We start from the raw sequence: 144,179 nt of genomic DNA, 5'->3' as shown, positions 1-144,179 counted from the left end.
CTCAGTGCTATAGTAAGGGCACAACTACTGCAAATATGCTCTGGCCATTGTGTTAGAGTCACTAATGTGACATCCCATCCATAATATGTGGGCAGGGGAACAGCCTAGTCGCAGACAGAGATTCCATTACTTGGTGCTTCCCCACCCTTAGAATAAGGATAATAGAATAAATATCTGTCTCTTAAACAAAGCCATCCAGCAAGAGACATAGGGTCCCTAAGGAATTAAACAATTGGAAGAAAAGCTTCACAAAATGGTACAAGCAGAGAAGAGCGGGCAGTTATATTGCTCATAATTCATTACACTACAAATATTTTCAAGTAGAGACTCCTGAGAAAATCATGCAACAATCTCACGGTAAACGTGCACACATTATATTTTAATATTTATGCTACTTGTAGTGCACCTTTCTTACTGAAACTCAAAACAGATTATACCGTGTAAATTAATACCATCAACGGGATGGAACATCCAATAAGCAACGTAATGGGATTAGGATTGTGGAAATCTGTAACCAAGCAGAAATCTAAAACAAAGCTGAAACACGGTTTAAGTATTAACATGGTATGTTAAACAATGCAGAGATTACATTGTGGGATAATAGATACAGCAACAGATAATATGTTCTATAGTATAGTTCAGTCTTCCTGAACCATTCCATTGTAATACCGTCCTATTTCTTTTGTAAAAATGCCCTCTTGAATAATTCAGTTTTGCATAGTTTGCAAAATGCTAGGAGAGTGGGAGACTTCCTGACATCACCAGGCAGACCATTCCATATGGTGGGAGCCCCAACAGAGAATATGCATGTGTTGGAAGTAGAGATGGGCACAAACCAAAATACAAACCAAAATTTAGCACGAACCAGGCCAGTTCATGGTTCGCAAACCAGCGGTTCATTAGAGCCCATTTCTGATGAAACACCACGAACTTTAGGCTGGTTCATTTGGTTCGTTACTGCAGACACCCTGGCGCCGACCAATCTGTTTCCTAGGCAACAGGGGATGGACTTCCTGCAGACCTTCTGCTGACCCAGAAGTGGTCTTCTGCTGGCCCAGAAGTGACCTTCTGCTGACCTGGAAGTGGTGATCTGCAGGCCTGGAAGTCACATTTTCATGAACCAAAATAAACCAATTTGCGAACTGGGGCAGGTTCGTGAAAGTTCGTGGTTCATGAAATGTGATGAACCACAAACTACACAGTTCAGGGTTTTTTCCAGTTAGTGCCCATCTCTAATGGGAAGCTGTAGATTTTGCCTATGTGCAGGGTGGTACGTGCAGAAGGCCCTGCTCAGATAAGCGAAGCTATTGTGGAGAAGCGTAGGGGAGAGGTGGTCCTGCAGATATGAGATGCCAAGGTCATGAAGGACTTCATATGAAATAGTTAATACCTTGAATTAAGCCTGGGAACTGATGAGTAGCCAGTAGAGTGACTGCAGAATGGAAGTAATATGCATGATCTACTTAGCTCCTAATAACAACCAAGATGCAGTGTTCTGTACCAACTGAAGTCTTTGAGTTGACTTTGAGGAGTGCATTACAGTAGACTAGTCTCGATGTAACTGTGGCTTAGATACAGATGCCCCTTGTCCTTGCCCCCAACCCTCCCACTGGTTTCCAGAATCATCCTGGTAACCCTAGTTGGTACTGTTGCTCTCTAGAACACACTCTCTTCCATAAGCCAAAAAGATTTTAACAACAACAACATTCAATTTGTATACTGCCCTTCAGGACAACTTAATGCCCATTGAGTGGTTTACAAAGTGTGTTTTTATTATCCTCATGACAATCGCCCTGTGAGGTGGATGGGGCTGAGAGAGCTCCGAGAAGCTGTGACTGACCCAAGGTCACCCAGCTGGCTTCAAGTGGAGGAGTGGGGAAACAAGCACAGTTCTTCCGATTAGAGTCCTGCTGCTCTTAATCACTACACCACTACACCACTACACCACTACACTGCTATCCAAATCCTTGCAGAACAATGTGAGCGGCATACGGCTTGATTTGCCAGAAGACCCCTTTGCCAGAGTCCTTGACAGATCCTGCTAAAAACTAGGGCAGAACAAAGAAGGAGTCTTTCCTGTCACCCATTTAGTCCAACCAGAAATGTTGCTGCATTCCACTCACGCTCTCCAGCAGCGACCGGCTGGTGGCTGACACATAAAGCTGAGCAAGTTTGGTTGCGTTTTCTTTTCAAATGGACTTTGCTATAGTTGGCTTGGTGTGTCTTCAGCTTATCTTAATTTTAAGTGGCTCATCAGGCTGCCCGTTGGCTGCCTTGTCCTTGGAAACCGACTGCGATCTCAAGGGGTTTCTAAGTTAACCATAAATATTTGGACATGGAATTGAAGAAGAAGAAACTCCGATAGAACAAAGGCAGTCAGCAGTCGCCAGAAGTTGTGTTTTGTTCCCCAGGGGGGAAAAAACAACTTGTTTTGCTGAATGTGAAAACAGCCTTGAACATTTGTAAAGTGAAAATCAGTGACTAGTATTCTTCTGAATGCTGAAATGTGGGCAAAAGTGGGAGGTCAAAGGCCTGACTTCCAGAGACACAATTTACCAGGCAGTCACCCAGTCAAACCAGATTCTGAACCATTTTTTAAAACAAATATTTCCCCTTGATGCTTTGAGACTGCACCCCAGGGCACATTCCGCTCAGATGCTTCATGCCTCTGATCTGGTGCCTGCTGCCCCAGGGATTTTTGGTGAAGGAATGCAGTGAAGAGGTAGAGAAAATACCTTCCTGTGCCAGACCTCACTTGGAAATGCAAACGCCGTTTTCTAAAGGCTCTCGCAGCTGACACATTAGATGGCACTTGATTTAGGTATGCCCCTACCTCCGTTTATGTAATAGATCAAGGCCGAAGAGAAAAAACAGACATTGCTGTGCTAATCTGACCGGTTCATTTTGTTCTAGTGTAAAATACATTAAAAACTTCAGGGATTTAGTTTATCTTGCAAGAAATAAAGGGACAAGTTAAACAGCAATTGTTTGTGTATTCAGTTGTTGTCCCCTCTCTCCCTGCACGGAAATTAGGACAGCATGCATTATTTATTTACTTCATTTATATTCCACCTTTTTCTCCAGTGCAAACCCAAAGCAGCTTACATTATTCTCCTCTCCTCCATTTTATCCCCACAACAACCCTGCGAGGAAGGTTAGGCTGAGAGTGTGTAACTAACTCAAGGTCACCTAGTGAGCTTCCTTGGAAAAATGGGGATTCAAATCGGGGTCTCCCCAGATCCTAAACTGCTACTCTAACCACTATACCACACAGGCACTCACCTCCTTTGTTTTATCTTTGCAGTAGCCCTGTCAGGTAGGTTAGGCTGGGACAGAGAGTGACTGGTTCAGGACACCCAGCACATTTCATGGCAAGTGTGGATTCTAATTGGGAGGGGGCGGTCTCTAACCACTCTAACCACTACACAACACTGCTTAGTTCTGTTGTGGGCACAAGTCATGAGCAGTGCACCAACCTTACTTTTGAGCTATTTACTGCTAGTATATAATATAAGCATTGACCCATTTGCCCCTGACTTGACCCATTTGACCAAGGCCTGCGTACATGGCTAAACTAAAGAATTTTAATCAACTACCATGCTATTTTGGTCAATTAAATTATAGTGACAGAAAGTTCCAAATGCATTTATCTACTGTTGTGACAAAAGGCCATTCCCCCCTCCCCTTTCTTGGATATGTAAATAAGGGCTGTGGCAGAGTTTAGTATGGATTTGTTGTGGTTTGACTTGAGCTTATTCTTAACCTTCTTCATTCAGGTTCATAAACAAGACTCCCAGCCAATTCGGTCTCTAATGTTTTGACTAGCTCTCAGAGAAAGCAACGTGCCCAGATTCCTTGGCAAACAAGTCAGCATGGAAAGGTTCCCTCAAGGGAGACTGTCTGAAAGGGAGGAAGTTAAAAACTGGAAGTTAAAAACTGAAGCGGAAGTCCTAACAGCATCCGAGGAGCTGGGAATGATCAGATTCCTTGAGACAACACTGGAGTTCTGTCATCAGAACTCCATCACTAATTATCATTCCGCTTCTTCCAGGGATCTTTAGACATGCTCCCAAGAAGATACCCATAAGAAACAGTGACACATAGTGGTTCGCATTCTAAAGCATGTTCTGACAGACCCAGATACAAATCATCAGTCCGCCATGGAAGCTCACTTGGTGATAGGGTTACCAGCTTTTAGATGGGGCCTGGAGTTCTTCCAGAATTGCAATTCATCTCCAGGCTAGAGAAGGCAATTCCATTGGAGGAAATGGCAGTTTCAGAAGGTGAACTCTGTGACATCACATTGCTGAGCTTCTCATCTCCCCAAGCTCCACCTTCCCCAGCCTCTGCCCCAAATCTCCAGGAATTTCCCAAGCCAGAGTTGGCAATCTTATTGTTGACTCTGGGCCTCTCTTTCTCTCTCTCAGCCTAAACTACTTCCAGGTGAGGCCTGGAGGAATTACAGTTGATGTCCAGAGATCAGTTCCCGTGGAAAAAAATGGCTGCTTATTTGTTTTCTTTTATTTCTAAGTTCTGTTTTTTCTTCTTTTTCTTGTAAGCTTTTTACTATTCTTTTCTTTATTTTGCTTTCTGCCCTTTTATTGGGCTTTTAATTCTATGAATAGAATATGAATAATTATTAATAGAATTTTTAAAAAATTAAAAAAAGAAGAGAAAATGGCTGCTTCAGAGAATGGACTCCGATGGCAACATATCCCTTCTCCAAAGTCCACCTTTCCCAGGGTCCACCCCTGAATTTCCAGGAATTTCCCAACCCAGTGGTAGAAACCCTATTCACAGAGTTGCTGTTGTGAGGATAATTTGAAGGAAGGAACAATTGAGAGTATAAAATGGAAGGTATAGATATCTAAATATTAATAGGAAAGAGCAAGAGTCCAGTGGCACCTATAAGACTAATAAAATTTGTGGTAGGGTACAAGCCTTTGTAAGTCACAGCTTACTTCTTCAGATACCAAGGAAACCAGGAACCAAACCCAGTTCTCCAGGTTAGAGTCCCACCACTCTTAACCACTAAACCAAACTGGTTCTGTTCCTGTCTCTGCAGCATTACAGCCCAGTAGGGGAAGGGAAGGGCATTCCCAGGCTACAGGGTGGGACATCAAAATCCCTATCGTGTCTGCATTTTCATGCAGATACAAAAGAGAAAAGAGAAGGGTGTGGGGGCTAGACATGGGCATGAACCAAAAAAAATTAATGAACCTATGGTTCGTGGTTCGGTGCTGCCGACGAACCCAAACAAATGAACGTAACAAACATTTCCCATTACCGAACCAGTTCGCGGTTCATGGGTGTCGGAACGGCCCCCATTGCACTTAGAGAGCTCATATTCACAGGAAGTGTTTAGCAGGCTCTCCTCCAGCCAGCACTCAAGTTTGGTCAAGATTGCAAAAGGAATCTTGGAGTTATACCCTCTCCAATCCGAGGCCCCCAGGAAACTCCCACTCGATACAATTAGAGCCACCAGTTGACGTTGGCCCAGTGTACAAGGGGTTGGCCATTAGAACTGCCTATCAGTGTTTGCAGGGATGAGATTGGAGTGCCCATGGCTACAGAACACCCCCCTTCCCCCTCCCTCCCCCTGGGTGACTTCTCCCATGTAACCAATTGTAACCAATGTTCAGCTCCATGGTTGGAAGGAAGATCTGCCAATCAAGGTAAGCTAGTCTTCCATTCGGGTTTCCAGAGCGACAGAAGGAGTGCAGACAGAGTTCAGGCATTCCCCCAGCTCTGTTTCCAAGGGAATTCATTGATGGTGCCTGACTGTCTGGCTTCACGAACCGCAGGCAAACGCAACGAACTGGGCTTCCAACGAACGCTGGTTCATTGGCCATGGACCCTCACAAACCGCCGGATTGTGAACAGACGATCAGGCGGTTCATGGGTTTTTTGGTTTGTAATGTGGTTCGTGCCAATGTCTAGTGGGGCAGCAGAACCAGTGATCACAGGAGGAATTGGTGTGTGCAGATACTATTCCTGCCGTGTGCTGTGGTGGGGGCACATGTTCCCCAAGTAAGAACAGCATTGGACATATAATGTGAGCTCAGGGGGACTCTGAAGTAAAATGGAGTTTTGTGCACCTCAAAGTTTTCAAGTCACAGGAATTCTTTAAGAAGCTAACATGGCTTTCTCTCGTGAATTTCCCTCAAATAATCTCCTCCTCTTTTGCGCTTTTTCCAGAAGTTGGTAAAGACACTTTTATCTGATCAGGAATTTGTAGGCCAGGCTTTAAGAGTGGCTCTTGCTGTTTCTATTTTTCTTTCTGGGTTTTAAAAATTGATTTTATGACGTGTCATTATTTTAAAGCTTAGGTTAATTCTTTAGCACAATCCTCTTTGAGAACATTTTAAGTGGAGAAGTGGTAAAGCAATACGCCTCCCCACTGATGAACCAGCATATCAAAGAGCTTTCTGTAGAGAATGGGCCTTAACGACCCCTCCTGGCTATTGGTTACCAAGTGAGATCATCTTTGGAAGGTGCACAGATTCAAGAATCATGGAGAACAGGTCATTCATTGGTTTCAAGCCATGAAAACTAAATGGAACCTCCAGATTCAGAAGCAGTCAAATCCAGTGCCAGGAGGCAACTTACAGGAAAGGGCTTGTTCTCAGTGCCTTGGCTCTCCAGGGCCAGTGGTAAGCCATTGTGTGAATTCTGGGGAAGATGGAGCAGCTGTCTGATCCAGCAGAGCACCACTTATATTATTGTGATTTGCCGGAGGAGCGTAGCTATGCTTGTCAGCCAGTGTCCCAGTGATCTCAGTCCAGGTGACCAGGGCTTTTCTTCTGGGAAAAGAGGTGGTGGAACTCAGTGGGTTGCCCTTGGAGAAAATGGTCACATGGCTGGTGGCCCCGCCTCCTGATCTCCAGACAGAGGGGAGTTTAGATTGCCTTCCATGCTGCTCCAGAGGCACGGAGGGTAATCTAAACCCCCCTGTCTGGAGATCAGGGGGCGGGGTCACCAGCCATGTGACCATTTTCAAGAGGTTCTAGAACTCTGTTCCACTGTGTTCCGGCTGAAAAAAAGCCCTGCAGGTGACTATTCTTAGGATTCCACTCTAAAATGCTTTTTGGTTCTGTTCTCTAATGTCTTGCTATTGCTTTCCCCCTCTTACACCTAATTGATTAGATGTGTACTTAACGAGAGTTCATGCACGCCCCTTAAAATGCAAACACATTTCACAGAGAAGCAAGTGACTGACCGTGAGGTTGAGGTGAATGTCCTTTTGGCGACACACCTCTCCGGAATTGTATCAGTTCAGATAGCCAGTGCTGGTCCAAGGGGCATGGAAGGAGGAGGAATGGACTAGAGCAGACGTGGACAGATTAGGGCCCAATGACTCCATCCAGCACGTGGGAGCTTTTCATCCAGTTCTTGGCCTTATCAGTTTTTGGCTGACCCCCAGCATGTAGCATCACTCATGGAGGGGGGGTTGATGCTATCCAAACCTTGTTTAGAAGCTTGAAGGAAAGGATTGCTGGCAATCATGCATTTGAATGAGAATGACAGCCACACCTTGATCTCCAGTCTGTAGTAGGTAACATCTCCAGGGGATTCTCAGTGCCACCAGCTCATGCAAAGTAAAACACAGGTGGACAGCAGCTCTGTGGGATTAGTGACTCTTCTGGAAATAGGAAAGCCAGGGCTCAGCACTCACAAGTACACCAGTTGTGTGACTACTATCCATTAGCCCCAGCTGATAGTCTCTCTGAAATGACACACCAACTGTAGCTTAGGTTTTCAGAACCCCTGGTTGCAAAGACTTTTTCCTAAGAATTGCAATTTCAACAATATCCAGGAGAAAAAAAACCCTTACAATGCAGTATGAAAGATCTCTGTAGAAGAGAGCTTGAAGCATGACTATATTCCTCCACCACCCCTTAAAAAAACATTTCCTGCCAACTCTTTTCTGGGGAAAGAAATTCTCTTTGTACTTGGTATTTTGGAGTCAGAATCTGCTCATCAAACCCAGCAGGGCAGAACTTCTCTCTGACAGCCCAGATGGGTGGCATACCAGCAGGGGAACATAATTGCATAGAGACTGCAGAATGAAACGTTCTAGCTGAGCAGAAGGCAGGCTTTCAAAACCCAACGAGCAGAGGCCAAACTTTGCAGACTTGGGAAGCTAACTTTAACCAAGAGACACCACTGAGCTACATCTCACAGAGCAGAGTATCTGAAACCCTCAAAGAAAGGCTCCTTCACATACAATCCTATGCAAAGTCACTCCACTCTGGGTCCATTAAGAGTGTAACTCTGCTTGGGATGTAGCTGTAGCTCTCTTACTGCTGCACGTTGCCAGCTGCCTCCACTGAAATATATTCAGCCTCATCATGTACGTGAGAACCATTTCTTTAGAAGCCAGTTTCTGTGGGGCTTACCCCCAAGTCAATGCATATGATTGCAACCCTTGAATTTAAGAGATGCTCAACACCTTATCCAAGACTCAGGTTTTCCACTAAGGGTGAACTTGACAGGGAGCTGCAACTGTTACAGATGCCTGCCAAGAGCACTGGTACGAGACACGTGTTTGCTCTCTCGGTTGCCGCATTCACACTCTCGATCCAGATGGCTTTCAGACTGAACATGTTTGCAAAGCAGTTGTGCTGTGGATCTGGCACATCCTGTGAAACGTCAACTTGAAAAAAAGCAACAAAGATCACGCTTAGCATTTATATAAGACTCCAGAGAGTTCAAAGTGCTTCCTGTATGATTGTGCACCAATCCTCATAACAGCCCTGCAAGGTAAGATCATTATCCACACTGAGAGTGGCACCGGAAAGATTTGAAACAAGTCCTCCTAGTTTGTAGAGAAGCCTCTTCTATAATACTTAACTGACTTTAAGCATATTAACCCTACTTTTCCTCCTAGGAGACCAGGGTGGTAGGGTTACCTGCTCCAAGATGGGAAATTCCTGGAGATCTGGGGGGTGAAACCTGGAGAAACCTGGAGAAAGTGTGATTTGGGGAGGGAGAGGACCTTGGCATGGCATAATTCCATAGAGTCCACCCCCCCAAAGTAGCCTTTTTCTCCAGGTGAACTGATCTCTGTGGCCTGGAGACCATTTGTAATTCCGGGAGATCTCCAGCTACTACCTGGAGGCTGGCAACCCTAGGTGGTGTACATCATTCTCCTGGCCACATTTTATCCTCACAACCACCCAAGAAGTAAGGTAGGCTGAGACAGTGTGAGCTCAGTGAATGTTTTGGCCGAGCGGGGATGAGAACCTGAGTCTCCCGAATCCTACACTAATACCCAAACCAATACCTCTTTTTTCATTGCTCTACAGCTGGTTCCTGCTATACAAGCTGCAAACCCTACACTGTTCGTGATTATCTCTGATTGCTGCTGCGATGACTCAGAGCCAAGCTACAAGTGACACTTAACACAGGTTGGACGCTTGTCAGCTTCCCTCAAGTTTTGATGGGAAATGTAGGCGTCCTGGTCTTACAGTTTAGCTCTTCATTTAATTGAAATTTACAGAGCGGCAGTCTATGGGAGGGAGAACATGTGGTCGAGAGGAGAGTGCAAGCGTTGGGCTCTCGCCGGGTGCCCCCCTTCCCCTCCACTGTGTGTGTGTGGGGGGGGGGGGGTCTGTAAACTTCCGTTAAATGGAGAGCCAAGCTGTAAGACGAGGATGTCTACATTTCCCATCAAAACTTGAGGGAAGCTGACAAATGTCCAACCTGTGTCAGCTGTCACTTGTAGCTCGGCTCTCAGGCGACACGATGAGAAGGCAGACGGGGCGCCTGAATGTTGCAGTGTTGTGTATAATGAGGAAACTTCAAAGGTGTCGATTTCCTCCTCCCTGTACACAATGCTGCAAAACTCTCTGTTTTGCACAGTAATTACAAACCTGGTGTTTGATTATACAGGTCGTGTCGACCTATAGGAACATAAGAAGAGCCTGGCTGGGTCGGAGCAGTGGCCCATCTAATCCAGCAACTTGTCTCACACAAGCAGCCAACCGGTTGCCCTGGAGGGCAAAGAGGGCATAGAGATCAAGGCCTTCCCCTGGTGTTGCCTCCTGCCCCTGGTACTCAAATGTTTACTGCCTCTGCCCAGGTAAGAGTTGAAGACCAAGTTGCCCTTCACACTTAAGTGTACAGCTTCACTTTTAAGTTCTATGGCAGAATAGAATGCTTCTGCAGTTGTAGTGCCTTCTGCTATTGCTCTGTGCTTGCTTCTTGACCCCCAACCTGCTCAACCTGTACATTTGCAAGGAACAGATTATTTCAAAATCAGCATCAGCCATCAGCATTTCCCCCTCGACAGAAAACTGACACAGTAAAGGCTGTCCAGAGCATCCCATCACCCAGGAATGAGTATGAAACAATGCAGCCACGCTCAATGACATACCAGCTCTATTTTCTCTCCCTTTTTATTCCAGCAATGATAAACCGTCACTTTCCTTTAGCGTTACAGTATATAAGCAGCGGTAATAGCAAGGCAGCCGACTATAGAATGCAAAATGGAACGTATGCCCTCTTTAAGGCATATTGAGTGTGACACATGCATGATGCGCCATTTACATTAAAATGACTTTAAAACGTAGTCCAATGTCCCCAGAGCTGGGCAATCTCAATACCACACTGCAGCAACTGACTGATATCCTTGATTCATTGCAACAGTTATTCCACTTCTCATAGCCTTGAGGCCCTGGGAATTAATAGAAAATTGTTTTCAGCCACAAGTGGCTGCCACCGTAAACCGTCAAATGCAAGTGAGGCAGACTTATGTATTCCTTGCACTGCAGAATAGATAAAGCATCAGGCATGAGATTGGAAAGAGACATTTTTTCAAAAACATAATTTCCACTTGCTTCTCCCATAAACTTGAAAATGAAATTAGAAGCACTAAACGTTTTTACTACTCATCATATTCAACAGATAAAACCCGTTAAAAACACCAAGCTTTCATGTGTACCTTTTCGCTTTCTGAAACTCCTCTGGATCAAACGAGATGTGATGAAGGGTATCCACATGCATTTATTACTGTGTCACATGTCAAACAAATAGGAGAGGGGCGGGGAGAACACACACACACACACACACACATTCATCTTTTAAAGCTATTTTTATGCTCCACAACTACTTTACAGCTATCACTATAGACTGCTTAATACTGTTTTTATGGCTTATTTTAATTTTGATAATGTTATGGTTGGAGTTTTTAAGATGTTATTGAGAAGTCACACTCCCCCTCTCACAGTCAGTCAGTCACTCACTCACACACACACAAACACAGAGAGAAAGAGAGAGAACACCTATTTTTCATTCATTCAATTCTCCCTTCCATGTGTGTAAAAAAATCTTAGCCAATTTTGGTCTTGGGTTCTGGCAGTATGGGCCCATCAGAACTCATTCAGCCAATAGAGAGGTGCCAGCATATCAAAGAGATCCCATGCTTTCCCTCCTAGCTGTGAAAGCCTCAATGTCACCACAAACACTGGTCAATCTCAACAAATATTCTTCTGCTCTAATCCATGGCATACACATTAATAAAAACATGTGGATGCGGTCATCACACCCCATGTGGCCCATAGTCTTGCTATTAATTGCATGGCTAAACTGTACTCATAAATAGACATGGGCACGAACAGAAAAAAAACGAACTTGGTGTTGTTCGTTGCCATCCACGAACAACGAACAACTAAAATTGACAAACATGACCTGATCACGAACATGTTCGTTGTTCGTGGGGGCCAGCAGGCACTCCTCCAGCCATCAAGATCCCTACCACACCACTCCAGAAACCTTCTCTGAGCAGGCAGCAGGAAAGGTACCAGTAATAAATAATAGCTTGGCCCAGAGCCTGGCAGCAGCCCTGGAACTTGAAGAGGTAGATCCCTATCCCACCACACGCAAAGAAAATTCAAGCTCCAATGCACTCTCCCTGTCTCTCAAAATGCCAACAGCAACTGTCTCTCCCTCACTGTCTGCAAAACCAGAGCTGGGAGCCCCCTTCCCCCCTGCTCTTTGCTTCCTTGTAACAAATTTGGAGCTCCACACTTGAAAGGAAGGCCTGCCTATCAAGCTAAATTGGGCTTAGATTGGGGTTTCCAGGGCAACAGCAGGAGTTCAGACAGAGTTCAGACAGTCCCTGCCTCCGGTTGCCAAGGGAATTGATTGCAGCAGGTGCCAGATTGTCTGGCTTGACAAACAGCAATGAACGAGGCTTGCAACAACCACCTGTTCGTTTAGAATGGGGCCTCACGAACAGCTTGTTCGTGAACAGCTGTTTGGGCTGGTTTTTTAGTTCATATTGCCATTTGTGCCCATCTCTCCTCATAAACTACCTCTGCAAAGGAGCTGAATAATATGATTTTTCATGTGGCAGGTAACTTAGCATTTTACAGTCCCTCCAGTAAATGATCTGCATACAATCTTGGCACACGTGCTGAGAAAACAGATTTTCAGTACATAGGGGGAGACCGAGTTCTTCCACTATTGTCAAGTTCTGTTTATAGGACTGTGAAAATACTGTGCTTTAAAATGAAATCCAAGTTAAGGGATGAGACTCGGCGACTGCCGCTTTCCTGGCAAAATGTGAAAACCTGTCTATTCTGAAAGGCCTTTCATTGGCTTGAATACAGTTGTTATGCTGATGTTCTTGCTGCTTTTTTAAAAAAAACAATTGCTGCCTTTACTATTATTTACTTTATAATGTGGTGTTATCATTGTGATGCCTGCATTGCTTGTTGGCATTCATTATTGGGTGCATTTTCTTTGGAAACATTATGACAACATGTAAAATGCAGCATTACTCTTTCTCAATCAGATGGGAATGACGCATGACTAAAGGAAGCTAATAGTAACTCCAAATGTACAGAAAGTGTTGGGTTATCTATTTTCATCTGCAGCAAGCTGGTGTACCAGGAGAATTGCCCACTCAGCTATTATGCTTCAGTGCTCTCGATATCTCGCTTTTTCATTAGATTACTGTGGCTCTGCACATCCTCCAAGCCTCCCCCCACCCCCATTCTGTAGGTTTTGTCCCAGCCCTTCTATATTATGTTCCAGATGTATCATGCACCACTATTGCATATCTCCCAGAGCTGCTGAGCACTGCCATAGCCTACCCCCAGACCTAGATTTCTTCTTGGTTCCTCTGTGCATTTAAAGCAGCACAAAATGAAGGAGTAGAGGGAAGAGAAGAAAAAGGTGTGCCAACAGGAAGATAAGTGGTAAGCCTAGTGCTGTAAAAGACATAGAAAAGGAAATTCCATTGCCATAAAGGAACACTAACTGATGACTTACAGCCTTGACATACTTTAAACAAAAATGTTTGGATATGGAAGCTGTTTATTCTTGCACCTGCTTGATAGGGTTGCCAGGTGTCCGGTATTCATCTGGACAGTCTGGTATTTTGGGGGACTGGCCAGGTGAATATTGGACAACTGGCCCCTCCCCTTCCCCTTCCCCTTTGCTAGAGTTACCAGGTCTTTATAGCCTCCCAGAGGGAGGGAGGAACCCCGTACTTACTGAGAATATTCTTCTTGCGCTCACGCAAAGCAAGCACATTCCAGGCACTGATGCAACAACATCACTTCCCAAAATGATGTCATTGTGCTAGCTGCATATGTAGGTGGATGTAGCTAGTGTTTTTAAAATATGGATGATTGTTGGGTAGAGTTCCTTCTGGAACAGGGCACCAAAAAATAAAGGTGTATTGGCAGAATTGGGACAATTGGGAAATACACAGAGGTTCTCTCACATTCAGACTCACTACTCATGTTGTCCTGGAGGTGTGGATGCCCTTGGAGTGCTGCTTTTATCTTCAATGGCACTGTGACAATCATGTGGAAGGTTAGCTCTCAGGAAACTGGGTTAATGATGTCAAGGAAAGGGTCTGCATTGTGGATTTCTTTCCATGTGGCCTTTTTACATTACCTCAGCAGAGCAGGAAGTTGATGCTACTGCAAGTCCCATGCCACTGGTGCTTTGAGACTTCCACTTTCCCCAACAACTGCAGTGCTCTTGGAAGGCGCCCTGAAACTTGCAATCTATTAAATGATCGATTCTTATTCTTAGGCTTGCGAAACTCCAAATGTGGGTTGGAAAGCTGCCAGAATTACAGCTGATCTCAAACCACTCTCCAAACCTTGCTCTTCCCAGGCTCCACCTCCTAATTAGAGATGGGCACAAACCGAAATATGAACCAAAATTAAGCACGAACCAGGCCAGTTTGTGGTTCATGAACCGTAGTTCATCAGAACCCATTTGTGACGAACCATCACGAACTTTAGGCTGGTTCGTTTGGTTTGTTTTTTTGGTTCATTACTGCAGACAGCCTGGTGCCAATCAATCAGTTTCCTAGGCAACAGGGGATGGACTTCCTACAGACCTTCTGCTGACCTGGAACTGACCTTCTGCTGACCCGGAAGTGATAATTTTCTGACCCAGATGTGCCATTTTCACAAACCAAATGAACCGGTTCGCGAACCAGGGTCAGGTTCGTGAAAATTCATTGTTTGTTAAATTTGATGAACCATGAACTGCATGTATGGGGGTGTCATCTCTCAATGGAGGGAGAGAAGAAGTAGGTTCACTGTTAGGGTTGCCACCCTCCAGGTTATGGCTGGATATTTACAGGAATTGCAATTGATTTCCAGGCAACAGAGATTCATTCCCCTGGAGAAAATGGCTGCCTTGCAAGGTGGACTCTATGGCATTATATCGAGCTGAAGTCCCTCCCCTCCCCAAACCCTCCCCTCCTCAAGCGCCACCCCTAAAATCTCCAGGAATTTCCATGCCCAGAGCTGGCAACCCTACTGGCTGTAGGATGCTCATTGGGGGTGAGGGCGCCTTTCAGGGCTTCTGCTTGCCATGGCAGGCCTCAGTGCCACAAGTAGAGCAGCAACAGGGCTGTTCTTGCTCCCCTGCACCTCCGATGCCTTAGGCAATTGTATGGGTACATCTAATGGACAAACTGGCCCTGCTTCTGAGTGGATCGAACACACTGCATCTCCAGATGTGTGACAATCCCAGTGCTACCATAACCAATATATTGGCCAGATCATAGAATCACAAGGTCGGAAGGTACCTCTATGGTCATCTAGTCCAACCCCGATGGTAAAACTGTGCTTACTGCACAGCTACAGATGGCTGCCATTCCCTACTGTCAGCACCACTGTGCCCAGACATTTGGGGCATTGTAGCAATACGGTCGGTTAACTATTTCTACAGTAAATGTTCCAGAGATTTCTGACACTAGCAAATTCCAGCACCTCTTTGCTGAACTATGTGGCTGCCAAACCACCTCCAGATTCCGCCTCCCCACTTCCTGGAGCAGATTACAGCACTTATTGCTTGCACATAATGTCTTCTTTAGATAGCAAGGCATGTTAGTCTTTGAATGTTTTTTAAAAATTGTATCTATATACTTCCTACATGTTTCACTGCAATTCGTCATCAACAGGCTATGCAAAAATTTAAGCTGTTATGCCCTGATAAACTATTTCCAAATAACTTTGGGTTCATGTTTCTTTAAGAACTATTTGTTTCCATGATGACTCTACAAAATCTTTTCAGGCTTCTGGCAATCATGTGCATTCAGGTCTTTATTAGCCAATCTCAACATAAAACTGATAACCTTCCCCCCACTGTATTTTCCATCTTCTCTATTTCAGCTGCGATTGTTATAAGATACCCTACAATAATTCAGTTTGTATTCTTGAGGGTGTTATAATTCCTCCTGCAATTTCTTACATGGTTAAGAACAAGAAATGCCACTGCCTACATTATCCTATAATCAGCGCATTTTGCAATTGAAATTAAAAAAAATTGCACTAACAACTCCTGGGGAGTTGTTATTTGCTCCAACAGGGTAAAAATCTGTGGAACACACAGAGGCTCTCCAAAAGTATTTTAGGTAGAGAAAACGTCACAGGGCAGAAGGCTTAAACCCATCCCCCCAACACGCCTGAAAATTAAGCTTTAAAATGGGCCCTTTCCACTCGCTCTTATAGGGATGGCCAACTCATGGAATGCTGCAGCTTTCCCCCAGGAATCCAAACGTCTCCATTTTCAAAACTGTTTAGCTTCCATTTTTTTGGTGCCTTTTCTGGGAAAGCACTTTCCGCGGACCCAGAAAGGGCACCGAAAAAAGGAAGCTAGACTGCTCACAAGCTTTTTGAAAATGGAGACGTCTGGATTTCCCGGGGGAAAGCCGCAAGCGTTCCATGAGTGGGCTGTCCCTATAAGAGCGTTTGGAAAGGGCCATGTTTAGGAGCCCCAAACATGGACTTTTTGCTACATGTGTGATTTGGCTCTCACCAGGCTCCAATAAGTATACCAAAAGTTTGTTTACCTAGATAAAAAAGGACTAGGGTATCTGATGTCCCTCAAGTTTGAATTCAATTAATTAAATTAAGCAAGTTACTTATATTGAATTTATTTCCTTCTTTTATGATCCACCTTTCTCCCCGGTAGGGACAGGTCTGTTCTTGTCTCCATGTTCATATTTGAAATGTGCTTTGAAAGACACATTCGGATAACTGATATTTATAAAGAATTTCAATAAATCATACAATACAAATAACTCATGGATTTAGAAGTGGAACACACAGATGGTCATAAGAGCATATGAAGAGTTCTGTTGGATTAGACTAGTGGACTGTCTAGTCCAGTATCCTGTTCAGGGCTTTTTTTCAGGGGGAACGTGGGGGAACGGAGTTCCGGAACCTCTTGAAAATGGTCACATGGCTGGTGGCCCTGCCCCCTGATCTCCAGACAGAGGGGAGTTTAGATTGACCTCTGCGCCGCCAAGTGGCACAGAGGGCAATTAAACTCCCCTCTGTCTGGAGATCAGGGGGCAGGGCCACCAGCCATGTGACCATTTTCTCTGAGGGCAACCCACTGAGTTCCACCACCTCTTCTCCCAGAAAAAAGGCCCTGATCCTGTTACGCACAAGAGCCAATCAGTCGCCCCAGATGGCATGATGCTGGCTTTTTTATTTTTATCCTTTCACTGCTTTGAGTAGTGGCAGGCAAGAAGGATTGCTGGCAGGACACCTCCTGGCATGGCAGAAGGTCTGGCAACCCTAGCCAGCACCCATGATGGGATGTTCTGTCATTCTTAGAACAAAAACAGAAACACCCATAACTATGTGCTATGAATGCACTAGCAGCAAAAAAAAACCAAGCTGCAGGCACATATTTCTTCAATTTCAGCAGACATTTCAATCTTTCCATTTCTATCCAGGTAAACAATATTTACATTTGTTAATGGAAAGCTGTCAGTGAGAGTACCGGAGATTGAAAGAAGCTCTTGAACTGAATTATTATGCTTCGAGGCTTTTAGATGGAGTACTTTTTGATTCTGATTAATTTCTATGTGCTTTTCAAGCACCAATCTACCTTCAGGGATTATGTTCTCATTGTGTTTTTTGATAAAGCCATTTTCATGACGACAGCGAGAGCTATTATCTCAGAAGGTCAAAAATTATGGACTGCCATTACACAAAGAACTGGCTTCGTTCTAAATAAGAAACTTCGGGAGATTATTAGCATTCAATATGACTCCTGAAATAGTCATCCCATCACAGATGAATTTCATTACCAAATTATACTTTAAAAATGTATTTCATTGTAGTAGGAAAATGGCACAGGAAAGGAAAATTACAAATATAGCTCATAAGAGCTTTGTCTAACAGAAACAAAAGTATACCTTGATTTAAACATTCTCTTTTGAAGCTAATAGTTCTTACGAGATCCCCGGATTTTTCCTATGTTTAAACTGTCTTTTTCAATTCCTGTGCTAGGTTCCACCCCTTGCAAACACTTTGTTCTTATTCTGATCTAGTTATTTCAGTAGAAGAGTTCAGATTAGTGCTCCAGTTACAGGGAGGCAGGGCCTCAGCTGCTTCACTGGTGGAGAGAAATGTCCAGCCAAATAAAAAGTGCCTTGCTAATTGCTTTAGCACTTCCCCTCTATCTGGGGCACTGTGATGATCGAACAGAAGTCTGGCCTTAAGGGAAATTGCAGAGTACATTCTTGAATGCCACTGTGGGAATGAGCAACAAGAGTCTTGGGGGAATCTCACTCAAGTGGCCACCAAGAACCACTTAGAGGAGGACTGGATTCTGTCTTCAGGCCCTGCTGAGGGAAGAGCAAAACTTCCACCACCACAGTATAAAAGTTCCTCTGGTAGAGAGCGTGGAATTTGCTCATTTCTTCCTTTTTCACGCTGCCTACCAGAGGAAGGAAAGTGTGAATCACCCTGAATTTGACAAAGGAAAAAAGGGCAACCTGCGGCGTGGCTGGGAGGGGGGGTCCCATCTCCATGGTGCTGTGGCACCTGCTTTCCCCCCTTCTCTCTCTTGCAAAGCTGATGAAGTAATTACAGTACTCTCAGAAAGGAAAGGGGGAGGAGGAGGAGGAAGAACAGCTTACCCCCCCCCAACTATTTGCTGAGATGCATCTTTAAAACAAAAAAGCAAGCTCCATTTGCCCTGTGAAGTGCAAGTGCGGAACAACTGCAAAGAGCAAGGGAAGGAGAAGTGAGGGGAGAGCAGCCAGCCATCTCCTGGAGAAAATCCCTCCCCTGGTGATTCTCTCCGGTGGAGAATCGCAACGAGTGGCCATTCTTTGTCACACGACACTTACTAGGGAAATTTGCAGGAACCCGACACGTGAAGGACATGTGCCAGGCATCTCGTGTAGTTTAGCTCAAAATTGCCTCCAAACCCTGGGTTGGATCCATTGAACCTGTTAGCAGATCTTTTCACTTTCCCCTCATGCTCTTTCCTTCCATCCCAGCAGTCATTTCCAATCCCGATAAAGTTGATTCCTGGAGTCGTGAGCCTGTACGGAGCTCTGCTGATGGAAGAGGAAGAAAGGAGCGATTGCGCCTCTTCACTTCCTCACTGCAGGCTACCTCACATAGCCATTACATCACATTGATGATATGATAACCCTGGGAATCAACTTTCTGGGATCAGAAATGGCTGCTGTTTGGGGAGGAGCAGGGAAGATCTGCAATCCTTGTGTGAGCTGATTGTTGGATCCAACCCCATGATTGGTAACTATGGTTTGAAATGAGCTGCAAAGTATGTTTGGGGACATTTTGTGGTTAATGCAACCATGGGATGCTCTGATTTGGGCATAAAAGCAAACAGAGGGTATAGGAAACCATGGAGAAGAAGGAAGAACTTGCAAGCCAGAAGACAGAAGTAGAGGGGAGGCGTGATATGTCAGCATGTTTTGGATAGTCAAACCATGGTTTAGTGTCAGGGGAGGTCTTAGTATTTCTGGGTCTCTGGGCTAAAGTCCAAGAGGGAGCTCCATCAGGGCCACCACCCCCATCGGGGCCAAGGAAGGAGCAGCCCTCGCCCTGTGTACAAGCCAGCAGCTCAAGCCCACCACAGACACAAGCAATGGTAGGAGTCTGATCCTCTTCTTCTTTCCCCCCTTTGTTGGAGGGGTGGGGCCATGGGTGTTTGCTGCCCCCTCCAGTGCAGGGCCATTGGCTAAGACTGCCCTGTTTGAAGTTGAGAAATTATGACACCTGAACCACGGCAGAGCAAGGGATTTTTTAGGATTGTTTTGAGATTTTTTTAGCCTACTCATTACTCCAGAGATCTTTGGCAGAATGGGGTATTTAAAGTGAGGAATCAATTTCTTCTTCTTCTTTTAAAATTTATTTTTATAGCAAATAGAAAAAAAGAATATAGACAGATAAAAGAAAAAGAGATATACAGCTTAAAAGAAAAGAGATATTATTACGCAATAATTCTAAAGCTCTCAAAATTCAAACAATACTTTAAATCTTTGAAATAAAAATTTCAATTAATTAGAGTCTTATTATTGCTCCATGTACATTAACAGTGCAATTGCAAGCAGAGTTACTCCAGTTTAAGCCAGTGAAATCACTGGGCTTAGTTTGGCGTAACTCTCCTTAGGATTGCACTGTAAATTATAAAACTTCTGCTATATTCATCTAAACTTCTTCTACAGTTGATCTTAATTAATATAATATGCATAATACTTTCCCCATCTTTCTTGAAATTTGTGAGGAATCAATTTTGATCATTTTTGGAAGGGCACTTGAGTTGTGTACAGAAGGAGGCTGATATTCTTCACTTCGTCAAACTTTCTATCTCTATCTAGGTAAATGATATTTACATTTGCTAATAGAATTCTGTCAGTAAGAGTACTGGAGGGAAGGAGAAGCGAAACATCGGGCTCTTGAACTTAATTATGATGCTTCTAGGGTTTTAGATGGTGTATTTAGTTGGAACAGACGCACGTCTGCAATAACGTATCATTTGGTCTGGAAGCTAAACCACTCATATGGTAAATCTCATTTATGTAAGGGCAAGACAAGTACCCTGAGGATGGGGTTGATAAGAAATGGTAGTGTGGATGAAACAGTGCAGAACTGCATTGCAAAACAACTCAATGTGGGATGGGAAAGGAAGCCATATCCTTACGGTCCAAGTGAATTCTCTATGGACTACTGTGTTTTTAAGCTGCCATAATCATTCTTCATTCATACATTACCAAGCAAAGGCATTACATTGTCCCAGAACATCATGATGGGTTGGATCCAACCAGCATTTCTCCTGGTGGAAAAAGGACAGAAGTATCTTCTTAGACGATCCAAAAAGGCTAAGCTGAGAATCATGGGCCTACATCAACACAAACCATGAAGGATGGGAGCTGCTGTGTGGAAGAGAATTGGGTACGAATAAGTTGCTTGGATCCAAACCAATTTTTTGCTGAGATTCCATTACTATTTTTTGCCTCAGAGGCCCCTTCTGAGATTAGGTGGGTGATAACCTTGGATAGGACTTTTCATGGCACCAAAACTCTATAACTCTCTTCCTAGAGACATAGCCTGAACCTTTGGAATTCTGGCACAGGGTGGTGGGCGTAAGTACAAAATGGTCACCACAGAAAATGAAGCCAAGTACAAAATGTCTACTACTGGAGACAGAGCTGTATGCACAGAGGAAGCCCCAGTGGAGCAGAGAGGTAATTTTTAAAAACACACTGGTGAAGACTAGGCTTGCCACCCTCCAGGAGAGAGCTGGAGATCTCCTGGAATTACAACTGATTTCCAGGCAACAGAGATCAGTTCCCCTGGAGAAAATGGCTGCTTTGAAGGGTGAACTCTATGGAATTATACCCCACTGAGGCCCCTCCCCTCCCCAAACCCCACCCTCTTCAGGCTCCGCCCCCCTGAGACGAAACCTGAGACGAAAAACAACGGCACTGAGATGGCAACTGAAACAATGTTATTTTAATCTACACAGCCAATCAAATCTCCAGCACCCGAACAGAAGCCCTGCTGGGCAAGAGCTCCACACACACACACACACACACACACACACACACACACACCACTTTCTAAAACCGGTTGAGAGTACTGGGAAAGGTGTCAGTGGGTGCTGTGGCCTGAACCCTTCAGCTCAAATGCATTACGACCTTCTGGATTCTGCTAATCATGTTTTCTGGCACTACTTCCTCTAAAAACCAAAACTCTGCAAGGAAGCACTTGAGATGTTCAAAGCATCACATTGGTCATAGGTCATTCCTTTTTATGGGCTCCACTGTAAGATGGTCATCTGTTATACTAAAAAAAAGAAAAAAAAGACTGCAGTTTTAAAGCAATTTGCTGACCTAACAAAAATATACTTACTCAAAGGAGTGCAGGAGACAGTTTCAACAATACAGTATAAATTAAGTCTAATCCAGGTTTGGGCACAAGATCAGGATAAAAGCCAGCTTGTTAAACCAGCCCTTGGGCATAATTATTATCATTAGTGCAGGAAACTGGCATCTCGTTTCACATCAAGTAACTTCCACTCAATCATTATTTCTATTGGAACCAACGGGCGAGATGGTACTCATTACAGCTGGAGTGAGTAATGACAGAACTGTCCCTTTGGAGCACAAAGATGTCCAATTTGGAAGGGAAATGCATGAGTATTCAAAGTACCTGATGACAGGCAGTTCAGACACTCTTGGAAAATCTCCCTCCTTCCGTCCCCAAAGAAGATCAATCCACAGTAGTGTCGGTAATATACATCCGCTCAGAGCTTTCTACTTCGACTGAGCTTAGGAACAAAGAACAATTGACTTGAGTTTGTGTAGCAAATACTGAGTTCTTTCAGACCATATTACAATTTGGAAAATTATAACCCAGACAATATAATAAAACATTTATAACCTATTTTATACACAAAGTCTCAAGGATTGATAACCAATTATAGAACACCATAGAGTTTTTTTTTTAATTCTAGTCAGATTTCAGCTCATGTACTTAGTTACAATATTCAGGGCTTTTTTCTGGGAAAAGAGGTGGTGGAACTCAGTGAGTTGCCCTTGGAGAAAATGGTCACATGGCTGGTGGCCCCGCCCCTGATCTCCAGACAGAGGGGAGTTGAGATTGCCCTCCACGCCACCAAGCAGCGCGGAGGTCAATCTAAACTCCCCTCTGTCTGGAGATCAGGGGGCAGGGTCACCGGCCATGTGACCATTTTCAAGAGGTTCCAGAACTCCCCCTGAAAAAAAGCCCTGACAATATTTATATGCCCACCTCCCTCTCTTTTTTTTTAATATATTTTTTATTTTTAACATCTAAAACAGTAAACTATAAAAAACTACAATAGTACAAGGGGAGGAAAAAAAGGAGAAAAAAAAGAGAGGGGGAAGGGAGGGGTGGAAAAAAGGGGAAGGCAGCATACAAACACTAAACACTACACTTCAATGCTTTCCCTTCATACTGCCATAATTGAAAAATAACGCTTAATAAAGTACTGATGGAATGGTTAATCTTACAAAATACAAATTACAGTTCAAATTAAATCTTTTCCCCCCTCCTGGGCCTCGGACGCAATTCTCTCTGAGCAGCTACAGCCGCAGCGCTCGTTGCCTCCCCCCTCCCTTCAGGCTTCGAATCTTCTTCTTTTTGCTTGGTGTCTTGCCCAAATTCTTGGTTTTTGTCCACAAAATCCCTTAGCTGATCTTCCGAATTAATCTTGTAAGCTTGATCTTTATAACTAAACCCGATTCCTTCCGGAAATAGCCATTTGTACTTTATACCACGATCCCTCAGAAGAGCCGCCAGCCTTTTATACTTAATTCTTCTCTTCCGAACTAAAAATGGAACGTCCTTCAGTATCTTGACTTTATTTCCCAGAAAGTCCAAGTCCGCATTATATGAGTTATATAGGATGATGTCCCTGACCCTCCTAGATGAAAACTCAATAACAATCTCGCGAGGCAGCTGCCGCTTCATTGCATATTTTGAAGATGCCCAACGGGCTCCCAAAATGGCGCTTTTTACTTCTTCTTTAGTTGCCCTCGCGGGTGTCGCTAAAAGTTCCGAGGCAAGATCCCTTAAATCCTCGTTTTCCTCCTCTTTAACATTCTGGAGACGCAAAATGGTCTGTGTTCGCTCCACTTGCAGCCCAATCAGCTGGTTTTCCACCAACTTTAGCTCCTTGTTCGTTGCTCTCATAAGTGACGCATTTTCCCGAGCAGACTTCTCTGCCCCCCCCCCGCTACTTCCTTGATGGCTTTCACATCGCTCTCAATTAAGCCCACCCTTTGATCTGTTTCATTCAGCTTGTCAACAAAGGGTTTTATGGCTTCGACAACCGATCTTTTCACCAGTTCCTCGAGCGACTCGCCTCTTCCCTGCAGGGCAGCCGAAACTGACTTGCCCAAAGCAGGACTCTGCTTTTTCGCTGCCATTTTAGGGGGGGGGACGGCCAATCTTCCGAGACTCTGCGAGGGGGGAAAAATCCGAATCTTCTAAACTTCAGATCCCACCACTCCTTCACATACGCTTGTAGTAACAGAAGGGATTCGCTTACTTACAGGCTTCCGCCTAGTCCTGTTCTTTGCCGTTTTCCGTGGCCCGGCAGCACGCGAGGTGCCGTGCACGTCTGCCGGCCTCCATAGGGACAAACGGGCAATTTACCCCCTGCCTCGATTTGCCAGAGGGCTCTTCCCACCGCGTCCCGGACCCAGACTCCCTCCCTGGGAGCCCTGGGGGCTAACCTTTGCAGATCAGCCGCCCGGTCAGGCTGCTCGGCCGCTTCTTCTCGGACCTGCTGAGAGGAGCGTCCGACACGGCCGCGAAAACGAAACCGAATCCCCCACCTCCCTCTCGAACACCTCAGGACCCAATGTAGGTAACAATAATATAGGTAACAACACAGGTAACAATAATATAAAAACCGTTTGATTGAAAATGTTAAAACAGATACAAAAACATTAAAAGCCAACCTCTGGGTGGATCGGCTATTAAGGCTGTTGGGGAAAATTTGGAGGGTAGAGGGTAGGGGACCGCCCAGGCCCCTTCATCCTGCTTCAAGCAGTTCTTGTAGCTGCCACCATGAGGGAGTTGGCTGTCTCAGCACCATGCAATGCTGCTGCAAGGAGCCTGCTTTTGCTTCTTTTCCCTCTCCAGGCCCTTTCCAGGGCTGTTTTTCTTTCCCAATCTGCCCTGACCAACGCACAAACACTTTGTAGCAAGATTTGCCTGGGTCCAAACTGCCCTAAAAGCTCCCTGGAATAACTGTTTTGCAGCTCCTCTGGAAATTCAGGCAGGCAAGACCAATCCTGACCTTTTCCAGGTGGCTGTTTCAGAGGCACTTTCTCCATACGGTGATCTATCTGGAAATGTTAATCTTATGATTTCCCCTGAACATTAGTGGTAATTAGTTTTTAGAGGATCGGGTGATAGATTTTACGATGTTGTCATCATCCTCATCATTGTTTATTATGGTCCTAGGACTAGCATACAAATTTGTCAAATAGAAAATACAATTAAAAAGGAAAAAATGATTTTAAGAACTTTTAAGATGCAACTTCTGTGATTTAAAAATTAGTGCACAGAATTTGGCAGCCTGATATGCCACTTTCTACTTGCAGGGTATTCAATGTAGGGAACTTTTAATGTAGGGTATTAAAAATGTTATTTCCTCCATACGTTCTGAAATGATACAGTCCTTACTGGACCAGCAGGGGGCACGCCCCCTGGGGTGTCCTCCCGGCGGTGCGGTGCACCCCCAAGTGGCATGGTGTACTCCCGCACCCCACAGCTCCCCCACAGGGGGACCAATTCAGCCCTTTGGCGAGCGCAGGAGTGGTCCCAGGCCACCTTTTACCCACATGATGATGTCACTTCCGAGAAGTGACATCATCATGCCAGTCAGGACCGTGTGAGCTGTATGGGCACGCAAGAGGGAGAAGAGAGAAGGGAGAGTAACGGGACCAAACGAAGTGCTTGCACAATGAGAGGCTTGGACAGGCATCCTTTCCCCCCATGCCGAGGGGCTTGGGCAGGCACCTCCTTCCTGCAGGGCTCATGCTGGTACATTCCCTGCCATACAGCTGATTGCCTCCCCCCACCTTCTTGAGTCTCAGGCAGCAGAAGGAATTGACAGCTTCCACCTGAATGAAGCCACAGCCATTGTGATTCTGCAGCAGCTTCGTGACGGTGAAGTGGGGCAGCCGGCTGCAGGGTGGTGGGGCTCCTCCAGTGTGGGACTTCAGGCCACTGCCCCAAATGCCCCTTGCTTTCTGTATGTAAACCATGTTTGAGATTCAGTTTTTACAGGGATCGGAATCCCTGAACTAGAGTCAAAAAGTGAGAGGAGCCCACTTAAAGAAGTCCCCCTCCGGAATTAAAGAAGCTTTCTTTCATTACGTTCTGACTGCAAACCATTGCCCATTCCCCAAACAGCCCTTCTAGGCCTCAATAAGTCCCTCATAGCTTTCCATGAATACAAAGAAATCGTCTTAAGTGCATGTCAGAACTACTTCAACTTGTTTTTTTTCTAATTGTCTCAGTCTAGTCATTCAATTGTAATAACTGCCAAGGTCTTTTTTTCAGTAGCTCTTGTCGTGTATAAAATCCCATGGGAACTAAAGCAGAGGAGGAAAACCCCAAGGTACGCCAGGCTTTGTTTTCAGAACAGTTCATACTTAATACCCGATTTCACAGTAATCTGGGTAATTGGCCTACATAAAAAGGTATACTGGCTTTCTAATCAAATCAGATGTTCACTCAGTCTCCCTTGGCCAAAGAAGTGCTTTCAAACTAAACAAAGCTAAGCAAAAGATAAAACACAATTTGAATCTTCATTCAAAGGAAATGTGAAATGATGTGCCTGTACAAGGCTCTTAACGGACTTGTGAATTAGAGGGTTTTATTGCAACCATTAGGTGTATTACAAAAAGATCTGCTGATTACCCCAAAATGTTTTGCGGAGTTCTCTGTGGTTTTCCAGGATGATTCTTGAGCAACAGACCAGATATTAGTAAACACGGAGATTATCGCACTAATCCAGACAACCGCATGACGGTATTTCCTAGAGCAGGGTGTGTGTGTGCTGTTCCGTTTGTGTTTTTAAAGAGAGAAATCTGTTGGGTCATACAAGAAAGCAGGGACAAATAACCACTGGAACTGGCAATTATTATAACCAAAAGCTGAAACACTAATGACTGTCTTCCCAAAACAAAACAAACCCAAACAAGTGTGCCACATCAGCAGTTCATTTAATGCTGCATTTTGTTTACCTGCATTCAAAAAATGGTCTTCAGTCAGGGCAGAAATTTTACCACACAGCAACTGTAAGAGTCAAACGAAGGACTGCTCAGAAACAATTTGAAGGACACACTCTCAAATTTTGATGGGATTATAGCCAGAGATATAATTCTGTCAAAGCTAAGCACTTTTAAATCCCACTGATTTCAACGAGGCAGTTATCACACTGAAATCCATGGAGCTTTAAACCTCTGAAATTTTGAATGGATCATGGCTCAAAGCTTTTTTTTCTGTGACGTGAACATGCTAATATGATTCATATCTCAAATTACCAAGAAAGGAAGAATTATTGGCATTTCAGCTTCTGTGCATGGTGATGAAACTGTTCACTGAAGACAACTCAGACGCATCAGTTGGTGTATTGCCACACGCTTCTGGGCTGGCATTGGGCCACATATGCACATGACACATTTTAATAGCTTCACTGACCCCCTCCAATCTGCTTCCCAGTTCAATTCAAGGTGCCAGTTCTTACCTATGAAGACTTTCATGACCTGGGACCCCCCATAGCTGAAGAATGGCCTCTTCCCATATGAGTTATGTGCCGGCTTAGGTCTCTTCCATGGGCCCCATTGGCTGCGCTCTCTGTCAACTGCAAACATCCGTGGTGAGACCAGGGGGATTTCTCAGTGGAAGCTGTACTTCTCTGGAATGGGTTGACAGAGGATTTGCAGAAGGTACCTTTGTTCAGGTTTTTCATAGGCCTACAAAACTATCCCCTTAAAGAAAGATATTTATCACTAGTTGGTTTGAACTGCTTACTAAAGGTAAAGGTGCAAGCATCGAGTCATTACTGACCCATGGGGGGGACATCGCATCAGGACGTTTTCTTGGCAGATGGGGTAGTTTGCCATTGCCATCTACACTTTACCCCCAGGAAACTGGGTACTTATTTTACCGACCTCGGGAGGATGGAAGGTTGAGTCAACCTTGAACTGGTTGTCATTGAGCAGATGGATTTTTTTAGATCAGATTCATTAGATCAACTGACCTTTAATGTTTTTTTTCTCCCTGATGGATTGTATGTTGCTTTGAACATTGGATAGGATAAGACAAATTATTTTTTTTAAGCAGCTAACATTTGACAGTGAGAATAATCACAAAAACTAGATCAAAGTTCATGAATGAAAATACTGATGCCTTAATACAGTTTTTCATTTAAGGAAAAAAGCTGTGTTCGCTTCTGCTTTCCTGTTTGTGTGAAGGACAACAGTATAAAGCTCAAGGATTGCCTTGTTGTTACCCAAACGGGGGAGGGGGCTCCTTGCTAGTTGGGGGAATTAGCATACAAGCAGATGCAGTGAGAGGGGGTAACTAACTAGCAGGATCTCCACCAATGTTCACCCGGATCATTCCCTTAGAGAACTCTCTAATAAAACAGGTGGGTGTTCAAAAGGAATGTTTTTTATTAAGGGAGTAGTAAAAGACAAACACACAAAGCAAACACACAGAGATAAGAAAATAGGGAGGAATAGGGAGATAGATTCATGGTTGGGTAATATTTACTAGTCTAGGAGATAGAGGACATCCATAGAGACTAGCAGCTTGAGTGACCAGTGCTTTGTGGCAAGAGGAAGGAGGCTCAGACAAATGTCTGTGGATATGAATAGGCTCCCAGAACACACACACTGCTATGGTGGAGGGCAGCCCAATTATACTGTGAAACGTACCCTGGGACAGGATCACATCTTCTGCCCCCCAAACAATAACTTAATGGCTGTCTCTGGAGGTGAGACAATAAATTGGGAAATGATTGAGTATATCTGAGCGAAACTATAGGAAAAAAAGATGATTGATGATCTGCGATTAGCGGAAGGGAAAAGTTATCAGGTCCCTGAACAACAACAACAACAACAACACTCAACAACAACAACATTCAATTTATATACCGCCCTTCAGGATAAGTTAATGCCCACTCAGAGTGGATTACAAAGTATGTTATTATTATCCCCACAACAAAACACCCTGTGAGGTGGGTGAGGCTGAAAGAGCTCCAGAGAACTGTGGCTAGCCCAAGGACACCCAGCTGGCTTCAATTGGAGGAGTGAGGAATCAAACCCAGTTCTCCAGATTAGAGTCCCATGCTTTTAACCACGACACCAAATTGGCTCTCTGATTAGGAAGGTGGAAGGAGGAAAATCAGAAGGGTGTGGATGAGATTAACTCAGGAACTCCTGGAAGACCTATTTTGTCTTAAGTCTTTGCACATATCCAGGGTGCAGGGGTAGCTAGCCAGTCTTGCCTCAGGACTCACGCTTCAGTAATTTTCCAACTCCAGTGAAGTGTTATGCCTAGCCAGGAAGCATGCCTTGTGCTCAAGGCACATGAGGAGAAGGGGTTTATGATATTGTCATATTCATAAACTGCCTTTTCAGTGTGAGGGAAAGTCTGACAGCTAACATTGTCAGTAACTATAAACCATGGCATATTGTTTACTTGGATAGAAACATATAGAATCAAGTCCAACCATCTGCTCAATCCAGGAAATCCAAAACTAGAACATTCCCAACAGATGGCTGTCTTCACTTGAAGACTCGTGAAGAAGATCTCAGCAACTTCTTAGGTAATTGGATCCATTGTCAAATCGCTCGTGCCGTCATGACATTTCTCTTAATGTTCAACAGCAGAGAACAAGTCTTTGCCCTCTGTTATGTGATGGTCTCCTGGGTATTTGAAGAGTGTAATCATGTAGTCTCCCCTTGTCCAGACTGAACATATTCAGTTCCTTCAAATGTCTCATACTTAGGCAGACTATGGCAATGTCCTTTCTATCTTATTTTTCAAAATTTAATTATGTCATTTATAATCCGCCTTTCTCACTGAAACTCAAGGCGGATTACATAGTGTGAGATCAGTACAATCAGAAGCAAGGAAAGGGTGGGCATTTCCATTCAGTGTTAAGAACATTTCCATAAACAATGTCATAGGGTAGATGAATACAAGTTTACAGAGACATAGCATTAGCAAGGATCCAATACAGGGTTGAAGGATTGCTGAAACAGAACATAATCCATTCTAGGATTGACATTAGACAACATGAAGCACAAGCCATATGTATGAGTACATATTCAAAGCAATAGATAATATGTAAAGCAACATAATGGTGGAGGCTATGGTTCCCAACTTACTGGCGAAACATCCGAAACCCACTCCCTACAATACCGCCCTCCTATTAGCGAAACATCCAAGACCCCCTCCCTACCATACCGCCTTCCTATCTTGTAACAGCGGAATCATTTCTTGTCCTATATCTTTGGAAACGTTGGTGGTTGAGCCTGGGACTGTCTGCATTCAAAGCATCACAAGGATCTTCTCCCTTATAGGCCTGCCCTGGCACTGAGGTCATCCTTGGAGGTCATTTGTCACATGTTTCCAGCCACCTGAAATACAGTGGATCGGTATGAAACAGAGGACCTACTTGATCACAGGGTTGCAACTTGGGAATTTGCTCTCAAATGATGTCCACGTAGCCCCATCCCTGCTATCATTTCAACACATGTCAAAAAGGAATCTTCGTTATGAGGACCTTTGGCAGGTAAGAAGTCTTGAGCGCTGAGATTTTATGGGTCACTATGAGGCCAGAAATATGTTTTTACATTATGTATTAAATGTTTTTTTTTAATTGTAGCAGAAAATTAGGGAGGGACTGGGTCTCCTTTTTATGTAGCTTCTGTGCTGTTGTTACATTTATTAATTATTTAGGAGATTTCTACAATGCCTGGTTAGAGTCATCAAAATCCATTCGAGAATGGAATGGTAGAAGTACTCTTAATAAATAATAACTAAATCTACCACTGAACTATACTCCTGCACCTAAACCCTGTGGCTTCCATAGGCTACAAAACTATGCACCACTTATACTGCAGATCTGAAGAGGCTTGGAATCAGTAATGAAGCTATCTTCTACTGTGGCAATATCTTGTTACTGTGACTACCTTAGACAGGTTACACTCATAGTGTCAAGGTATTGCCACTATACTAGATAGCATTTTTGCTGATCCCAAATTTAAAAATATATTATTAGCTTCTCTAGTACTTTTCAGAAAGCGTAGTCACCACATAATGGCAGCCATGGGAGGCAAGACCTGTTACAAAATGGCTGCTGTGAACATTACACAATGTGGACTGGTTGCAAGCCAACCATCTTCCTCTGATGGGGACAGTTATTTCCAGTTAGGTGCTCCATGAAGATTCAAAGGGTCGTACCTCCTGGGATATTCTGAAGCATCTCCTACACCCGTGAGATGGAGGAATGCCAAGAATGGCCTTTTGCTTTTTGGGAAGAAGCAGTTGGGCCCTAGGAAACACATCAGTAGGCACCATGGCACTAGGGTTGCCAGCTCCAGGTTGGAAATTCCTGGAGATTTGGGGGTGGAGCCTGGACAGGGTGAGCTTTGGGTAGAGGAGGGATCTCACTTGGGTACAATGCCATAGACTCTACTCTTAAAGGTAGCCATTTTCTCCAGGGGAGCTGATCTCTCTGACACCTGGAGATCAGTTAGAAGCTACCACCTGGAGGCTGGCAACCCTATGGAACCCATTGGCTCTATACTAGATACCTAGGACCTACAACTTTAAAGCAGACTACGTTTGCAGATTGATCCAAAGGACAAATAGGCTAGCATTCAATAGCTATCTGGACTATAAAGAGTAAACATACGATGAATATCGGTTACGTATCATCCCATGAAATGAACTGCAAGCAAATGTTTAGCTCTTTTATTTCTTAGAAGTCAGGAATGATTTGGTATTGGTTGTCGAAGTTGAATCTTCTGAAAAAGGAAAAGAAGCAAAAAAAGAGGGGGGGAGGGAGCATTTTAAAATAAAATCTGCCCTGGACAATATGGCTTTCTGTTAATAAGGCCTAAATAAAGGATCTCATCACATTCTTCCCTCTGCTCATCTTTGTAATTGCTTGCAGTCCCTATCAAGACAGAACTAAATTACTGTTTGTTAATAATATGCAGTAATTAAACCCAGATTTTAAATTTTCAGCTAATTATGGTGCTTGCTATCTGCACCAGCCATGCCGATTGTAAGGAGCCTTATTAGCTGAAATGTGGAGAACAAAAAGCCTCGAAGACACAGCCATATAAGTCAGAAATGATGAAACCTAAATGGAAGTTGTTTTCAATGCTTGTTTAAGCTTAAATTTCTGGCCACTTTCCAGGGTACCTTTTGCAGGCACAGGTTCACAGCCCATTACCTCCCTTGTGTGCACATCCACTTAGAATCCAGGCGAGGTTATACTTCTTTAAAAAAAGAAACACTCATCATAAAGTAAAATCTCTTTGAAATTCTTTTTTGTTATAATACAAATCCACCCCCAGGTGGTAAAGACATAACGCAAGTCTTCTGTAGAAACAAGGATATTTCTATCCTTTTCAACAGTTGAAGGTGTGTATATCACAAGTAAACAAGGGGGAATTGCAGAGAAGTGTCATCCAACATGGCCTAAGCTTGCCCTCAGTTCTCTAGAAAGCTGGTGAACTTTTCAGAGCAACTACACAAACATTTTCTTGAATTCACAGAAAATGTCAGGATGCCAAGCTTGAGAAGACAGTGGGAAGCCTAGGATTGCTTCTGCTTCTTCTTCATTTTCTTCTTCTTTTACAATTAAAAGCTGCTGGAATGGCAAGGCCGGTTGCCTCCTCCATACTGCTGGTGGCAGGAAGAAAACTGAGTTCCTGCAGCACCCCACGAGTTGAGTTGTTTCAAGGAGCCACTTGAGTTGGCAGAAAACCAGTCCTGTGCAGTGGAAACGTTTCAGGCACTTTCAGGTAGGAAACCCTGTTGGCCTGCAGTAGAACAGCAGGATTTGCATCCAGTGGCACCTTAGAGACCAAGAAGATTTTCAGGGTGGACACTTTTGAGAGTCGAAGCTCCTTTTGTCAGATACAAGTAGGAGTGAAGATCTCTGAGCTTTTATATCCCAGTCAGGAAGTGGGAGGGGTGAAGCAAAGAAGGGTGTCAGGATGTAAAGGTACAATGTTACAATGTCGCATGATAGGAGCAGAAATTAGCATCTATAGTGAGAGAAGAATCCTATGTCTCCATTCAGCCCCTGAGAAGAGGGATCCATTGTTCTGAACCAGTGAATGAACTCAAGTTCAGCAATCTCGTGTTGTAATTGCCATTGAAACTTTTTTGTTTGAGGACAGCCACTTTTAGGTCAGCAATGGAATGTCCTGGAAGATTAAAATGTTCTCCCACTGGTTTTTGAGTGATTTTTAGTGTCACATTTATGACCATTTCTTCTTTTGCATAGGGACTGACCAGTTTGTCCAATGTAGAGCGGAAGGGCATTGCTGACCCTTGATAGCATATATAACATTGGAAGATGAACAAGTGAATGAAGGGTAGAGATGGGCACGAACAGCAATATGAACAAAAAAAAAGCCACAAACAGTGGCAAATCTGCTGTTTGCGAACAAGCTGTTCATAAGGCCCCATTCTAAACGAACAGGTAGTTGTTGCAAGCCTCGTTCATTGCTGTTCGTCTTGCTGTTTGTCAAGCCAGACAGTCTGGCACCTGCAATCAATTCCCTTGGCAACATAGGCAGGGATTGTCTGAACTCCTGCTGTTGCCCTGGAAACCCCAATCTAAGCCCAATTTAGTTTGATAGGCAGGTCTTCCTTTCAAGTGTGGAGCTCCAAATTTGTTACAACAAGGGAGCAAAGACCAGGGGGGGGGGGAGGGCTCCCAGTTCTGACTTTGCAGACAGTGGAGAGGGAGAGACAGTTGCTGTTGGCATTTTGATAGAGAGAGTGCATCGGAGCTTGAATTTTCTTTGTGTGTGGTGGGAAAGGGATCTACCCCTTCAAGTTCCAGGGCTGCTGCCAAGCTCTGGGCCAAGCTATTATTTATTATTGGTACCTTTCCTGCTGCCTGCTCAGGCAAGGTTTCTGGGAGTGGTGCAGTAGGGATCTACCCCTTCAAGTTCCATGTCTGCTGCCAGGCTCCGGGGCCAAGCTATTATTTATTATTGGTACCTTTCCTGGTGCCTGCTCAGGTCAGGTTTCTGGGAGCGGTGCAGTAGGGATCTTGACCAAACTTAGATGATGGATGGAGGAGAGCCTGCTGGCCTCCACGAACAGCCAACCACGAACATGTTTGTGAACAGGGCCATGTTCGGGGTTGTTCGTGAGTCCCTGTTCGTGGATGGCAACGAACAACAAACATCATGTTTGTTGTTTTTTTTCTGTTCGTGCCCATCTCTAATGAAGGGGTGCCTTGTGGGTATCCTTTGCAGGCACTACACTGGTCCCTGTATGTCTTCCCCATGAAAACCATTTGGTGCTGTAGCTTAGATCTGAAGTAGGCCCCTGAGGATGTATTTAACTTCAAAATAAAACTGGCAACTCCTACATTCTTCAGTTTGATTAGAAAAATTCTTGAGACGTGTGGGTTTGAAGTGAGATTAAGAACAGCACATGATTTTCAGTTTTCTATTGTTCCCTGCACTGTAGATTAAATGGCTTGTGATTGGTACTTTCTGTTTCTACGTGTCTACATCTGGCCATTGGCTTTCAAATACTTATTAGGAGCTCATCCTGCCTCCAGATGTCAGAAGTTGGTCGGGGTAGTCACCTGTCCTGAAGGTGACAGATGATGTGCCTCTCCCTGCTCCCCTTTCAAAATATCTGGCAAAAATTGTGCCATGATAAAACTGAAAAATAAAAGTGAGGGAGAAGGGGGAAGAGCCAAATCAGTTGTCTTACAGCACTACAAGGTTCCTATCAAAATGTACTTGTCAAACAAAACTTGAACTAAACAGTAACACCAGTATTTCAAGAGACATGCATGTCATCACCATGTAATACTGAAAATGCTGTCAACAGCTGAGTTTAGCCACATGTTCCATGAATAACTTGCTTAGGCATTCGCTTTACAATACATGCATTGATCATATCATAACCAAATCAGACTTGAGGCATGCATCCTGCTCCTATATACTTAGGATTGCAACATTAAATGCAATAAACAACCAGCACAGGTAAGTTCTAGCTTGTGTGAATAGCATTTATAATGCATTTTATTTTTTCATATGGATTACCAGCAACTATATCAAGATAAGTTAGTTCTCTTGAGGCTAAGGAAAAGGGTAGGATAGGAAAGGATAGGAAAAGGGACAAAGATGTGACCCTTATATCAGATCCAAAAAGACAGATTTGAGAGTCTTGCATGTCTCCATTATGCAGGCATAAGCCCCAGCAAGGCCTTCTGTAGTTGCCACCTTATACATGGGCAAAATCAACAGCTGCCCGTACACATGCATTCTCTATGGCGGCCCCCACTTTATGGAATGGCCTACCTGAAGTGGTAAGGAAAGCTCCCATTCTCCTGGCTTTCCACAACCAAATTATTCAAGAGGTCTCTTTTACTCAGATAGGAGGCTGTAAGATAAGGAATCAGTCTCAAAGAGTTGCATCAGTAAAGGGATAGGGACTATAGACTTTACTACTATTGCTGTAAGTATGGTCCTACAGGGCAGTTCCTACGTCATTTAATATGGCAGTTGTCGCAAACCCTTGTCTAACTCAGGCTTGGGCTGACCTTCCTCTGTCCTGAGGTAAAACTTTTCCTCACCAAGCATATGAAGCTGAATACTGGGTTGGGAAGCCTTTAGTAGCATGGTTGAGGTTTAGCTTCAACTTTTTTTCTTGTCCCAACCTTAAGGAACATATAAATGGTATGGTTACCCAGCCAAGTCTAAGTAGGGAAAAGATCAGGGGTTTGCACTTCTCTTATAAAGGAACTGGTACAGGAGGCTTGTGGAGATTCAAAATGAAACAGAAGGTTTATTTACAAGTAGGTAAAATAAGAAGGCATGTAGGCAGGTGTTTAAAACTGAGGTGACTTAGATGTTTTTGGAGTGAACACTTCACTGATGTGAGGCACAAAACACTTGTTATGGTTCTTAGGTTGCTGGCTTGTATGAGAGATGTTGGTATTATCAGACTTAAAGATGTTAAAGTGAGTTCTTTCAGAGATTGGCACTCCTTCACAAGTTAGGTGCTTCACTTTTAACACATACACAGCACGACTCCCCCATTTCGGCAGACCCCAGGGTACTCCACTGAGTCAAAACCCGTTTAAGATACTGGGCAGGCATTATAGTTATGCCCAGGCTATAACCCTGTTCCTTTGCCAAAGGGGAGACTCTACCAACTTCCTTGGCCCACTATAATTCCCAGATCTCTTGAGTCTACACAGGAGTTAGTGCTATCTTTCCCACTTCAGTCCAAGGACTAAAAGTGCTTCATAAAAAGGGCTGGCGTGTCCATGGAGGTGGTGCCAGCAGCCACCTCGAGCACTGACTGGGGGTGGGCGCGCGCACTGCGGAGCTGGTGGCGGCAGTGTGGGGCAGCTGAGTGGAAGGGCTGGGAAGCCACCTGCCTGCCGCACCTGGCCAGTGGCTGAGCTGCTGCAGCCTCTCAGCCCTCCCACTCAGCTGCCCCATGGTGCTGGTGCTGCCACCACCACACAATCCTGGCCAGGCGCAGCAGCTGTGGGCCAGGCGGCTGGGGTGGCACGTGGAGCAACTGAGCAGGAGGGTTGGGAGGACACATGTGCACTGCCCTGGCCACCTGCCGCATCTGGCATCCTAGTCTTGCAGCTTGGCTCTCTGACTGATGTCCAATGGACTTTTCAACTGTCACTCGTCCAACATTTTGCCAAGCTGCCTACATTTCCCATCAAAACTTGAGGGAAGCTGACAAGTGTCCAACTAGTATCAGATATCACTTGTAGTTTGGCTCTCAGTTGCCCCGTGCTGCTGCTTCCACCACCAGCACACAGCTGTGGGCCAACCAGGTGCGGCAGGCGGCCGGGGCAGTGTGGGGCAACTGAGCAGGAGGGCTGGGAGGCCACCCACGTGCCGTCCCCGCTGCCTGCCATGCCAATGGGGCAGCTGGCTCGCAGCGGCACGCCCTGCATGATGACATCATGTGCAGTGACATCATCAAGCAGTCCGGGTGTGTGCGCGCACATGAGGGCAGCAACACCCCTGAAGCTGCCCCCGGATGCAGGTATCTGGCCTTAGGTGCCAGAAACCCTGGCACCGGCCCCGTTCATAAACATTATGATTTCTCTTGTAAGGGTACACCTTCACTTTCCTTCCTCACACAGAGGACTCTCTGGCTGACCCTCTCTGGTCAGAAGCCAGGCTCCAACTCCTTTCCCTTTTCAGTGTACTCCAGCTCTCAACCCCTCCCTCTGGTAGCACCAACTGTCACCTCAAAATTCCATCACCATCACCATTTCAAGCAAGCCACAAAGGGGTGGGGAACATGTCAATTATCCTCCCCTCTTTATTGCCTGGCAATCCCAGCATTTGAAGCTGAGTCCGTCACAGCAGTCTTAGAATTGCTTATGCTGTTTCAGCATTTCTTGAAATCCGTATTGGATTTCTGCTGGTTTAAATCTTTGCATATATTTGCGTGTATATACTCTATTACATGTTTATTGAAATGTCTTTGGAATTGAGTGTACTGACTCACACTGTAATCTGTCTTGAGTCTCAGCGAAATAGACAAACTATAAATAATGTAAGTAAATAAATAAAGTAAATAAACCCGGAGCACTGGGAATTCCAGAATAGAATCCTAAAAATAAGTCAATAGATTTAGAAGAGTGTAGCTCTATTTCAGATGGCACTGTCAATTTCTGTATCTCACTGCCCATCAGAACAAATATTTTCTCATATTAAAATGTATTCACATATACAACAATAAAAAGAGGGCTGATTTGTCAATCACAAGCAAGTCCAAGGAAGCCTTGCCCAAAATCAAGGAGAAGAAACGGAAATCTATGCCACTTGATTCGTTTATTAATTGTCAAACCAACCCTTACCTCACTTAAAAGGAAAAAAGGGCCACAGGACCCCAGCATAGAGAAGTCATAAAACATTCAATAATTCCTGCTTGTTTATTTTTATTTGGGTGTTTGTAACCAGCATTTCTCCTCTCAAGATAAGACTCGAAGTGGCTTACGATATGAAAAACAGAGGAATGATAGAAAACCATCAATTCTACAAAAATATTTTCAGGTAGGTAGCCGTGTTGCTGTGCAGGAGAAGAGCAAGATTCAATTCCACTGACATCTTAAAGACCAACAAGATTGGATGTTAAGGTGCCACTGGACTTGAATCTTACAAAAACATTTACATACATTACCAAACAACCATTCTACCCTCCATCAAAATACCATGCCACAAGGAGGGAAGGGAGGCAGAGCTGGTGGTAACCAATCTGCCCTTGATAGAAACAAGACGGCAAGCAATTTGGCATTTCCTTCCAGCAGCCTCCCTTTATGTTTTCAGAGCCTTTGAATTCTACTCCTATTTTGTTGCTGATATCAAAGTCCAAGCCCTGAATGGCCCAGGTGAGCTTGATCTTGTTAGATCTCAGAACCTAAGCAGGATCAGCCTTGGTTAATGAGAGACATCGAGCAAAGACCAAGGTTGCAGAGGCAGGCAATGGCAAACCACCTCGGTCTCTTGCCATGAAAACCCCACCAGGGGCTGCCATAAGTCAGCTATGACTTGAGGGCACTCTGCACTCTCCATTAAAGTTCAAAGCTTCTTTCAGATAACTTCTACATTGGGGTCAGCATTACTTCCAGTAGTTGATCTGGTATGTGTTTCACAGTAGTGATCTGATATTCAGGAGGATGGGTGGTCCCCTGGATGTGACCACTGCAAAGGAGCTGGGGAAGAGAATCAAATGCCCATGAGAGTGTCTGAAGAAGGGAGCTTTGACTCTCGAAAGCTTACACTCTGAAAATCTTGTTGGTCTCTAAGGTGCCACTGGACTCAAATCCTGCAAAACCAAAGAGGATCACTCAAGCCCAAGTGGCGAGTTCAGCTCAGGAAATGATACAGCCAATATACAAGTTCTTTATCTTTCAGGAATGACTTTAGCTCAAGGACTACCAAAAATGTTCATATTAGCATCAGCTTCTTTGGCCCTCAGGAATCAGCTTACAGTTTCTGAGCAAAATGTTTCTCCCAGGCCTTGCCTAGAGCGACCCCTATCTCCAACAACAACCAGCTATAACTTTAGAAAAACTGACATGCCTGTCTCCATCCCCCCTTCTCAGTTTCTCATCAGTATCATATTTACAGTATAATTCCAGGCTAGATCGTACTCATACAGTTTAGATTTTCTTCCCCTCAGAGTTTACCATCAGCAGGTGACTGCAATTTTGAGCCCTAAGAACCTGCAGTCAATGCTCACAGTTTCTGATTCTGATCAAAACGGCAAAAGGTCAGACATGATTTACTTAGTGGAGTGCATGAGCCAAACTAACTCAACTAGGTTGCAGTCCAGAGATTTCCCATTCAATCTGTTGCAAAAACATTCCCAGTTCCCTTAGGTCCTTCAGCCCCATTCTCAACCTACCTGAATTCTTCCTAACAATAGCTGGGGTAGAAAACAAGCACAAAGCAAAAAGCAGGTAGAGGAAGCTGTTGCTACTCCCAACTAGACATGGGCACGAACTGCATTACGAACTTCAAAAACCCACGAAATTGGCAATCGCAATCCGGCAGTTTGTGATTGTCCACAGCAAACGAACCAGCCTTCAGAAGAAGCCTGGTTTGGTGCATTTGGCCGCAGTTCAGGAAGCCAGACAGTCAGGCACCATCAATCAATTCCCCTGGAAACGGAGCCGGGGGAATGCCTGAAGTCTGTCTGCACTCCTTCTGTCGCCCTGGAAACCTGAATCGAAGCCCAGCTTACCTTGATCGGCAGGTCTTCCTTCCAACCATGGAGCTGCAAAGTGGTTACAAGCTGGGAGAAGACACCCAGGGGAGGGAGGGGGAGGGGTGTTCTGTAGCCACGGGCACGCCAATCTCATCCCTGCAACCCCTTTTTTTTAAAAAAAATTTAAATTAATTTTCCATTTTTTAAATATAACAATAAAAACATATAACAAATAGCAAGTAACAATAAAGAATCTACAATTATAACTTGTAACATTTAAAGCTTTGATAAAACTCCATACATTGGCATTTTGATAAACTACAACTTGCATTATGTTGTTTGGCTTCTTAATGAGTTACCATAAGCCTAACATTTCCAAATTGCAAACTGCTTGTTGAGGAAGTTTTGTGACTAAAAATTCATTTCTAGAGAGAAATTCCAAAAAGGGTTCCCATTTAATGTAAAATTCTGTTGTTCTCATTGGATTTGTTTGAGAGCATATTTTTTCTGTTATTTTTTCCATCATAAATTGGTCCCAAATTTTGTTATACCAGGTGTCAAGGTTTGGTAAACTTTGGGATTTCCAATACGAGGCTATTGTAGATTTTGCTGCTACTAAAAAAATAGTTATTTTTTCCTGATTTGTGGTATTGACTGGTCTTTCCAGATGTCTAAAAAAATTAATTCTGGCTTTAGGGGAATAGTGTATGCCTGCAAACCCTGATAGGCAGCTCTGACGGCCAAACACAGACCTCCTGCATTGCTGTATGGGACCTCAGCTTATAAAAAGCACTGCGCTCCTAGGCTGGCTTTCACTTTCAGCAAGCCGTGGAGCATGAGAGCTGTTGCTTGCTACTTGCTAGCCTTTGGGGAGAGACAGAGAGAGTATAATTGAGCTTGGATTTTTGTGGGAGTTTCCTGGGGGCCTCGGATTGGAGAGGGTATAACTCCAAGATCCCTATTGCAATCTTGACCAAACTTGGGTGCTGGCTGGAGGAGAGCCTGCTACACACTCCCTGTGAATATGGGCTTTCTAAGTGCAACGGGGGCCATTCTGAGCACCATGAACCACGAACCGTGAACCAGTTCGGCAATGGGAAATGTCTGTTGTGGTTCACAACTTCGGGATCGTCATCGGCACCGAGCCACGAACCGCGGATTCGTTACATTTTTTTGGTTCGTGCCCATGGTTCGTGCTCTCAACTCCTGCCTCAGCAGCAGATTTAGGATTTCATATATATTCTCCTAAAAATGTATACACTGTGACCTAAGTATACATTGGAAACTATGAATGTAACAAGACACATTTGCAAACAGCCACCATCAATCACAGTTCTATATTTTGTATGTACAGTTGGTGACAAGCTAGACTTAGCACCTGTGTGGTATACCTTAAAAAAAGAAAGGGAGATCTCCAGGGTGCAACCTGGCAATTCAAGACACTAGTCCCTAAGCCAGATCGTATCCCAGCCAGCATCCCAGAGTGTATGCAGAATATAGAAGTTTATTATACAGTTGTTTTAAATAGACATTTTATTAAATCTACTAGAGAGTGGAGAATTTTCTGTACGTAAGTTAATTTTTAAAACCATCCCTTTCCTATCCCATACACTCCAGAAATAATTCCAGTTAAGTGAATTCCAAATAACCCTCTGGTTTGATACTTAGAGTTGCATCCAAAGTATAGAATGAAACTTTCCCCCTGCCTTCTCCAGCCACATCCTATTAACTTCTCCAAAATGGTACTCCTGAGGGAACAGGGGATGGCAAAGTGGGGGTCTGCTGTGGAAGGAGGAAACAACCCACCCCTTCATTTCTGTTAGCTGAAAACAACTTTTAGATCCAATCTTTTGTTAATCATGAGGTCTTAGGCTTCCCAAGTGCCCAGGTTTGGCAGGGGATTCCCTGCCTCCACCCCAATCTCTCACCCTCAAGAAACTGAGGAGGAAAAAAATGGCCACTGTAGTGGTACTCTAGGAATTTCACCTACTCTCTATGGTCTCTACCACAGAGATTAGGGGCAATTCCTAGAATATGACTCAGAAGTGACATTGCATCCTCCTCAAACTGTACCCTCCTCAGTCACTACCTCCAAAATCTCTCAGTATTTGCCTAGGCAGTGTTGGGAACCCTGTGTAGAGTAGAAACCTCATGCCACCCATCAGGAAACACAAAAATGAGGTGTGTGTCAGACAGAGAGAGCGAAAGAGAGAGGGAGGGAGGGAGGGAGAGAGAGAGATTGTTCTAATTATCAATACAACAAAGTGATGGTGGCATACACATTTTCTCTTCTTTTTTTGCTTGGCTTTTATCAACAGTACTGTACAAGAATCTGAACTGATGTGAAGGCACTCACTGAGACATGTTTGGAAGAGAGGCACAGATCTGATTTCAGGGCTTGTTATGTGTGCATTTCAAACAGTATTATGGCTGCCAAAAGTAATTTCTATTCCAGCCAGTTCATTAAGCCCCCTTGCCAGTTCCTACCTTCTTCGTGGACCACATGTAGACTTAAGAGCTCCACCTCTGCTTGGTGTAAAGAACAGCGACCCGCCTTAAAAAGTAAAGGAGGGGTAGAAACCTTGGATTTCCACCTTTAAATATGTATCTGGTTCCAAGCTGGAGGTTCAAGGCCACTGTTAGGATCCCAAAGCAGCAAGTTTTGCACTGGGAAGTCAAAACAGAAAAGCAGAAAAACTGTCTATGGCTCTGCCATTCATACAACTGCTTCAGTGAATGAAACTGGTAGGCAGGCATGTACTGCTGGTACCCTAACAATCAATGCAGTGACTGGTAGCCACTGGGGTCAATGCATGGTGGAGCAAATTAATTCTAATTTTTCCCCATCTTCCTCCCTTGCAATAATGACACTAAGAAAATAACGAAGAACTGCATTACAGTTCCTTAACCAGACTCCTGCAACCCTTTCGTTTGCTACTGTGTTTGCAATAACGAGAGGAACTTCCAGCGTAAGAGAGAAATCCTGCCACATGCCCTTCTCTAAAACCCACTACTGAACGCACTAATCAGAAGAATAAGATTTTATGAGACAAAGAAAGAAATGAGCTCGGCAAGGCTTCATTTGATCCAGGCAAATGTAGACCCAAATTAGCTATTCCCAGGTATTCAGGAGGGTTGCCAGTTCTGGACAACTCACTGTCAATGAGTCCTGCAGTAAAAGGAAATCTCAAGAGTAGCTTAAGGAGGGAACTGGGGAGATGAGGAATGTATGCACGCATTTAGCCAAACGGTTCTGTGTAAATAGACTTACGGTATGCGGAGGAGAAGGAAGATTTCTAAGAACTTTGTCCACTTGCTAGACTGGCAAAACTTCAGTGTTGTCATTTAGAGGTCTGTAAAGCTCAGAGCGTTATACCCATTGCAATTTAAATAGTTATGTCCTAACTCATTCTCTCGGAGTGATACAGCAAATTGCCTTTTCACAAGGAAAGGTGCCATATATCCAATATTTTATATAGTTTTTAAAAGCAAATACAGGTTGACTTCAGCCCTCAGAAACACCAAACTGCATTTCCGTGCTAAATTGGACAGAATAGGGTTTGGAAACTCTAGGGAGGTTTTGTGGCCTTTCATAATGTGTATGCAGATGTGGTTCTACAGATGTGCCTCAACTAAAAGTTCAATCCTGACTTCCGGTTTGGGATCCATGGAGGTCTAACGCAGCTCCAATAGTGGAGCTGACCGGGCTGCCGTTTCCAGCGGCCGGTGGGGCAAATTCAGCCCGCGGCCACCTGCTCCCAGGTGGGGAACAGGCAAAGAACGCTCAAGTACCTCAGGGCGCGTCGATCTCGGGCGAGGGGGGGTTCTGCGCTAAGGATTCTCTCTCGTCCCTTGAGGTCCCACCCTAAGACAGGTCGGCATAAATTTCTGCGGCAGATCCGGGGCCAGTGCAACTGGCATAAGATCTCCATGCCCAAGCTTCAGCAGGGGAAATTAATTTCGGAAGAAAATTTGGAATCGAAGCAGTGATTACAACCCAGAAAGACGTGTGAAAAGGTAAAGATCACTATCTCTCAAACCGGGACAGACTGTTTAAAGTAATGAGGCTTTAAAGTGAACTTTTAAACTGCAACAGTTGGACTATATTGAGAAAAAGATCCGGCAAGAATTTGATTAGAAAAAGGACTAAGTTAAAGAAAGTTATTGAAGAAAATAGATAATTGTTTACCATACCTGTGGTTATAAAGTGATAGCAAGCTGTGAGAAAACTTCTACCATCGCGAGAGCTGCAGTGGAGAGTCAGCAAACAGGAAGTGCGTAACAGCGATAGAGGTGCCTGTGAGAGAAGGTCCCCATCGAAGAACAGGAAGAAGGGAATCACCATTTTTGAAAAGGGAAGGGCATTGACTTCAATAGGAGCGGAAGTAGGACATCTTGGATTATAAAAAGACTATAGAAAAACCATAGAGAAAAGACGCCCGACATTTTGGATTTTGTAAGTGTCTCTTGTTTATTTTAAGAACCGGGACATTTAAATTATTTCAAAGGGACATCAATTTAGACGCCACGGAGCTAAGGAAACGTGCAGACTCGTGGGAGCGAGGTAAATCAAGCCCCACGATGTCGAAGAAAGAGTGGCAAACAGCTATTGAGAATTTGGACAAAAAATTCCTGGAAATGTTAAAGGAACTGAAGGAGACAAAACAGGAGTTGGTGAGAGAAGTTAAAGATGTTAAAGAGACAGTAAAAAACGAATTGGCAGAGGTGAAGAAGGGAATGGAAACAATACAAACTGATTTACAGGCAGCGCAGCAGAAAGTTAATGTTGTGGAAAAAGCGATGGAGAATCTTACAGAGACGCAACGAACAGATATGAGAGTGATAAGGGGGAGAATGGCGGTTGCGGAGAGTAAATATATGGAGAAACAGCTGAGGTTTCGAGGTCTGCCGGAAATAGAGACAAAGACAGCACAAGAACAGGTGACTGAAGTGTTAGCTGAATACCTGGGAAAGGAGGAGGAGGAAGTTGTGGCTATCCTGGATGTTGTGTACCGAATAAACTCCAGATTCGCGGCCCAGAGGAAATTACCAAGGGACGTGATTGTGCAATTCACGACAAGGAATATAAGAGAAATGATAGTGAGTAAACAGTTTCAAGATCCATTGGTAGTCGATGGCAAGACGATTATCATCATGAAGGAGCTACCCAGATCGGTGTTGCTTGATCGGAAAAAATATAAAGTGCTTGTGCAGAATTTGAAGGATATGAAAATAAGATATAGATGGGAATTACCGGAAGGGATATCTTTTGAATTTGGAGGAATGAAAAAGCGCATCAGATCTGAATTTGAGATGGAAAAGTTTATGAGGGACAATGAAAAGGACTTACCAACAACAAGGCTATGAATATGGAGTGTAAAGTTTTATCTTGGAATGTAAATGGACTTAATTCACCCAAAAAGAGAAAAAGTACTTTCCACTGGCTAGTAAAACAAAAATGTGACATTGTATGTTTGCAAGAGACCCATATCAGAAATCAGGATGTAAAATATCTTAAAGTGAGTAAGTTGGGCATTGATTTTGTAGCGGCCTCAAAAAAGAAAAAAAAGGGAGTGGTACTATATATTAAAGAGGAGCTACAGCCAAAATTAATGATTAGAGATGTGGAAGCCAGATTTATAGCAGTGGAATGTACATGGAATTTAAAAAAAGTGTTGGTTATTGGAATTTATGCACCAAACGGTGCTAAAGAAAGCTTCTTTGAGGATTTAAGGAAGCAACTAGATGAACTTACATATGATCAGATAATCCTTGCAGGAGACTTCAATGGAATTACAAATTTGGAACAGGACAAAAAATCAGTAACTGCACAAAAGAAAAGAGGACTTTTGCCAAAGACGTTCTTTGCATTAGTGCAGCAGGAAACTTTGGAAGATGTATGGAGAACGCGGAATCCCACAAGTAGACAGTATACATTTTTCTCCGCAAGACACTCTACTCTATCACGTATTGATATGATCTGGGCCTCAAAGGATTTAGCGCTTTGGACTAAGGATGTTGAAATAATGCCCATGGTAGGCTCAGATCATAATCCAATTATGTGGAAGTTCGGGAAAAGAAATAAGAGGAAAGGATGGAGAATAAATGAGGATTTGCTACAGGAGGGAGAAAATATGGAGATGCTGAGAAGGGAAACTAAGTTCTTCATACAACATAATATGAATCGAGAAGTACCAACCAATAAGGTCTGGGATGCATATAAAGCAGTGATTAGAGGCATACTAATGGATTTAAATGGAAGAGCACGAAAGAAACGAGAGGAGAAGAGACAGGAGATTATGGAGAAAATAAAAGCCAAAGAAATACAATTAAAAAAAAGACCAGGTAAGAAGAAAATTTATCAGGATATTAAAATTTTACAAGAGCAGTTGACGGCAATGAACAATAGAGAATTGGAATGGAATTTGAAAAGAATGAATCAAAAGTTTGAAGGTGCAAATAAACCTGGGAAATATTTGGCATGGCAACTGAAGAAGAGAAAAGAAAAAAAGAGAATAAATAAAATATGTGAGGACAATAAAGTGCATCTGGAACAGACTGCCATTAGTAGAGCCTTTTACAAATTTTACGCCAAATTGTATGGGAAAAAAGAAGTGAAAAAAGACTCAATAGCGACATATTTGGGAAAAGTAAAACTCCCAATAATCTCGGAAGACTGGAGAGTTAAATTAAATAGTGAAATAACAGAGGAAGAAATAAAGAAAGCAATACAGTCAACAAATTTGGGAAAAGCGCCAGGGCCTGATGGACTTACAGCAAAATTTTATAAGGTAATGGCCAATGAGCTGGCGCCATTTCTAAAAGAGGTGATCAATGGGGTTTTGAGAGACCAAAGAACTCCAGATACTTGGAGTGAAGCTAATATATCATTGATCCCTAAAGAGGGACAGGACTTGACAAATGTTAAAAATTACAGACCTATTTCTTTACTTAATAATGATTACAAGATCTTTGCGAAGATCTTGGCAGAGAGGCTAAAGGGATGGCTAGCTGAGGCTATTGGGGAAGAACAAGCAGGTTTTCTTCCAAACAGACAAATTAGAGACAATTTAAGGACAGTTATAAATGCTATTGAATACTATGACAGGCGTTGTGATAAAGAGGTTGGGTTCTTCTTTGTAGATGCTGAAAAAGCGTTTGACAATTTGAACTGGGACTTTATGTTTGCAACTATGGAACAGATACAAATGGGAGAAAGATTCATAAGAGCAGTTAAAGAAATTTACAGAGACCAAAGTGCAGCAATTGTGGTGAATGATGAGGTGACTAAGAAACTGACTATAGGGAAAGGTACAAGACAAGGTTGTCCGTTGTCTCCACTGTTGTTTATTTTGGTATTGGAAATACTGATTATACAGATCCAAGAAGATGATGCAATCCGTGGAATAAAGATAAAGGACTTTTCCTATAAGGTCAGAGCATTTGCAGATGACATAATGTTAATTGTGGAAGATCCAATTGAAAACATGCCTAAGGTAATAGATAAAATCAAAGAGTTTGGAGACTTGGCAGGTTTTTTTGTAAACAAAAAGAAGTCAAAGATATTGTGTAAAAATATGACTAAACAAAAACAACAGCAACTTATGGAAATAACAGACTGTGAAGTAACAAGTAAGGTAAAATATTTGGGAATCGAACTGACTGCAAAAAATATAGATCTATTTAAGAATAATTATGAGAAAGTATGGACTCAAATAGAGCAGGACTTGATTAAGTGGAATAGATTGAAGTTGTCATGGTTGGGAAGAATTGCAGCAGTTAAGATGAATGTTTTGCCAAGAGTGATGTTTTTGTTACAGACAATACCAATTATTCGGGACTCTAAACAATTTGAAAAATGGCAAAGGAAAATATCGGAGTTTGTGTGGGCAGGCAGGAAACCTAGGGTGAAAATGAAAGTGTTGCAGAATGCAAAAGAAAGGGGTGGAATGCAACTGCCCAACCTGAGACTTTACTATGGTGCAATCTGTCTGGTATGGCTGAAAGATTGGATGACACTGGAAAATCGCAAATTGCTGGCCTTAGAGGGATATAAAAAACTGTTTGGATGGCATGCATATTTATGGTATGACAAAGTGAAAGCAGATTCTATGTTTCTACACCACTATATTCGGAGAAGCCTCTTCACAGTTTGGAAGAAATATAAAGATTACCTACAGGAAGGAACTCCCTCCTGGGTGGTTCCATATGAAGTAATTGATCCAAGAACGGTCGATAATAAGCAACAGTGTTTAACGTATAAGGAGATAACTCAAACAGAACTTTCTAAAGCTAGAATAAAGACACAACAAGAGTTGTCCTCAAACTATGATTGGTTTCAATATAGACAAATCAGAGATCTTTATTATTCGGACTGTGCGAAGGGAGGAATAAGAATGGAGAATTCAGAATTAGAGAAAGTAATTTTACAAGGAGATAAAAAAGAAATTTCAAAGGTCTACAAAGTGTTGCTAAAATGGTATACTGAGGATGAGGTAGTTAAAGTGCAAATGGTGAAGTGGGCTATAAACTTTAACAAAGAAATAACAATGGAGGCGTGGGAATACTTGTGGAAAAATACGTTGAAGATTACGACATGCACTAATATTAAAGAGAATGTTTATAAAATGATGTATCGTTGGTATCTGACACCAAAGAAGATAGCGCTAGGGAATTTGAACATGTCTAACAAATGTTGGAAATGTAGAAAACATGAGGGTTCTTTGTACCATATGTGGTGGACTTGTGAGGTAGCTAGGCAGTACTGGGGGGAAATAATAAAAGTAATGAGTGAGATTTTACAATTTCAAGTGAATAAGAACCCAGAACTCCTGCTACTGAACTTGGGAATGCAAGATATGCCAGCACAATACAGGACATTGTTATTCTATATGACAGCAGCAGCTAGACTTTTGTACGCGCAGAAGTGGAAAGTACAAGAGGTGCCAACCATTGAGGATTGGATCTACAAATTGCTGTACATGGCGGAGATGGATAAAATGACAAGAAAATTGAGAGACCTTGACCCAGGGCAGTTTAACAAGGACTGGGAGAAGCTGAAACAATATTTGGTGAAAAAATGGGAGGTGGGTGGAGAACTGTGGCAGTTTGAAAATTACTGAAACATAACGGAAGAAGAGGGAAGTGACTATACCGAGGGGGGGAGAGTTGACTGAATAATTCTAAGCAAATACCATATTGGATTATTATATAGAGTATTAGTAGTGCTATTATTATAAGAAATGTAAGGATAAAAGCTAAACTAAATATCTTTCTGACGTAAATAATAGTTGCAAAAGGGTGAATGGATACATATCAGTAGGTGAAATGTGGAAATAATAGATTGACTTATGTTAAACGAATATATGAATGGATTACTCTAGTTAAATAGCTCTATAACGGAGAAATTAGATAATTATATTGGATATGATATGTAAAAGGAAGTAAGGAGCAACATATATAGAATATAAGTCAAATTGATTGATTTATTATGAATACATGTAAAGTTTATAGAAGTACTAGAAAATATGTATAAGGTGGGGCAAATTGTTTGTCCCATATTGAAGAGAGTAGAAAGAGTAAAATAGAGTATAGGTGATCAGAATGAATATTATTGAAAGGAATCAGAAATAGCACAAATATGATAGATAAGCTTAGAAGAATTTGAAAGTATATTATAATAAATATAGATAATAAATATAGTAAAATTCATATGAGTAAAGGGAAAATAGATGAGGGGTTGGAAAACTGTTGGAAGTCAACAAAAGGGGGGAATGGGAGGGGGTTAGAATTGGAAATTTAAAGGAATGTGAGTGTAAATGATATGATATGATATATTTCTAATCCAATAAAAATTTTTACAAAAAAAAAAACTAAAAGTGCAATCCTAAGTCAATTGACTTCAACAGACTTAATAAGGAGTAACTCTGTTTAGGATTGCACAGGGCAGTAAATGTTTGTACAATGTGGCTGTCAAGGACTCAGCCTGAATGCAGTTCAACAGTGTGTGGATGATTATTCTAGGCCAAACTAGTTGTGTGGGTTTTTAAAGAGCTGGGTTTGGATTCCCCATATTCTCCAGATGCAACTCAGGTTCCCCACAAACAGCTGCAGGGAATGGCTGTAAAAATATAAGGGAGAGCCCATTTGGCTCACAATGCCACCATAGAGGGAGGAAGTGCTCTTGCCTTCCTCCCCAAGCCACTTTCACACACCAAAAAAAGCACTGGAGAGGAGTTATTTCCTTGTTTTTGCTGCTTCACATGTACAGAATACTCCACCTGTTCCCAGACCCAACTCTTTAAAAACCCACACATCTAGTTTGGCCCTCTGTAGAGCATTTGAAGGTCTTAGCCATGCTCACCTGGGGGACAGGAAATTTTTAGTGTTGTTTACTGTATTTAGGGTTGCCAGCCAATGGTTGGCACCCAGGGATAAGGGGTAGGCTGCCATTGGCACGGTTTCCTAGAAGTGATGTCATACCACTCTAGGGATCGCTGTAAACTCTATGGTCAAACTATAGAGTTCCCAGCAGTTCCTAGAGCAAAGTCATGTTACTTTCAGGTTTTCCCCAGAAGTGACATTACACCATCGTACCAAAGGTGGTTTTTAAATTCATTTTTCTCCCATTGGCTGATGGAGTGCTATTAGGAACTAAGCCCTTCCAGCTGGAGTTCTTTTGCCTTTCCAGAGGATCTGGCAACACCAACTGTATTGTAACATCTGTTTAAAGTGAATAAACGGCTTTGTGTCCTGCTTTGCAGGAGGAAGGGGGGTTAAATTAATATAAATACTGCAGTTTGAGAGTTCAGCCCGAACCAAACATCCATGTGGAAGCAAGCTCTAAATCAGAGGCCAGGGTCTGGCTCCTTCTTGATGTGAGTAGCTTTGAGAGTTGATTGTTATCGGTGGAAACGGATATTAAATTGCTTCCTTAAAATGATTTGCTTTAGCTCTTATATTGAAGAATTTGACTGACGTTTTTATCTTTTTTTTTTTACACATATCTAGAGACTATGAAAAAGCATTTCATGGAACAACTTCTGTTTTCTAAGAAAGTTCCTTTCTCCATTTTTAGCCACGGGAAAATAAAAGCTTCCCACAACTGAAAACTGCCCCTTTTCCATGCTCCAGGCATCAATCATTGGAAGTACGATGGCTCGGACAGCTTTAATACCACACAAGACGACAGAGCCTGAGGAGAGGTACAGTAGTTCTTATGTTATTGTGCTATTAGCCATTTTATGGTTGAGCTTATTAGCCATTTTTGAAGATTGGACTGGGAACGGGGAGGACCCTTTGCTGACTCACAGCAACAGTTCTATGTGCTGAAGTGCCAGAGATACTGAGAGACATTTCTTGGCACGTGGAAGATCTGGGATGGGGGGGGGGGGCAAGGATATCATCTCCTAGCATCAAGTTCCTGTCACACAGTCTGTCTGGCTGAACAGATCTGTAACTTGCCCCCAGTTTATATGGCAGGACAGCCAACATAAGGGCTCTCTCAGCATACCAGTCCAACGTCATTGGCAGACATCCACTGAGTTCTTCTGCCTTTAACTCTTAACCATTTGCTTACAGTGTTGTGCAATGCCTGAAGAGTTGTGCAATGCCTACAGTGTCAGAGTCGGCAGGCAGGAGACCCTCTGGCATCGAGAATGGAGTGGGGCATTTGAGCCAGAGCTGCCATGAGGCAAAGGTGCAACAGTTTGTGATGTGGAACATGCAGTTCTGTTCATATGACACACTTTCAGTACACAAGTCAAAGCATGGCAGACTGCAGATGGAGAAGATGGGTTGCACCTGGCTAAAAATACTCTGTTTTCTCACAAATGTACAATTACGTTGCCTAAGGAACATGATATATACTGTAGAAATGGACAACGATGCTGTGGCTCAGTTCAGCATAATGCAAAATCAGGATTATGTCTAACTTCATAATGTCAAGGTACATTCCACAGGATAAAAATGTCTACAAAAACAATACAACTATAACAATTAAAAGCAGACCATAAAAAATGAAACTAGCCATAAAGCAAGCCAAGAGGCCCACAAGGGGGGGGCATAAAACAGTATAAAACTACAATCACTAATCTAAAATGATATCTGTAAAGCAGCCCACAGCAGGCATAATAGCCACAACTATTACTGGTACCTAAAAAATCAGTAAAGTAGGTGCCAGGCAAGACTCAAGAGGAAGAACATTCCAAAGGTGAGGTGCCACCACTGAAAAAGCCCTGTCAGGTTGCTGCTTGTCTCATCTATGCAGGCGAGGGCACAGAGAGCAGAGTTTGTGAGACAGATATTAAGTGGTATGCTAGACAATATGGAAGGAGGCAGTACCCTGATCCCAAGCCATTTAGAACCTCAAAGGTAGGAACCAGCAGTTTGAATAGTGTGTGGAAACAAAAAGACAGCATGTTGTTGATATAATCCCTGTATCCTGCCCCTGACAGTAGCCTGGCTGCTGCATTTTAGATTATTAAAGCTTCTGTACAGTTTTCAAAGGTAGTTTGCATTACAGTAATCTAACCTGGATGTAATCAGAGCATAGATCACCATACACAGCTCATGCTTTTCAAGGAACAGGCGTAGCTGGTTTACCAGCCAAAACTAACAAAAGGTGCTATGCACCATGGAGGAGATGTGAGCCTCCCACCATTGGCCAAGATCCAGAAACACCACAGGGCTATGAGCCTGCTCCTTAAGGACAAATCCAGCTCCCTCCAGGACAGATCGACCCCCTCAGTCCCTGAGCAACTTCTCTGTTGACTAACAGCAGTGTAGTCTTGTCTGGAGTGAACTTCAAGTTACTGGCCCTTATCCATCCTTCTCTTGGCATTTGTTCAGGACCACCACAGATGCTCCTGACTCAGTTGTTAGGGTGCCATCTGCATATTGGTTGCACCTTACCCCAAATCCCCAGATTTAAAATGTTGCAGGACAACAGTGTGGACAATTGAGGGTAGGCTCAGTGTGTGGAAAAGCCTACTGTCTCGCAGTAGATTTCTCCCCAAATTTCAAAAATAGCACCTCACTCACGGAATGCTGGCGGTTCTTTTGCACGATTTCTGATGTCGCTGTTTCCAAAAACAGAGGCAGGCTGTTATGACTCTGTTTTGCCATGAAAACGGAATCATAACTGCCTGCCTCCTTTTTGGAAATGGTGACGTCAGAAATTGTGCGAAATAGCCGCCAGCGTTCTGTGAGTGGGGCGCTATTTTTAAGATGTGGGCAAACAGCCTTTATAACTTCGAGCAAGTGGATGGCAGATGACATATTACAAGTGGAGTTCACAGAGTAACCAAATGGAGAGGAGGGGGTGATTTTGCAACAGTACAAGTCATTCCCCCAATCTAAAGTGCCCAAAGAAGGCTTTGAACCTTAGAAAAATGAACACACACACAAATAGCTCTATGCACCCAGAATCATAGATCCAGAGGAGTTAGCCGTGTTAGTCTGTAGTAGCAAAATCAAAGAGAGTCCAGTAGAACGTGATTCTCGAAAGCTTATGCTACAATAAAATTGGTTAGTCTTAAAGGTGCTACTGGACTCTTTTTGATTATGCATCCAGAAGAATCTTAAACGTTAAGGGTATAATCCAACCACACGTGGCATGGATGGAGCAGCACAAGGTTTAATGCAGTCCTGTCTTCCAATCCCTTTCCTTCTGCGCTGCAGGCCTTTATCAGGAAGCCTATGCACATCTCCCATATCTCACTCAGACCTCCTTGCTGATTGCATGTGCCAAAGTGGGAGAAAAGACAGCAGAAGTTTATTGAACTGTCCCATATGCTCCCAATTGGTAAAAATGATTCATTTTTACTCAAGTTCCAGCTTGGGGGAAAATGAAACCAGCACAACAGTGAGCCTTGACTAACCAAAGGTATTACCAGACAGATATGTTGATCCCCTCTTTCCAGAGTGACACTGGCTGGCTGCAACAGTTGCTGGCAGGAGAAGACCCATGCAGTCGCTTTCAGGGGGAAGAAGCATCCGAGCCGCGCCTATGGGAGCTCACACAAGAATCGCTTGGCGTGCATTGAGGGCAGCAGGTGTTTGGACTAGAAGACGCTTTTCAAATATTTATTTCATCACCAGTTAATAGTTCTGCTGCGGAGAATAATATAAACGCTTGGGGAATTATAAGCGGAGGGAAAGAAAGCGCTCTTATCAAAGCAATGGAACAGCAACCAGGGCAATGGCGATCTCATTTCACATTCATTGCAGGCACTGGTGTTGCAGTTTGTGTCTTGGAGGAGGCACAGCTGCCTTCTTGAAGGAGAACTGCACACCGAGAGTTCCCCAGATCCCTCCCATTAGTTACAGAGTAGAATACTTTTCCTCACAGTTGATAAATAAATCGTATGTTGGCCCTAGAAACCTAATTAAAGGATTCCACGTTTGGGCTGTTAGGAGAGTCTATTGTTTGGCATAGGAAGCGTGATTATTAGTGGTTGTGAGCTGGTTCTGCTGGTTGGTGAGAAAATAACAAAGCATACACTTGCTTATATTTAGAAAGAAAATAAGAGTTCTTTTTTGTAGGAAAGCCATACTTTAATAGAGAAGGAGGAGAAAAATCCTAACTACCTATCTAGTCTAAGGATGGACATGGATGTTAGGACAAGTCCTGCATCCATGCTTCCAAGATGGAGGGAGGAGAGGGAGAGAGATGATGCCTGGAACAAAGCCAGGAAGAAAAGAGGGAGAGGGAGGACGTCAGGAGGAGGAAATCCTCAAAGGGACAGCCAGATCAGTAAACAGTAAACAAAGTGCCCTGACCTCTCTATCTTTCTAAGTCTTTGGTTTGTCCCCCTCTGAAACCTGAGGAAAGAGACAATGCTGAATCCTCCTCTTCCAACAACAGTACCTCCTCCCTCTCCCCAGTTTCCAGATTCTGTGGATTTCAGTGCATGGGGCATGGAACATGTATGTATGTGTTGGCTGAAAAACTTACGTTGTAGCAAATTGTCGTGCAGCTGCCTTATAGTGAGGCAGATCCATGGTTTATCAAGGTCAATATTGTCTACTGTGACCGGCAGCAGTGCTCCAGTGTCCCAGGAAGAGGTCTTTTACATCACCTTCTTCCTGATCCTTATAACTGGAAATATTGTAGGTTGAATCTGGGACTTTCTGCATGCAAAACAGATGCTCTTCTACTGAGCCACAGTCCCCATATTTCCTTTGTGTTACTTTTTTTAAAAACTGTGACTGTAGTGGGGAGAAGGAGAAAGGAGACTGTATCCATCTAGGAGCTAATAGGATACATTTGTTTTATGCCCCCAAAGTGCCACTGTCCTCTGGGATCATTTACATACAAGCATACGCTGTGAGGTCACGGTAGTTCTTGTAGCACATTCTTGTCTTCGCCCCCTTCAGCAAACACTCCTAAATAGGAGCCTGGCTGAAGAGGTGATAAGAAGCAGTCATTTGTAGCTCTCCTGATGCTTCACAATTGAAATGTGTGAATTCAGCCTTATTTGAATTTTCTGCACAGGTGAGGAGGTAGAATTTGATTGGTCGGTTCATTATGCAAATAGGCCTAGATGCATGTTAGTATCTGAGACACAAGATTGATGGTTAATAGGTGCACTAAATTTGGGAAAACCCTGATCCTGGGATGCTGAGAATTCAACAAAGGTCTCACAATGCTGTGGGTGGTGGTCATACTAATGCAGCTTTAGAATTAGAGGTTGTCTAAATAAGGGTTACTAAGTACCTAGGGATGCTCAAGTGCAGGATTGTATGTGTAGTCCTCAATTCACGTGCAGGCTGTTCTTGCTTGGCGCACGTAAATGCCGCTTTCATGGGAGCTCCCTTTGTGTGACTGCATCTGCAAGTGATTCCAGAGGGCAAAGCACCAATTCAGCTCTGTTTTCACTGCAAGAACAAGTGCTGTAGGCTTCTTCGACCTGCCAAGTTACATTTCTTTAAGATGTGAGAAAGTGTCAAGATCTGCATTTCAATGAATGAATGAATGTAGAAGAAACTGGGATACTTTTAGCAGTTGAGGAGGAACTGATATTGAACATGTGAATGTATTCACACGGAGCAAATAGAAGTGTGACTGTGCTAGCGAGTGCATGGAAAGTTGGAGGCAGGGGGACACCTGAAATAAGGTTAATTTGAGCCAGGTACTTAGTAACATTTACTTCCACCCTCAGCAGTAGGGTTGTTGGGGGGGGATTTCTTTTTCAGATATTTTCTTTTTTAAATATAGCAATTGGTTCCTCTTATTCTCTTTTCCTCTTTCAAAAGAGGAATTCTCTTTGATTTCAGATTAATTTGATCCAGAGGAGTTAGCCGTGTTAGTTTAGTTGCAAAATAGTAAAAAGTCCAGTAGCACCTTTAAGACTAACCAACTTTATTGAGGCATAAGCTTTTGAGAACCACAGCTCTGATGAAGAGTGCTGTGGTTCTCAAAAGCTTATGCCTCAATAAAGTTGGTTAGTCTTAAAGGTGCTACTGGACTTTTTATCATTAATTTGTATTTGGATTTCTGCTGGTTTTAAAATCTTCAAATGAAATTCTAACGATGACCGACTAACTAAAGTAATTTAAAGATACAGTGTCATAAACAAATTCAAAAATACTTTTATCAAAAAGTTAAATGGTAATTTAAAAAAAACTCTAAATGGTTATAAAGCTGGCAACAGTCAATTCAGAAAGGGTGCAGTGCAAAGGCGAGCTCACAGCGTACAAGGTGCAAAAGGCTAAACAATCAATTTTGAAAGTGCAAATGCTCGCCACAAAGCAATAGTACCCACATATACCACAGAGTACAAAAAAGGAAGTACAAGGTCAATGGTAGCTGGAAGCTTACAAAAAAATTTTAAACATCAAATATAAAGTTTTTTGGAGGTGACAGACCAAAAATGTAATCATAGCAGCTGCAAGCTTGCGTAACACAATCCAATAAGTAGTAACCGCAACGGGTTTGCTAGCGAGGAATCCCGTTTCTGGTATCCCCTTCTTCCTGGCAGTTACAACTGTGGAAAACAATATACATTTTGTGAATATGTCAACAAAAAATAAGTTTATAAGAACCATTGTTTCTTGAAATAAAACTATATATTTGATGTCTCAGTGAGAAAGGCAGGTTGTAAATAACGTAAGCAAATAATAAATTACCCTGTGTACTGTATCAGATTCTCTGCTTGTTTTCAGTTTTTGCAGTATATACCCTATTGTATCTATTTGAATGTCCCAGCCAACCAACATGTTGGTTTTAACTGGGTAATCTGCCTTGTGTCTCAGTGAGAAAGACGGATTATAGATAACAACAACGGCAAAAAAAATTTTGTAACTTATGAACGGGCCCTGAGATCATAGAGGAGGAGCCAACTACATAGCTGCTTCCCAATTTGTGGACTCCATGGGCTTACAAATCAGTTGCCTTGCATGGTGGTGAAGAGTGCCTTCAAGTCATAGCTGATTTACGGCAACCCCTGGTGGGGTTTTCATGGCAAGAGACTAACAGAGGTGGTTTGCCATTGCCTGGCTCTGCAACCCTGGTCTTTGTTGGAGGTCTCCCATCCAATTAGTAAGCAAGGCTGATCCTGCTTAGCTTCTGAGATCTGGTTAAATCAGGTTCACCTGGGCTATCCAGGACATACTGCTGCTTTTTAATATGGAATTTCGGAAGCACTGTAATAGTGCGATAGGGGATGAAGCAGACATGCTGTAGTTTCTCCCTTATTGTTGGGCTGGATAACATCAAAAGGAACCTGATCATGGGTCCTGGGTCTAAATTCAGTCAGTCCGTAGCATGAAGTAGCCTACGCATTTGGAGAAAAGGCGCACGCCTCTTACCACAAAAACAAACCTGCGGCCTTGACTACATGATCAAATCTGAGCATATCAACATGTCAAAATGTTACTAGGCAACATTTCACTGACTTTCTGATGATAAATTCTTATCTTCAGAAATTGCGATCACGTTTTGCCACTTGAAAACAGGGGAAATTCTACAGAAGCCAGGATGATAAACAAGCTATGAGGATGGATTTGTGTTAGCTTAGGAATGAAAAATCTGTTAGAACACGCCAAGCAAACATGTAGCCAAATAGTATTTAAAACCCAAATATTCCAAGGATGATAATTTATTGCACCACTGTGACCTGGATGCTCTACTTCGTATGGGTAGAAGTGGCTGCTCTGTTTATGAAGTGTCTGGTCACATACTTAAATAATGGCTTGTGGGTAAATATTTCACCACCCTTGAATTATTGTCTTAGACAACATTCATTATCAGGATTTCACATTTTTGCACAAAACACCCAGTGTTTGGGTTGCTGTAGTCAGAAAAAGTCTCTTAGTCATAGACTCACGATTTTGAACCGGGCGGAAGTGATGTGATGCTGCCACGGGCAGGTTCCATCAGAGATCTACCTGTATAAAGAAGCAACCTAAGCAGGTGTACTCAGAAGTAAGTCCCATTGTGTTCAGTAGGGGTTACTCCCAGGAAAATTTTTGTAATTTTTTTGTAAGATTTTTGTAAGATTTCAGCCTAAAAGACAATGACCGCAGCTCTCCTGGGAAAAAACATCAGTGCACAAAGTAACGGGAAAAGAGGTTTTGTAGGACGCACCAACACAAGACATGAACTGAGGAAGTGAGACGGTGGTTGCTGCCTCCTCCAATCAGCACACCAGTATGTCACTCATTCACAAGACATGGCGATACTGTGAACACATCTCTAATCGAACTAGAACCAGGGGTGGCGCCAGGGTTTCTGGCGCCTGTGGTTGCCCCTTCGTGCACGCGGAGTGCATGCGCCCCCCCCAGACTGCGTGATGACATCACTGCGTGTGACATCATTGTGCAGCAAGCTGGCCCTATTGGCCGGCGGGTGGCTGGGACAGCGCACAGAGGCTGCCCGTGCTCCCAGTTGGGCATGGCGGGTGGCTGGGGAGGTTCCGTATGCCGCCCCGGACGCCTGCCACGCCTGGCCCATGGCTGCTGTGCCTGGCCGGGGGTGCATGTTGGCGGCAGCGGTGGCGCGGGGCTGGCCTGCTGCAGCAGCTGCAGGCCAGGCACACCAGCTCCTTGGCTTGTGTCCCCGCCTTCGGCACCCCTTCCGGCGCCCCCTTCAGCACCTCAGTGCTCGAGGCGGGAGCCGGACCTGCCTCAATGGGCGTGCCAGCCCTGACTAGAACTGCCAGGCCTCCTACCAGCATGCACACACCCTTAGCTTGTCTTTGGATCTAGCTTATTCCAGAGTCCCTGAGAGGACCACAGCCCTTATTGCTGAATCCTGTGTGGCAAAGCTTCTGGAAAGCTGCTTGAAGTCAGTGCTGGCATGAAGCAGGCTGCCATAAAGCACACTGCTATAAAATTCTGTAAACCTGCACACCACCATCCCACTCCCCAAAGTCAGGCATGAATGACAAAGATTTGGCTGTGTTCTTCAGAGAGCTTTGACACAGCACATTCCATTCATTTTAAGGAAGCGTATGTCACATATTGAGAACACGCTGATGGTTTAATATGTTTAGCCCTCAGTGACATATGCCTGGTATTTTGGTCACACTGCTGCCATATGATAAGCAAAGAAATCACTATCTTTTTCTTGCACAGAGATGGTGACAGATGCTTCCTTAATGGCCAGAAGCTCAACATCCTTACCCTCTATGGGCCAAGCTACAAGTGATGAATGACACTTGAACGGCAAGGGAACATACTCACATGCATTCCTCCTGTTCACTTGCGTTCCACTTGCGCTCCAAGTGCAACAGGGAGGAATATATGTGAGTCTGTTCACTTGCCGTTCAAGTGTCATTCGTCACTTGTAGCTTGGCCCTAAGACTGGGAATTAAGTTATTCTGTAGAGCTTTGGAAGAAGTTTGAGTTTGGACCCAAACTGGAATGTTTTTGGATTGCTGATATTATTTTTAGATTGATGGTTTTAATAAATGGTAAGCTGCAGTACTGAAGCCCAAGCTCTGCTCATGACCTGAGTTCGATCCTGGTGGAAGCTGGGTTCAGGTAGCTGGCTCAAGGTTGACTCAGCCTTCCATCCTTCCAAGGTCAGTAAAATGAGTACCCAGTTTCCTGGGGGTAAAGTGTAGATGACTGGGGAAGGCAATGGCAAACCACCCCGTAACAAAAGTCTGCCAAGAAAACAATGTGATGCGAAGTTCCCCCATAGGTCAGTAATGGCTCGGTGCTTGCACAAGGGACTACCTTTACCTTTACCTGTATTTATTGCATCTGTATTTCTCTCGTTATTTCCTGCTTTGTCAGGAGAAAGGGGGCTTATAAATATTTTAAATAAATGAAAAGAATGGCTGAATTTAGCCAAAGAGAGAAAGCTGTTCTGAGTTAGAGGGCTGACTATGAGTCTCTGTACACAAGATATCTTAGAGTCTCTCTACACGACACGCCTTGGCGTGTGTTCGTCAAGTGTAGGGAGACGCAATGTTAGCTGGGAAGTGTAGTTTAAAAAGATAGAGTCAACAGAGATCACTTCTCAGAGGGACTGTTAATTTCATACTCGCCTCCCCGAAGGCTCTGCCAATTTTACCTCTCCAGTCTAAAACTGTGTGGAATTGCAACCAGAGGGCAGCAAGGAATGGAAACGGGCTGGAGCTGCCTTCCAGAGCCAGACTTGGACCTGGAGAGGCTATAATGGCCGGAAATTTCCCTTCTGGCATTTCACTGCCCCTTCACACAGCTCCAGTGTATAGCCAAGCCTTGCTGCAGGCTCTGTATTTTTAAACTACCCTTTTCAGGGGTAGTTGCATCTCCCAACACATGTTCTTCACATGTCAGATGTCTTGTGTAGAGAGACTCTTACACCGAGACACTCAAGTGAAAGATCTTACACTGGTTCTCCCATTGTGGATACACATGCACTGCTAGGGAGAAAGAGCACGCTTGAATGTAAGACCACACAGAAAGTAAGTCGCTTGAGCATCCCTGTGTAAGATGCCTTGTGTAGCGAGACTCTTACATAAGGTTTCTGATGAGCAGAAGCAGTTTTAGGTCCCTGGACTTATGCACCTTTAGAACTTGCATTGGCTGCTAAGGTACCTACTTGTTTCTCCCTCGTTCTACCTGTGTATTTTGGAAGCATATAGACATACTCAGTACTCCATCCCTGCTAACAGCAGCAACTTTGGAACTCTCCCGTCACAGCCACTCTCCTTTTCAAAGATCCAGAGGAGTTAGCCGTGTTAGTCTGTAGTAGCAAAATCAAAAAGAGTCCAGTAGCACCTTTAAGACTAACCAATTTTATTATAGCATAAGCTTTCGAGAATCAAGTTCTCTTCATCAGATGCCTGATCAAAACTGGGTTTTGATCAGTTTTGATCAGGCATCTGATGAAGAGAACTTGATTCTCGAAAGCTTCTCCTTTTCAAAGGCACTTGAGAGCAATCCTAACTAGTATGTCTACTTTAAAAAGGCTCATTTTATGCAATGGGGCTTACTCCCAGGAAAGTGTTCTTAGGATTGCAGGCTCGATCTGCTGCAATTCGCAGGTGATCACATTTAGGAAATCTTCAGCTAAGGTGCCGTCAAGAGCTGCCAAAGGAACCCTGCTCAAAGTTTTCCTCTGGATCCTCCCCTTACTCCATCAGCTTAAGCCCAAACATCCTACGAAAACAAATCACATGACTGGTCTGTTTGCCTAGAGCTTTTGAGGGGGTTTGAATGACAGGCATCTTTTAAGGAGGGGAGGGAGAGATCTGGCAGTTATTTTATTTCGATTTTAAACATTTTTAATCTATTACTGCAAGTTGCCTTGAAGCACAAAGAAAAGTGGGGAAATTTGTTTAAAATGAATAATAAATGACTTGCCCATCTCTAGCGCTCTTCAAAGTGACAGGGCCCTCAGAATTTTGTTTGTCTAGTCTTCCCTTCTCAACTCCCTGTTGCTCCAACCGTCTGTTTTCTTAGCAAGGATTGAACCCGGAACGGCCTGCCTGAAGAGGTCAGGAAAGCTCCTGCTCTCCTGGCTTTCCGCAAATTATGCAAAACTGAATTATTCAGGAGGACTTTTTAACACAGGTAATAGGACTGTGCTGTAAGGAAATGGTCCAGAGAGATATATTGGAAAGGGATAAGGACTGTAGATGATATTACTATGTACTGTCTGTTGCTCTAAGTACACTCCTACTGGATAGTTCCACATTGTTTGATACATCATCATGTCATTTTGTCTGTTTTGCTCCAGCATTGGTTTCAGCTCTGTATTGGATTTCTGCTTCTTTTCAAATTTCTGCATTCCTTACCCCGGGTCCCCAACGTTTTTGAGCCTGTGGGCACATTTGTAACTCTGACAGAGTGTGGTGGGTGTGGCAACAAAACGACTACCACAAAATGGCTGCTGCAGGAGACGGAGCCAGTTACAAAATGGCTGCTACAGCTTACCTTCAGTCACACAGTGAAGATCTTTGTGCGGTGGAAGTGGCTTCTGCCAAAGCAATGTTTTTGAAAACCTGCCCAGCTAATCAAATATTCAATGGCTGATCAGAAGCCCTGCTGGGAAAAAAACCTCCACCTGCCCCACTCACTTTCAAAAACACTTGGTGGGCTCCAGGAAAGGTGTGGGCAGGCACAATTGTGCCCACGGGTGCTGTGTTGGGGACCCCCATCTTACTCTGTTGTATTGTTTATTGAACGTCCCAGCCATTGATTATATTGACCAACATAGTGTAATCTGCCTTGAGGCTCAGTGAGAAAGGCAGACTATAAATAAATATGCTCTGCCTCTGAGCCATGGCCCCTCCCCAGCTTCTTTGGCCACATTCTTATTATCATCTCAAATCTCTCACACTTGGGCGAGTTCAATCATGACTTTCACAAAGCTGTTAATTACTTGGAAATAAGATTTGCCAAATGTAAACACTGAGCAAACAAACCCAGAGGCTTCTGATTCAGGGCAAATAGAAAACGAGGAACAACAAAGGCTTCAGAAAAGAAGCAACAAGAAAGATGCTAGGAAAGGCAGTGAGCAGACTGAGCACATTTCATGCCTTTAACCGCGATACAAAAATCTGATTGGCACTAGCCATTCTTGGAGCAATAACACTTATAGCAATTCAATTACCAGAATGAGTCTGTTAGCACTATGGCAGGATTTGAGTCCAGTGGCACCTTAGAGACCAACAAAATGTTCAGGGTACAAGCTTTCCAGAGTCAAACCTTTAGCTTATACCCTGAAATCTTGTGGGTCTCTTAAGGTGCCACTGGACTCAAATCCTGTTGTTCTACTGCAGATCAAGAGGGCTACCTTACCTGAAACTGTTAGCACTATGTTGATCTCATCCAGGGCTAGGGTTCCCATCCCCCCGCTCGGAGCGGGGGATCTCCCGATCCCACCCTCCCTCCCCCATGCCCGCTTACCTGGCCGGCGGGGGGCGCACTCCCTGGGGCGCCCCCTCCCCAGGTGGCGTGGCGCACCCTGGGGTGCAGGGCGTGCTCCCACACTGTGAGAGCAGGTGGTGGCAGAGAGAAAGCAGGCGACATTTGCAAGATCACGCCGCTCTCACTGCTGCTGCTGCCGCCCACTTTCTCGCCACCGCCGTCATCGCCGCTCTGCAGCCAGTGCCGGCAGGGTCTAAGGGATGCAGTGGCAGCGGCAGCAAGAGAGTGAGCTGCGGTGGCCACTGCCTGCTTTCTCGTCTGCAGCACCCCTTGTCGCTGCCAGCGCGGGCAGCACAGGGGCAGCGGCGGCGAGAGAGCGAGCTGCGGTGGCCACAGCCTGCTCTCTCACGCTGCTGCCGTCGTACCTCTTGTCCCTATCGGAGTGGGCAGCACAGGGGCAGCAGCGGCCGCAGTGCAAGAGAGAGCTCTTTTGCCGCCGCCGCTGCCCATGTGCTGCCAGCGCCGGCCGGGACAAGGGGCACGGCGGCGGCGGCAGCGAGACACAGTGAGCTGCCTGCTCTCTCTGCCCTTCCTCCCTGCGTGATGACGTCAGAAGTAACGTCATCACACACAGCGGGAGCGGGAGCGCGTGCTAGGATAGGCCCCCATGAGGTAGAAGCCAGCGCCCCAGTCTCCCGCTGGGAGACTTGAGGTACCTGGCAACCCTATCCAGGGCTCATTTCAAGGGGGAATGCACAGAGGTCACATGTCAGGTGGCCCCGCCCACCCGACTCTCGGCCATTTTGGGCCCATTTCGGCCTGGATCGGGGCTGAAACAGCCTGGATCAGGCCTCTGATGGGTGATGGCTCACTCTCCCGCTCATCAGTGGCCCAATCCTGACCATATTGGGCCCCTTTTCAGCCGTTTTCAGCCCGTTTTTGCCATTTTGGGCCCAATTTCGGCCCTGAATGGCCAGGATTGGGTCCAAAACAGCCAGAATATGTGATGTCAGGAGGTGTGGCATATGCTAATGAGTTATGCTGATGAGTTCTTCCAGCTCTTTTTCTACGAAATAACCCCTGATCTCATCACATTTTTACTTAATAAGAGAGCAGTATGTGAGCTCTTGATTTCTGGTTGGCTACATGCAATTCAGAGATACAAGCTTGTTTGTTTTTTAAAGTATTCCAGGCCCTGTTATAAACACATATTTTTAAGGTCACCAGGTCTAGAGCTTGGGAAAAGTCTAGTGGCATCAAAAAATTTTCCTGCAGAGCTACAGGAAAGCCTCTAGAGTATATGAAGTGTGTGTTCTGAGCATATGCTTTCAACTAACTATACTTTTTACTGCATCTGGTTCTTGGAACATTAGAAGCCGATCAACAGCTAAAATGAAGGGCGTCATTTTGTCACCAACAATAGGTTTCTTGTGGAATGGTAAGTGAATTGGTTTATCTGCATCCTTTCTTTAAAACAGTATTTTTCTATTTATCTCAAACAAAATATTGTTTTCAATTGGGTCGACAAAATTGTTAGCCAAATGAACACAATCTGGGTCTATTTCAGCATAATGGTTACCAACATGATAAGGCATCTGTGAATAGCTCTATTACAAGCACCACCATTATAAATCAGGAAAGAACTCTTGGAAAACAGATGTTAAGAAAGCTGGTAACTAACAGATTGCAACTGGAGCCAGTTTTGCCCTACATTTTGTTTCAGCAAAAGAAGCCACTTTGCTAGTAACTTTAATGAGTACACAGAAATATTGCCTTCTCTTTTTCTGTCAGCTCATAACAATTATACATTGTTCAACTTTTTACAGTCAACAAGGCACAATGCATCAGACACATGTGAAACATCGAACTGTGGTATGGAGAATATTATGAAGAGATCTGTATGTAAGAGTGTAATTTGAGATAATACATGACGTTTCCCAAACGAACAGATTGGACATCATGCAGAACCCCTGTTTGTTTTACCTGGGCTAATTTGTAAAAGCAGGATTTAGCTCCCAGACAGTCACTCAAATCCTTGTATGAAGAAGGAGAGCTGTGCATGGACCGTGCCACTGCCACGCAGGTTCCCTCTTTTCCAGGCTGGAACATGAGAAAAAGGCAGGCTCAACTGGGAGAAAGGACTGCAATGAAAGGAGAGTGCTAAGGCAGCTAACTCAAGGGACATCTCTCAAGGAAAGGCTCTGGGAATAGAGAAAAAGAGGACCAAGCAACAGAAAGCAACACCAGTAGAGTGGCTTCCTAGGTGAGGTGGGGCCAGTAGACAGGCTTCAATCCTAGGGAAGGGGCTGCAGACTCAAAGAGGCAGCACTGTTTAGCTGTGTGTGAAAGAGAATAAACAAGGGCTCATGGCATCTGATGATAAGGGTGGGCAAAGGGGGGAACACTGCGTGATGAGTGCCTCTGCCCCCTGAGGTGCTGTTGAGCTGAAGTGTGACACCTGGTTTGCCTCAACAAACGTTGCTTTCTCTCTGTAGCCAGGGAGGATGTCTCTAAGAGTGAAAACACACGAGACGAATTTCACATGAAGAGCACTTGATTGGTCCTGCAAGCATTCCTGGAAATGGTAGTCTTACCACCCCATCCAAGCAACTGGAGGAAAACCAAGTGAAGTGGATTTTATAATAATAATAATAATATTCAATTTATATACCACCCTACAGGACAACTTAATGCCCACACAGAGCGGTTTACAAAGTATGCCATTATTATCCTCACACCAAAACACCCTGTGAGGTGGGTGGGGCTGAGAGAGCTCCAGAGAGCCGTGACTAGCCCAAGGTCACCCAGCTGGCTTCAAGTGGAGGAGTGGGGAATCAAACCCAGTTCTCCAGATTAGAGTCCCGCGCTCTTAACCACTACACCAAACTGGCTCGCAAAGGACAGCTGTTCAACTGGAGAGATTATCTTTCAAAGAGATTCTCTCAAAGAGAAACTGGAGAGGTTGATTCTCTTTCAAAAATCCAATCAGCTGGTTTTCCTTCAGGAGCTCAGAGACGGGACGAGGGGGGCGGGGCTGGTGTAACAGGACTCTGCCAGAAGGAGGGACTGGGTTTCTCGCTTGCTCGCAAAACACCTTGGCTTTTTTCCTTCCTCTTGTTCCCCACCCCACCCTCCACACCCATCCCAAGCTCTCAGAGGATTTTTGAAAGAGTGTGTGTATGTGAAAGTCCCTCCAGTTGTGATTCTCCCCAGCTGAGAATCACATTGAGCAGCTGAGGTTTTTTTTAACTTCAATTCCCAGGAATCCTTGCAAGATCCAACACTTGCCTGTGCGTTTCATGCGTTTTGACTCTAAGGAATAAGCCACAATTTAAGCCAGGGTGTTTGCGTTTGTGCACCATGCATAGTTAAGACTACCTGGGCCGTTTTTACACTGGTTACTAACCATGCAAAACTCCTGGAATGACGTGCCTTCCTGGCACGATTTCCCATCATATCTCCGGTTATCGTGGGAAATTGCACCAGGAAGGAACGTCGTTCTGGGAGTTTTGCGCGATGGGGTAAGCAGTGTGAAAACAGCTCTGGAGAGCCATCATTGCTGGACTAGGATCTAGGAGAACCAGGCTGTAATCCCTCCTCTGCCACGGAAGCTCGCTGGTGACCTTGAGCAAAACTACCTCAGAGAGGAGCTATGAGAATAAAATTAAGAATGGGAGAATGCTGTAAGTTGCTTTTGGTCCCCAGTGGTAAGATCGAATGAACAAGTCTCAGATGCTGCTTTGAGTTCGTAACTTGACAGACCCTAAGCCTTCAGACAATCAAAATAAGCATTTAATAAAACTGTGGTTTCATGCAAGGTATGAACTTGAAACTAAAAGCAGCAGAATAAAAAAGGCAAACATTCTTGCAACGTCAGAATCTGTATATTGCCCTTGAGCAACACACACAGAGGAAAAGAGAGGCAGGCAGGAGTACAGGCTCCACAGACCTTTTGCTCCCGTGCAGATAGGCCACAACCTCTTCCTCCCCTGACTAGGTTGCTTGCTGCCTCCTACTGAGAGTCTGTCTACACGAGACATCTTACACGAGGACGCTCCAGTGAAGGGAGACGCGATGTTAGCCAGGAAGCATAGTTTAAAAAGACAGAGCTGAAGGCTTTGTCAATTTCATCTCTCTACAGGAAGGCAGTTCAAAAAGACAGAGCTGGCAGAGATTGCTCCTCAGAGGGTTCCCTTTCCAGGAGGCAAAGACGAAATGAACAAATCCTCTGAGGAGTGATCTCTGCCAGCTCTGTCTTTTTAAACTGCCTTCCTGTAGAAAGATGAAATTGACAGCACCTTCAGCTCTCTTTTTAAACTTTGCTTCCCAGCTAACATTGCCTCTCCCTTCACTTGAGTGTCCTCGTGCAAGATGTCTCATACAGAGAGACTCTGAGTCAGATCTTTGTCTATCAACGTCAGCATTGATTATTCTGACTGGCAGTGGCTCTCCAAGGTCTCAGGCAGAGGTCTTCCACACCCCCTGCCAAGCAGAGATGCTGGGGATTGAACCATGGGCCTTCTGTAGCAGAAACTCTACCACAGAGCCATGGCTAGCCTCAGTCCGTAGTTGTGGTTATTTGGTATAATATAGAAGCTTGTAGTCATATACACAAGGATGGACTATTTCTGCTACACCTGCTTCAAATAATTTATTTTTTATTTTGTTTGCTTCATTTAGAGCCTTCCTTTCTCACTCAAGGTGGATTACAAAATATGGAAAAAAGCCATTCGATCAAACAACGAGGACTCCAATAGACAGTGCAGCAGGACTAGGATTACAGAATTGGAAAACGATGCAAACAAAACACTGTCCAAGGCATGACAATGCCGTAATGCAGGAGGAGTACAAAGGTAAATGCAGTAAAAGGAAGGCAAGAAATACAATAAACGTTGCAATAATATGCTCCTTACCCTTATAAAAGCCATCTTCTGAGCTGTTCTGTTATACGGAGAGCCAGTTTGATGTAGTGGTTAAGTGGCGGGACTCTAATCTGGAGAACCAGGTTTGATTCCCCACTCCTCCATTTAAAGCCTGCTGGGAGACCCTGGGTCAGTCACAGCTCTTCCAGAGCTCTCTCAGACCCACCCACCTCACAGGGTGATTGTTGCGGGATAATAACAACATATTTTGTAAACTGCTCTGAGTGGCTGTTAAGTTGTCCTGAATGGCAGTATATAAATTGAATGTTGTTATTATAGTTATACCACAGTTCTAAACTCTATGAAAATGCCTTCTTGAAGAGGCCTGAATACGCTTTGATTTATGAAGTACCATGTTCTGTAATGCATGAGAAATACTCTTTGTGCATTATTTTTTTAAACTAGCACTGTACTTGGTATAGAGTGCCCTCAAGTCATAGCTGATTTATGGCAACCCCTGGTGGGTTTTTCATGGCAAGAGACTAACAGAGGTGGTTTACCATCGCCTGCCTCTGCAACCTTCATCTTCATTGGAGGTCTCCCATTTAATTACTAATCAAGGCCGACCCTGCTTAGCTTTTGAGATCTGATGAGATCAGGCTCACCTGGGCTATCTAGGAGTGATTCCGCACAGGTTGGATAATGCACTTCCAATCCTCTTTACAGATCATTTGGAACAGATTTTTTGTGTGCGGAACAAAAAATCCACCTCAAACGATTGATAAAGTGCATTGAAAGTGCATTATCCAACGTGAGCGGAATCAGCCTAGGTCAGGGCAGCACTATTCTTACATAGTGGGAAAAGTAGACATTTTGAGAAACCAAATCCAACATCCCCTGCCCATTTATACTTATTCCATCAAATAACAGTATGTCGTCTAATATCCAGAAACATTTGTTATATTTAATTTTAATAACGTATGGTAATTTTATTGTATTTGAAACAAAATACTAAATGCCCGATATTAAACATGGTTTATAATGTGCAGCTATTTTAAAGTGTACAGTTACTATAGTCATTTTAAAGTGCTTTAAATGTGGGTTTCTCCATTCATTCAGGTCTATAACTCAAGAGGCAATCAACAAAAGTCTAAAGGCTTAGCAAATATTTGATATGGCTTAGGGTTATAGCAAGATGGATTCATTTTATAGACTACAAACACCCGAGTTGGAAGGAATAGACAGCCAGGGGCAGTGGGGGACGGAGGAAGAGAGAGTAACATTTTTATTGCATATTTTCCAGCAAGTCCTTTCAAAAGGAAGTACAACTATTTCAATTTTAAATGCATTTTTTTAGTGTCATAAACCCACCTAGGTTTGCCAGCCTTCAAGTGGTGGTAGGAGATCTCTGGGAATTACAACTGATCTCCAGGCCAGATCAGTTCCTGTGGAGAAAATGGCTGCTTCGGACAGTGGGCTTTGGTATTATAACTTGCTGATGTCCCTCCTCTCGTCAAACTCTGCCCTATCCAGGCTCCACCCCCCAAAATCTCCAGTAATTTCCCAACTTGGAGCTGGCAACCCTGTTACCCACCCTTGCTACATGGCCTGTTCCCTTTATGTCATCTGCCTTCTCAGCTGAATAATCAGTTTGTGCAAAGCTCTGCTATATGCTCACGCGACCGTAATTTAATCTGCAAAATGAAGTGCAAAGAACTTCGCTGCACTTATTTTAATGCAATTCCTATCAAGCTCTTCAAACTCTCTTAAAAATAAGGCATCATTGATTAATCCATAATTGCTCTGCAGTGAAAAACCAAGCAGTTCATTCGTTTACCATTTATAGATCACCAAGCAGAATGTTCTATTGGACCAGCAGGCAAAGTGGCAACCCAAAACTCTGGCCAAAGCTTGTTGGCAGGCTGGGGGCAGGGGGGAGTCCTTCCTGAGAAAGGGCCTGTCATGGCTGAAGCAGCAAGTCGACTGCTGATGCTTCAGAACAAGCTTGGTTCTTCACCGCCCAAGGATTCGTTGTCCTGAATGTACTTGAGAATGTCCACCTCTCCCATGCTTTGAACCTTCACTCCTGCGGGCTTTTCCTTGTGGGCTGTTGATACTGGAACTTTTGAATTAGTTGTTGGCTTCTTCCGTACTGCTGGTTTAGGAGGCACTTGAGGCTTTGGCTTGAGTTTTGGTTTTGCTCTTAAGTTCCACATTTTCTCAAAGTCCTCTTCCACTCTATGAGGAAGGGGGAAGTCAATTAAAAGGCGAGGTCGATAGTATTTCTATTGGGTACCTCTATCAGAGCCAAATTACAGGTAAAGGCAGCAGACCCAAGTCTTCCTGATACATTTATAGGCTGAACTTCTGCTGTTGCATCCATGGTGGCTTAAAATTCAAAATAAGGCCTACCGTATAATACGAGCAATGCAAAAGGAAGAGGGGACAGAAAGAGGGAGCAATAAAATTCAGGTACCGACTCTTAAGATAGTTTATAAACTGTCCAAAATGACAAGGCAGACTTGCAAAAGCAGTTCTGGGAGAGGAAGAGGTGGGGGGGGGAACGTGGCCTCTGATTTTTTACATGTGTGAATCTATCCATATCACAAATATAATGGAGGGACAAGGGTGGTATTTAAAGGACAAGAAGTCTGGTAGTGCTTGCCTTTCTCCCAGCCACCACTTCTTTACTAATTCTAGTCTGTATGCCAATAATGGAAGTCCGCCCAACCACAGAAAAATCATCTGGGAGCAAAGAGGTGGCAGAGTGGAGGGGATGTTCCTTTTATGTTTTCATTTTACTCCCCCTTTGTAGGCAATTGGAGCAAACATCTTTTAAAGGCAGCTCTTCCACTATGAAATGGCAAAACCACAGAAGCCACCAGGCTATCCACAGCTTTAGAAGTGATTCCTACATGCTTATTCATGCAAGTTCATGTAAGATAAAACAGTTCCTATCTATAAAACAAGCTTAAGTGCCTATTACCTTCAGATCTTTGATGGGATACAGTCAAGCTGATTTAACACAAGTGCTACTGGCAATAGCTTTTATGTTTTTCGCTCATGTGTGGGCAGAAATGTTTGGAAGGCATATGAACTAGCAACCTTGATGAATCTAAGGATCTACGGGTGTGGTCTATCAAAATATCAGTCTATCGCACTAATTTCCCATGCAGGCAAAGTGATGCTCAAAATTATACAGCAAAGGCTCTTGCCATATATGGAACGAGAAATGACAGATGTTCAAGCTGGATTCAGAAAAGGAAGAGGCACCAGAGATCACATTGCAAATTTACGATGGCTAATGGAACATACCAGGGAATTTCAGAAGAAAATCAGTCTGTGTTTTATAGATTACAGCAAAGCTTTTGACAGTGTGGATCATGAAAAGTTACGGAGTGTTAAAAGAAATGGGGGTGCCAAAACATCTGGTTGTTTTGATGTGCAACATGTACTCTGAGCAAGAGGCTACTTTCAGGACAGAATATGGGGAAACAGAACGGTTTCCAGTTGGCAAAGGTGTCAGATAAGGATGCCTATTATCTCCCTACCTGTTCAACCTCTATGCAGAATATATCATAAGAAAAGCTGAATTAGATCAAGAAGTAGGTGGAGTGAAAACGGGTGGAAGGAACATTAACAATTTGAGATATGCAGATGACACCACATTGCTGGCAGAAAATAGCGAAGACTTCAAATGACTACTGATGAAAGTTAAAGGAGAAAGCACCAAAGCAGGGCTGTTTCCACACTACTTACCTTCATCCAAAACGCTGCGGAACGTCGCAAAAAACCCACAGAAGATAGCGTCTTCTTGTGCGAGTTTTGCGTGATGTCACGCAAAAGAGAGATCTCTGTCTTTTGGTGCTACACCTCTGAAGATGCCAGCCACAGCTGCTGGCGAAACGTCAGGAACTACAATGCCAAGACCACGGCAATACAGCCCGGAAAACCCACAACAAATCTGTTAATGCTAAGACATTTTAGAGGTCTCTCATTCATAGGATCGCCATAGTTCGTAGGCGACTTGATGGCACATAACACATACATGGGTCTGGTCTATGCCTGGTCAATTTCCTAAGGGCATCCAATGAGTTTGTAACCAGACTTACTGCTTTGGGCGGGGGTGGTATTTGTGCTGAAATGCAGGGTAAAAACGTTTCAATCAATAAATGACAGAAGAAAGACTGGATGTATATGAAATAAATAAAGGTCTTCAGAGCAACAATGGTGCCAAGAATGCCATATGCCCACATTATCAAAGAAGACAAAAACTATTTGAGTAATGCCCCAAACAGCTGATTCCTGCACATGAATTTTAAGTGTTTGCCTCATGATTTTATAGCATTTCGCTTTCAGTAAAGGAAACGTGAATTGCTGTGATGCCTATTTACTCTAGCAGTCATAACCACGATCCATCTCTTTGAGCACCTACTAGTTTAAAAATCATGTATTTATAGAATACTACAAGTTGAGAACAATTTAACAAGGCAGACGTTTGCAGGTCTGCTGACTCCTTCCGAATGCTGTATATATGTAGAATTACACTCTTGGCACTTAGCCTATACACAAAGTAAATGGTTCCTATTATATGACCCACTGATTTTGTATCTGCATTATACTGCATGCCCAAAGTTGCCTTTATTGTTTTTACTGAGTTTTCTAAGGACTGATTGTTTCATAATGACACACGGAAAGGAACCATCTATTTGTTCCATCCATGGGCAAGAGACGCTGGGAATGTCTGAGATGTTGCACTCATGGTTCAACACAGTGGATCAGAGCTACTGTTTTTCCGAGAAGGGAAAATAATAATCCAATGTGTGATAGTAAAAAAGAGCAAGAGTCCAGTAGCACCTATAAAACTAACAAAATTTGTGGTAGGGTATGAGCTTTCGTGAGTCACAGCTCACTTCTTCACAAGCAATTCACAAGTGGGAGAAAAATAGGATGTGAGACTGAGGACGAGGCAGAAGCCTACATGTTTTTTTGCTACCATGATGTACTCTAACTGGAACCAATTCCTTTGGGGGAAGGTACAGGCTCTTCTTCATTTGGAGCCTTCAAGCAGAAATTGGACTACCATTTGTCCTAGATGTTCCAGCTTTGGACGTTCTACATTGTACAGGGGAATGTTCTAGATCACTACACCAGGTAAGTGTTCACCTCTAGGATTCTAGGATTCTAAATGGGCATATATTGTATATGGGCATATGTGATATGTGCACATAGGTGAACAAGGTCTGAAAATCATCATACATGTGGCACTCAACGGTGGCATTTGGAGAATGTTTGTGAGAGGTAGTGTAGTGCAGTGGTTAGAGTGCCAGATGAGGCCTGGAAGACCTAGGTTTGGATCCCCATTCTGCCATGGATGCTGATTGGGTGACCTTGGGTCAGTCACTCTGTCTCAGCCTAAATTACCTCACAGAACAGTGGTAATGAGGACAGAGGAGGGAAGAATGTTGCTGTAAGCTGCTTTGGGTGAGAAAAGCTGGCATAAAGAACTAAATAATTTTTATATAAAGCCTGAAGAATCATTAAGAAAGCCACTGAAACAACTCAGGGCCTAGCCAGACATGATATTTTACTCAGGTCCAATGACCAATTACTCCTAGCTGCTGCGCGTGTCTGTTGTCGCAGTGGAACATGTTCGGAGGCAGGAGGGTGAAGTGCTGCTTCCACAGAGCATGCCCTCCTCCATCACTGTCGGAGACATCCTCCCATCATCCATTTCTCTTCTCCACCTCAGGGTGAGCAGTCAGGACTCTACCACCATGCCACACTTTGTTGGGTTGGGCTGAGACAAGTAAAGAAGGGAGGGGGGAGTAAGGGAAAGAAGGAAATAGGAGGTCAGGCTTCTTACCCCTTAAGGTTGTCCGACAGAACAATGGAAGAAAAGGAGGAAGATGACCAGAAGGCGGCCATGACAGCCGTGTAGGATGAGGCACTCGGAGAAGGCTACAGTGGCAAACAGCAGCAGTTCTCTCTCTTGACTCCTAACTGAGGGTGCGCTCCATGGCAGCAAGAAGTCTAACCAGAGGGACATAGCTTGTAAGTGTACGTAAGTAAAATGTCGTGTCTAACTTAGGTCTTCTGGCAATCATGGAACAAAGAAGCAACTTTTTTTTTTTGGCAAACAATTGTACCATTAGCGTGCCTAGCAACAACTACATTCTATGGACAGCCAAGAAAACAAATCAGCATAGCAACGATCTTTACCCATTTGGAAAGAAAACGTGTATCCTTCTTGTTTATAAGGTCACGGAGCGAAGAAATCCACAGGCTATTTTTTGTTCCTTTAAACACTTTACATTCAGTTTCAAAAGGACACACTCTGTTTTGAAATTCTTGTCAAAATACTATAATTTTCTAACCGCAGCCGAGTGTTAATAGAAAAATATTTATGCCTTCTAAATGATAGGAATGGTAGATGGGTACCATGCCAATTCCAAGAATAAGAATACACAATAGGTACGGTGACGTGAAACAGCAATTAACTATAGGAAAAGAAATATGATTTTACCGATTCTGTATAGCCATATGTAAACGTTCAAAAATAAAACCCTCTTACTTATTGGAACAAAATGGTCAAAACATATACACGTGGTAGAAAACTAAAGCACATAGTTTGCCCCCCATCAAAAGCAGTTTTTTAAAAAACCCACACCTGTGATGAGAAAACAACAATGGATCTCCCATAGGGATCAGGGGAAAGACAGTTTTGTGTAGTGGTTAAGAGCGCGGGACACTAATCTGGAGAGCCGGGTTTGATTCCCCACTCCTCCACTTGAAGCCAGCTGGGTGACCTTGGGCTAGTCACAGCTCTCTGGAGCTCTCTCAACCCCACCCACCTCACAGGGTGTTTTGTTGTGGGGATGATAACAACATTCTTTGTAAACCGCTCTGAGTGGGCATTAAGTTGTCCTGAAAGGCGGTATATAAATCGAATGTTGTTGTTGTTGTTATAAAATGTAATAAATGCATATGTGGAATCAAATCATTAGCAACAACTTTTCTAAATGAAAGATCTTTGCAAATGAGTCCCGAATTCACAGCCTGCCAGCCTCTGTTCCCCCCAGCATGTCATATGGCCTGGGGGAGGAAACTGGGCTGAAGCTAAGTGATCCAGTGTGATGTGGTTAGAGTGATTACCCTGGGATCTGGGAGACCGGGCCTCCAATCCCAACTACCTCATGAAGTGACTGCGGGTCCAACAGTGTCGCTTAGCCTAACTTACTAACAGAGTTGCTGTGAGGGAAAAAACATAGGAAGAGCCTTCAAATTTGTCACTGCTGGTTATTTTAATGGTTATTCTTTGATGTTTTTATGATGGACTGCATTTTATTATTGTTACCTGCCTTGGGTCCCAGTTTTCAAATAAATACATGAATATGTCCATACTCCATGCTAAGTTCCTTGGAGGAAAGGCAAGGCCAAAATTACTACTAGACAGGCTTCAGTCTCACACTCCTTTCAACCCTGATCCTACAAGATGGCACTCAGTTCTGACTGTCATCCCCTCATCTATGCTAGAGAGCCAGTGTAATGTACTAGTTAGCGTCAGACTACGATATGGACTCTGCCATGGAAGCTGTCTGGGTGATCTTGGGTCAGTCACCACCTCTCAGCCTAATGTACTTCACAAGGAAGAGATCAGTGAAAGCCGTTGTGAGTCCCCACTGGGGAGAAAGGCAGGGTATAAATGAAGTAAATCAATAAATAATAAAGTAGCATAGATATCCTATGCTTTATTCAGTCTGGATTTCTGAAAATGCAAAGACAGCCAAAGAGACTGAAAGAAGGAAAAACAGAGGAGCACGTCAGTGGCCAGATGGAATCAACCAAAGCTGTGTCATTGGCCTGTGATCAAACCATGAACGGTCAGTCTGACTATCTGATGCTTTCATCCACAGTACTGGGGAAAAAAACCTCTGCTGATTTTTTAATTTTTCTTTTCATTTTATAAATCATGTTTAAACTCGTCCTCTGTGTGCCTCCACCTCATGGCTTTTGTAGGGCTAGACACCATGGCAACAAGCAAGAAAGCAAGTTAAGCACGGATATCGGTAAAGAGGTCATCATGGAAAAATTTCTGTTCAAGTTTCTGGCTTGGAATCTTATCCTGATTTTTTTTAAAAAAATTTAAAATTGCAAACATAGAGAAAAGCAAACAAAAAGAACTGCAGTTGTAAAAATTCTGCTCTGAAAAAGCAAACACAGAATTATAGAATTGGAAGGTATCTCTAGGGTCATCTAGTCCAACTCCCTGCACAGTGCAGGAAATTCACAAATACCTCCCCTCCCCCCCAAGTAAAAGAGTAGAAAACCCATTTGATTGTAGCCACAAAGTAAACGTTCCTCTCAGCCATCTGCTTATGCTGTACCAGGAGCATCACAAATTCCAAGGACTCAACTTCACCATGTGGTGACTAATAGATGGTGCATGGAGGGGCCCAGTTCAGACTGAGGTCATGGTCCAGGAAAAAGGGTACATCATCTTCACCCTGTTCAAACCCCCTTCTCCACAGCTGCTCCGGGGATGTTCTTCCCTCACACAGAAAGTTCTGCATGGTTGTGTTTACAAGTTAAATTAAGGAAATAGCAAGGAAGGAACCATTCAGGACCCCAGGGGAGGGCCCATGGTTCAGTGGCAGGTGAGGTAAAAGATATTAACCTCAGACCATGGAGAGTTGCTGCCAGTCAGAGCGGACAATACTGCTCTGACTCAACATGAAGCAGCTTCTTGTGTTCACTACTACAATCACCACCTGCCTGGGCCACGATTTGAATGGGGGCCCTCCACAGTTGCTATGGTAAAAAATATCACGCAAGAAATCCTGACCACGGATCTCTTGCATCAGGTATGGTTTGGCCCAAAGGCATTTCTCCCTGCACCTTCTTAACTGAGGCAAGCTTTCCTCCCACTGAGCGGAAAGGTAAGATCTCAAATAGAACGAATGGACTATTTTTGCCTGGCTGATTTTATACAACGTTTCTATGGACTTCCAGGTTAAATGACAAAGTTTCAAGGCCGATACATTAAAAACCACATGAATAAATTAATGCAAAAAAGCAGCTATGCATACCCTCGCCACGAAAGGTGGCGTCTTGGTTTGGGATATGATCTGGGTTTGGCCCACTTTGTTCCTTATATCTGCCATGGTTCTTAAGAGAAGGTCTGAGACTTGAAACATGAAGATCTAGAAAGCTTTGTCAAGTTAGACCAAATTTCTGCACTTGACCCCGATGGATGTCTAAGGGATATCTATCTGGAGGCATCTTTCTCATCTTTGATGCACCAGGCAATGTTTGTCCTTTTAGTTGTTTTTTCCCTCTCCTCCCAGGCCTGCTCTGGCAGCAACCTCCCGTCCTGCCCTTCAGTTCCTATAGCCACCTGCCTGCCTGCCTATCAGCTGCTCTTCTAGCCTGGGAGCTGGAGAAGGTAAATCTTGTGGTGTTTTGCCCCCTTTGTGAGACCTAGATTATACTGCCTCCCCGCCTTCATTAGTGTTCCCTTAGATTTTTGCTGAATAAAACACACACAAAAATATTTACGTGGCAAATCGTTACAATTTTCCTTACCTCCTCATTGTTTGCATTTTTTAAAAAAAGTAAGTGCACCCAACTGCGTGATCCAGTTCTCAAACTTTTGCAAGATTCCTTCTTATCACGAGAATCCAGCCATCATATTTCTGCTGGGTGTCACCAAGGCGACGAAAATCATGTCAAACTCTCACGAGAAGGAGGAATCTTACAAGAGCACAGGAAGCCCTTCAGGACACGCGTGGCATGCCAAACTGTTTTGGAAGGGAGATGGGGCAGTGAAGAAGCAGGGGGAGTTATTTCTCCAGCTCTCAAATAGAGGCCGTGGTGGTGGCAGCAGTGAGGAAAAAAGGGGCAGTGGCTACTGCTGCCGCCGCCATCCTTTCTAGAGGGCCTGCTCTTTTGGTTTTCATGGGGATTTTTTACAGCTGTTTTTATCTTTTATTGTGAGCTGCCTTGAATGCCCACTAAGACGTTCACCTTTTTTTAAAAAAAATCACACAATCAAATCAATAAAGCCTCCAGCAGTCAGTAACACTGACCACCCATAAGGCAGCAAGAATCTGGCTTGCTTTGACGGACAGTTGTTTTGAAACAGGCTCCTTGGTGACCTCATTAACTCTGCATAGGCAGAACTGTGTTGCTAAGAAGACTGTTAAGGAAGTCAATCGATTCCATATGAGCAAAGAAATCTCCAATATCGAGTCTCAACGTATTTCATTTTAGCAGGACCTATGTATGGGACACTCAAAATAGGTATGCGAGAGTTCTCTGTTCCTCTCAGGAGGACAGGTTTAGGGCAATTTCAGGTAAGCAATCCTTATCTTTCCGCTGGCTCACTCGCTTTCTTTTTGCCCAGAAGTTCCTTTCTGAGACCATCTTGCTCTCCTCTCAGATCCATTGCTATCAGGTGCTTTTAGCAGTAAATCTTAGGTGCTGCCATTTTCTCCATGTTGTTGTCTGTGATATAATGGTTAGAATGCGGGACCAGAGCTGTTTCCACATGTCTTACCTGCCTGCGGAACATCACGTGAAAGACCCGGAAGACAGCGTCTTCTCGCACGAAATCGCACCAAGAAGACGCACAAAACTCCTGGATAACAGCGTCTTCCTGGTGCGATGTTCCACAGGCAGGTAAGATGTGTGGAAACGGCCCAGGACTTGAGACAGCCTGGTTCAAATCCCTACTCAGCCATAGAGTTACCAGGTCCCTCGGGTGTGAAAACAGGGGGCGTGGGATGGGGTCAGGGGAGCTGACAGGAGGACTTTCCTCATCCCCAAAAATTAGATTGGGGCCTGATTTTTACAAAATCAGCCCTGCATGCGACCTGCTGCTTCCACATTATGCTGGGATGCATTATGCATTTCCAGCACGACATGGAAGTGTTCCAGAGCACAAGGGAGTGTGGTATGGGGTTTCCTAGCCCCATTCCTGTGCCTTTCCCCCCTGCTAGCCAGGTAAGAGGTGACCAAGGGTGGAGGCTGGGAGCGGGGGATCCCCTGTCCCCACTGGAGGATTGGTGACCCTACTCAGCCATGAAACTCGCAGATTAACCAAACTCTCTCAACCTACCCTGCCTCATTGGGTTGTTGCAAAAATAAAACGTAGGTGGGGAGAATTACGTGCACCATTCTGAACTTCTCAGAGGAAAGGCAGGATAACAAATATAGCAGATTGACAGAAAAATGACAGTCCTGATTGTGCACAGCTAAAGACATAGTAAACCTGAATTATGCTGTAGGATGAAATTATGGTGAAAAGGTTCACACAGCTCTCCCCTCTGCCTTGCCAGACATCAAAATACCAAATTAGCTACTATTCTTTTCCCTTCAGCTAACCTTCCACTGTCTATCTTCTTTTGCTCTTTCCTTCTGCCAACAAGACTGAAAGATGTACTTTTAATTGATTGAGCAGCTCGGACGGTGCTTTCAGCAGCTTAGCAGCACTGTTAATTGATGTACTCTTCAGACTTTAAATCCTGACACAGCATTCTCTGGAATAATTATACTGAGCTTCGTCTAATCAAAACACAGTATTTGTCACACTATCCAGACACAATTTAGATTAACGAGCTATCAAAGGCTGATCCTATTAATATTGCACCAAACCTGAATATTTATGGAGAAGGAATAAATCAGAAATGGAACGGCTGCAGCAAATTAATCTGGCTTGGAACGGTTAATAGAGCCATAAAGGAACGGGGTTGGATCCAGCCGAATATTCACTGCACTGCAGTCCCCGCCCCACATGACTTTACACCAAGAAGGTCCCATTATTCCCAACACAGCCTTTTTGGGTGGTCAAAGGGGACCCCTCCTTCCTTTTTCATCAGCAGTACAGCTGGCTGGACCCAACGCAGGGACATCATTTGATTTCTCTATACTAAATAAAGCCTCCTGATGGCTGTTCCCCCACTTAAGGCCTTTTTCATTCATTGGGGCTCCTACATGAAGAGCAGAGGGGTGCACCTTGTTGGAGATTTTCAGGAACCTCTGCGAGGCTTGTTTCTTTGCCAGGGCTTTTGATGGAGTATAAACAGGGGGCATCTTTTAGAGGGGAGGAGGTATTTGGGTTTTTAAAAATTTTTATTTGGTCTTAATGATTATCTGTAAGCTGCCTTGAGCCAAGAGGAAAGGCGGGGAACAAACTTTTTAATTAATAAAGAAAGCTGTACTTGATGGCTGGCAGCTGAATTTCTCAACTAGGTGCTCTGAAAATGCCGTGTTTGAAATGATAAGAGAGGACTTCAAAGTTCTGTCTGGGGAGTTAGGATGAGTGATGTGCCAATGGCAACATGTGAATCATCAGGTGTTGTTAACAGTAATCAACATGCTTATGTGATTCAGAAAGTAGTCAACTTGCAGGAAATTACTGGTTGGCTCCAGCAATCTTTTCATACAAAGACAGTTCTCTCTCTCTCTCTCTCTCTCTCTCTCTCTCTCTCTCTCTCTCTCTCTCTCTCTCGTTCCATTTCTCCCCAGCAGTTCTTGCTGATTCTAGGCAAGTTGATTCCCGTGGATGTGGGACCTGTGTGGATTAAGAGCAATATGGGTTTGGGGGCTGCTAGTACCCTTCCTCCCCCTTCTGTCAGTGCATCTCCTTTGACAAAAGAGGCAAGAAAAGGTGATTTTGTCCTCTTTCTCCTCCCCACTGCAGCTCAGCAACCTGCGGGGCCTTGTGGATACCACGACCTGGGGAATCAGCTTTCCCAGGATCAGAAAGGACGGGTAGGGGAAGGGGAACAAGGGAAAGCTCTGCAATTGTCAGTACCTCCGATGTATGGATGTGAAAGTTGGACAGTGAAGAAAGCGGATGGGAAGAAAATTGATTCATTTGAAATGTGGTCCTGGAGGAGAGTTCTGCGGATACCCTGAACAGCCAAAAAGACAAATAAGTGGGTTCTAGATCAAATCAAGCCTGAATTCTCCCTAGAAGCTAAAATGACAAAACAGAGGCTATTGTGCTTTGGTCACATCATGAGAAGACAAGACTCTCCGGAAAAGTCAATAATGCTAGGAAAAATAGAAGGCAGTAGGAAAAGAGGAAGACCTAAAACGAGATGGCTTGACTCAATAAAAGAAGCCACGTCCTCCAGTTTGCAGTATCTGAGTAAGTCTGTTAATGATAGGCTGTTTTGGAGGTCTTTCATTCATAGGGCTGCCCTAGGTCAGAGGCGACTTGATGGCATATAACACACACACACACTCAGATAGACCACTGGGAACAACCCTTAATCTAAGGCATTTTAAGATGAAAACAAAGATCTGAATTGACCAGTCTAAAGAATCTGAATTATCATGAACTTTTAAAGAATGTACCTTTATCCAAATCAGTCTATTCTGTCTTCTGAAAGTGTTTGTCCCTCCCCAAATTCCTGCACAGCAGATCTCCAGTTCCACCAGCAGTAAAGTCTATAAGTACAACTGTTTCACTGGATCACAGTTGGCAGGAATCTCTTGGAGGGGAAATGTGACCTATTCCCTTCTTTAATAACCAAGATTATGTGGCTGTGTCTCATAATTCTGAGGACTTACATATTTGGACACATTTTGAAAAGAACTTAGTGCAGCAGTAAGAATGATGGTGAATGAAAGCTTTATGCTTTTAAACATACTGGTCTCAATCTAGTTCCCATTGTGTATAGTTATGCATGACTATTTAGTTTTTTTTTTTAATACTCCTATCCAGCTTTTCTCCTAAAACAAGACCATGGCTGATTCCGCACACATTGGATAATGCACTTTCAATGCACTTTATCAATCGTTTGAGGTGGATTTTTTGTTCCGCACATGAAAAAATCCGTTCCAAATGATCTATAAAGAGGATTGGAAGTGCATTATCCAACATGTGCAGAATCAGCCCTAGAGTAGCTTACTAAAAAGTAAACTGACAGACTGTAACAAGTCAGTCATTTAAAACACCACATAACCACTATTGCCTTCTAGACCTGGAAAACGCGCACTACAGTCAAACACTACAGTTAAAGACAATAACTATGGCAATTTTTCATTTGGTGGGTTGACCAGTGGACAAGATTCTGCAAATTACATTTTAAGTTACATCCAAATGAGTTTGTGGCAGAGGTGATACCTGAAGTGGGGACCCGAGGGATCAGAGATTGCCAATTCACTGGATGCAGTATTTCAAGACAGTCATCTTTCACTGAACTGGATAGATGGCACAGCTGTTCCTAACCAATATCAGCACACAAAGATGTGGCTCACAAGATCATATTTGTTTCCTTAAAACATTAACAGGAGCAGAAGCCCCTCAGCTTCACTTCTAAGAGCCGAAACAGACGAGACGAGTTCCCTCAATTCAACCTGGGTTGAATTGCCTCAAGGTTTGACGGGAAATGTAGGCATTTCTCCTTCCCGTCGCTCAGAGGAGGAGGGGGGAGGAGGAGAGCTCCTCTCACCCGGCCGCCGCCGTTCCCAAGTGCGAGGGACTCGAGGAGCCTGGAAAGTGGCGGGGGGATGCTCTTAGGCTGGGGCGCAGTGGCGGCGGCGCTCTTGCACAGGGTTTTTCCTAATGCAAGTGACAGCTGATTTGTTCTTTTATTTAGTGGTTGGGCTGAAAATCAGTACTCTGCTGGTTCAAATCCCTCTACTGCCATGAGCTCAGCAGGTGGCCTCGGGTCAGCCACATCTCCCAACCCCAGCTGTATTGTGGGGATAATAATAACACTGATTTTGTTCATTTCTCTGAGTAGGCACTTTATCTATTATTATTATATTCCCCCGTCCCCCCTCCCATTATTTCCTGTGCTTTCCGTTTATTGTCATCTCTTGTCTGGGTACCTTTCTATTGCTTCACCATCATCACAAATGCCAATATCTCTTGCATTCATCGTAACTGGAGTCTACATATGTTTACTCAGAGGCAAGTCAAGTGTGTGCAGGATAGCCTTTGTGAAAGGACAGTATACAGCACAATGAAGCTAAAAGCAGTGATACCGAGTCCCTTCTTCCCCACTATTCTGCCAGCTGCTGACGTCATCTCAGTGGCAATCTAGCACAGAGAATGACCCTCATTCTTCTTCCTGATCGGGCAAGCGACTAGCTATTCATCACACACCAAGCTCCAGGAAAACATGGGTGGCAGACCTCGGGGGGGGGCCTCTTTTACTTGACCGAGCAGGAAGAATGGAGTATCTTGGAAGTGTATTCCTACGAGAGAAGTACAAGTTCAGTCCACTAATTAAGAAAAGTCAAATGCTTCATAAAATTGTGTTCTGCTCACATGAGCAAATTAGCGGGTTGATATAGACAAAAGAAAAAAAAAGAGAAACTGTGTGTGTTCCTTCCCAACTGCCCCACGCCAATAAAATCAAGTCACACCAAGCTGATATTGTGTCTTAGAAAACCCTACATGCTGCTAAAGTGTAAGGAGAGATGGCATGGAATTTACATTCACCTCTGGATAAGTTTAGGCAGGTGTCCCTGATGAAGCACATCAATACAAATCCATTTTGCTTAAATAACAGTCGTTGTAGAACCGCATGTGTTAAAAGACCTTACACCGAGGAGAGTTGTTACCTCCACCCCCTGCAATAGGAGCTAGTTATTAAAATTTTAGAAAAGCATCACACTTCTTAAATGTAAATACTTGCATTCCGTTAAGGAAATGTGAGAGTACTGGACCTCAAAAACTGAAATATGCTAGGAGGCAGCAGTGTCTAGTTATTAGAAATCTTCGGGTGAGAAAACAATTAAAAGAAAGGGCTTTATCACAGGCATTTAGTAAAGGCTGCTGCTCCTCCTGGGAACCAAGTCTTTTCATTGGGGTGTGGGGAGGATAAAATGGGAGGTGAGAGAACCACATATCCCACCCTGAACTCCTTGGAGGAATGTGAGATAAAAATGGAAAATGTAACTGACAGACAGTTCTGTTCCATCCTGCGCCTTACTGATTCCCTTTCCCTCTATCAACCATTGCCAATTACAACAACGGAACAAAGGTTTGCAAAGCCTGTTCTTTCCACATGAAAAGAAGACAGTCTTGGAAAAGAAAACAGTCACCAAACTACATGTAACATGTAGTTCCACCCAGAATAACCAACGGAGCTATTTAGTTTGTATTTCAGACACAATGTGGTATAGCAGTTTAAGTGCCTGACTAGAATCTGGTAGACACAGGTTCAAATCCCACTTCTGCTACTGGCTAATCTTGGTCTAGTAACACTCTCTCAGCCTAACTAGAGGATTGTTGTGAGGAGAAAACGGGAAAGGGAGAATCATGTACACTGCCTTAAGAGAGGAAATGTGGGACAACAATGTACGAGGGAGATTTATCTCAAGAGTATTTTTGAATGAGGCTATGAAGCTCTAAAAGGATGAGCGATCACTTTGGGGATTTTAGTTGTTGTAGATTTTCTGGTGCTACACCTCTGAAGATGCCAGTTGCAGCTGCTGGCGAAATGTCAGGAACTACAATGCCAAGACCATGGCCATACAGCCCGGAAAATCTACAACAACTAATGTTCTCTGGCCGTGAAAGCCTTCGACAATACTTTAGAGATTAATACCTCAACAGTTCGCTGGTGTCCTCTTCAAGGCTAGAGGCTACGGCATGTTCTCTGCTCTCACAAGCTGGTGGCAACAGTAGTGAGTCGCCAAGCATTACAGTTCCGCCAAGGTCCAGATCTTCAAATAATTTCAGATCTAATAATTGAGCAAAAAGATAACTTCAATGAGATTTGAACAGCATACAACAAATTTGGACTGTATGTTGGGGGAGGTTTACAGCAATGGTGGTCCTAGAACTATTGACACGTAGGGCTTGTCATATGACCCAGTTCCAAATCCCACCACACGCTAGAATAAGAGAAATCTGCAAGATGGGGAAACAACTACACCTCCAAATCCATGCTATAATCCAGATCCTGTACAATCCCATCTTTAAAAGGACAGAATTAAAGCAGTGTGTGTAATCTATTTGCATCACAATGCAGATATATCACTACAGTTTGAGGGTCTTGAGTGTCTCTGATTGTTTAAGCTACGCAGTACCCTCAACAAGATTTCAGCAATTAGAATACAGACGCTAGTAAGCAAGAGTTGGGCAATTAACCCAACCAGGTTAATCCGATCTGCAGTTGGTCCGATCATTCTAAAGGTGTTTCCAAGACAATCATACACAGCTGCTTTACATATTAAGATTTACCCACACAGAAGTCACTTCTGTGTAGGAAATTTCAGTCAACCCACATGCAGATCAGGGCAAGAGACTCCTATGTCATTGCTGTATGCATATGAACAGGGAAGCCACAACTGGTCAAATAAGCAATCTTATCCTTGCAGATTATTTTAGCCATATGCTCATATTCCCTTCTTAGGAGCCTGTGAACTTCAAGAATGCCACTTAGTAAACGTACTGGGAACAGCATTGAGAACTTAACATAGTCACTTCTGTAGGAGTGGCAACAGAGATAAGCAAGAGCCCTTACATACTGGTAGGCAGGGCTTTTTTTCTGGGAAAAGAGGTGGTGGAACTCAGTGGGTTGCCCTTGGAGAAAATGGTTACATGGCTGGTGGCCTCGCCCCCTGATCTCTGGATCAGTGGTGCGGAGGGCAATCTCAACTCCCCTCTGTCTGGAGATCAGGGGGCGGGGCCACCAGCCATGTGACCATTTTCAAGAGGTTCCGGAACTCCATTCCACCGCGTTCCTGCTGAAAAAAACCCCTGCTGGTAGGCCATTATCCTTGCTTTCAACTTAACCCAACCCTTTGAACCCAAATCCAAATGAGTAGATGACTCATAATCAGGCCTAACATCCTATTATCACAACCAAGGTGAATCTGTTCGATTTTCTGCTGAAGCTACTTTCACAATCTTTTTATTGTCTGCTGCTTTAACTCTCTTCTTTTGGTATTTTTAGTGTTGCTTTATGAGGCTCTGCTGTTACTGGCCTGCTATTTTTTACTTTTAGTGTTTTGTTTTACGTTTTTAATCTTTGTAAGCTATCTTAAGTGTTATATTTTTATAACAGAAAGGAAGGATACACATTTTCTAAACAAGCATGAGTTTTATATGCCATGTGAAACTTCTACACTTACTTGGGGAGCAGACAAACTGCATTGTGAAACCGAATATAAATACATTTACTTTCTTTGGCTGACATTATCCTCTTGCTGTCAGTGAATGGAAAATCTTTAGCGGAGCCGAAGAGTTCATCATCCGGATCCAATTCTTCATCAAAAATTGTTAACTTGGACTTGTTTTCTCTGACAGGAGAAGGCAAGGGCTTCTTGGTCTTTTTAGATCTGAAGGTTGAAAAGACAAAAGAGAACATCCAACAGATATTACTAATGTTGTCAAGAAAACCTGGGCCGATTCCAGATGACTAACCTTAAGGCGCTTCATGCCGCCCTCTTCCGGAACGCGACGGGGAAAATGCGAAATATCTCGTTTCCTCGCGCGAGTTTTGCGCGTCATCGTCGCGCAAAACTCACACGAGGAAACGTGATATTTCGCATTTTCCCCGTCGCAATCTGGAAGAGGGCGGCATGAAGCGCCTTAAGGTTAGTCATCTGGAATCGGCCCTGGTGGACTTATCAAATGTAACCTGTTCACCATAGTATTTAAGTTTCCCCTTCAAATATACACATTCCGCTAAATACGGTAAAGGTCAATTGTGAAACTAGGGAAAATCAGATATGTCGTCTAAGGTCCTTGGAGAATGGGGTGGGGGGAGAATGCAATGGTCAATAAAAAAAGCACTGCTGAATAAGATCAAGAGTCCATCTTCCATCTAGACCAACATCCTGCTAACCACAATTAAAGAATCATGACAAAAGATTCCTCTTCTGTTGTTTTGCCCTCAGGATCAACTGGTGTTTACAGTACAGTATCTCAGGTCTGACTCCACCGTCATCAAATAGCCACTGATACCACTACCTTCCCTGAATTTGTCTAGTCCCCTTTTAAAGCCATCTAAACGAATGTCCATCACTATAGCTTGTAACAGTAAACTGCACAAGTTAATTATGCATTGCATGGAAAATGCTTCTCGCCTCTCCCCCCTCAACTCCACTCCAGCCATCTTTACAAATTAAAAGTAAAATAGAATGCGAGTGATGTCATCAGAGGCATAACCATAGTCGGGCCACTTCCATTCTAATGGGGTAGCCCCTGGAACAAGCAGTGTGGGGTAGTGGGTAGAGTGTCAGACTAGCATCTGGGAGGCACAGGTTCAAATCCCCACTCTGCCATGGAAGCTTGCTGGGTGACAGCCTAACCTACCTCACAGGATTGTTGTGAGGATAAAATAGAGGGAGAACAATGAAAGCCACTTTGGGTTCCCATTGGAAGGAAGGAAAGAAAACAAACGAAGGCAAGGAAAACCATGCACATCACCTTTAAATCCTTAGAGAAAGAGTGGGATAATTAAATGTAATATCTTTAGCAGCGAATGGCTTTTCAAGAGAGTAGCGGTCCACTAAAGTCCATTCAAAAGCCATCACAGCAGTGGCAGTCCCAGAACTATTGAGATGCAGGGCTTGTCATATGACCTGGTTCCAAATCCCACCACACTTGCACTCAGGCAAGGTCAGAAGTGGCCTATAACTGAAACGATCAGTCACCCATGCACATTCCACTGCGACAGAGAAAGCAATTTAATATGTTGCGAGCACAAATAAAGAACTTAACCACAGGTACAATGTTTGTAGCAACTGTACTAAAAATAAAACCGAAGTAAGCAATAGGGCCAGCAAGAGTCCAAGAAAATTCAATCCATATTTAACAGTTCTGTTAATACGGTTAGAATTCCTGCTAGAGATGTGAGAGTTCAAATGCTCTGAAATCAAGATTCCTATGAATTACAAAAAACATAACCCCGGTGACAATCATGTTTCTGTTGCTTTTTGATCTCTTAGCAACTGAAACCAAAAAAAGACTTGCTCCATATTTCCATATAAACTTCTTAATATGTTTGCCCAAGGCTGATCTGATGGGAAGAGAAAGTGTCCCATATTCAAGGGTTTTTAGAGATTCTTGAGACAACACGTTGGAATCATTCTGGAAAAAACTGCCCCTAAATTTAGATGTCCATCTTCAAAAGCTGAGCCTCTTTCATTGTGGGTTTCTAATAAGAACTCATTTCACGAACATGTCATTCATTTCAGTTCTTCACTAGTCCTATCCTGAAAGCTCAAGATGGACAGCAGAAATTTAAAACATGTAATTCCTAGATATAAAACAGTCTTAGTACTCTTAGTAAAATAAAACCCAAGCAAAACCTGCTAAACTCCATTAACGTGACCCCCCAAAAGATGGCCTTACAAAAATTTCCAGGATTAGGCGTTGGGAGGTCTCCTGGTGAAAGCTATTTTATTTCTTATGAAGTAGCCACCAGCGAGAATTCTTTCTAGGCATCTTCCAATAATTTTGGCACACAAATTGTATTTTTTATTATTTCATTTATTTTACGGCAACCCCATAGGGTTTGCAAGGCAAGAGACTTCAGAGGTGATTTGCCATTGCCTGTCTCTGTGTGTGACCCTAGACCTTCCTCGGTGGTCTCCCATCCATGTACTCACCACGATCAACCCATGTTAGCTTCCGAAATCTGATGAGATTGGGCTAGCCTGGGCTATCCAGGTCAGGCCATATGAAGTAAACAAAAGCTTATTATAAACATTTGTTTGGTCAACCTGCAACTTTCATTGGTTGTGGCACATTTCAGGTAAGCAATGCACTCCTCAGAATTCTGCTGTAATGGATTTCCACTGATACATACGGGGGACAGGCTGGCCTTTTAACTTAAAAGTTACTGGGGGGGGCACTGCCCTGGGGGAGCATTTCAGGGACCACAGCTCTGGTTCTTCCAGGGCTGTTTTAATGTCCCACTAAGCGCATCTGGATACATAAGCAAATGGCAGCCTAGGTGCCAATCAAAGCAAAAATGAGGAGAGCCTTCTCTTCACCTTGTGAGGCAAGAGGAATGTTGGGGGGGGGGAGATGTTATCTGGAAGGCTTAAAGCAGGTATTGCGCAAGGCTTTTCTACCACTGCCTCATCTTTTCCAAATAATAGCAGATTATCACAAGCTTTCCATGGAATCAAATTTAAAGAGCCTCAAAAATGAATTGACAATCTCTCTTCTGGTTGGGTTCACTGTCAGAAGTTCCAGGTGGAGGGATTCGGTTTCGTTTTCTCAGCCATGCCGGACGCTCCTCTCGGCTGGTCCGGGAGGAAACGACCGGGCACCCTGACCGGGCGGCTGATCCGCAAGGATTAGCCCCCAGGACTCCCAGGGAGGGAGCCAGGGTCCGGGACGCGGCGGGAAGAACTCCCCGAAATCAATGCGGGGGGGGGAATTGCCCGTTTGTCCCTATGGAGGCCGGCAGATGTGCGCGGCGCCTCGAGTGCCGCCGGGCAACGAGAAACGGCAAGTAAAAGAAACAGGCGGAAGCCTGTAAACAAGCGAATCCCTTCTGTTCTACAAGCGTTTGTGAAGGAGAGGTTGATCTGAAGAAGACTCGCTCTTCCCCTTCGTTGAGTTCCAGAATTTTGTTGGCGCCCCCCCCCCCCAAAATGGCAGCAAAGAAGCAAAGTCCCGCTCTCGGTAAGTCAATCTCGGCTACCTTGCAGAAGGGGGAGTCGCTCGAAGAGTTGGTGCGCAGGGCGGTGGTGGAAGCTATAAAACCCTTTGTTGACAAGCTGAACGAAACTGATCAAAGGGTGGGCTTAATTGAAAGCGAGGTGAAAACCATTAAGGCAGCAGCGGGGGGGGGCAGAAAAGTCTGCTCTGGAAAGTGCGTCACTTGTGAAGGCTACAAAAAAGGAGCTGAAGTTGGTGGAGAACCAGCTGATCGGGCTACAGGTGGAACGAACGCAGACAATTTTGCGTCTCCAAAACGTGAAAGAGGAGGAAAATGAGGATCTGTGGGATTTGGTCTCGGAACTACTGGCGACACCCGCGAGGACGACTAAAGAAGAGGTTAAAAGCGCCATTTTGGAGGTCCGTCGGGCTTCTTCAAAATATGCAACAAAGCGACAGTTGCCTCGTGAGATCATTATTGACTTTTCATCTAAAAAGATTCGGGACACCATCCTATATAACTCATACAATGCGGATTTGGACTTTATGGGTTTGAAAGTCAAGATTTTGAAGGACGTTCCATTTCTAGTCCGGAAACGGCGTTTTAAATATAAAAAGTTTGCAGCTCTTCTGAGGGACCATGGAATAAAGTACAAATGGTTATTCCCGGAAGGAATATGGTTCAGATATAAAGATCAGGCCTATAAGATATTATCAGAAGATCAACTAAAGGATTTTGAGAATAAAAACCCAGAACTCTGCTGCACCAAGAACGAAGAAAAGGAGGAGCCGGAGGGGGGGGAGGAGGAGGAGAGCATCGCAACAGCAGTTGCACAGAGAGAACTGCGTCCGGGACCTAGAAGGGGGAGGAAAGTTTAATCAGAATTTGAAATGTTTATTCTCTGTATGATTAACCACTCCATCATTATTCTATGGAGCTATTTTTGTATTATGACAGTATGAAGGGAAACATTGAAGTGTAGTGTTTAGTGTTTGTAGTTCATTCCCCCCCCCCTTTTCTTTTTCCACCTCCCTTTGTCCCTTCCCTCTCCCCTTTCCTTGTGATAGTCTGGTGTAGTGTTTTGTAGTTATGAAAAAAAAAAAAAAAAGAAGTTCCAGGTGGAGGTTGTCATTATTTGGTCTGGTTTGGTGTAGTGGTTAAGAGCGCGGGACTCTAATCTGGAGAGCCAGGTTTGATTCCCCACTCCTCCACTTGAAGCCAGCTGGGTGATCTTGGGCCAGACACTGCTCTCTCAGAGCTCTCTCAGCCCCGTCCACCTCACAGGGTGTTTTGTTGTGGGGATAATGACATATTTTGTTAACCGCTCTGAGTGGGCATTAAGTTGTTCTGAAGGGCAGTATATAAATCGAATGTTGTTGTTGTTGTTTAGCTGTGAATGTGAAGTGGGTTCCATCCCACCCCGTTTCAACATAGCATCGCGGAGCGTTTGTGTACCTTCCAGAGTTTATCTGGCTTTGATGTTATCTTTCCTAACTTCGCTGCGTTGGTTTTGGAAAGACTGCAGCAAAACTGGGGTAGATGTTGTGCAGACAGGACCCACCCACACTTGTGCATTTCCCTGCCCCAGTTCCCCACAGCCACATTTCCCCTCATGCCAGAAGTCAGTGTGGGGGGGTCTTCTTAATCAGTAACCAACATATCCATATGATGTGGTTGCGGCGAGTGCCGTCAAGTCACAGCTGACTTAAGGTGACCCCCTCCCCCCTGTGGGGTTTTCATGGCAAGAAAATAACAGAAGTGGTTTGCCGTTGCCTGCCTCTTCAACCCTGGTCTTTGTTGGCAGTCTCCCATCCAAGGCTGACCCTGCTTAGCTTCCATGATCTGACGGGATCAGTCTTGCCTGGGCTATCCAGGTCAGGGCATCCAGATGATATAGCGATATGTCAATTGCTGATTAAAGAAACTCCCCTGAAAAAGCCCCTGGATGACCTGGCGGGGGAAGGAAATGGTGGCCACGGGTGCCTGGGGCTGGGAAAATGCATGGAAACCTGCCATGTGGAAAATGTTGCTGTTGCGAATGCCTCTGCATTCACAGCAGCAGTTAGAGCTCCATCGCTGTGTGGAAACAGTCTCTGTCTTGAGTTACATCACCTTCAAGGACTGCGACAGGTGAAACTTCACTTCTGTCTATTCTGACCTTGAACATAATTGCCAGAGAACTTCTTGAAATGTAACGATTACACATCCCCTTGCTTACTGGGATGACTCGTGGCTCGTGATTTGTTATATAAAGTTCCTCCTCCAGATTCTGATGCTAAAGAGATGTGCTGTGCAGGCGGAAAAAAAACAGATGAAGGAGGACGCACACGGACATAAGCATTAACACTCGCTAAACATTTGAAAAATGTTGACAGCTAAATGCCATGAAAGGGTTTGTTAACATTCCTCTGCCGAGTCTAGTAATTTTTCCGGTGTGCTTACTTAATTTTGGGCTTTCTGGAATACATGGCTCACTATTCCAAAAGAACAACTCCGGACACTCAGATTAATGATTAACCACATTCTTTACATGCGGGCAAAAGCAGAAGGGGGGTTATTTGTATCCATGGCTCTTCCTACTGTCCCTTCCACAGAGACCATTTAGGACCAAACACTGCTGCTTACCAGAAATGCAGATTCTCTACGGTCAGGACAAATCAAGGAAACACCATTCCCACGTATCTGTATTTAGAAACTGCCTGCCCTCACCTCCCTCCCCCACCACGGTAAGAGTAACCAGCAGCGACATAAAATGTACACATTTAGCACATTGTGCTAATCCTTAAAGCCTTGAGGTTCCTGCTCCAAATAGGGGTGAGTGCTTACTCAAACTGCAGGAAGAAGGGATTAAGTTGAGGAGTCGAAAAAGCAGGACAAGAGGAATCCTTAAAAATGCCACGGACTGTACCCAGCAGCATGACATCATCAAAAAGAGCTCTCCCATGGGAACAGCCAAAAGCATTCTCAGCCTCCACGCTTCACTCAGCCGTTCCATTTATTATTAGCATGGTTCGTAACTTCCCTGAAGTTCTCTTAGGATAGGTCTGGCAACTTCACTTCGACACCTTTGAGCCGGTGGACTGAAAACAAAGCTCGGGTTCCCGTATCCCAGGATCATTACCGGGTCAATCCTGTTGTATTCTGTACAAACCAAGACCAAATTGCAGTTAAGAGTCGTGGTTTGTAGAACAAACCATAGAGCAGGGAGGTCAACCTTTTATAATGAAAGAGCCACATCATGCCAAAATCAGAGCAGATCAACAAAAGAGCTTGTATAAGAAAGCCCATCTGCATAACCGAAGTGTACAGCTTCACCTTATGGAGAGCTGACATGTTGATTAATAATCTGTTTAGTTTCTGCAGCCCAAACACTGGTGGTTGCAAATCTTTTATTAGGAAGTGGTACACACAACATCTCTCAATAAGCCATTAATATACATGGCACAATTGTTTTAATGCACTATCACAAACCTGTGCATGGTTCATAGTTGGATTACTGGCAAGTATTCACCTCTACCATTTCCCTTTCCATAAAGCATCTCTAAGAAGCCCTTTAATCCCATAAAAATCTTTGCCTGACATCCACATCACATATCAGGTATTCTAGCATCTTGCCTACCCCTTCATTAAAAAGGCTCTTCAAAAAAACAATTAAATGTTTAATTTTTTTCTTAAGAGCCTTTTTGGTTCCATACTGGTCCACATTTGGCTCTAGAGATGTAGGTTGCAGAGCCCTGCCACCAAGTACGGTTTATTGATGTACAGAATATGGTATATCCATTTTGTTAGTGGTGGTACATCCGTCCAGCTCGAGGAATCTTCTTTCGATCTGAAACATGAGACTCTGGCATCAGGAGAAGTCTTCTCGAGCTAGAAAGCAGTCCCACTACTAGCAAAACAGAACCACAGGATCCAGCCCATGGTTTCTTCACCAAAGCAGAGGTCTTTCATTATCAAACCACATGCAAAAAGGGGATGGGCATGAGAGGAACCTTGAAACACCCAAGGCTCTCCAAGGCTTGTTTCCGCTGTGACAAACCATGTGTGTAACTATGCCCATGAATTCTATCTCCTATAATGAGGACAGTTGCTCAGTTGTAGGGGATTTTAGTTTCTTGGGCCAAAAAATGGGTTGCCCAGCACTGATATACAGCAAACACATGAAGCATTAGCAGCAGAAGTCTCTGAGCCACTTAAGGACTTATGAAAACCACTTGGCTATCTTCAAATGAGCATCCAGTCTAAATAGAGTAATAGCCAGTGGTCTGGAAAGATATATTTAGACGAAAATATGCCAACCAAGACCAACCTGGGCTGCAGCTTTAAATGCCCCTACCTGAAAGTAAGTTGTAAAGAAATAAAGCAATCTTGCTTCCAAGTGAAACTTAAAATCAGGACTATCCCTAGTATTAGGCACCATGTAGCACCAGGTCTCGGGCGGTAGGTTTTGGGATACCATTAAAGGGTACCAAACAACATGTGGGCAAGGTTGCTGATTCTGTTGACTCCTAGCTCACAACTTGGTTCAAGTGCCCAATCACACAACGGAATGTTGAAAACTGGATCTCTTAGATAAATATGCCAATATACACATGAAGCTGTTTTAAGCCAACTCAGATGTTGGTCCACCTAGTCTAGTGTTGTCAAAGAAGGGATGAAGTAGACCTCTTCAGTAAATGGATTAAGAGCCTCTATAGACGAGACATCTTACACGAGGATGCTCGAGTGAAGAGAGACGCAATGTTAGCCAGGAACGGTAGGCGACAGAGCAGAAGGGTTCGTCATTTCACCTCTCTACAAAGAGCCGGGAGATCGCTCCTTGGAGGGTTTGTTAATTTCCTCTTCCCCCTTCTCTTCCCCTCCTGGTAGGAGGAGACAAAGAAGAAATAAACAAACCCTCCTAGGAGTGATCTCCCAGCTCTTTGTAGAGAGGTGAAAGTGACGAAGCCTTCTGCTGTCTCCCGTTTCCCGGCTAACACTGCATCTCTCTTCACTAGGGCATCCTCGTGTAAGATGTCTCGTCTATACAGACTCTAAGACTTCTTCTGAAGTTAGTTGATAAAAACATGATTTGCTTAATAAAAGTAACAGCCAAGATCCAAAGATCTGCTAAGCTCACAAGAGAGTTGCAATAGCCCAGACCAATTGTTTTTCCCTTTTCTTTTTGGAATAGCGAACCCTCTTGCCAAAACTGAGATGAATTTTGTTTTACAAACATCTCGGCACGCGGTGTGTGTTTGTCTGTCTGTGAAAAAGGAAAAGACAATGTATCCTACCACTCCACTTAGCCACCAATGGAAAAAGGCCTTCTTCCAGAGAAAGAGAGGGGAAGAGAAACTCTTTCTCAAAAGGAAGCCTGGAGGAAAGTGTCACACTTATCTGAGCAGAGCGGTAGGATATAAGCCAATATTTTTCTCTTAAATCTTCTCAGATGAGATAGACTGTTGTTGCTATTTTAGCCTGGCAGTAGGAAAAATGATGGAAAGCGGAATACTCTTATTAAAATTCAATTAAATGCACAGAGGCTGCTAGGTGCTGGAGTTATTAGGGGATTCTTCTCATAGGAGATCACTAAGAAAATGGAAAAAAGACAAACAGATTCTATGCAGGCTGCAATCCTAAACATAACCACTCAATTCAGCAGGAATTACTTTTGATTAAACATGCTTAGGATCAAACGGTATGTGTAATGCTTAGGATTGCACTGTCAATGTGGTTAACAGAAAGGAACTGGTTAAAAATTATTTTATTTACTTTATTTATAGCCCACCACTCTCACTGAGACTCAATATGGATTACAATTGTTTCTTTTTTAAAAAAAACAACACAATCATATTGCACAAGATATCTAATAAATAATGCGGTGGGTCCAGGAAATTAGAATCAGACAGCCCACATTCTTTTTTGGTAAATGCTCTGGAGTCTTTTCTCTTTAGAAAAAAGAGAAATTAGTCCAAGTTCATGCATTCCCTCTCTGCAGCACTGGAACATTTAACCAGCTCCATTCAGCCCAATAATTCCTTCTCACAGTGCTCCTGCTGCAATGGGCTTGCTCTGCTGCTCTTTTCCCAAGAGATTTTTCCATTGTTTCGGTCTCCGTCTGAAATGCGCTTCCAGAAAGTCCCAGCTTCCTGGAAAGTGGGCAAGCCAGGATTATTTGGGAGGGCCTTTTGCAGGGGGATGTGATTTGAATCGGTTTCCAAGAGCTGTATTTCTGCGGGTACATTCTGCTGACATGTATAATTAAGGTTGTTAATTTAGTTTAGGTGTGTGTGTATTTTTACAAGGTGGGTTTTATTTTATGCACTGAAAGCCACCTGGCGCTGTTTGGTAGGGTTGGGTAGAAATCTTTTAATAAACAAAATCAACAAAGAGAAAATCAGCAATCCCAACCCATCTCGCTAAGGACAACATATTTTGGAGCCCTTGAGACTTTAGCACTATCTTTTGTGCTTCCCCCACAAGCATCACCTGGAAAGGGCTGTGCCAAATGAGAAGAGTTCTAGGATATTGCTATGAACACCTTCTGAGTGATGCAAAGTTGCAAGGACACTTCATCCCCTTTGCAGAGGAGAAAACACTGGAGATTTATAGCATTTTTCATATGCAAAAATAAAACGGAGCACACATTAAAGAAGCATTCGTACAGAGAAGCATCAAAACACCAGACAGTGAGACCTACGTGCCACAGTGCTTCAGCAAACTGATAGCTGCCCATGTCTGCTTCTATGTCTTCCTTCATATTTCAGAACTGCTGTTTCTTCATACACATGCATAGTACTAGGAGCTCAGAAGGGTCACCTTCGCCGAAATCTCAACAGAGCGATTGAGGACTATCTTCTAACAGTTTGCACCCAGTGAAGAACATTAAAATTAGAAAAAGGCCCTGACTCATACCGGGGCTGATTCTGCACACGTTGGATAATGCACTTTCAATGCACTTTATCAATCATTTGAGGTGGATTTTTTGTTCCGCACACACAAAAATCTGTTCCAAATGATCTATAAAGAGGATTGGAAGTGCATTATCCAACGTGTGCGGAATCACTCCAGATCTGACACCAAGCTCATTAATTGAGGTAGATCCAGGCTAAATTGTCCATTGATGGAAGAAGCGGCAATTTCTGCTGATTTCTCCCTCCCGCTGCAGAGTCCCTATTTGCCAACCATCTCCTGTTTCCTGGGAGAAGCATTTCAGGGCAGATGCGTAAGCTGCAATGAGATGAGGGAAGAAGGGAAGTTCCATTCCGCCCGCAGAGGTGCCTTCTATCCGTGGAAACGGAACTCTGTATCCCACAGTATTTACGCAGCAAGGCCACAATAATACATTTTGGGGCTGCCCCGCCAGTCTGAGAGGATTTACAGCTCAGACCCTGGACGGAGGTTCTAGAGAAATACTTCCGGCAATTTTCTTTTTAAGTTTCAGTTTACTCTAAAACGGTTTGGAAGCACACACTGAAAAATGTTTTGCTACTAAGGAAAAAGACGTAAGGACCACTTCCCGCTTGATGCTGTTTATACACGGGAGCCCTCCTGAACATCTGCGTCTGACTCACATCTGGAAGGCACACAAATCCTTCCTGTGTCACAATAGGTAACTTCGAACAGGTCTGTAAATAGCCACTCTCCTCTTGTAACAAATGCCTCCAGGTGAGTAGGGTAGGGAAGCAAACTCACACCCAAGACCTTGTTTGCAGGGCACTCACAAACAGGAAAGGCCAAGAGGACAGGAACTCTAGCTTCAAATACCAGATGCTCAGACTTGCTAAGTTTATTTCCTAATACTATCAGCGCGCTGAGCGTGAACGTTCAAGATCAGGCTTCTGTTAACCTACATACACTTTCACTGCCATGAATAAGCCTTTTCAGCAACCAAGCCAATTATTCACTTAAACACATTAAAGGCTCGGAAAAACAGGCAACCGAAATTCACCCCCATTAACGTTTGCTATTGTCAACAAAACGGCTCTGTGAATCAAGCGATTCAACACTTCCTGTTCCACGGGGTGAAGGCTTTGGGCCGATCGATGAGGTAATGCTCATTCTGAATTCTAATTGAGGGGCTGAGTCGTCCTATTATTATAAAGCCCTTAAAACAAAAGATGTTTCAATCCGCCCAGTTGGTTCAGCTGTAGTATGAAGAAATCCTTGGACCGTATTTGGCTGTACTGCCACCTCCTGTAACTTCAGGATGTTTGGGCCTAGTTCTCACAAACTGTGTATCCGGATTGTACTGCTTCAGACTGCAGATGAGGACTCACATGAATGAGTCCCTACCACACGGTCTCTGCATGAAGAAATCTAGATGTTAAGGGCAAATATACAAATGTAATTTCATAGGGCAGGTCTTCATCGTGGGTGTGCTACAATCTAAGGTTTGGTTCACACATAAGCACGTGAAGCTGCCTTATACTGAATCGGACCATCTGTCGATCAAGGCTCGCATCATCACCTCAGACTCAGGATATGGACTTGGTCAGGACTTCCTCATCACCTACCATCCGATCCTTTTAGCTGGAGATGCTGCGGATTTAACTTGGAACCTTCTGCATGCAAAGCAGCGGTTCTATCACCAAGCCACAGGCCTGCCCCACATGCAGGAAGTGCCACATTTCTGCTGTGACAGAATGCACTTCGTACCTTTACTCCTTAGCAGCTTTCTATACAGTCACCATCTCAGTCCAGAGAAAACACCCCCACCTTTTTGCAAAGGTGTTCACTGAGAGCCAAGCTACCAGTGACGAATGACACTTGCCTGGCAAGTGAACAGACTCGCGTGTATTCCTCCCTGTTCACTCGCCACGCACTTGTGCTCCACTTGATCAAGTGGGGTGCAAGTGGAGCGCAAGTGAACAGGGAGGAATACGTGTGAGTCTGTTCACTTGCCAGGCAAGTGTCATTTGTCACTTGTAGCTTGGCTGTCAGAGCCAAGCTACAAGTGACACCTGACACAGGTTGGACACTTGTCAGCTTCCCTCAAGTTTTGATGGGAAATGTAGGCAGCTTGGCGGAATGTTGGACAAGTGACAGTTGAAAAGTCCATTGGACAGCAGTTGGAGAGCCAAGCTGCGAGACTAGGATGCCTACATTTCCCATCAAAACTTGAGGGAAGCTGACAAGTGTCCAACCTGTGTCAGGCGTCACTTGTAGCTTGGCCCTCAGACTGTCTTTATCTAATCATATTGGCATTGTGCCTGGCTCCACACTGTGCCTGTTACAAAATGTACAGTTACAGTGAAATTCTAAGCAGAGTTCTTCTAGCCTAAGAACTCTGCTTAGTATTTCACTGTTAGTGCAGTGGTTAGAGTGTTATACTAGGATATGGGAGATCCTAGGTTAGTATCCTCATTCTTCCATGAAAGCTTAGTGAGTGACCTTTGGGCCAGTCACACGCACTCAGCCAAACCTACCTCACAGGGCTGTTGCTTTGAGGATAAAAGGGAGGGGAGAACATTGCTGTATGTTGTCTTGGGTCCCCATTGGGAAAAACAGCAGGATATTTAAAGAAAGGAAGCGTTTGGTCTAGTGGTTAGACTAGGACTGACGAGATTCAAATCCTCTCTAGTCATAACATTGACTGGGTGGTCTTGGGCCAGTCAGCCTAACCTGCCTCACAGAGTTGTTCTGAGAATAAAATGAAATGTGTGATTACAAATGTGCCAAATAAATACGAAAAATCCATGCACATATAACAACAGATTTTTAGGTATCTTTCTCCAGCTAGTAACAACGTTTTTGAGAGAGTGCTCAAATGTGTTCCCTTGCTGTTCCTACCACCTGCGACCACATTCTCTGCTTCCTTTTCGAACAAACTATTGGGAACAAGGATTGTTTATTGTTCATGGCATTAAGTGGTCTAGACCATAATACACCCTAACACAGCAATCTTAAGCAGACATAAAAGTCCACTGAAGTCAATGGGCTTAGAAGGGTGTAACTCTGCTTAGGACTGCCCTGTAAAACGCTTGCTAAGTATACAAAAAAATATCCTCCCATTTAAGAAGATTCTTAAAGTACTAATTTAAATTAATACAGAAGATAAGATACCCTGCAGAATCCAATCTTAAATGAATGGAAGTTGCTCTACATCACTCTGTTGACAATAACTTTTTCCAAACAGCAATAATAATAACTTGTTATATGGTTCTGAGTTGCCAGTATACTGACATGTTTTAGGGGCCATTTGAACACAGGCTGCGAAAAGCTGCTGTTTGAAAGTTGCAACTCTGAGAAGCAGCTGGGATTGGAAGCCGTACAAACATTTGCGTCATTTCCTCACTGCAATGTCTAAACATGCTTTCTGGACTCAACAATTGTCAAATGCAAACCCCAAAGAGTTCGCAGCTGTGTATTTGGACAGATGGCTATGCAAGTTGCATGCTTCAACTTATATATGTCTCCGTCTCCCTCTCTCTCTCTCTGTCAATAGATAACATCACACAAGACAACATATTTCACCCTGAAAAGATTGTTTTAGGATGCAATCTAGGCAAAAGAAATTCAGCACATGCTTAATGTGCTCCCAGTTTAAAATGGTTTACATCCCTCTTATTGTTTAAAGTAGCCGACTGATTACTCAGTAAGACAAATCACTCTAAACAATTCTCTATAACCTAATTTTAAAATAACAAATACATATCATATCCACATCAACAGAAATAAGTTTCTCAACTCTGGCTAGTTTACACACTTAATGCTTTAGAGAAGTAGTTTCAGAACTCTTTTTGCTACTAATAGTTTATTGGGATTTTTGAAAAGCATTGCCCCCATCATCTATAATGCTTGCAACAGCTATCATAGTATTGTGGAAGTGACATTTCCAAGAGCATAACAAATCAGCCAAGCAATCAGGTCTCCTTAGCTTGAAGTTCTTAGCTTCAAGGAATTCCTCATATAGAAAAGAGACCCCATACAGAGGTCTCATATAGACCCCATATAGAGCCCCATATATAGACCCTCATATAGACCCCATATAGAGACCTCATATGGAAAAGAGAAACTCACGTGGTACCTATGAGTTTTAGAAAGTGGGTGGGGCCAGATGGGGCACCTGCCCAGCAGGGCTTTTGATTGGCCACTGCAGATTCAATTGGCTATGCAGATTAAAATAGCATTGCTTCAGTGGCCAATGCTACCACAGGGTTGGTTTTTTTCTCTCTCACTCCTTTTCCCCAGTGTATTTTTTAAAGAATTAGCATGATTGTCCCCTGCATTTAGGCTTCCACTTAGGGTTCTCAGGTACCTACCAGTGGTGGGGAAACTATAAAGGATTAGCCCCCTTGTCTGCCGATCGCCCAGCGATCGGCGGGAGGTGGCAAACTCCTGGAGGTTGGCAGGCACCTCAGGAATGCGTGCTGTACACACTCCCAACCGGCACAGCAACATTACTTCTGGAAGTGGCGTCATCAAGCCGGCTGCAGGAGCGTTCCCATGCTTCATTTGGGGACAAACTGGCCCCATAAGGAGTGCGGGAGTGCTCTCATGGCCAGAAGTGATGTCACTTCTGGAAGTGACGCTATCATGCCTGCTCCAGAGCGCACGCATGCTTTGCATGCGAAGGTCAATACACTGCCAGCACAAGGTAAGTGTTGGGTCCCCAACCCTCCCAGTGGGAGGATAGAGGGACCAGGCAAACCTAATTCCACTGTGTGTTGCTGTGCCTTCTGTGGCAGCCATTTTGTGGTAGGACCCACCTCCTGTGGCAACCATTTTGTGGTTGTGCCTGCCACTTTGTGTCAGAAGTCTAAAGGTGCCCACAGGCTCAAAAAAGTTGGGGACCCCTGCCATAGAAGAAAGACAGGAAACACGCACGTCCCCCTAGTCCTTCCCTTAGAAAGGGGACATGCGCAGAATCAATTTGTATGAAATAGGAATGAGGGCAGAGGAGAACAAAGTCAGGTTAAAGAGAGATGGTCAAGGCAGATGTCATGCAATCTGAAACCTCCCTGTGGTTTGTAGCGAACTGCCTGACACACACCCCAGGATTAATGCCAACATTTCCAGCCTCACAAGATAATTTTGGGGTAAGTACTCTTTGTGCAGCCACAGAGGCCATAAGGGATTCTGCTGATTAGCAGGAGTTATGTGGAGAAAGGGCTCACAGCCAGCCTGTGCCATAGAAATGCAGATGACCCTGTCCAGGAGAAGGACAATAGGCGGCCAGAGCCCCACCAAAGCAACTACATATCTGAAGAAAAATAAAATCCAGTCATGCCAGCTGTTCAGTAAAGCAGATTTAGTCAGTGATGTTTAGCTTTGCTGTGTGTGTGTGTGTGTGTGTTTTGAGACTGAAAATTATCATGTGGCTACCTGGAAAATCTGGATGATTTCAGTTTTCACCAGGCTTCTAAACAGTCATTCAATTGGTTGCCCATGACAAATAAAAATCCACACACACACCCCACACACAATCAGATAGGGAAGTGTTTTGTAAAATTAGACAAGGAACATTTCTTTCTCTCAGCCTTTTTATTTTTTATATCCAGCTTTTCTCTCTAGTATAGCATTGCCAACAGGCCTGGAGAAAAAAAGTCTTGTCCCTTGAACGGAGGCTTAACATGTGGAAATGAGTAGCTGAAACTTTTTATGAGGTAGAGCAAATAACTTTACCTGGTGAATAACATTGTGTTATACTAAAGGCACAGGATTTTTTCTCTCTCCAGACTCTTGGAAACCCGGATCCAAGGGGGGCACAAAGTGCTTACAACATTCTCTGTTTTTTTCTTCACAATTAACTTGTGAGGTGAGTCAGTCTGAGACGGTGTGACTGGCCCAAGGTTACCCAGTGAGTTTTCATGCCAGAGTGGGAATTCAATCCTCGCTGTCACGAACCCAGCTGTCACAAAGACTAGCCCAACACTCTAACCACACTAGCTTAAGAAAAGAAACAGAAGGTGCAGCTCGAAGTGCGATTAAAAATATTCCAAATGTCTTTCGAAATTCCTTTTCAAGGCAATTTTCAAACACACACACATGACTTCTCACTTGACTGAGTTGTGTTTACATGAGAAGAATTTCAAAATGCATTAGGGAATGTTTATGCTAAACTTCTAACTACACCTTATTGCTTCTGCCTTACATTTCTTCAAAATCTTTGGCGCAGCTCCTCCTTTCCTTTCAGCAGACTATACGTCACAAGAAGAGCATGGCCTGAAGGCATGTGCTATTGCAATCTTAGAGAAATGACTTGCGTCTGGGGCTGACGAGACCGCCTGGGAACCTGAAGCATGGCGCTTCATGGAGAAAAGGCAGGATATGACAACACGGTGATAGATAGGCAGGATAAGTCGCAACCCTTTTTGTGGGTTTAGTTGCAAGCCTGGTTTTGGCATGAAAAACGTGCTGCTAAAAACTGCAAAAGAGAGAGAGAGATTGAAAGGCAAGGGAGTCGCTCCATTTCTGAGGCTGAATTCAGCTTCTGTATAAGAAACTGTAGATTTCCGCCTTGGGATCTATTTCAGAGCTCTAAAATCTCAGTATAGGGTGAATGCTAGCTGTGTATTTAAAGGGAATTGGTAATTTCATCCCCCTGGAATTTTAGCAATCTCTTTTAGCTGAAAACTACCTGCTGCATAAACAACTACTGATGTTTGCTCATTTAATTCCAGAAATCAAAGAATCAGCTCTTGTATGCCCGTGGTGAAATCTTACCTCGCAACCAAACAAATGCACAGTTTCCAGTATTTACAGTTTCTTACTTCTCCTTCTGGGACGTAAGCAGTGCAATCAAATCTGTTTACTCAGAAGCAGGACTTTTTTCCAGCTGGAACATGGTGGAATGGAGTTCCGGAACCTCTTGAAAATGGTCACATGGCTGGTGGCCCCGCTCGGCGGCACGGAAGGCAATCTAAACTCCCCTCTGTCTGGAGATCAGGGGGTGGGGCCACCAGCCATGTGACCATTTTCTCCGAGGGAAACCCACTGAGTTCCACCACCTCTTTTCCCAGAAAAAAAGCCCTGCTCAGAAGTAAATCTCACTTAGTCCAATGGAACTTATTCTCAAGTCAATGTATTTAACATTACATCCTTAAATATCTCATCAGCACTAGAAGACCAACGGCTGGCCTTTTGATCTTTCTTCTTCCCCTCCAAAAGAGCAAAGAAAAAACGTGCTATAGAGTGCGCAATTTAGTTTCCAAGGGGAATATCAGTTTTCACTGAGAGGGGTAGTATGCTTCTAGCCCTTTTGACTTGCAAAGATATGCTCGGAATGTGGGCAATGTTTCTTGAAATGACAAAAACAAGACGGGTTGACATGCCAGATGGGGGATATGCATCTAGGGACATGAGTCATAACGTATGACTAAATCTTGATCTCTTGCAGCAATTAATTTAGGCTTTTCACTTACTTCTTTCTCCAATCAGCTGTCCAAAGTTCTGAGCCACAATGGAGAGATGCTTGAGGATGAGTCTTATTTAAATTGCTGGGGGGGGGGGGGTTGGATCCCAGTGATGGCCAGCAATATATTCACTAGACTGTCATGGACCGCTATACAGAATCCATTAAAATATATAGCCCTTGCTTCTGTATGAAGAGTTTGGAATAGAAATGCATATTCGAAGGAGAAGGCATCCAAAGAGATTTCTAGGTGTGTAAAGCATGTCTCCTCTGTTTATTTTTCTTCTGGCCCCAGGTTTTTGACTGCATCAGAGAACATCCCCAAAGTGTATCCAGATTTGTTTGTTTGTTTGTTTATTGTTATTACGATCTAGGATCCAGATTTCAGGAGTAGCCTGTTGGGTGACACAGAGCAAAGCAAGGGATATTTTGGAACGATGGGCTCTTCTGTAGACACGGAGCTCTTCTGGTGGCCCTCTGGATCCTAGCCCAAGATCTGCAATTAATCTAATTACATACACCAGAAACCGAGAAGGAACGCTTACTGTTTGCTTTGGCACTTGGAATTCTTTGCTACCTATATTTGGTGTTAGTAGAATATCTAGTGAAACATGTTGTCCAATTCAAAAGATCATTTTCCTATCCAAAAAAGGGCAGTCTTTTTGAATAAGCTTACAGCCACAGAAAAAAACAATACTTTAGCTTTTCAGCATAAATAATGATCTAATAAAAATGCAACCTAGTTTTTCAAATATACACAGGAAGAGTTCAGCGTTTGAGCAATATATGACTTTGCTAAATAGAGAATTTTTAAAATAATCTAATAATTAAGGGAAAAGGCAGCCTCTTCTAGAATAATTCCTTAATATACAATAAGACTACTCCTCTGAAAATAAGTCTTTATGGTTTACATCTTTCAGTCATATCCATTACTAATTCATTGCTTGTAAGAAGTCATTTTAACTCAGTATTGTTACCCATTTGAAAAGTGAATACTCTTGGAGTCTAAAAACAATATTCTTCGTATAACTGGACAGAAGGAAGGCCAGATCATAAGAAGTACAGTTCCTCTACTACCTTGAGCAATCCTGAACTACAAATTACCACTTCTGTACAAACAGAAAGAAAAGACAGTACGTATTTATTTATGCTCTGCTTTTCTCACCAATGGAGCCCCAAAGCAGCTTACAAGATCGTAACCTTGTTCTCCCCTTCTCCCTTTTACCCTCACAACAACCATCCTGTGAGGTAGGTCAGACAGTGTGGCTAGTCCAAGGTCATCCAGTCTGCTTCTACGACAACTGGAGATTTGAACCTGGGTCTCCCAGGTCTCAGTCTGACACTCTAACCACGATATCATGCTCGTTTCCCTAGAATACCTTTCCAGTATCTTCAGTTTTGCAATCAAGCCAATGAGACAACAGCTCAGGTCAGATGCCACACAAAACTGTGGTTCCATTAGACTATCTATGGTTAAGCATTTAAACATGGTGGAGTAACCCATGTTGGCAAATTAGGGTGCATCAAGGCAAGTTCTGAAATCATAGTTTGAAGTCGATTTAATGAGTCACCATTAATGTGAACTAATGTGAACAGTGATGCCCAGAGGTACCCTGGCTTGTTGCCCAGTATTGCCCTTGTCACAGTGCAGGGCAAAACATGACTTAGGTCTGTTAAGGAGGAAAGTACCAAAGGACAATCCTCTGCAAGCTGAAATCTCAATTTCACACTAATCAGTTAAAATAGGCCACAGCTTTGTGTTGCAATGGAACTAAGTTGATGCTTTTATTTGGATTATTATTTTTAAGCACACATGAAGGTGCCCAGTTGGGTAAATAAGACCCCCACAACACCATTTCAGACCGGGAAAACACAGCAAGGGAGAAGGCTGGAACTCCTTCTTCTCCCACCCCTGCAGTGTTTAAGAACTGATTTCCCACGGAGAACTCACAGCCACTGTGTTAAATTTAACATGTAGTTTGGCCCTAAGACATCAACATTACTTTTTTTAGGAATAAACCAAGTTTGAGTTAACGGCACAACACGGTATGGTATAATAAACCTGAGTCATACTTGATCACACCAAGAGGGTCTCCATCATCATCCTCTTCCTCTTCTTTAGCACTTTTAACATCTTGCTCTTTCAGTGACTTGATCTGGGGAACTACATCAGGCACTCCTTCCTCCCTGAAGAAATCAAAAGCTTCACTTTCTTCCTCTTCCTTATCAGGAAGGTTTTTACCCTTGAAGTCAACCAGGCTAGCAGATCTGGTTCCTGTAAAAACACACATGGAAGAATGAATAACAAGTTGGTTCAAACAGCCAACTGCTGTTACTGGCGTGTGCTCATTTCACTGACTGCTGACAGATCTGCAAACAGAAAGAGGGAGATTTATTTTTATATAATAAACAGTAAGTTTTTGTGCCATGTAGCTAAGAGTCCAATAGGCAGATTCCTTTCATTTGTAGCAACTCTACTGTGGAATTTCAAAGAGTGTCATGTATGACCATGGCTTAGCTAACTAGAGAGACAGGCAGACAGTGAAATCTGTAGGCTTAGACTGAAGTAACTCTTCTTAGGATTTCACTGAAAGAGTCCGACAATCATCTTTCTGCCTAGCCACAGAGGGGCTTTGCTTTTTTCAGTCCATGCACAATAATGTTTTAAAAGTCTCCCAAGAAAGCAATGTTATGAAGCCTGCAGCGCATATGGCCATTATCAAAGAATTCCAACCTTGATTAGAGCCTTCAGATTCTGCTACTACTCAGACATCCAGTCCTTTTTGATTAGAGGCAAGAAGCATTACCACATGACATTTAAGCTGTGCATAACTACCACAAACAGCTGCTTAGATCCAGCACCGGTAATCTAACTATATCGAGAACCAGCTGACCGTATTCTGTGATTCCATAATCATGTTGTAGATGTATGGTGCTTTGGCTTCATCATGTGAAGAGCACATTCTTTAGGATATCAGCTTTCACTCTTAACAAAAAAAGTTTCTAACCCACTAGGTAGGCAATGCCTAGCAAAGTCCCAGAAGGCCTAATAACCAGGGTGGGGTAGAGGGGAAGCTGAAAGGATTTCTTGTAGTCCAGACAGCATTTCGGCACTCCATGTAACTAACATTTTGAACAAATCATTAGAAAATTAGCATGTGCAAATTTGCTTAAATTGCAAATAATTGCAGAATTCAATTCTTCATGGGACAGATGTGGTTAACTAGTTGCAGAATTTTGATTTTTTTTTTCATTAAGCACTCATTTCTCAGAACATATATCAGTAACTAATAGAAAAATCCTAAGCAGACTTACTCAAGTAGAAGTAGACCCTAAGCAGACTTACTCAGCCCATTGACTGAGCCCATAGACTGGAGTAACTGCACAGGATTTCAGTATAAGATAATGATTTTTTTCTTGTAAGTGCTTTATAAGAAAGAGTGCTACAGATTTCTAGCATCTTGAGTACAGGATTTAAAGGAAAACAAGGAAAGAGTATTACGCAGGGCTTTTTTTCAGCGGGAACGTAGTGCAACAGAGTTCCAGCACCTCTTGAAAATGGTCACATGGCTGGTGGCCCCACCCCCTGATCTCCAGACAGAGGAGAGTTTAGATAGCCCTCCGCACTGCTGGAGCGGCATGGAGGGCAATCGAAACTCCCCTCTGTCTGGAGATCAGGGGGCGGGCCCACCGGCCATGTGACCATTTTCGCCGAGGGCGATTTAAACTTTAAAAAAATCCCCCCTTGTTCCAGCTGACCCAAAGTGACGGCATTGTGCGGTCCTCAGTTCCACCACCTCTTTTCCCAGAAAAAAGGCCCTGGTATTACACATTAAGTTTTCAAAGCTATTCATTCTGTATGATAATTGCTCATCTTTAAGCTACATTTTTAAAAAGTAATGTTTTTGGAGTCCAATTTAACCTCAGGATTGAGCAAAGCTACAAAAAGGGATAGATATAAACCAACTTGAAAAGACAGCAAATGAAGGCTTTATTAATCAACAGACAATTTGCACTTTGATTCTGAATACATTTACTTTTAATTTATACTAAAATCAATTATCTCTAAGTAAAACTACTCAGAGCTAGTCTAGATATTAGATTCAAAGTACTGCTTTGAATCTCTGCAGTAATTTTCCTGCCCCCGTGGGCATAGCATTTATTAGAATTCATTATGTTTGCTGGGGCAAGCGCAGAGAATTTCCTGCCTCCCACAGGCAACAACCAATGGCATGAACTAGTAATGGGCAAACTCACCGAAATTGATCCGACTCACACAATAAATTCTGCTAGACACTCTATGCCAAGGAAGAAGATGAAAATTTGTTTCAAGGATTCTGATTCCATAGTCAAACTTTATATGTAGATGATCTAAAAACCTTCCCGAGATCACATTAGTTGTAGCAAGGCTTCATGTAGAATGTCAAAACCTTCTAAACTTCTTATAATATGCATTACTAAGTGCTTAACATGGTAGCAGTTTGAACAGCCTTAAAAAGTTTGGGACAAACACTGTTCATTTCACAAACATTTCGGACTCACAAGATTGGAACCATTAAATATTGAAGAAATTCCCCTTGGTTTTTAAAGAGAATATTTTGGAATTACCTAGGAATTCCAGTAACTCAGGACTTGTTGCTAGATCTGGTTCCTTGGAAATGGATCTCATGATCTCATTGAACATAACTCTCCGCTCTCGAATGTCAGATTCCCCAACAAACAACACTTTTCGTGGCAGTGGAGGCAGAGATGTTTGTGGATACCGCGTAACCAGTTTTTGATAAAATTCCTCAATCTCGCTATATTTCTTCGAGACCTGCGATGACAAGGGCAGAAGATATTCTTCATGAAATGGTAAATGTGGAGAAGCATTTAAAGAAGGACACAATTCCTCGTAATTGTGGAAGCAAAATGTGTGGAATTTAGGTGCTGTGGACCCTCATATCACCTTGTTGCAGTCCTAGCAAATGACAGAGTTAAGAACTTCCATCCATAACGGCAGGTTTCCCACCCATGAAAGATATTCCCAACATGGTTCAGAAGCTAAAGAGTAAGGTTTCATTCAGATGTCACACAAAACCACAGTTTAATTAAATTAACAACGGTTAGAATAATCATCTGCTCACAGGCCACCTCACTAAATATGGGTAGGTAGGGTCCCAATCCAAACGGGATCAGAAATCATGGTAGGAAGTTGGTTTATTAACCACAATTAATCTTAACTGTGGTTTGCGTGGTGCACAAATGCAGACACCCCAGCTGGTTCCCTGGCGATGCCCTTACCACAATGCCAGCTGGGATACCAGTGGATCTCTGTTGGGAAAAGCGTTAAGGCAACAAAATCAGCAACCTGATACCTGATAACTTAGGGAAATCCCTCCGCGAGGATATTCTATCGCTATCTTCCACCAGTGGGTACAGATTTTTTTTGTTTCATCTGGTTTTTCTTCAACGATTCCTCTATCTTGCCTTGAGCTTTAATTTGCTGTCATAATATGCATTTTAGCTGAATTTAAATTGGCTTTCTGATGTATTTTATCATGCTGTTTTAATAGCCCCTTGGTGGCTCTGACTGGACAAAAAAGTGGGACGTAAATGTCGGAAATAAATACATTTCCATTTAAATAAACGAACAGATACATTTCAAGAATGATCACCTGTGAGCCCTAGTTAAAAAAAAAAACCTACAGTTTTCCTAACATCTGAACTAAGCCTCAAGACTCTGTCTATATATTTTATAAAGCATTAGACTTTAGCCCTTAAGACCTTGGTTCAAATTCCATTCAACCCTGAAACTCTGGACAAATTATAAGAATATTTAAAAGCCGTGCTTGTTTCAACCAAGGTTCCACCTTGTCCTCTATCCTGCTTCTAACAACAGATAACCACGTGCTTTCAAGACCCTGCCCTCCATTTCAGGCAGGAAGGCAGCTGCCTCCCATGCTACTGCCTGATAGTCAAAGGCAGACACATATGACATGGCACTTTTTTAAGAAACAGAAAACTAAGGTATAATTGAAAGGTAATTGGATTGAAGGAAGGGATCTAAACACAATTACATAAAGTGAATTAAAGGGGGGGGTGGAGATCTATGCAGGAACTACTCCAAGATATAATTGAAGGAAAACCGAGTGGAAGGAAAGCGAGAGGAAGTCCCAAAATACAATTACATAAAACAAATTAAAGGGGGGGGGGACGAGACGATGGAGTCATATACAGACCTGCAAAGGCTTGCACAAGATAAAAGCAAAGAGAGCCATCAAAGTCTGACTTGTGGACTGAAATGAAAGCGCCTGCCTCTACAAAGATCAGTACGCCCAATACGGCACCTGAATGCACAATCCTGAGATTCAGGCATCTCAAACACTATGGAACTAGCTGCATGGGTGCAAAAAGAGCAGGGAGGAGCACGTGAACCCACCTTATACTAAGTCAAACCACTGGTAGATTAAGGTCAGTATCATCTGAGTGGAAGAGGCTCTTCAGGCTCTCAGGCAGAAGTCTTTCCTATCACCTACCGGCTGGTTCTTTTAACGGGAGATGGATTGCTCCGAGGCCCTTCTGCATGCAAAGCAGATGACGGACCGCTGAGCCACAGCTCCTCTCAGTCCCTATCCAGGAACCAACCTCAGGCCCCAACAGTGAAGCCACCCAAAATCCTGACTGGTACAGAAAAATCACTTTTTCTTAACCTTACAGGGTGTTGTGAGGATAACATGAGATTACCTCGAGTACCACTCCTTGAGCTCCTTGGAGGAAGGGCAAGATACAAATAAAACTTTGACCTAGTTTCAAATTCTACTTCAGTGACAGATGCAGTAGATGAACTCGAGCAAACTAAAACTGTGTCCGCATCAGGGCCCGGCCGGATTTGCTATCCTTCTGCCGGGCCTGTAAGGCAGAGCTGTTCAGCCAGGCATATGGTTGACGCCCTGGGGCTTCCCTGCTGGCCACCTAGAGAAAGCTGTTCCCCTACAAAGGGATATCGACCCCCTAGCCTTTGCCATACATTTCTGGAGGTGGTTGCTGGTGAAATCTGCTGCCCTATGTTTTTCAAAACCTGCTGCTGTATTGCTTGTTGCGTGCGTTCTTTTTAAAATATTTAAGATATTTAATGATATTGTATTTTATATGACTCTATTAATTGGAATCCGCCCTGAGCCTGATGGTGTGGGGAAGGCAGAATACAAATCGAATTAAATGAATGAATGAATGAATGAATGAATGAATGAATGAATGAATGAATGAATGAATGAAAAGCTTCCGTAAGAGAAAAGTGTTTCTGGATACCATCAACTCATCTTCCAGCTATGGAAAAATAAGAGCATACTGATCTCTTAAAACCTAAAGTGGATGTATGTCCCCACAAGGGGATGCTAGTGGCTTCCCAAAGAGAAGAAACAAACCCTGCCATTGTAAATGGAAACAACCTCTTTTTAAAGTTCATGAATGACGGTATCATCGATAGTGCCTGAAGTTCTTCTAACCAAGAGACCTACTCCAAATACTAACGCTGCAGAAGAGCGGTACAAAACCTTGCAGTTGTAATGCTACAGCGGTCCCAGTGCTCTCGGGAAAAATCAGGGTGGTATAAGAGTTTGCGAAAAACAAGCCAAGTGGCAGTTCTGGCATAACTCCACCAAACAGAAACAACTCACCGACAGGATCCAGTAAAAGTCCATGCAAGAGCCATGCCTAATAGGCAATGCCTGGTGAAGGGCAAGAGCAGCGGTGAGAAATAAGGAAGCCAGGCCGGAGCAAGACATATGATGAGAAGCCAAAACAGGTGAAAGCGACAAGGCTTTGCGAAGTGAAATAAGCTCCCCCACCTCAGACACAGAGCATAAGTAGGAAATTATAAGAAGGCAATTGGGTCAAATCACCCAAAAAATAGATAGAACACACTAAGGACTCAACATGGATGCTGTCCAAAAACTCATTCTGCTCGTGTTTCTGGTTAGAGAGGGGGAACACAGTTTGGTGAGCCAGTTTGGTGTAGTGGTTAAGAGCGGCAGGACCTTAATCTGGAGAACCGGATTTGATTCCCCTCTCTTCTGCTAGAAGCCAGCTGGGTCAGTCACAGCTCTCTCAGAGTTCTCTCAGCCCCGCCCACCTCACAGGGCGACTGTTGTGAGGATAATAACAACATACTTTGTAAACCGCTCTGAGTGTGGCATTAAGTTGCCTTGAAGGGCGGTATATAAATCGAATGTTATGTTATTATGTGATAAAATCTCAGCACAACAGAAATGAAGGTAAGTACTTGCAAATGTTCTGAATTAGGAGGATATCATTCAGCGCTGGAAGGCCATTTTCTCTAGGGTGGCTCGCCTCTAACACATATTCAGCCTCCAAGGAGAAATGGTTTCTGCCTTCCTCTTGGGCCGACTCAGGTTTGTAGCTACTCACTTTCAGAGGCCCAGGCTGTGACCATAAATGATTATGTTCAGAGCATTTTGCTTGCAGAGAAGTGATACAGATCAGTCCTCTGAATGTGCACGTGCTGATTTGAGAAGAAGGCTGTTTCATGGGCAAGACAACCACTAAACAATATCCTGACCAAGAACAAACGCAAACCCAAATCCACAATGGGGGAAGGTTGTTCTGGTTATTTTAACTTTTCTAGTATGAACACATGCAGCAATTCACAACCACCAACAAATATGTGCACATCGTCATCCCGACAGCCAATTAGACAGATGTGAACTTTCACCTACCAGTGCTGAAAACCAAATTTGTAGGCATTTAATTTTTCACATATTAACAGAGTGAAAACAATGCACCTTCTCCCTCTTCTTTCCTTTAAAAATAATGGAAACCCATTGATTCCAAACAGAAACCTAGAAATATAAGCAGTCTACAAATGGAAATATTAATAGCATGATATTCTTTCTCCATTGCCTATGGAATTTGCAGCTTATATGGTGTTTGAGTGCCCTCTACTGGAATTATCCATCCTGTAGCCGTCAAACATTAAAGTGACCCGCATTTCTTGATTTTGCTACATACATTAATTTGGGAAAGTAATCTGAGTCAAACTAGGTTCTATAGCATCTTCAAAGTTTTCTGTGTCTAAATCCATCAGACATACATGACATATCTCAGCAAAAGTGCATCTATCTTTAACATCAGAGCACAGTAACTCTGTAGTATACTGTTTTGTGACATCACATTGCAAATATTTATTGCCTGTGCCTTGCACAAAAGTGTACTCCAGTGCATTTTATACTTTCAGTGATACACCTGCAAGTGCAACAACTCAGTCTGCAAACAACAGATGTAGAGGGTTACAAAATTGCTGATCCCCTGTTTCTTTGTATGCCTGATGGATTTTCTAGTATTGCACTGCATAAAATGTCGCTCCGGAGAGCCTTCTGGCCACCAGGAAAGACTTTTTCGCGGCAGACAGGGGAGAGAAGAGTCTGACACCTAGAAGTCTGTACAAAGACTATTAGACTTAATACCTCTGCTATTCTGTGAAATTAAAAAACACTGGATCTGATTCCTTGAAGTTCCCAGATCTTTAAAAATCTCTTACCCGTCTATCTTATCCCACAATTTTATTCATACTATTTACCCAGTTTGTCTCCTTTCAGACCATGCGCAGACATAGAAAGTGACAAACTGGAGTGCCTCTACCAATGGAAGAGACTTGCTACTTTTGCCAAAAAAACAGAAGAGGCCTCAATGGCCCTCCACACACCTTCAAAGTCATGTTGCTGAAGGCTTGCACATGCAGGATACATTCATGAATGTCCTGGCACCATTCATCTCCCCTCAGTCTAGTTCAGCAATCATATCAGCTGGAAAACTGCAGGCAAATTTTGCAAATGCTCAGGGAAGAAAGGAGGTTGAGCAGAGAATTGTCTCGATGAAGCACAAGGGATCACAGCAAGAGCCAGTGCAATATAGTGGTTAGTGTCCGACTAGAATCCAGGAGAACTGAGTTCACATCTCCCACAATGCTCTGCTGCTCACTGAGGGATCTTGGGCCAGTTACACACAAACAGCACAGCCGAACTCTCAGAGGGTCTCACCACACGAGACGAAATACACTCGAATTACACGGGCAATTCAAGTGTATTTTGTAATTCGAGCGTAATTCGAGTGTATTTTGTCTCGTATGGTCTGACCCAGAGTTGTGAATGAGGACAAAACGAAAAATAAGGAAAACCACATAACCTGCTCATTACAGCACCAGTTATCAGCTCATGATTTCAGACCTTCATGTGAGACATGGAGCCCCCAACTGCAAGTTTCTGAGAGCCAAACTACAAGTGACGCCTGACACTAGTTGGACACTTGTCAGCTTCCCTCAAGTTTTGATGGGAAATGTAGGCATCCTGGTCTTGCAGCTTGGCTCTCCAACTGTTGTCCAATGGACTTTTCAACTGTCACTTGTCCAACATTCTGCCAAGCTGCCTACATTTCCCATCAAAACTTGAGGGAAGCTGACCAGTGTCCAACTAGTGTCAGGCGACACTTGTAGTTTGGCCCTGAGTCCCAGAGAGCAGCCTTTGGTTTTTGAAAGACCTGTTGCTAGAGTGTAACTCTAGAATGCAAGGGCATCACACACAGTGACAGCAGCAACAGGAGGCTGAGGTAAAGTCACTCCATAATGGAGAGGACACCTTTTTTATTCCTCACCATCACATACCACCTGGTACTCTGCTGGTATTCCCCATCTCCATCTCTCCCGGCCTGCTACCCAGGAAGTAGTAACTTTGGTTCCTCTGCTTCCTGTTATGGGAATCTGCTGTTATGTGACTTCCTGTCACATTCTTGTAGTTCTGCGGGTCCAATACTGCCACCTGGGGATTAAAGATGGGTCCTGGGTCTGACAAGGTTGAAGACGACAGGTGGGATTAAAATGTACTAAATATACTGATCGATAGACAGGTTACAGTTCCACCTATCAGTCTTAATGGGAGATTGGTCTGTGAGGTGGAGCTACTCTGATCAATCTCATATAGCTTTGAATACCCGACCAAGCCTTGGTGAAACAAGGGTGTTTTCATTATATAAACTGCTGTGGTTTTTCAAAGGAATATAACATATCTCAGGGAGAAACAAGGGGCAGGGGAAACAGATTTTTTCCCCTTAAAAATCTGCAAGAAGCTTCCAGTCCAAAATGCTGTTGCAACTACTTGCACATGGTCAAGCTATTTAAGGCATTTGGCCATATCAGCACTCAACTGACCCCAAAATATATCAGTGGTTGACAATGCAATCCTCTGAAGAGTTACTCCAGTCTAAGCCCATTGAAATCAATGGGCTTAAACTGAAGTAACTCCATAGGATTGCACTGTAAAAATGCCATTTTTATGTGGCACGGGAATGTTTTAATTCATTATCTTCTTGGAATGGAATGAAAGGCAGAGCAGCCAAAATGTCTAGCAAGTGACCAAGACTAATGTCACTTTAACATAGCTAGACTAAAAGAGGGAAAAAAGCTAAATTGAAGAAAGCTTCTCATAAATCAGAAATGACCCTCCAGTTTCACAGGGATGGCTAAGAAGCCCTGAGACATTACTTGATAAGTTTTGCATAATTTTAATTTACATTGGCCATTTTATTTTAAGTAGGAAGTCAGTTAATAAATAATAATGTTAATGAATAAATATTTTAAAGTGCATGCATCAAGTGATGTTTCCCAAATTATTTATTTATTTTAGAAAACGGATATGCCGCTTCTCCAGAAATCTGCTCAAAGTAGCTCACAACTAAACAATTTAAGAAATCCAAGTAATTAAAACAAATCAGGGACATAAATACTGCATAAACAACATCCAGCAGCCTAAAGGGATATTCATAAGGCAGTCCCTGGACTGGAAGCAGGCCATTAGAACAGATTTAAAAGATGGAACCTGTCAGTTATAAAGGCCTGAGAGAAACGTTTTGGCCTGGAAGGAAAAGTAAGATAGGCACCAAGTAAAGTAAAGAAAGTAAGATAGCACCAAGCCAGCCTCAAGGCATTTCAAAGGAAAGGTGGCACCAGTGAAAAAGTCCTATCTCTGGTCACCACCCGTTTCAGCTCTGCAGATGGGGCGCAGATAACAGGGCTGGGGAAGAGGCAGGCTGGACAGTACAGGAAGTCATTTAATTTCCCCTGAGACTTGATTGATAACAATACTTAGCACCTAAAATCTTCAACTAGCACCATACGGTAGGCCAGCTCCAGTATTGCAAATGGGAAGGGGCTGCATTCCCGTGGCTTACCTACAGCCACCCACCAAGTTTGTGTAAATTTGTGCAAATATTTTTTATTAATTTATAAAAAAGAAGAACTGTGTAAGTGGCAGTTTTACTCACAGCCACTTCATTCAAAAGTCTTCTATTTATATTTAATATAAGCATTGATCAGTAGGGAATATGTAAGAGATAAATAAATAAGCAATTCATTTACACAATTAACAGTGCCATCTTAAACAGATGGGTATAACTCTGCCTAGGACGGCACTGTTAACTACGCAGGGGCAGCTTAATATGGGCCAAATACAGTACAGCTAAAACGCCTGCAATTTTCAGCACTGGAGTTTAGTTACACACAGTAACTGCTGTGTTGGCCTCAGCCAATACATATACAACATAAAGATACAAAAAGGTGACACTTTCATATTGGACCAGCTTGTGTCAAGTTACAAAGAGTTTCTCAGTCAGAACATACATCTTCTGAGATGTCTAAATAAAGGCCAGTTAAAGCCAAGGTCTTACTAAGGTAGTACCCATGTCAGGATCGTACCCTTCAAGACTACAGGTGGTGGTGACTCACAATTGAATACTTTTTATTCTTATTTTTTTGTTTATTTATTTATAGTCCGCCTTTCTCACTGACTCAAGGCGGATTGCATAGTGTGAGATTAGTACAATCAGTATCAAGGACATTTCCATACAGTAGGTAAAGGGAGTCCCCTGTGCAAGCACGGAATCATTACTGACCCATGGGGGGGATGTTGCAGCACGATATTTTCTTGGCAGACTTTTTATGGGGTGGTTTGCCATTGCCTTCCCCATTCATCCATACAGTATCAAGGACATTTCCATAAACAATGTCATAGGATTTTACAAAGATATAGCATTAGCAAGGATACAATACAAAGTTGAAGAATTGCTGAAACAGAACATAATCAATTCTAGGACTGACACTGATAACATGAAGTACAGGTAGTGTATAGGAGTACATATTCAAAGCAACAAATAATATGCAAGGCAACATAGTGGTGAAGTTTATGGTCCCTAACTCATTAGCGAAGCATCATAACGTGCACACAATAACATGCACATAATGTGCACACAATAATATGGTACAGCCCCGTACTCAGGCTTACCACTCCTCAAGCAGGGTTATGCCTCAAATGTGATGTCTTCCATGCACACAACTGAAAAGACTCAGCCTTCCACCTGACTGTCATCTTGTTTAAAAGTTTTACATACATTTTGTATCAGGCACACGTGCACGCAGCATTAGCTGCAGGGCTTTTTTTCAGCGGGAATGCGGTGGAACGGAGTTCCGGAACCTCTTGAAAATGGTCACATGGCTGGTGGCCCCGCCCCCTGATCTCCAGACAGAGGGGAGTTTAGATTGCTCTCCGCGCTGGGGCAATCTAAACTCCCCTCTGTCTGGAGATCAGGGGGCGGGGCCACCAGCCATGTGACCATTTTCTCTGAGGGCAACCCACTGAGTTCCACCACCTCTTTTCCCAGAAAAAAAGCCCTGATTAGCTGTCTACATTCTGTGATCCTGGTAGATAGAAGTTGCAAAGATATGGATAGGCCCAATACATCAGGGCCTAACTGCCAACTAGTCTGGCCATTAACTATCAAACATATAAGAATCATGAACAGCTGCAGTTCCTAGTTATTCCTTCTCTCACACAGTAAAAGATAAAATGACCAGTTACCATAAACTGAATGATGTCTTCCGGTTTGTGTTTTGCTGATTTGAATGCAGCCAGTTGAGTAACAACCACAATATTATATTCCACGTGGCCAGACATCATCTTCCCCCGGATTTCCTGGTACTCTGGAACTGACAGATCTAGACCCGTGTGGGCATTTTGAACAGGCCTGCAGATGTAAACACAACACCGTCCAATTAACTAATCCAATCAGGACACCAGTTTTTGGTCCACTGGCTTTCCAAATAGACCGACAGTTAATCTGTCAAGACCAAACATCAGCATCTGGAAACTAAAAGACAAGCTATCATTTTGGCGGAGATGTTCCACCAGGCTTACGGTTGAGGCCAGCGTCAGGACCATCATTGAGCCTCCCACCAGTCTCTGGCATTTGAGTACAGCTCATGTGTCTGTCTACCCCCTTTGCATGCTGGGAGCAGGAATGTGTAGCCAACTATATCAGGTTTTTGTATATATATAATTTTAATTGCTGAATTTTATTGTAGAATCTGCTGTGTAATTGTATTTTATGACTGTTGTACCCCGTCCTGAGCCCACTTGTGGGGAGGGCGGGTTAAACACCGAATAAACTAAACTGGTACAATAACCTGTCATAGCTAACTTGGGGGGGGGGGGATAAAGTTCTCAGAAGTGCCTTAATGGCTGATTCCGCACACATTGGATATGCACTTTCAATGCACATTATCAATTGTTTGAGGTGGATTTTTTGTTCCGCACACAAAAAAATCCATTCCAAAGGATCTATAAAGAGGATTGGAAGTGCATTATCTAACGTGTGCGGAATCACTCAATATGTGATCCTTTTCTCTATTTCCACACAGATTTTTTAAAAAAATCTCTAAAATTATGTTAAGGCTGGGCTGCATATGCAAACAACTCTGTCTCCCCACCACCACCACCACGTTACGTATGTAACTAGGCAACTATATGGTGAAATGTTAGCATAATCCAAAAAAAGAAAGTACACTGTGGCAGACACTTCCAGGATTTTGATATGTGTGGACACTGGAACTGCTGCAGCTGCCTCTTGATACCCCCCCTCCAATCCATGCAGTCATGCACATAACAGCATTGAGAAAGAGAAAATTATTCAAATGTGCAAGAAGGTAAAAGAATAGCTTTCACGAACTTGTACCAAAGTTGTGGACAGGGAAAATGCCCTGTGGAAAACTACTTTTCCCACCCAGACTCTTCACAAGAAATCCAGCCATGAAGACTGCAGCACCAATGATTAAACTGCAGTGGTGATTTTTGCAGGCCAGTGTATTTATTTATATCCCGCTTTTGTCTTCAACAGGAACCCAGAGTGATTTAAAACGTGGTTCATTTTTCTCACAATCACCATTCTGTGAAGTAGACTAGCCCAAGATCACCCAGCAAGCTTCCATGGCACAGTGAAGATCTGAACCGGGGCCGCTTGGATTCTAGTCTGGCACTCTAACCACTACATCACACTGTCTCACCACCGACTTGCCACTAGGAAGGAACCCAAGGCAATGAAATAGGGCCTCTGATTTTGTAAAAATGAGATTTGGCCAGTTAACAGGTTGTGACCTCAGAAACACAGCTGCCATGTAGACTTCTGGAAATGCAAACCAATAAGGGGTAACCAACAGACACTGAAGGGTTTCCAATCACTTTGTGACGGCAACATGCTATAAAACTAGTGTTGCCAACCTTTTCCCCCCAGAGGAACTCACGTACTTTTAAACTGCTTAACATAAAGCAGAAATTAGCAGGTAAAGCTTTTCCTGGCATGCATACATCTGCAATGAAGCATCTTAGTGTACTATGGGATGTATTTCCATAGGTATTTCCATAGGTCCTCCAGTTGCTTAAGGTCATCAGTGGCTATTAGCCACAGGAGATAGATGGTATTCTCTTTGTGGGGAGGTGGTGCTCTGTTGTCTTGGTGCTGGAAGGAAGGCAGTGGGAGGGCTTCTGGTGTCCTGGCCTCACTGACAGTCCTTTAGATGGCACTGGATTTCTAGCCACTGTGTGTGACAGAATGTTGGACTGGATGGGCCACTGGCCTGATCCAACATGGCTTTGCTTATGTTCTTATGTTCATAGGAGACCTCTGAGGAAAAAAGTTGACCACCCAAGAAGGATTACATTGGATTTTTTTTCTTCCCCTTAGTGGATTCCCCTCAACCCTTAGGCACATTCGAATAGAACTTTTTGGAAAATGAGGAGAGAATAGCTTTATGTGAAACAGCCCCTCCCTGAAGGAAAATTGTGAGAATAGGTATGTTAAACCCCATTGGCAAAGAGCGACTTTCCCCTTGTTGCGGAAGAAAGAGCTCCAGAAGAACTGGGTGTGGGGCTTGAATGGAGCAGGAGAAACTCTATAGAGGTTCCAACTTCAGGGTGGGAAATTCCTGGAGATTTGGAGTGGATCCTGGAAAGGGTGGGATTTGGGGAGGGAGGGACCTCACCAGATTATAAAGCTATAGAACCCACACTCCAAAGCTGCCATTTCCTCCACTCCAGGGGAACTGATCTCTGCGGCCTGTGATTCCGGGAGATCTCCAGGCCGCACCTGGAGGATGGCAACCACACCAAAGCAAACGGAGGCGGACTGCCCCTAGCAGAGGAAGGGCAGCAGGCGCGCCTCCCAGCAGGGGCAAGGGACCCCCAGAGGCGCCATTCCAGGGCAAGTACCCGGCGGAGGAGCCCCGCGGAAGAGGGAGGGAGGCCGAGTAAGCAGCAGGGGACCAGGAGGGCCGGCAAACGGCGGAGGCGCCTCAGCCCCAGCGCCTGGCCGCGGGATAGTTCAGGCGGAGGAGGCGGAAGCGGCGCCAGGCCAGGCCGCGCAGGCGGAGAAGCGGCCAAGGCGCGCCTGTCCTCGCCAGGGAGGCCCGGTGCGCGCTTGGTGGCGAAAAAGCGGCGGGTCTGGCCGCCTCCGCCCGGCCGCCTCCCTACCTGGTGGTGACCAAGGCGGCCGGGGCCGGGCTGTGCTGCATGGTCTCGCCTCCTCCCGAAGCAGCGGCAGCTCCTCCTGCAAGGCTGCCTGGGAGGAGAGCCGGAACGGGCGTCACGGGAGCTTTTCCATCCTGGCAGCCTCAGCGGCGGCTTCTGACCTCAGCCAGCATGGGATGGAGAGCGTTCAAGGCCGCTTCCTGCTTGGCAGGATTTTGCTATGGGGGTAAAAGTCCAATTGTGAAAAAGAGAATCTGACGTAGTCGGCAGGATTCGAACCTGCGCGGGGAGACCCCAATGGATTTCTAGTCCATCGCCTTAACCACTCGGCCACGACTACTCCTAGTGGCTGATGTTTTCCGAGCAACTGTTTTTAAATTCCTTTTTCTCCTTGTGCATTGCTTGTTTTCAGCAACTAGTTTGCATCTGAGCAAGTGTACGAATGAACTATGCAACAGTACATATTTCGAAGTTTTAATTGGTACTATTTTATATGTGTTTGTGCGTATAATATAATGTTTTATATTCTATATTATATTTGATATGTTTTTATTTCATACTATATATTTTATATTTTTATATTTTTTTACTTTTAATTTCCCCCCCTCCTGCCTCAGTATTCAAGTCCATCTGGCAGGATGTGCTACCACAAATGACAAGGAAGCCCATTGGAAACAAGGGTTCTTTGTTCATTGGTACTGAAATTAGCCTGTGATTTGTTGATATATAACTGTTGATATATAACCGAGATCCTATAGTAATAATGTACTATAATAAAATATAGTTAAATGTTTGCTGGAAGTTGCAGTAACTCCCTTCACCACCCTTGTTTTCTGTTTAATGTAATCAAAGGGAAATTTGAACCTATTCCAATATCTGCCAGCTTGGTCCTAAACTCTTATTTGGAAGAAAAGATTCAGGCTTGCTTTTGCACAGTTTTTGGTGAATTATATTGGGGTTTCTCCAGGAGTAAACGATTGTTGTGGGTAGCAATCCAGAGTAGATGTAGCCAGGTAGGAAGCTCTAGTTTTCAAGCGCCCATGGGAACAATAAGATTGTCAATACATTCGGTTTTATTGGCCTGTTCAAGTATGTTCCAAGTGAGGATATGACTCAGCCTCTTTGCAAGGCATTGAAAATTTTAGTTGAGCAAACTTACACACATGCTAATTTAGGTATTTTCTGCCCTTGAGGACAGCCAGCCCTTCTAATGCATTTCCCTAACGTTTCTGGACAAGATTACAGCTGAACATCAAGAAGACAGAAGTAATGACCACGGAAGAATTACTCAGTTTTAGGAGTGACAATGAAGAAACTGAAATTGTTAAAAAAATTATCTATTCCTTGGCTCAATCATCAACAAAAAGGGAGACTGCAAACAAGAAATCAGAAGAAGATTGAGTCTTGGACAAGCAGCCATGAGGGAAATTGAGTAGGCCCTAGGGTTGCCAGCTCCAAGTTGGGAAATTCCTGGACATCGGGGGGGGGGGGTGAAACCTGGAGAAACCTGGAGAAAGAGGGATTTGGGGAGGGAAAGGACCTTGGCATGGCATAATTCCATATAGTCCACTCCCAAAAGTAGCCATTTTCTCCAGGTGAACTGATCTCTGTGGCCTGGAGACCAGTTGTAATTCCGGGAGATCTCCAGCCACTACCTGGAGGCTGGTAACCCTAGTAGGCCCTAAAGGATAAGGATGTCTCTCTGAGGACCAAGATGAAGGTAAATACAAACTATGGTAATCCTCATTACTATGTATGGATGTGAAAGTTGGACAGTGAAGAAAGCTGACAGGAAGAAAATTGATTCATCTGAAATGTGCAGGAGGAGAGTTTTGTGGCTACCATGGATGGCCCAAGAGACAAGTGGGTTCTAGATCAAACAAAGCATGAATTCTCCCTGAAGCTAAAATGACAAGACTGAGGATATCATACTTCATCATGAGAAGAGAAGACTCTCTGGAAAAGAAAACAATGTGAGGAAAAGTGGAAGGCAGAAGGAAAAGAGGAAGTCCCAGAAAAGGAAGCCATAGTCTTCAGTCCGCAAGCTCTGAGCAAGGCTGTCAATAGTAGGATGTTTTGGAGGTCTTTCATTCATAGGATTGCCTTAAGTCAGAAGCAGCTTGACAGAACATAACACACACACACACACACAAAGAATTATCCTTTGTCCCTTTGTGAGCAGATACTCTCTGAGCCTTGTTTGGCTTGCGTTTGCCATTTGCCTTGGGTTGTCTGTGCCTTTTGCACATGCCCCTTTTGTGCTTCTTTTGCGTTTGTTCTTTTTCTGAATTTACTTTTCTACTCTTGGCTCATTTTCTATTGCATGTGCATGTATGTGAATTTTGACTGCTTTTAGGTATGTTTTGATCCATGGGTGTGTGTCACATCCCTCTCAAAGTGCCCGGTTGTACTCTTTCATATCCTGGCACCTGTGATGCTCAACTTTTCTTCCTAACAAGCATCCCCAAAGTCAAACCCTCATCAGCAGTGATAGTAGAGAAAGACCTCTCAGTGATCATCTATTCAGCTCATGCTCTGTGATTTTCTGGTCCACCCACCCACACTTAAATATTAAGGAGAAAACACCAACATTGCCCAATAGTAACCTAGGCTCAGTGATTTGGTGTATGGTGGAAACCACCTTTTCTATCTTATGGAATATGTACAGGTCAACATTCCTTTCTCCGCTTATATTTTCTTTGTAGTATTTTTTCTTAATCTTTACCTTAGTAATTGTTCCTTTGATGCTGTACCAAACCTCACGTTAGATCTTAAGAGACTGACAGTATTATTTACATCTGCCTAGTGCATGGGAAAGTATCCACCTGACTGGTCTTATTATTCTTCCATGTTTGTTATAGTGTGGATTTTGATCATTGCATTACAGACTAACACGGCTAACTCCTCTGGCGTTATTACTCCTGTATGTCTATCTTGAATTTGTAAACGTCTTTATACCATCATGAGCTGTGGTTCTTTTGAATTTGGTCAGGTAATGTTAATTCTCTACAACAGCAAGTTGTAACATTGGAGCATTGTGACTCTCTCTCTCTCTCTCTGAGAATTAAACCTCTTCAAGAAAGGGTTGCCAAGTACCAGATGGAGCTGGAGATCTTCAGGAATTACAACTGATTATAGAGTTCAGTTCCCCTGGAGAAAATGGCTGCCTTCGAGGGTCTACGGTAATATACCCTGCTAAGCTGCCTCCCCCCACTAAGGTTGCCAGCCTTCAGGTGGTGCTACAAAACAAAAAGGGCGCCCCCAGGAAAAAGGACAACTCAAAGGACAAAAATCCAGGGAACTAAAACAGTAAACAGTCAAAAACAATTACTATATATATTTACATGTGCAAAGTGCTAAAGTGCAAGTGTATACAGAATCAATACAAAGTGCATAAATTACAAGCATTCAGGGGGTAGTCTGTCAATGAATAAATAGTCACAGCAATTCAATATTGGTGTCTGTCGGCTTCATTGTGCTTCCAACTGAGTGTGGTGTTCCATTAAAACTAGCCCTAGAAGAAGAAACACCGAAACGGGAACGGAAAATTGCACAGAAGCCCATCAGCTAGCAGTGCCATAGGGCACGTCCTATTCTATCTGTGGACCTATGGACAAATGGACTGATTTCCAGCTCAAGCAGGACACTTTTCTCCCACCTCTGCGTACTCTCTGTCCACCAGTTGAGACTATATATTGAATTGCTGTGACTATTTATTCATTGACAGACTACCCCCTGAATGCTTGTAATTTATGCACTTTATATTGATTCTGTATACACTTGCACTTCAGCACTTTGCACATGTAAATATATATATTAATTGTTCTTGACAGCCTTCAGGTGGTAGCTGGAGATATCCTGGGATTACAACTGATCTCCAGGCAACAGATACCAGTTCCTATGGAGAAAATGGCTGCTCTGAAGGATGAACTCTGTGGAATTATACCCCACTGAGGCCCCTCAAGAGCCAAAAAAGCCCTGCCCCTCCCCAAACCCCTTCCTCTCCTGGCTCCATCCCCCAAATCTCCAGGAATTTCCCAACCCAGAGTTGGCAACACTACTAAATGATAGAAGCAGTACCTGTAGTTTTTTTAAAAAGGAGGGTCTCAGCATCCATTAGGCAGCCACAACAGTATTGCCAGCCTTTCAGCCTTGGTTTCTGTCAGTTTGAGGGAGGCCTTATCAGGGCCAGGCCTGGCAGCAACCCCTGGGTGACTCCACACCACACAACTTGCATGACTCATCCAGGCCCAGCTACTTGATACCGTTGAACAGCAGCCAGCCACCGCATGATAGTCAGTGTGGTACAGTGGTTAGAGTTTTAGATTAGGATCTGGGAGACCCAGGTTCAAATCCCCTTTCTGTCACGGAAGCTCACTGGGTGAATTTGGGCCAGTCATGCACGCTCAGCCCAAGCAACCTCACAGAGTTGTGAGGATAAAGTGGAGGAGAAGAGAATGATGTAACCTGTTTTAGGACCCCATTGTGAAGAAAGACGGGGCATAAATAAAGTTAATAAATGAAGAGGAAGGGCAGATCGCTTGGTGAGTGGGAAGGAGAGAAGGAAGCAGGAAAAGGGGACAGGATACTGGGGCTGAGGAAGTGGAGATGGGGAAATGAGACGCCTCCTGCAAACTCCTCCGCTTGTTCTTGACTAATTTTCGGTAGACCTCGAGAAAGAACATTTATTTGTGTTGGGAAATATGGAAACCAGCTAGTTTATAAATCTGTTGTGTACCCATTGATTTTGCCTCCTTTTTATTTCGAAGTATATCATCTTTCTAGTAGCCACATGTGAGAACACTGGAGAGGAAGCAGAAAAGAAACAGAATTTCTAGCCAATTCAGCTTTTCCATTTGCATCTCAACCAAATTACATCACAGTTGAAGCTTAAATGCCCACACGAACCTCATGTATAAAAGCCCTCTGCAATACATCCATTATCAGCTACACAGAGAAACAAAAAAACCTATGCTTTCTTTTCAGTAGCATGGTATTTCCTGCCAAAACAAAAATTCTGGTACCTTGAGGAAGGACAGCTTGAACCAAGACCCAAGCATACTTTTGCTGAGCCCAGTCACATTACACACATACAGTCTAATAAGTCGTTGTTTTTAAATGAAATAAACAGAATGTCAGACTAGAATCTGGGAGAACCAGGTCTAAATCCCCAGACTGCCAGGGAAGCGTGCTAGGTGACCTTGGGCCTAGTCACACACCTTGGGCCTAGTCACACACACTCGGCCTTACCTACCTTGCAGGGTTGTTGTGTGAATAAAAGAATAACATTTGATTTATATACTGCCCTTCAGGACAACTTAACGCCACTCAGAGCAGTTTACAAAGTATGTTACTATTTTCCTGTGAGGTGGGTGGGGCTGAGAGAGCTCCTAGAAGCTGTGACTGACCCAAGGTCACCCAGCTGGCTTCAAGTGGAGGAGTGAGGAATCAAACCCTGCTTTCCAGATTAGAGTCCCACAGTGTTAACCACTACACCAAACTGGGTCTCCGGTGGAGGCAAGGAGAATTATGTAAGCCACCCTGGGTCTCCATTGGGGAGAAAGGTGGGGTATAAATAAATAAGTAAATAAATAGACCAAATCATGATGATATGAACTTGCAGTACAAGTCAGACCCTTGGGTTCTGAAGCCCTGGTGATATGCAGGGCTTTTTTTCAGGGGGAATGCGGTGGAACGGAGTTCCGACACCTCTTGAAAATACTCGACAACAGTGCTTGAAAATAATATTATTTCAAAGAAACCCGTACGTTTCTTCCTCATTTCCCTCTTGAGAGTTCCACCACCTCTTTTCCCAGGAAAAAAAAAACCCTGGTGATATGTATCCATTTCCCTCCACCCCATTCTTGGGCCCTGGCTGAAGAAGATCCCAGAACAGATCTGGGTTAGAGCCAGTGTTTTTGGCAGCTCCCAAAGCAGAGGCTACTACAAAAGCTGTCTTTCCCTAAAGAAATGTGCTTAATTTTTTTAAAAAGGACCAGCAGAGAGCAACTGGCCCCAAAAACCAGAGACTAAACTTGTTCTCTTACCTCAAAGTTTGCCGGGATCTGTAGGCGTCCTGGAAGCTTAAAGTTTAGCATTTACAGAGCAGCAGGAAGGGGAAGGGAAATACAGGCTACAGATCCTGGCAAACCTTGAGGTAAGAGAACACGTGCTGAACCTAGGTATTTCTTAACGTGTGTTTTGGCTCTCAGTCAAGATTCCCCCCTCCCACTCTCGGACACACAGCTTCTGTTGAGTAAACAACCATATAACAAAATGGCAACCATTTTGTGAGTCTCACTTCCAGCAGTGCAATCCTAAGAACACTTCCCAGGGAGTAAACCCTGCTGAGTAGACTTCGGTAGGATCCTGAATAGACTTGCACTATAAGAGTACAAAAAACCACTTGCTCGTGTACTTTTTCAAGCAGGCCTTATAGCATTTTGAAGATACAGGAAATACAAAAAAAAAATAATAACCCCACTCCACCCCCAATTGCAGCCCCACTTACTTGGAAGTAAATTCCATTTGTTTCAAAGAAACTTTCTTTAAGTAAGTATGCTTAGGGTCAAGAGACGTATATCTCTCTCATGAAAGCCTCCTCTCTCTCTGAGATAATCTATCATCTGCCTCAAGATAACAGTTACAAAACCCAGATGTGAACCTGTAAGATTTTTTTTTTCAAATCAGGAGTCGTTTTCTGAATTGCTAGATTTAAAACTCACTTTTTTTATAATGTGGTAAAGCTCTTGATAGTCAGGCAAGGCCGACTTTTTAACGTTCTCAACACTGGTTATATTTATGGTGCGGAACAGAGAGAATCGCCCCAGAGTTCTTCGTTATCCCCTGAGGTCCACCGCCACCTCCACCATCTGAAACATTTCACCTGTAATGTCGTGAGGGACTTGTCAGGAACAATCAAGACAAAGCCCTAAGCAATCCCTACTGAAAGATAAACCTGCCACTTGCCTCACTTGTGGCAGAGAGCTTCTGAAGTTATGAGACCTTGTTTCTGGCAAGCTTTGGGGGGCTCCATAAATCACGAATAAATTTAATAGCATGCAGCAAAGGGGGAAAACTCAGATTTCATAGTTTGCCACAGTGCCATGTAACATACTGTTCCTATCCCCCACAAAAATTGCCTTTGTTTCTTACAACGTTTTGTTGTGTAAGATGTGCGTGCGTGCACGCGCACATACACACATGTGTGCATGAGAGAGAAGGAACATATTTTAGAGACTTTAGGGGCTTGAGGAAGTCAAGATTGACTTTACTACTTCAGACTTGGAGTTGGGGATGTGTGTCTAAATGCTCTTCCATGGGGAAATATACTCTCTGTAGGAAATTTTCAGAAAGTTTTCAGTACAATCCAGGAAAGACTTGCCACTTAGTTCTGCTGAATGTATAGACAACATAAGGGCGCTGAGCATTACAATGCCCCCATGCTGTCCATTAACCGTGGCAGCAACCACTGAAAGGTGAAAAAGATGTCAGCCCCAGGAGGTGTTTTTAAATTCCCATTATTTTCTGAACTTCTGTACATTTCCTAATTTTATTTCAAATGTTGTTGAATGAAAATGATGGGATTGGGAAGGAATATGTGTTTTAAACATCGGTTACAGTAAGAATGGGGACACTTTGATTTTTAGATAAAATTTCAAACTTTAAAAAGACAATTTTGAACAACAGAATCAAGAATCAATGGAATCAAGTGCAAAAGGCATTCCGATGGAATGGAACGGGGGCTTAAGGGGAATTTGCATGGGTTGCAGAAGACAGGGGAATTATATGCTGGTGGTTGTTTTACTGAGCCCATTTGTGACACACCCTTGCTCTAAAAAGCTGTAGTGTGCATTGAGTTATCCTATTTTAGAATAAAATAGGATAGGTAGAATGGAGTTGTTAATCAGGCACCTGTAGGCAAAGTTTACACTTTACTGTTTCACACACACTTGCTGCCCATCAGCCAGGGAGTAAGTGAGATCTGCTTTGCATAAAGAAAACCCAAGTTTCAGCTCCCCCCCCTCATTGTCTCCAGTTAAAAGAATCAGGAAGCAGGTGATGTGAAAGACCTTTCCCTGAGACCTCAGAGACCCCTTGCCAATCAGAGTAGACGCTGTTGATCCTTGATAGACGAAGGGTCTAACTCCAAGTAGGGCAGCATGCCTCCATGTGAAAAGGGGCTCAGAGTGCCAGATGTGTTTTCTACTATCTTTTTACTGTATGTGTGACTGCAGCATACCAGCGTACCAGAGAACACTGATACATTTTCCAGATGCTGCCCAGGTTGTCCTGTCACTGCCACCTCTTTTTCACCTCTCCCTGTTACATTGGGAAGCAAAGTGTCTTGCAGTTAGTTGCCAGAGGAGGCTTGCTTCCATCTCAGAGCCAAGCTACAAGTGACGCCTGACACAGGTTGGACACCTGTCAGCTTCCCTCAAGTTTTGATGGGAAATGTAGGCGTCCTGGTTTTACAGCTTGGCTCTCCATTACAGCTGCAAGACCAGGATGCCTACATTTCCCATCAAAACTTGAGGGAAGCTGACTCAGGCATGCCGCTCTGGGGCATTTCCTTCCCCAGCAGCAGCTGGAGAGAAACAGGTGGCAGCTGCACAGAAGCAGGTAAGTAAGCTGCAGCCTTCTTTTCTCTTGCTGTAGCACTAATTTCTACTACCTATGCTGCTGCTGTTGCTGCTGGGAAAGACCAACGCCATGAAAGTGGCTCATCGCAGGCTGCTAACTAACTGCAAGGCACTTTGTTTTCCAGTTGGAGGAGGAAAGTTAGCAGCACTGAAGCAGCTATCCGTTTCCTTTTCCGTATATACCAGCATTTCATTTGCAACCACATTAAATTAAAAAAAGAACTCAATGCGCATCACCGTGTCGTTCACTTCTTTGTAACGTCCTGCTGTCTTCTCTACTTGCCTGTCTGAATAAAAACCATCAGTCCTCACAAACAGAATTTCCATATCACCCAAAGTCAACTCCAACACAACACTTTCCTATGGAGATTACACATACTTTCGACTGAAAGCTATAAAATTATGAGTAATGTTACAGAGAAAGATTTTGTGATGAACTTACATGTGTTAACCAGTTATCTGACCACAGAATAATATTAGTGAATAAACATGTAATGTTCCTCCCCACACATCTTTCTCAAACCATGACAGACATCAAGAGTACATGTTCATCTTGGAAACAAAGCAATGTCAACCCAAGATGGAAATCTCCTGTTTTAAGACAGCCAAAAGAATAATAGTTATCTATTTATTTAACACAGTTCTATCTTGCCTTTCAAAAGAACTTTGTATCCATGAGGGCTCCCAATAAAAGAAGATAAAGTCCAATAAAATTGTAACAAGCAAATCACAACCCATATAAAAAGAGCTCTAGCAGATCATAAAGCAGCAGGCACTAATAAATGGAAGAAAAAGAAAAGCTCAGGCAAGCAAAAGCAGTTTGACCCAGCACATAAAACTGAAGTTCCCTGGGGAACTTTTCTGCTGTGGCTATTTGACAATCAGTGTGCCGTTAACCTTCCAAATATCTGGAGATGGGGGCATCCTGAGAAATGTCTCTTTATTTTTATTTTAAAGATCAAGCAGGTTCATATTTATGAAGCACAATTCAGTGCTGTTGACAGACTTAGATTCATCCAAACAAAGGCTGGTATGTAGCAGCACGGTGTTAAATAGAATTAGTAAGAGTTTGAAACTTAGGCAGGAAAAGATAGAAAAGCTGGCACAGATACACATGGAAAGGAAGTGGTGACCTTATCATAAAACCTTGCATTAAAAGTTCACAATGATTTCCATTTCATAACCTTCCATCTGTTTTCTTCTTCCCCCATGGTGCCATTTCAGTACCAAATTTTAGATTGCAAGATCTTTGTGGCAGGCACCAAGATGAAGATTCCAAATTTCATAGCAATTTTTTTTGCCTCTTTCATCTCTAGAATGGAGGAATAATGGGATACCCATATTCTCTCACACACTTCGTTTTCTCCTAACTGTAGGCTTATTTTAGTAGAAGGCCTAATGCTGTAGTTTGTATTTTTTAAAAAGTTCTTATGAATCCGAAGACAGAGCTGATGCAGTTCTCAGGGAGTTATTACAACATTAGACTGATAAATGCTGGAAATGTAACTTCAGAATGAATGTCAAGGATACAGTTTTTCTTCTAATAAGTCACATTAAAAATGTTTTGGTTTGGACAAATAAGGAACCACTTGTTAAGCAAACACTACCCACTGCTTCAGGGATATCAGGTCACTTGCTTGCATTTTAAAAAGCCGGAATAGTGTGTTCTGGTATCAAAACAATGTTTATCAGTCCATCAACCCATTAGCGTCATCTCAAATTAAACACAGTTCTTATGTAACGATGGATGACAAGGCTGTCCAGATAACCAGGAGGAAGCATAAACAGGAACATTTCGATTTATGTACCCATAGGTGACCTGGCTGGCCCTTGTTGTTAGCTTTGCTAATCCTTCTTGTTCAAGTACTGTTTATTCATTTTTATATAGGACAGTTCCTGCCGGACTTTTATGAAGATGACTTTTGAGACAAAAAAGGAGCCCGTCATGGGCAACTTTAGCCACCAGATGGTGCTATTTTCCTGTGGCTGAACTCTATAACCCCTGTCTCTGGCAGATTTGTTATCGGCCTCTCAGAGGCCTTTTAAATTCTCTTGCTCTCGATTCTCGATCTACTTTTTTGAAATAATTTTGTGACTTGTGAGGGGAATTTCCCCATGTTTCTTTCATATGTGTTTCATATATGGAAGAGATTCCTTTCTTCAAGGTTCCTATCCACCTCAGCAGTAATGAAAGACTTGTCTATCCTACTACTTAGTAAGTCTCCAGATAGTAATATATAAATTAAATTAACTGATCTATAACGCCAACACTGGAAACATCAGATGGTTTGCAAATCACAGGGGTGGGTGGGTCCTACCCCTGTCTTACCACTCCACTGATGAAAGCTCAGTGGCTTTGTTTTGAAGTCTTGTAATCTGTGGAGCCTTTCTCCAACTTAAGTGGCTCTTCCATTGGAGGAAGAGTGATTTAAGATGGCGGACGGCTCCTTAGGCTGGAGAAAAGCTCCTTGAAGGATGGTTGGATCCCCCCATTAACTCCTTTCATTCTGGATTAATTAATTTGGAATAATTTCCCCCTGACGTGTGTACTGGCTAGTGTGTATTAGTACAATGGGTGTAGTAGGCCTTTGGCAGTTGATTTGACCTAAGTATGCTTACAAGAAACTGTAGGGGATTGTGGCAAATACCCTGGAACAGAACAGGAAGTCAATCTTAGTTGGAACAAGTCTGTTTGCTGGTAAGTCCAGATGAGTAAAAAAGACAAACCCATGCTTGGTTACCTGAGGGTTTTTATTTTATAATTCAGCAAGTTAAAAAAAAGAGGGGGGGGGATCCTCTCCAGATTCTGCTGTAGAAGGCTGTTAATTAAGTTTTGAAAGGGGCTCGATCCAAAGAGGTGGACTGCCAACACAACAGACTTGGGCACTTACAAAGAAAAACAAATGCTTGCATTCTTATCAAAGAGGGAGAAAGCAGATTGGTCCAAGGAGCAGAAGGGAAGGGAGAAGTTAAGGTCCCATTTCAGGAACTTCTGAGCCACGGGAAGGCCCGGCAGCTGTTCTAGACTGGGCTGGGTGGAAGGAAATTTAAGAAAGCCCCAAAGGGTTTGGGTGAAGCTGCAATGCAGAACAGATGCGGGGAAACACGGCAAGTCTGTTTTCTAATGGACACCATGGGACAAAGAGGACAGAATGTCCAGTCACAATGAACATCCCTTAGAAGTGGACAGCTCTAGTTAGAAGGGTGGTGGTGGGCTGGCTGTCAGGAGAAATGCCACTGAAGTCAGTGGATACATACTGCTGAACAACCCACATCATTATTAGCCAAGCCACACATATATCCACATGCCTGGGACTGGACAAGATGCCTTTTGAATCGTCAGTTGCTCAGTGATGCATTCTTAGCTTCATGCTTTGGCATCTTCACCTTACAAGGATCCAAGAGAACAGAGCAGGATAGAACCACCCCCTGAGATCTTGGGACGCTGCTTCCACACACAGGGCTTAGTGGGCCAATAGTTTAACCCAGTAGAAAAGAGCAAGAGTCCAGTAGCACCTATAAGACTAACCAAATTAGTATGAGCTTTTGTGAGTCACAGGCAGCTCACTTCTTCAGCTATCTACTGGCCTCTTGCTGTTTTCTACTGCGACAGACTAACACAGCTACCCATCTTAGTATAAAGGTACATTCCTCATATGACATGAACAACCAAAGGTAAGACGTTCTGAACCATGAAAATCTGTTGACCAGCATAATTGTTTATTCAATGTGCAAATGTGACAAGGACCATTTTTAAAGGTAACACGGAAAGGGGGGACGGCTTCTTTCATGCCTGCTGAATAATGCACTTTTAACGCATTTTGCAAGTGCATTTTATTATGGGAAATGGCAAATGATTGCTAACGTGCATTTAATGTGGATGGAAAGTACATTATTCAGCATGTGTGAAAGCAGCCAGAGAGAGACAGTATGTGTGTGGGGGGGGGCGGGGGGGTTGTCCTAAATATGAGCATCAGAACCAAAGGAAGAGTCCTGAGACTTGTGCCAGTAGCAGCATTTCTGGATTTGCAGGATTCGCAAGTACCGGACTGTGACAGAAGACCCTTGGGTGAAATATGCTCTGAAATGAGATAACAAGTTCTGTATTCTCATGCGTATCAGGAGAGGAGGAATCTTGTTACCAATTTTTAAAGGAGCAAAGGCTGTTGCAATACCACCCTTCTCTGTATTCTCATTATGCCTGTGAAAGGAGATATTGCGAAAGGTTAAGTACTCTCCTCCCCACTGGGCCCACCCAACAGAAATTCCACTGGGACAAGAGGATCAACTCTGACATAGGTTGGACGGTGCAAGAGTGCAGCCCAGGCTAGACCGATCTCATTGGATCTTGGAAACTAAGCAGGGTCAGCCTTGGTTAGTAATTGGATGGGAGCGGAGGTCATTTCGTAGAAAAAGAGGTGGAGGAACTCATTAGCATAACTCATTAGCATATGTCATGCCCCTTGACATCACCGGGTCGTTAGCATAACTAATTTGCATATGCCACACCTCCTGACATCACCTATCCTGTCTGTTTTGGACCCAATCCTGGCCATTCAGGGCTGAAATTGGACCCAAAATGGCAAAAAGGGGGCTGAAAATGGCCAAAAAGGGGCCCAAAATGGTCAGGACCGGGCCACTGCTGGGTGGAAAAGCAATCCACCACTATCCATCAGAGGCCCAATCTGGGCAGTTTCAGCCCCAATCCAGGCCAAAATGGGCCCAAAATGGCAGAGAGTCAGGTGGGCGGGGTCACCTGTCATGTGACCTCTTTGGGGAACTGCCAGAACTGCGTTCCTGTGTGTTCCCCCTATAAATGAGCCGTGGATGGGAGACCTCCATTGAAGACCAAGGTTGCTATGCAGAGGCAGGCAATAGCAAACCACCTCTGTTAGTCTCTTGCCTTGAAAACCCCAACAGGGGTTGCCATAAATTGGCTATAACTTGACGGCGCTTTCCTCCACCACCAACACAGTACTTTATTCTTTTCACCAATCTGGTCAGTGAAACCTCTGCATGAGTCTTGTCTCTACACTGTGAGATAATAAAATGCACAGGGATCTCGTTTTGTTCTGGGCTGGAACCCAGTTTCCTGCCAGCACCAAAATTCCAGAAGGAAATTTTGGGGATTTTGTTTTCTTTCATTGAGTTTGTTCCTCATTTTGCATCATCACAAAACGAAGGGGACGGTCAGGTTCCAGCATTTTTCCTGGTTGCTCTCCCTCCCCAAGCAGGGTCTCCAGCCAAAATAGGTAAAACCCACCAGTTCTTCTATGGGATTCCTGGGCCAATTGAGTTGGACTCCCTCAGCCTTTTCCCTGACCATTCCCCTGCTAGAGTTCAAGAACAGACACTGCTTCCCTTGGGGCCAGACTTCTTTTGGATCCAGATAGAAGGATTATTAGCAAAGAACGTTCCACCCAGCCGTGGAAAGTTCCCTCAGCCATTGTAGAGCAGAGACTCTGAGGCATCTGACTCTCTTACTGGAGGTGGGAGCTCTGTTTGACAGGAGGAAGTGTCTGTCCAAACCAAATCCCTGTGAGAAGAAGGACAGGCAGGCAGGAATTTGGTTAAAGAGAGAGCCTACCTGGAGTTATAATAATGCGTGTGGATCTGGGGACAGGAAATAAAGCAGTGAAGATCTTCAAGCAGACTGCCCTTTTCATTTGAGAAATAGCCATGGAGACAAATGGTGGAGAGATCCAGGCAAGGGAATCCGTGGGACTCTTTTGAATGGTCATAGGGAGAAAAGATGGTTCCTGGAGCCCAACGCAAGAGGATGACAACCCGCTCCCCTGTCTGCAATTCCAGCACTGTCAGTGCAGAAAATTAATGTGTAAAGAGAAATGATGATGATGATGATGATGATGATGATGATGATGATGATGATGATGATGAGTGGCAATTCAGGATTTTGTTTTCAGAAGATGAGACGATCACTACTAGATCAAGTGATCTAGTCCAGCATTTTGTTCCCGACAAAAAGTGGTCGCAGGCTTCATGCTTCCGAAGCTCACAAGCAAGGCATTATAGAAATGCAATTCCTGTGTGAAGATGGAGCTTCCGTTTAGTGACCACGACTGACAGCTCTTGATAGATCTCTGCTCCATGAATTTGCCTCATCTTTCTGAGGAGGCTTTTAATGTTAGGGCATCCTCCCATAAATGTTAAAGCATCCTGCAGAGAAGTTATATCGCTCTATTATTTGTTTATTTAGAATATTTATGTGCCTCGTCTCCAGACATCTCCTCAAGGTAACTTAACAGCTGAGATAATAATACGAAACCATTAAAACACACCCATTAAAAACCCAACGCTATTAAAACACAACCATCAAAAGCACCTTCCCCTGCAGACATGGGCTAAGAGTGAATGTAACCAGCTATGCTTCTTTATCTTGCTTATTGATCTTGGGAAGGCTCAGTTGGTACTGTTCAATTTGGGGAGCTCCCAAGAAAACAGTGTTGCAGCTGCGGGTCAGATATGTATGTACACCTACCTACCTGGTGTTGGAGAGTGCCCTCAAGTCAGAGCTGACTTACAGCAACCCCTGGTGGGGTTTTCATAGGAAGAGCCTAACAGAGGGGTTTTTCCATTGCCTGCCTCTGCGACCCTGGTCCTCATTGGAGGTCTCCCATCCAGGGCTCATTTCGAGGGGGAACGTGCATGAACGCAGTTCCAGCAATTCCCCAAAGAGGTCACATGTCAGGTGGCCCCACCCACCTGACTCTCGGCCACTTTGGGCCCATTTCGTCCTGGATTGGGGCCGAAATGGCCCGGATCAGACCTCTGATGGGTGTGGATTACTCTCCTGTTCAGCAGTGGCCAGATCCTGACCGTTTTGGGCCCCTTTTCAGCCATTTTCAACCCCTTTTGCCATTTTGGGCCCAATTTTGGCCCTGAATGGCCAGGATTAGGTCCAAAGCAGGCAGGATAGGCGATGTCAGGGTGTGTGGCATATGCAAATCAGTTATGCTAATGACACATTTCCAGTGTGGTCAAGGGGCATGGCATATGCTAATGAGTTATGCTAATAAGTTCCTCCAGCTCTTTTTCTACGAAATGACCCCTGCTCCCATTCAATTACTAACCAAAACCAACCTTGCTTAGCTTCTGAGTTCTGACGAGATCAGGCTCACCTGGGCTATCTGGGTCAGGGCATCTACTTACCTATGATGGCTTTATCATAATCATTGGACTCACTAGGGTGGATCCAACCATCTTCCAATGAGCCCTGCGTCAACCTAAGGAACCTTCCTCCTACGGAAGAGCCAGTTCTATTGGCGGAAGCCTTCTTAGGCTGGAGGAAAGCTTCAAACTTTGCTTACTGGATTGAGAGGATAGAGGTAGGATCCATCCCACTGCAGACCCTCTGTCCTTCCTATATAATTTTTAAAAATCACCTTCACACACATGCTGTATGTATGCTGTCACATATGATGAATGCACACACTTTGTATATCACATGGATATGCCATGCACTGGTTTGTACATGCCCCTTATGTGCACAAGGTCTAAGGCAGAGAAGAATGACACCTGTGGGATCAGAAGAAAGTGGGGAAGTCTGACATTTTATCACCTGCTTCCCATTCATGGCAAAAGAAGGTCTGTTAGTGCTTGCCCAAGGATTTTATTTTAGCATTTTAGGTCAGTTTGATCCTGGCCATAGCTTGTGGTCATCATTCTGCAGCTTTCTCCACCAGCAGCCTTTAAAAGCTGGGCTGTTAAGAAAGGAGGGTCCAAAGGAGAAAGCGACTGGGATGGTGCCAGAATGGGTACAAAAGTAACGCCAGTGAAGAAGAGCTGTTAATGACCTCAATCCTTCCAATGATGAGACTTTTTCTTAATGTTTTGCCACACAAATCCCTGTGGATTTGCAACCAACACCAAACGCATTTGGGCTGATTGTGTTACAAAATCTCCTTCTTCACAATGCTGCATTCACCTCCTTTCTTGATGTCATTGGCTGGCCTGCAATGACATCACAGCAGGTCTTCTCTGTGACACGGATTGCAAGCCCAAGCTATGTAGCGTTGGCTGCTCTGAGGTCAAAGAGGTTCTTGCAAGCCCTGGGATGCTCTATTGATTGCAATGGGGAAATTAGGGAACTTTTGGCCCTGAGACCCATGGATAAGTTCGGGATGAACCCTGGGGTCTGTAACCTATGGCTTTAGAGCTAAATGTGGCCCAATGAAGAACCAAATATGGCTTGATTAAAAAGAAAATAAAATCTCCAAGTGAAGGTATAGTGAAGAGGTACGCAGGATGCTAGAAGAATGATATATATGAAGAGGATGGCAGACAAAGATTTTAAAGGGCTTCTTAGGGAAGTGTTACAGAAAGGAAAATTATAGAGGTGAACAGTTGCCAGTAATCTAAGCGCTAACCACATATAAATTTATGCTAATGCATTAAAAAATCATGCTTGGTATTCCTGTGTATATTTATGGCTTATTGTGAGGCCTTTTGTGTGCCACGTCCTAATAAAGACCTCACAACAGCCAGAGTTTCAGTTATTAAACATTGGATTATTAAACATGTCCATTAGCAGTAATGTTAAATTGTCCTTTTTTAGTTTTGCAAATGGATATTCTTAAGCTGGTTCTTTGTCTCGCTCTTGCTCTGGCTTTTTAAAGGGGTGCTTGACTTTGGCATATGCTGCATAAATGATTTAATTTGACCTCTAAGTTGTATCATTTATGTGAGCTTTTGCTTGTAAGGTCATACAAAAAAAAGAATGTAAAGAAAGGGAATACATGAAATGTGTCAGGAAGTCAGACATTCAGACTTGCCTTACTCCAAAGCCGCCTGTGATGTTCTAGATGAAAAGCTGATCCTAGTGGAATTCATGCAATGCAAGGTGGAAGAAAGCCCTGAGTCCTTTTACGTTCAAAATTCATTTCTAGATGAATTTGTGGGTTTAAAGTTGTCTTGAACAGGAAGTTCTTCAGAATGAGCTCTGAAGTCCAGCCCTTCTATGGAAAAGACAGGTTCACTTTGGGGGTCCATGGCCCAAACCAAAATGGTTTCTCATAGATACTTGAGGGGGGAAATGTAGTTCTGTGAAAAATGTCAGCCCCCTCTAACAGTGGATTTCAGCACCCTCCAAAATTATAACTGCCGAACAGTGAAATCCTAAAAAGAGTTAATCCAGTCTAACCCCATTGATTTCAATGGGTTTACATTGGAGTAACTCTGCTTAGGATTGCACTGTTAGGTGAGGAGAGAGGAGCATTTAAAAAGGAGGTTTACCATTGTGCCAGGATCCGCATTCCCCCAGAGAACTTAGGTGGTCTGAAGCAGAGCAGCAGGCACCCCAGTGGCCCCTCAGAGACCAACAAAACGTTCAGGGTGGACGCTTTTGAAGGGAACTCGGCCTCTGCAAAGCGGCCACCTTGAAAATCTTGTTGGTCTCTGAGGGGCCACTGGACTCCGAGCCTGCTGTTCCCAGAAAGAAATCTGTCCTTGGCAGCCTCTCTTGCCTTCCAAGCGCGCCATGTTGGACAGGCAGACTGGTTGGATTTATTGGTTCCTGAAGACAGTGAGAGAGAGAGAGAGAGAGAGAGAGAGAGAGAGGGAGAAGGTGTGTGTGTGAGAGAGAGAGAGTGTGTGAGAGTGAGAATGTGTGTGTGAGAGAGAGCGAGTGAGAGTGTGTGAGAGAGTGTGTGTGTGAGATCGAGAGAGCGTGTGTGTGTGAGTGTGAGAGAGAGAGCGAGCGAGAGGGGCAGATCCTCACACAAAGCACCCCGGAAGCGCAAGGGTTGCCTCTGCGTGGTGATTGTCCGCAGGCCTCCTGCCCGCAAGGGAGGCGGGTTGGTGCAAAAAGGCCGCGAAGCTTTTCCTTTTGCTTTCGCTCCGTGCTCTGCCGCAGCCTGACCAAGGCGGAGCCCCTTCTTCTGGCCCTGCCCCGGCAAGACGCGGCTCCGTGCTTCGGAGGGCAACCGGGCAGCCGAAGCTCGGAGACCTTCTTGCTCCCGGGCCGGCATCGACTTCCCGCCAGTCCGCCGTCGGCCAGCCAGGAAACGCCGGGGATGGTAACGAGGCCCCTTCGCCTGCCCGGGCGGCGCTGCGCTTCTTCTTCGCGGGTTTCGCCAGACCCAAGTGGAGCCGTTCAGTTCAAGCCTGTGCACGCCTACTCAGAAGTAAATCCCATTTAGTCAAAGGGGCCTACTCTCAGGAAGGTGTTCCTAGGATTGCAGCCTTCGGATCGCACCATCTCCAAGTCCCAAACTTGTGGAGGCTTCGGGTGTGCGCAGGCAACGAATTGCCCAGGTTTGAGCTCAACGCGAAGGGGTCACAGACAACGAGGTGAGGCTTCAGCTAACCCTGCTTAGGCGACCCAAAACAAAGAAGATCCGGTGCCGGAGGACAGAACTAACCCCGCCCACCCCCGGTCCAGAGACTCTCCAGTTGTGCTGGCTGGAAAGTGCCTCCAAGTTGTAGCCGACTTCTGGCGACCCCGTGGAGGTTTCAAGGTGCTTTCCCACTGCCTACTTCTGCAAGGAGAGTTTCACCTATATGGAAAAGACAAATAAGCGAGTTCCGGATCAAATCAAGCCTGAATTTTCCCTAGAAGCTAAAATGACAAAAGAAGACAAGACTCTCTGGAAAAGAAAATAATACTAGGAAAAGTGGAAGGCAGGAGGAAAGGGGGACCACCGTCAGTTTGCAAGGCTGTCACTGATAGGACGTTTTGGAGGTCATAAATTCATAGTGTTGCCTTACATTGGAAATGACTTGACGGCACATCACACACACGGCATGCAATGAGGCCACTCTGGTCGCAGCTGGTTCCTGCCCTTGCCTTCCTGCAATCCAGGCCCTGGAAATCTTTTTTCTGTTTTTTTTTCTGACAAGGGGTGTGTGTTGGGAGGTGTGTGTGTGTGGAGGGCAGCAAAGGAAGATGAGAAGCCAAGAAAGAGAAGCCCGGCCTGGAGACCCCACGGACGCGATCTACCTCTCTGGCGGCCAGATTGGAGCAGTGCGCAAGTCAGTAGATGTGCCTGGAAAACGTATCCCAGTTCAATAGCGTTCCCGAGCGATTTGTAGCTCAGACGCAAAAAACCGTACCCGTACTAGCTGGATAGCCTAGGAGAACCCGCTCTCGTCATATTTCAGAAGCTAAACAGGGCCAGCCTTGGTTAGTAATTGGATGGGAGACCTTCAACGCAGACCAGGGTCGCAGAGGCAGGCAATCTCTGTTAATCTCTTGCCAGGAAAACCCCACCAGGGGTCGCCATAAATCAACTATGACTTGAGGGCAGGATTCCATTATGCACGCACGCACGCACACCCTCCGCAAATGTATTTAGAAGTCGATCTCAACGATGACATCCGAAACATCTCCTCTCCCCTTTAGACTGATGCAGAGTGCTGCAGAACGCGAAAACTTGCACACTTGTGTTCCTTGGGTCGGTCTGGATTAATGGCACGGCAGGGCTTTTAGGTTTCCGTCTCCTTTCCAATACAAAGCCGTGCCCTGGCCTTGTAAAGCGAACCCACAAGCAGAACGCTTGAGCCCCGCAGCCCGTGCGCGTTTCCTCGAAAGTAAATCCCACGGGGCAGGGCTAACTACCTGTGCAGAACTTTTCAACTATAAATTGGTTAGTCTTCCCGCCAGGCAAAACGCTTTTCATAACGCCGCTGCTCCAGGGATTACAGAGAAGTAATTTTGTCAGTCGCAGAGCTCGACACCCCAACACTTCATTTTTACTCCTAAGAAAATCTCCCCGATTTCAGGGGAGTTTACTTGGGCACCGGTGGAAATCCCACTGGATCTGGGCATTGGTATTAAGATTTTGGGGGACCCATAAGGGCGTTTTTTTCAAGTGGGATGAGCTGTAGAAGGGTTGCATTTCAAATATTTCCCTTCGGGACTGTTGAACGAGCTTGGAGGGGGGAGTAAAAACACACGATTTTTAAAAAAATGGCCCCATTGCCTTGAACTGGGTTGGAACATCTGGAATCAAAAGGCTGCGGTTTTTACCCGATAAGAAGTTCCAGGTTGCAATCGTATGCACACTTGCTTAGGGGGAGTCCAGTTCAGTGGGGCTTACTTCTGAGGAAGCAAGCTCAGGATCCGGCTCGTTCATTGGGTTTTGGCCGGGACTGCAGTCCAGAATACCTGCAAGATCTGGGTCAAACCCTGCCAGTATCCACAGTTAGGAATTCTTACAATGTAGGTCTGGGAATCGCAAGTTCGACTCACCAGTCTGCCACGGAAGCAAGCTTGGGTCCATTACACATTCTCAGCCTAACCTACCTCACAGGGTTGTTGTAAAAAATGGAGGAGAGGAAAATGCTGTAAGACGCTTGGGGTCCCCACTAGGGAGAAATGAAGTGAATACAGAAGGATAAAGACTTCACACGAATGAGATGCACGCGTGTAATATCCGTGTCCTTGTTCTGTGATGCTAGTCTTTCCTTTATAGCATTTTAAATTATATATAGAAGGAAGAAAGAGAAAGAAAACCAGCTCCCCCCCCCAAAGCAGAAGTGGGACCCCCCCCCCCAAATATGATGAAGGGATGCTTCGTCGGAAAGCCGTCCTTTATTTTAATCCGAAGCAAACGGAGCCTCGCCAGCTTTCGGAACTCTTGCCCGGTGACCAAGGACGAACTAAATCAAGCCGCTCGCAAACCGACGGAAGAAGATCGCCTCCTTTTCGGCGGAGGCGATCCCCCAAGCATGGAAGCAAGCGCCCGGAAACCAACCGGGGGGCTGCCTTCCCAATAAGACGCAAAGAGCAGTCGTGTGAAAGGTAAACCCCAGGCCCCCTCCCGAGCCGCCTACTCACTGGCGGCACAGTCTCTCCGGCGGACGGTCCCCGGGACTCAGCCCTCGTTGCCTGGCCGGCCCTCAAACTATCCCCCCTCCACAGGCGAGCAAAACACCTGCAGTAAACAGCACAATCCTAAACAGAGTTGCTCCAGTCTAAGGCCGTTATTTTCAATACGTCTGGACCGGAGTAACTCTGCAGAGGATCGCTCTATCTATCTTCTACGAGAGCATTTTAAGCCGCGCTCCAGATAACCCGCCGCTTGTCTTGGCAGCGCTTTCCCTTCTGCTGAAGCTCCGCTACTCCGGGGAGGGAGGTTAGTTTTTTTTTTTTTTTTTTTGCATTTGTGGAGAAATTCGCCGCAGCCAACGCCACCCCTCCCGAAAGTGCAGAGAAACCTTAAAATAACATCCCAGTCAATATCGCGGTTTGTTATTGTGACTGCGATCCAAGGAAACATCTGAATTTTACCAAGGAAACTCTCCCGAGAAAGAAAAACATTTATGGGGGCGGGAGGGGGGGGGACTTTTGCTTGGCTTCGTATTATTCTTTCAAGCGAAGATCTCCATCTAAACGAAGATAAATGGCTCCAGTCGTCCTGTAGGCTTTCCACTCGGAGGAGGTGCCTTAAAAGCGCTTCTTAGAAGCGCCGCCTGGAAAGGAGCAACGGCTGGCTTTCCAAATACAAATTGTACAACCCGATTCTAAAGGAGGGTTCCTGGGACGATAGATAGATTCAGATTACTTTATTACAGCACTTAGCCAGTACATTTACCATAGAAGTTTAAGTGCACATTTAGATAGATAGATAGATAGATAGATAGATAGATAGATAGATAGATAGATAGATAGATAGATAGATAGATAGATAGATAGATAGATAGATAGATAGATAGATAGATAGATAGATAGATCTACTTATCTAGCAGCTCAGAAATCACCTGGTTTAGGTGCCTCCGTCTCTTCCTAGCAGGGAACAGTTAATGTTCTAAAATATCTTAAACTTCTAGATTTGTGATACTGAATGCAACTATGTTCTGAGTATGTTTGTTGGAAATAAATCCCTGGCGGAATTGGACAGGAGCTTAGGGGCTCTTGGTAGTATTACAGCGCCAACCTTCACCTGAGCTGATTCCGCACACCTTGGATAATGCACTTCCAATCCTCTTTAGAGGTCATTTGGAACTGAATTTTCCCAGTGTGAAACAAAAAATCCACTTCCAAACAATAGCTAAAGTGCATTGAAAGTGCATCATCCAATGTGTGCAGAATCAGCCATGGTCTGATTTAAGACATCCATTAGCGCAGGTACTATTAAGGTGTCATTTAAGACGGTAGCAGTAAAGGTGACAATATTAGGAAGGTGGTAACCATCAGAGCAACACTTTGGGTAGTAAATGCTAGCACAGCTAGAAGAAACTAGCAGGCGTAGTATTGATCTAGGTGTTACTATCGCCACGAATACTTTTACAGCTGGCGTCTAAATATGTTAACTGGGAAGATAAATGAGACCTACTCCTCCAGAATTATACTGTCAAAGAGTGCTTTGGCACTCGAAAGCTTATACCCTGGAAATCAAGTTTATTTATTTATTAAATTTCTATCCTGCTCTCTCCGCAAGCCGGCTCAGGGCGGGTTATAACCTTAAAATGTAATTGATATTAAAAACGTCAATAAAATCATAGAATTAACACCACCCCCAGATGGCGACCTTACACCCCGTCCCTGCCAATAATACGTAAAGGGGTGGGCAAAAAGGAGGGGGAACAGGACTTTCAGTCAGCTGTAACTCAGGGGGGGCAGATGATCACACGGCCCCCCAATAGTTGGTCTCCAAGGTGCTCCTGGACCCTAATCTTGCTTCTCTACTACAGACCGACTCTCCCCCAGAACTGCAACTGGTAGAAGCCCAAAGGGAACGAGGAACTCCTCCACCTCTTTCGCAAGCAACTCGTTACATTCAACCACTAAACGTTCAGTGCTGTTTTTTGCCTTGATTGTTTAAAAATGACACTGCTACGCGGTTTCCATCGAAAGAACTAGAAAAGAAGAGCTAGGAGGAACGAAGCAAACGTATCCCCCTCTGGCAGGTTGAGGCCGGGCGAGCCCATCTCGGTCACTTCCTTTTGGGCTGGTCTAACTGCTGCCACCTCGGGAGAAACAAGACCCCCGCCCCCTCCGGCGCGAGGGGGGGGGCGGCGGTGAAACTCCTTTTCGGACATCCCTGCCTCTTCCTGACACAAACAAGTTTCCAAAGTGTCCGGGCGAAGGCAGGATCCTGGCACGGAACCCTCTCTCGGTCCAGCTGCCAAAGGAGCCACCCAGCCCCGGGCCAAGTCTTGGGCCTGGTGTTATTTCCGACGGAATCAATAAAAGCGAGGGGAGGGGGAGGGAAAGCGAAAAAAGGGAAGGAGATCTTGACAAAGCAAATAAATGACTCCATCGCGTTGTTTGTGTTTGGAGGGATTTAAAAAAAAGTGGTTTGAATGCGCAGCAAAAGGCGCAGCGGTTGCCAAGCG

At 44.0% G+C, this 144,179-nt stretch overlaps 1 protein-coding gene, 1 long non-coding RNA gene and 1 other non-coding gene across 4 annotated transcripts; 1 reads left to right on the top strand and 2 right to left on the bottom strand.

Annotated features, from left to right (window-relative positions):
* The first annotated feature begins 64,291 nt into the window (after positions 1–64,291).
* On the top strand, positions 64,292–70,590 carry LOC129326258 (uncharacterized). Its single transcript, XR_008596693.1, has 3 exons — positions 64,292–64,869; positions 67,287–67,459; positions 70,284–70,590. It is a non-coding gene; the product is annotated as an uncharacterized LOC129326258 (long non-coding RNA).
* HS1BP3 (HCLS1 binding protein 3) lies at positions 67,248–120,541 on the bottom strand. 2 transcript variants are annotated; one of them, XM_054974412.1, is made up of 7 exons: positions 120,244–120,531; positions 117,301–117,466; positions 108,008–108,215; positions 105,473–105,674; positions 85,623–85,780; positions 84,043–84,178; positions 67,248–69,706 (listed from the first exon to the last, which is right to left on the bottom strand). In XM_054974412.1, the coding sequence occupies exons 1-7, from the start codon at positions 120,282–120,284 to the stop codon at positions 69,463–69,465; spliced, it is 1,155 nt and encodes a 384-aa protein (XP_054830387.1). In that variant the 5' UTR covers positions 120,285–120,531; the 3' UTR covers positions 67,248–69,462. The 2 variants fall into 2 exon arrangements, with proteins under 2 accessions (XP_054830387.1, XP_054830392.1); XM_054974417.1 differs by lacking the exon at positions 67,248–69,706 and adding an exon at positions 73,038–73,268 and having other exon boundaries at positions 120,244–120,541.
* TRNAS-AGA (transfer RNA serine (anticodon AGA)) lies at positions 120,499–120,580 on the bottom strand. The gene has a single exon. It is a non-coding gene; the product is annotated as a tRNA-Ser (tRNA).
* Positions 120,581–144,179: the final 23,599 nt, after the last annotated feature.

This window comes from Eublepharis macularius, chromosome 1 (assembly GCF_028583425.1).
Source record: "Eublepharis macularius isolate TG4126 chromosome 1, MPM_Emac_v1.0, whole genome shotgun sequence".
NCBI classification, from domain to species: Eukaryota; Metazoa; Chordata; class Lepidosauria; order Squamata; family Eublepharidae; genus Eublepharis; species Eublepharis macularius.
Note: the sequence above shows the minus strand (reverse complement) of the source record. Positions and strands in the feature narration are given on the sequence as shown.

Bases quoted from the DNA above. Each gene is read 5' to 3' on its own strand.
- HS1BP3 (XM_054974412.1), bottom strand. From the start codon at position 120,284: ATGCAGCACAGCCCGGCCCCGGCCGCCTTGGTCACCACCAG. The intron at 105,675-108,007 runs GTAATTCCAAAA...GTGTTTTTACAG, and splicing joins TGAGTTACTGGAATTCCTAG to GAACCAGATCTGCTAGCCTG. The intron at 69,707-84,042 runs GTATTAATCTCT...CCTTCCTCATAG, and splicing joins GACACCAGCGAACTGTTGAG to AGTGGAAGAGGACTTTGAGA.